Source organism: Setaria viridis, chromosome 2 (assembly GCF_005286985.2).
Source record: "Setaria viridis chromosome 2, Setaria_viridis_v4.0, whole genome shotgun sequence".
In the NCBI taxonomy this organism is placed as follows: Eukaryota; Viridiplantae; Streptophyta; class Magnoliopsida; order Poales; family Poaceae; genus Setaria; species Setaria viridis.
Genome location: NC_048264.2, coordinates 24,492,675 through 24,618,509, shown reverse-complemented (window position 1 = coordinate 24,618,509; position 125,835 = coordinate 24,492,675). Strand labels below are relative to the sequence as shown.

Here is a 125,835-nt window from a genome sequence, read left to right as displayed (position 1 = left end):
TAGTTGTAGATTTTTCTCAATACTTGTAGCAGCCTTGCACATCCATAAATTAAGTGGAATCTGAAATAAAAGTGAAAACACAATATACAATTCAAGATGTAAATTGTAATGTGTATTTAGGGATAGCTTTCACCTTTTTAGTCCTGAGTTTTTACAATTGAAGAATTCATTTGAACAACACTTGTGGACTAAAATTATCATCATCCCATGCACTTTCATATACTCCATCATTCCTAAGAATAATAAAGCAACAACCTGAATGCATCGATGAATCTTCAACATCATTTGTAACGAATGCAAGGTTAGCGTTCACCTGAGCATTAATTTCCTTCCCTAACAGTTTTGCCCGTTGTCTTGTAAATGGTCCAATAATGTCAATAGCATTTTGTTTAGGTATGGGAGAAGTGTTAATGTTAGGGATATCCTCATCAGGAAGCAAGATTTTTAATGAGGCAAATCCTTATCAAATTTCTTTTATTTCAATGAAATGAAATTCCCCCAATGATTCTCGCCTCAAAGCAACAACAAGAAGTTGCATAACCTCACGTTTCTGTGCGATGAAAACTTGCGTTTCTACACAAGTGCTTGAAAGCAACAAGTTGCATATCCTCGTGTTTCTGCATGATGAAAACTTGTATTTCTGCGCAAGTGCTTGAAAGCAACAAGTTGCCTAACCTCGCGTTTTTGCACATTGAGAACTTGCGTTTCTGTGCAAGGTACATTAAACCAACGATAAGTTGCATAGTCTCTGTAACATCCCTAGTAATTAGGAAGATAAATTAAATAATAATGATAGTGATTATAAAAAAAATCACACCTAAATTCAAATTGCCAATTGACAAATTCAAATACACTCCAAAATTGGCTAAGTGTTGAAGACACCTCTTAAAGGGCATTTTTTGGGTAGGATTTAAAATAAGATTTTCATATAAGAACTCAACTTTTGGCCAATATAAAAGTTGTAGAACTTTTCAGAACAAGCAACTTTCATTTTTTGCACTCCCTTTGATTTTGAGTGGAAGGCATTCAAAATCTAGTTCAAGTTTGGTGAAAAATTCAAATTTATTTCAAATTCACCTTTGGCCGGCATTCTGCCGATTTTCAAATGAGTCTATTTCCAAATGTAGCACAATTTTCACCAGGAAGCTTTTGTAGAAGTTGTAGCCTGAGGTTCCAACTCAAATTTTTGTTTTTGAAGATTTCAAAGTTTAGTTTCAAAATATGGAGCAATTTTTGCACCAAAGCTGCTGCCCTCACACGCCACACGCGACACCCATGTGCGCGAATCGGGGGTGATTGCGCACGGCGCGTCGCCTGGCACTGCGCCGCTAGGAAGCGCCACCCGACCACTGCTCATCGGCCACATGACCTGATGGAGCCCAGCCCTCACCCACTCACCGGCTGCACAATCTCTGCTCCTCCTCGCCACAATCCCCCCGGCCAGTCACCGCCCGTCGCCCACACGCACCGTGCCGCACGCCACCACAGCCACTCCCGGCACGCCCCTGCTCTGCTCCACCTGTGCCCGGCTGCCACACGCTCACCCAACCATGTCGTGAGCTTATCCACGCTCGCCCGTGCCACCTTGCCGCTATAAAAGGGGGCAGAGCCCTCCCTGCCGGCGCTGCTCTCCGCCCTCGCACCGGCCGAAGCTCTGCCACGTGCGCCTTTGCCCCTCAGCATGGAGCACCACTGCCTGAGCCCTGCCACAACCCCCTTAGGCCCCCAGTGGATCACCCGTGCCCCACAGCAGCTCCTCGTGCACTTCCCCGGCTCCCTTCACACCACCGCCGCCGGAGCCAACGAACCACCACCGTGCCCGAGAGCTCACTGTCGATAGCCACCGCTGGCCACCCTCCGCCCACAATCTCCATAGCTCAGTGACCCTAGGTGAGCCCCTCGTCACGCTCAAGCCCTCACCTTGCACCCCCATTGTCGGAGCTCGCCGAAATTTTGGCCGAAGCGCCGCCGGCCGAGCCCGGGCACTACATTGCAAAGCCCCAAATGTTTCCAGGGTCTTAGGTGTAAGATGCACGGGCCTAGTTGTGAAGCTTCAAAAGATTTAAGGGCCTTGTCGCGAAGCATGTTTTCCTTTTTCAGTTTTAAATTTGATTTAAACGGCTGAAACTTGGGAAAAGTCTAGGAAAATGTAGAAAAATGGGAAAAATATGAAACTTATTTTGCTAGGTTCCTGATAATGTCTAGTTTCACTTAAAAATATTTACATGCATGTTACTGTTCTGTATGTAACACTAGGTTTTATTTTGTATAAAAGCTAATAAATGCCTTATAAATCATAGAAAGCTCTGAAAAAATATGAAACCACTTTTGTTAGCTTACTCTTGATATGCATGTTCTAGATTTGTAACTCATACTACTGGATTAGATGATGTTCCTACTGTTTTAGGTTCAAATGCTTAAATGTTATATTAATCTTGTTTTTGCTCAATAAATAGTGGAAAACAAATAAAAATGCAAGATAAATTTTTTTAGACTCCTGATGCATATGTCTAACTAGGAAAAATATTTGCTTATGTAAGATATGTGTTTTGCATTGCTTAATGAAATACATATTGTTTAATCTCCTTAGTATGCAATAAATAGTTCTCGCGCATATAAAACCTTGAAAAATTTACAGTAGCCTCTTTTAGTGTTCGTAACCTTTCTGTAAAATTTGTGGATCCAGGATGATGAAACTCTAGTTAAAAATCATTCTTCGTGTTCTGCAATTCAATACTGTTTGGTTTTTAGTAAATTCTGTAGAAGTCAAGTGCATCTCAAATTTTTACAATAGATCACTTGTGAAGAGGGGAAGCTTCTTAAAAAATTTAAAAATCATATCTTAACAAATGCTTCCAAAAATATTTATTCAAGTTTAATAGCTAATTTAAATTAATTATAACAATTGCTACTAGAAATGGTAAACTAGTAAATGCTTAATTATGTTTGTTTATAATTCAGAAATAGGATAACTTCCAAATGATTGCCAAGCAGCACCAAAATGACCCCACCTTTCTTTTATGAATTCTAAGTTTTTAAAACCTTATATGTGTACAAAATCACCATCAAAGTCAATCCCGAGTTTTAAATTGCAACACACCTTACTTTACGAAGAAAGAAAAGTTCAAAATCTTGTCTACGTGAATATGGTCGAAATGCAATCTATGCTTCTATAATAATTCATGAAATGCAACCTGCACGTAAAACCATGTAATTGAAATCTTGCATATGCATCTTGTGTAGAAGCAAATCTCACCGACGGTACCTACGAGCTGATCTCGGAAGCTGAGGAGGAGCCATTTGCGGAAGTGAACCAGATCGAGGTTGCCCAGGATCCGAGTCAAGCTTCAAACGAGCCCCAAACTAACCTAGTACAGGATGGCAAGACCCGGAGCATAACCTTGGTTTCTAAAATTATGCAATACTTTTGTGACTTATATTTGTAGGAGTTGCTTGAAACCTTAGTTGCATGCTCCTAGTACCCATGTGTTGAATACTAGCATGATAAGTCGAGTAGTTGCTATGCTAAATAGGGACACGGTAAAAGTCAAGTGATTTTCTGTCACTCATGAGCTATAGGAGTTGCTTGTTTATTTATGTTGGAATCATAAGGTTGACGGGCGGGGCTTGGTAATATGTTTTGGAATTGGTGGATGCCCCGTCTGTTTAGAGGAAAACTGCTAAGGTCGAAATGTGTTAGAGTTGTGGTCAAGTGTTTGAAAGTACTAAACACATACCGAGTATGGGATCGGGAAGCCTAGTACCTGATTGAACCGGCGTGGACCTTTTCCCCCACTCTCTCTAGAACCGAGTTCCCCTGATGCATCATGTGGGTACAAGTGCAGCCTCGATACGGCATCGTCCGGGACCGGTGGGGCCTTGTATCCAAGGGAAGTAGGCTCTGGACAAGCACCGTGAATTGAGGGCAACCACCGATATATGATGTGAACCTATCGTGGTACGCATATGTCGTGTGTTTAGGTCCACCTTCCAAGGTTAAGAAACTCGATCCAAATCGTCTACTTCTTACAGTTTGGGACTACTTGATTGCCTTTCTGCATTGAGTAAGAAGAGGAACAAAGGATGATGATTAATATGGATGCTTCATTAAATTGCTTGTTTCGCTATGCTTGCTTAGAATAAGTGCTTACCTAGAATGGTTAATCAACTAGAACGTGATGCTAAAATTTGAAAGTAAGGATCCACTTTAGATGCTTTTGGCAAAAATAAACCCCTCAGCCAAAAAGCCTTGCATGTCTAGGAGTCGGTGCATTAGATACCACCTGACGGGTAAGTCTTGCGGAGTATTAGCATACTCAGCCTTACTTGTGGCTATGTTTTCAGGTAATGTTGATTTTAAGGATATGGTTGCCAGTTTGACTTGGCTAACCCAACTCCCTCCGGGTTGGATGGTCGAGTGGGACCCATCCTCGGTCGGCGAGGAACGTGGTGCTGATATCATGGTAGGCTTCACCATAGTATTTTGTATCGATGTTAAACCTCTTGTTGTTTTCCGCTGCTTTTGAACTTTGAACACTACTTCTATGCATTTGAACTCTTGAGTTGTAATAACTTAATTTGAGACCAGTAATGAAATATCTAGATTGTTGTAACCTCTAGACTCTTCTTCGTGGGAGTATTCATTGTTTCGATCCAAAATCCGTGGTTGTATCGGGTGAAACCCGACATACTGCCATTTTAATTCGATTAAAGTGTCTATTCGCATTTAAGGCGATATTGAGTACACTTTAGCTGGGTTAACTTGGGTGGTTCTGCCACAGCCTCGTATTACATGCGCGCTATACACGCAAAAAGTTCTTTTTCCATCCAAGGGCTACAAAAAAAGGCTCGGTCTCGCAGGTTAAAAATTGAGAGGCAAGTCAGTAGAAGGCCTACCAAGCCTCACATATAAACTTTGTGGTCGAAGCAACCTAGGGTTGCAATATCGACCAGCTTCTCGCCATATCTCTAAATCAACAAAACTTAAAACAAGTTTTTACTCACTCACACCATAAGTCCTCGAGTCGGGTCTAGTCCGAGTCCCTTTCACGCAAAAGGATAAAACACGGGGGGTGACATTTTTCAACAAGAAAAATCATTTCATCCTTTTACGCGAAGCATCAACCTTGGCCAAAACCCTCGCAAAAGGGTGGGGGTGACATTTTTTCAAAGAAATATCCTCATCCCTTTATTCTTAGGTTTTAGCCCCGGGCCCAACTATGATTTTCCATCACATAACCCTCTAAAGTAAAAGCTAGTAGTTTAACTCTAATTTTCCAAAATAAACACTAAACCATAACCAAGCCTCATAGGAGGACCTACGAAGTTAGCAAAACTGACCCAAAATTGCGACCTCACAAAACTTCATGGTTGAAGCAACCAAGGGTTGCGATATCAACCAAACTTCTGTTATTTTTCTAAGTCAACAAAACTCGAAAGCGAGTTTTTCGTCGACTTATCTTGGAGATTGTCAAAATTCATCAAACCTCTTTGACGCCAAAAGGTGAGAAGGGCGAGGGTGATGTTTTTTTGAAAAGGGAAAGCTTGCATTCACACACGAGCATAAAAGCTCAAAAGCCGCCTCAGAGGGGCCCATCATCGAGAAAAATGTTAAAGGAAGTGTGAAACGAGTTAGCAAAAACCTGTTGAACCTCGTACCCTCGCAAATTGTACGGTCGAAGCAACTAAGGATCGTGACATCGACCAACCTTTCGCTACCTCTTCTAAGTCAACGAAACTTGAAACCAAGTTTTTTGTTGACTCATCTTCTACATCCACAAGCTATATCTAAGTTCAATTTCTTTCATGAAAAAGGGATGAAAACGAGGGGGTAACATTTTTTTATAGACAAAAATTGTTTTCATTCTCTTTCCGTGAGAAAACAGCCTCGAGCGAAACCCTCAAACAAAAGGCAAGGGGTGACATTTTTAAAAAAAATGTTTCTCATCCCTTTGTTCTCGGAGCTTCATCTCGAGCCCAATAAACAAATCTCCATCGTATCGCTTAAGCAACGAACACGGAAACCGAGCCAAAATCTACGCATGAAGGAGCTAGGAGGGGGTTACATTTTTCAAAAAGAAAAGCCCGACGCTCCTCCATGCTGCAAATTTCGTTACCAAGCAATTAAGATTGCACAAACATTAAAACCTTGAGATAAAAAGAATCTGTGAGGGTACCAACATTAAAGGCAACAAGCTTGACGCACTCAATACTTGCCAATGACTAATATTTACATCATGGTCTACAAAAAGCATCCCATCATTACACAAGACTATGGCCAACAATGCAAATTCTCAACTAAGCCTCGAGCAAGTTGGTCTGTGAAAAGCATCCCTGTCTCGGTCAGAGCCATTACTCCCGCTTCTGCCCTCACCTCTGGATTCCTCTTCCTTGGTCTATGAAAAAATAAAAAACTATCAAATAACAAACCAAAAAGAAGAGAGATAAAAGCAAGATCAAGTGAACCCTAACCTACGCAAGTTGCTTTTGGGCAACGAACCTCGCATGATCACGTCTGGAAGCAGCCTAAGCTGCTTGTAGAAGTTAACTTCACAACCCTCACATTCTTGGACTTCTCCTTCTCATCAATCTCCGAGGCCAAGGGAAAGTTGTAAGCACGAGGCCCGAACTTCAAAAAATGAGAGCAACCCTCATACTCAAGAAGTTGGAACACGCTCTCAATGCAAAAGGCAGCGGTGTAATCACTAACCCTGGTTAAAGCCTCAGGCAGACCCTTGAATTCCTCATCCATCCAATCAAACATTTCTTTCGTGCCTTCATCGCTTGGAAATGGAAGAGGTTCAGCACCAAACTCCGTGAGAGCAGCCTTGTATCCCTCATAAATCTCGGTAAACCTCTTCTTAAGAACTTTCTCCGCCTCCTCAACAAAGGTCTTTTGTTCCTGAAGCTTCTGACCGAGGGTATGAATCACCTTATACTTTTCTAGTCTATGAATCTTTTTCAACAGTGTTTCGGAGTTTCTCCAAAACAACAAGATTTTTTCCGAAACTCTTCTCTAGCCTTTAAAAATTCTGAACGAGGTCACTGCAAGTGTTCGTAAGCAACACCTTGTTTCTTTGAAGCTCGGAGTTGGCCTCGGAAAGCTCATTCTTCAGATTGTATAGAATGCCATTCTCTTTCTCGAGCCTCACAACCTTAGCCTCAAGCTCTGCCATCCTCGGGCTCTAACTAAGCATGAATTTCTCTTTCGCAGCGAGTTTGTCAACAGCAAGTTTGCCCAAAATAATAGACTACAAGACAGAAACACCAAAGGGAAACTTAGACAATGGCAAAATAATAAAAATGAAAACAGCAAGCGTCGGATACACTACCTTATACCCGAGGGTAGCTGACATCCTAGCCAAGTCATTGGGCTCAAAGCGGCCAATAGACTTTTCATACTCTGTCAAAAGCAAGACATATCAGATAAATAGGACAATAAAAATTAACTGCAATCAAGCTTGAGCAAAAGAGCAAACACTAACTCTCAGGGTCAAAGGCTCTATCTTCGTAGTCGCCCTCAGCAGGCGCCTTGGACTTTCCGGAGACTTGAGCGGGGCTGGCCTCTCCCTCCTCCACAGATTCTTTTTCCTCAACCTCGCCCCCATCATCCCCAAACTTCTTAAAAAGCACCTTCACTGCCTCATCTATAGCACGCATTGCATTCTTAGCCCCCCACAACAATGGTAAGTTGTACAGGTCGTCATCCTCACCTGACCCCGGCACATGAACAGCTATTAGCTGTTCTCTAAGATTCGTACCGAAGAGCTCGTTGTAGGTTTCCAACGACAGAGGCAATTGAGAATCTGCAACATAAAGTTTCACCCTGAATATTAGAGGAGGTTCATTGTATACCTCTCTAGCTGCGCCAATATTTTTCTATAGCTCCCTTAGGAATCTAGGGGAGGTACCACTAGAATCAATAAAGCTCAGCTTAGGCAAATGTACAATGACATTTTTACCTAGCTTTGCTGGCTCCAAGGCGGACGCCTCATCCTTCTTCTCAATGGTATCCTTGAGAGTTGCCTCCACCTGAGGGTTACCCTCACGGTGTGGAGGAGACGCAGCAGCCTCGGTTTGGGTTTCTCTTGGAAGGACGCCAGTATCGGGGACCAAGGACAAGTCCACATCTAGAAGAGCATCATCATCCTTGTTCACGACCCTAGCAACATGTGACATCCTTTCAAACTTTTTGACCTTCATACCGGCGAGCGTACCGGTAGCCTCGAGCTCAGGCTTGGTCACAACCGGCTCAGCCTGAAAGGTAGAAGTAGTAGAGCTCTTAGCAGCTTGGCCCTCAGAACCTTGCCCAAGTCTCTCTTTCTTTTTAAGAGCCTTGAGGCTCGAGGTCTTCAACTTCACTTTTGTAGCTTCGAGTACAATGCTCGCTTAGGTATGTTCTTTCTTCGTAACCTCGACCACAGCCTTCGAGGCTGCAATCTTGACCTTCTTCTTCTTCTTCCCTTTCCCTCCCCAACCAATCTGTTCTAAGCCAGTCACGCCGGACTCGCACATCCGCTTCGAAGCTTTGCAAGGCTTCGAGCGGGGCACAACCTCGACTCCAAGCTCTTCAAAAACACGGTTAACTCGAAACTCATGGTTAATGATCTTCCGGGCAGATGATAGCTCATTTTCATGGCACGGGCCAAGAATATCTATGGCACATCTCTCAACCTCCTCTGCAAAGAGTCCGGGGTTGACACCCTCAGGCAGCTTCAAACCAAAATGAGGGTAAGGGAGCGGACTAGTGCGCCACGAGACATTCTTCCGCACAATCTCCTTCGGTTCCCACCCATCAGAAAGAGGCCAGATGTTAGCTACCACGAACTCCTCGACAAGATCCCGCCCAGTGATTGACTTCAAGGCTGAGAAAAAGGCGTTCTCACATTCCTTAACAACCCCGGTCCTCAAAAATTGGGGAGTAGTGGAGATGTCCATAGGACCCAACGGGGCGTAGAAAGGATAAAAATACTGGTTGGTTCTAGATGCGTCGGCCATGTCAACTTTAACATGAAACCAATAATTCAGCCAATCGTCATCCGACCTGTTCTTCTGTGCTGAGGAAATTTCAACAATCGCGATTTTCTGTTTCTCATTCTTCCTCCAAGTCGTGAATGTGCAACAACCCAACTACTTCTCGAAGGTACCTTCCTCATCATTGAACACAACTCTTTTTCATTGGATGTGAAGCTCTAATAACCTCGCAAACCCATCAACATTGATATGTCCGCCAAACATGCACTGGACCCAGTAAAACTTGGAGAGTGCAACAAAGGAGTTCGGCGTAAGATGATGAAGCCTAGCCCTGTACCGATCAAGAATCCTTGGCAACTCCTTATCGCACCCTTAAGCCAGCTGTGAAGAAGTCTCTGAACACCATAGCCTCACCTACCTTAGGCGCTGGCACAATTTCATCACCCAAAGGCCTAGCAATACCTTCGGGAAAATAACCTTTGCTAACATAGAAATCTATGGTATTCTTTGAAACCAGAGATCTCCCGAACCATAGGGTGGGAGGATAAACTTCTTTGCCAGCCATCAGGTCTGAGGGGTCCGCCTCAACGTTAGAAAAGTCCTCCCCGCTATCAGTAGCAGCCTCGAGACCACCTTCGTCTGCGGCACCCTCACCTGCGGTACCCTCGTCAACAACGTCCTCACTGGCTTCAACTATCTCGAGATCTTCTCTAGCCTCAGTGTGAAGCCTTGACTATTCAACAAGTTCCTTGGCTATCATAGGCCTCGCGGTTTGCATAATACGAGCCAGTTGTGCAACGACCAAATATTAGGTCAAAATAAAAACAACAAAGTAAAAACTAGAGCAAAATATGAACAACATCGTTACCTTCGAGACTTTGGAGATCAAGGACGACAGCATGCAATGCACGAATCTCAAAGCAACAAGCAGTGTGCAAAGAAAGTGGTAAGCAAAGGTCTAAGATGCGAGGGTAAAAATTGAAAGCAACCCCCCCCCTTGATAGGCGTGGTAACGGGCGCGAAATGGAACCTTAAACCTCGAGTTGAATACGAAGAGTCATTCAATAAGAAACCGACATGTACGACACAAAAAGGTAACTGTTGTCTCGTTTCTCACTGGCGCTCGAGGGTGACATTTTTTGGGAGAAGATCCTTAGTCGCGGGTTCTGCCGTCGGTGTCGACCCTTACCCATGAAGGGATACTGTTGGGGATCATCCAAAAAGATGGTCACCCTCGAGGTCATTTTGCTCGGCATAAGCCTACCAGCATCGCAAGATCATTAACCACGGGTGAAGGTTGTTAACCTCGCAGAACCAGTGTGGTGTGAAAATCGTGCCAGCCTCGCTTCGTCTCTACGGACCTAGTCTCGAAGCCAAGAAATAATCTCTGATGACCAGGCTATAACAAAGTCAACCCTCATGCGCTCGAAAATAACCCCAAGAGCCGGGTTGTTTATTATGTTTTACTCAGGGTCGTTGAAACGAGCAAGCTAGGATCCAAGGCACGAGGCTGGCATATTTCTGGCACGAGGTTAAGATGACTTCGAGCATGAAGCTGAGATGACTTCTTTCACGAGGTTGAAGGCGCGAAGACATTGGAAACGTGAAGGCGTGATTCGCGGGATCGCCTGAGAACGTGATTCGCGGGATCGCCTGAGAGCGTGATTTGTGGGATTGCCTGAGAGCATGATTTGCGGGATTGCCTGAGGGTGTGAGAAGCATGACTCAGTAGAGGAGACCAAGTCGCACAAGTTACCTCCAAAAGACCTCTGTGTATACAATATATTCCAATAATGTAGTAGTTGAGAGAGGGTAATCGTGGAATGTAAAGTGTCCTTCAAGATACTATAAAAGGGGAACCCTACTCCGATGTACATGGATGCTCACTTCTCAGAGTTGAATCGCAAGTGCTTCCTTAACTTTGTTGTGTACGAGTCTTCTTGAGATTTGTTTCCCAACACTATTTGTTGTGTTATATATGTTGGGGTGCATATCCTCTCACATGAGAACTTGTCTTCATAGTGGACATACAAGAAGAGGTGTTCATTTGAAGCATCACAGGCTGAATTTGGAGTTTAATTTGTGTTGTATTTATGATAAGAACTGTGCATCTGCAACTCCACGCACTAAAACTGCAGCATCTACTGTATTGTAGCAAGTAGTAGAATGTAAATACTGGAGCAAGAAATTTGTCAAGGTGCTATGATGTGAACGTAGGGAAAAATTTATCACTGGACGGCCAATGTTCTATGTCAGCGTTGTTATTTTTTAGTATTGATTGATATCCGCTTGGTATGAATCAGTTCCTTTAAAACCATTGTGAAACGCTTGCACTCACGCTAGTACGAATCAAGATCTCATGGTAAATTTGTTCACTTTCTCTATTTCAGTCTAACCCGTTAGTACCTGTTGACGCCCAAAAGTGGCAGGACTTGGGAAACCTGGTCAGGCTTGTCCAGACCGGTCTCCCAACCGGTCAGACCGATTTGGGAAAAGTTCCCAAAATGCAAATTGGACTTCACCATTGCGTAGAGCTCGTCGAGTAGATCAAGATTCATATATAGAACGTCCGATTTGGAGTTCATATCAGGAAGATATGGCCTTTGCAAGATCTGCACCCGGTCAGACTGGTTGCCCAGGCCGGTCTGACCGATCTGGCTCTATGTAAACCGAGTTGGAGTTGCATTTTAGCACGAGATTTGTTAGGCTTTCGACTCCTTAAGGGGCAAGACTTCCCCTCCCTATAAATATGAAGGGCTACGGCCGATTGAGTTAGATCCAATCGACAAAAACATACCAATCTACTATTTTTGCATCTTTTACTATTCCTCTTTGCCTTAGCTTTTCCAACCCCATCTTGCTATTCTTCCTTTGTCTCGACGACGTCGGAAAGCGTTCTAGGTGGCCTGCCAATCCTAGAGCAACCCTGCGTGCGCCTGCCCTGACAGGATCCTTCCCGGGCGAGCGTTCGAAGGTCTACCATCGACCTGCCCGACAACCGGTCAGATCGGTCCCTGTAACTGGTCAGACCGGCCTGCGCCGAGGTGCTGCAGCGAGCCCCTCCACGTGCCGTACGGTCGTGTGCGTTCATGTGTTGGCCCAAAAAAGCATAAACACATTTTGTGACTCCCCTAGGGAAGAAGAAGAAAGACACATCGGTTGTGGTGGTCGGTGAAGAAGATCTTTCCAATGTTACTACGAAGAACATGGTCAAGTTGATGTTCGAGCAACTTCCTAAAGAGATTTTCCAGATGCTGGAGGAGCGCAAGAAGAAGCGCGATGAGGAGGACTTGCGAGCCGTGATCACAAGTTTCGAAGTCGACCGAAGAGGCGCGATGAAGAAGATCAAGGAAATTGACTTCGCTTCTACCTCCAACAACACTTTCATCACTCCGCCACCTGAGGTACAAACCAATGTAAGCACATCATCACCGCCATCTCCTTTTATTACCATGGCTGACCTTACTACCGTAATTGACGATCTGCGCTTATTGATAAATAAAAGTGTTCAAGATATGGTAGATAGGTCTAATGGCAAACGTGTGGGGGAGGCAATGATGTTGCATCTGTTTCTAATCCTGTACCACCTCATATCCCATCTAATAGTACATCGGCAACACCCACAGTGGGGCCTCAGTATGGCATGACGTTGCACTACTTTATGGGACAATCACCTCCACCTCGATCTGGTCAGTATCAACCGGTCAGACCGCATGGTCTAACCAGTCTGACTGGTCAGGGTGCTTTGGTCCCGTATGTGTCATCTCCTGAGCCTATAGCTGTTGTACCTCCCGTTCAGGCTATCTCTGGCTGATCTGGTGAGATTCCTGGAGTTTTAAATCCATATCCAGCAGCAGCTTATAGCACTCCTCCTGTGGTGCCTTTTGGGTTGGGTAGTTCATATGGTTCCATGCCTAATTCTCAATTCAATAGTTGTTTGCAACAGAATGTTCATAGTCCACCTATACAACAGAATGTGTTGCAATCGAATGTTGTTACACCACCATTGCCTCCGCCAACCACTATTCAAGAAGTTCAGGATAGGTTTCATGCCAATCTTGCTAAGCAAATGAAGGAATATTATGGAATAGAGGTGAAGCATAAAACCCGTACCTATCAAAAGACATATCCTTTGAGTTTTGATTAGGCTCCTTATCCTTCTGGTTAGTGTTGTCCTGAATTTGTGAAGTTTAGTGGGGATGATGGCAAAACCACTTGAGAGCATGTTAGCCAATATCTTGCTCAATTAGGAGAAGCTGGCTCTGCAGAAGAATTAAAAGTACGGTTATTTTCTTTATCTTTAACTGGAACCGCTTTTTCGTGGTTTGCTTCTTACCTGTTAATTCTATTCATATTTGGGAGCAATTAGAACAGAAATTTCATGACCACTTTTATAGTGGAGATGATGAGTTGAGATTGAGTCATTTAACATCGGTTAAGCAAAAGCCTAATGAGCCTGCTGCTAATTATATCAGAAGGTTTAGAGATGTAAAAAAACGTTGTTATAGTCTTGTCATCTTCGAGAGGGATCTTGCTGAATTAGCTTTTAATGGATTGCGATCCCATATTAGAGACAAATTGGAGGGTCATGAATTTGCTAATGTTACCCAGGTCTTACAAAGAGCATTGGCTCAGGAAAGCCGAGCTAAAGATAGTCGGCTCAAATCTGATCGTCCCAACATGCATATGTTAGATCATGATTCCTCGGACGATGAGAGTAATGATGTCCTAGCTACTAAATTTGTATTGCCACATAAGGGTAAACCTGATACTTGTGCTTCTCTCAAGCCGGTCCGAAAGAATCGGCAAGAATATATGAAATTTACTTTTGATGTAGCCAAGTGTGATAGGATTTTTGACGAATTCCTTAAACTTGGACATCTGAAAAATTCTCATACTATGCCTCCATTTGAAGAGTTGAAGAGGAAAGCATATTGCAAGTTCCATAATACTTTCTCACATGCCACTAATGATTGCAATGTGTTTCACCGGCAAATACAATCAGCTATTAATGAAGGTTGTTTGACTTTTCATGAAATGCAAGTTGATCAAAATCCTTTTCCGGTGAATACTCTTGAGTTGACAAATCTCAAAGTCCTAATTCGACCGGATCAAGCCGAAAAGGCTAAAGGAAGAATGTGATTATTGGTGAAGAAAGACCTGAGAAAAACGTGCCTCAAGTCACAGCAAAGACTTCTATGCTTGGGGGGGCAAGGCAAAAACAAGGCTACCGGTTCTGCACAGACCGGTCTGACCAGTCATCCTAGAAAATCTGGAGCCAAGCAAAATCTAAAGAATAAGGCAAAGCCGACTTTCAAGGATCTGTTGGCCAAATATGAGAAGGAAGCATCTGGTTAGAAACAAGGGAGTCGGCACAATAAAGGTAAAAATAAAAAATCATCTTGTTCTTGTGAATGTCATGCAAACCATGCTGCTGCATCACATACATCTTTTTGGTTGACTACACCATGCATGCACTACTAGATTTCAGGGCTATTGCCACGGCCATCATCCCATCAACTCAAATTTTGTTGCAACAGGTAGGGGTTATTACAAAGATTTTGAGTTTTTGTTGCAACCGGTTGGCGTTATTGCCACCATTTCAAAATTCGTTGCAATAGGTAGGCGATATTGCCACGTGTATTTTTTATTGCAATTATTAATTGTTTTCATTGCAATATCGATGGGTTATTGCCATGAAATACGCAATGTTGCAAGGCTTTGATATTTTTGCAACGAATTTGTCACGTTGCCACATAGCCCAAGGCAACAACGGAAAATCAGTTGCAGTAGGTCGGTGTTGTCGCAACGAGTTGAAAATGGTTGCGAGTTGCTGAACAAATTGCCACGATTTTTTGCGTTGTTATAAAGTTTTTTTTTTGCGTTGCAATATGTAAGGGTTATTGCCACGAAATACGTAATGTTGCAAGTAGGAAGATATATTGCAACGAATTTGTTACGTTGCCACATAGCCCATGGCAACAACAAGAAATTTGTTGCAATAGATAGGTGTTGTCGCCACGAGTTGAAAAATGGTTGCGAGTTTTACTTAGTAGGTAGGCAATGTTGCAAGGCTTTGACAGTTATTTCAGTAACCTCATTCAATCAATAATTTAATAATGTAAATGTATTTGTCAGCTAGACCAACAGATTGATCAAATGTAACATGACAGATGGGGATCATAGCAAACACATTGATCAAAATGAGGCTTATCAAGCAACGTTTTGCCACCATGCACACAGGCAGTCCAAAAGAACATGACAGATAGGGATCATAGCACTAGAGGTTATGTTACAGACAAAACTAAACACTTTGTGAAGCAAGACCTACTTATTGTCTACCTTCTTCTTGCCAAGCCTCTTAACTGTTGCAACTAATGTTTTTGCCTTCTCTTTAGTTATGTCAAGCTTCTTGGCAAGGTCATGGCGCTCCTGCACCACTTTGTTGTACTTTTCGTTGGCATGATTCACGTACTTCTTGAAAGCAGATTTCAACTCTTCAAAATCAGTCTGCAATACATCAAACAATCAGTCTACAATACATTCTGACATTCAATGTTCAGAATATTTTAATGTCCAATGATTAATGTTTCAGAGGTTTATGCATGACTGATATTCTGACATAGATACATAGATAAAAACATAGACATTCCCCTGTTCACATTCCTATCATGTTCAATGATCAATGTTGAATCAGTCTCCCAAATATTGCCTAAATGTTGCCTAAATGTTCAATGGTTCAGGAGTCAACGTGCAATACATAGCTACATAGAAAAATGTTCAATGGTTCAATGGCTATCTTAACCATCTTTGAATTGTAGTACAAATGAGGATACATAGATAAAAACATATAAGAAACTAAGAACATTATGATTTCATCGATGCACTGATCGCACATGTGGTCAATATTCTCATCCGTCTCTGTGTCGGACTCAATTTTAGAGTTCAGGCCGATGATAACTACATCAGAATCGTAGTCGGAGTCGGCAGTTATCTTCACCTAAAAAGATTTCCCTAGGGTAAACCCCCTCGAAACTGACCGCGTGGTAGGCCGCCTGTTGACGCCGCTGTGCAATTGTTGACGACGTGAGGAAGAAGCGTCGCCACGGCGGCCCCGACCTCCCGCGGTGTGGGCCTTCGACGGCGTCTCCAACTTTATGACCTTGTTGCCCCAGGCAAAACAACCCCTAGCGTCGTGATGGTACTCCCTCATTGACCCGGGCAGTGCGGATGGGGAGCGGCGGGGACTTGGGAGGGGACCGGATCTAGGGGGAGGTGTGCGGATCTTGGAGGAGGATGACTAGAGGAGGATGCGGAGGAGGTCTGGGCTCGATGAGAGGAGGCGGACTAGACAAGGACGGGAGGGGAGGCATCGGAGGAAAAAAAAGTTGGGTTGGGCTTTAGTTTTTTCGTGGTGCTGGGCTTTGCTTTATCTAATGACCCTGGTCGTTGCATTCGTGCCTATTATTTGGCATCGCTACCCTTGTTGTTGACCTAGGGTAATTACAGGGTAGCGACGGCAACAGGGTCTGGTTGCGGCGGTAGCATGGTCTGGTTGCGGCGGCAGCAGGGCGGCGACGGCCGGACGTCGGACGATGTGGAGGTAATTATATATAGATGGAGAAAGCAGGGACTTATACTGATATAAGCAACTAACTGTATATGCAGGAGATTAATGTCGCATAATGATGATCGGAGTTGGATGCGGCTGCCACAAGTATCAGATCAATGGCAAAAAGGATTGAAGAAATTTATGGAGACTAGATTTGCAAGCACTTGTAAAGGAGATACGACACCATATCCATGTACAAGATGTCGTTCCATGTCATACAGAACAGTTGAGGAAATTAGAAATCATTTGCTTTTTAGGGGATTTTCTGAATGTTTCATCCAAGGGGAAGGAGAAGAAAAGGATTCATATGCGAGCATCACTGAAGGAGTTGGCAATGATGGTGAATCAGGGGATGGTCCGTCTATGAATGATTTGGTTTCCTCACTAATCAGTGGTGCAATACATGGTGAAATCCGAACTGAAGAGCCAAATGAAAGCGCTAAGAAATTCTTTAAGTTATTAACTGAGGCGCAGAAGAAACTATATCCAGGTTGCAAGGAGGCTACTAAGGTCTCATTCATTGTCAGGCTATTTTAGATTAAGTACATGTTTGGTCTCAGTAATAGTGCTCTGGAGGCTGTGCTTCAGCTATTCTCGCTTGTGCTCCCTAAAGGTCATTGTGTTCCAGATAGTTTGGATAAAGTGCAAAGGGTAGTTCGTGATCTTGGGCTGTACTACAAAAAGATACATGCATGTATCAATGATTGTGTTTTATTTAGAAAACAATATGCTGACTTGGATAAATGTCAAACATGTGGAGAGACTAGATGGAAACCTGTTGGTTCAAGTGAGAAGGAGGCAGCTAGTGGTGATGCTGCACCTAAGAAGCGTGTTCCACAGAAAATCCTAAGGTATTTTCCAGTCACCCCTCGTCTGCAAAGGTTATACATGAGAGCGACCACATCTAAATATATGTGTTGGCATAAGGAGGGACTTGTTCAAGATGGAAAAATGCGGCACCCTGCTAACTCCATGGCATGGAAACACGTGGATGAAATTTATAAGGAATTTGCTTTGGATCCTTGTAATGTTAGGATGGGTCTTGCATTTGATGGTTTCAATCCATTTGGGATGTTGAACGTGACATACACTACATGGCTTGTGATCCTAATCCCTTACAATTTGCCTCCTTGATTGTGTTTGAAACAACCGTTCTAGATGATGTCAATGTTGATACTGGGGCCAAAATCTCCAGGAAATAACATTGATGTGTATTTGCATCCCCTTATTGATGAGCTCAAAGATCTTTGGCTCAATGGTGTTCAGACATGGGATGCAAAGGTAAAGAAAAATTTCACTCTGCGTGTTGTTCTACTTTGGACAATTAATGACTTCCCAGCATACAACATGCTATCTGGTTGGAGCACAAAAGGCAAGTTTGCATGTCCATACTGCCACAAGGATACTGACTATTTATGGCTGAAATTTGGTTCAAAGCATTGCTACATAGGTCATCGTCGCTTTTTACCAATGGATCACAGGTGGCGCCGCAATAAGATTAGCTTTAACAACCAGGTGGAAATGAGGGAGCCTCCAGTGCCACTGGATGGGGAAGGTGTGCTGAAACAGTATGAAAGCTTTGAGCAAGTGACATTTGGGAACACGACTAAAAAGAGGAAGCAGCGTGAAGAGGACACTAGATGGCACAATTGGAGGAAGAAGAGTATTTTTTTTGAACTGCCTTACTGGGAAAAGTTGCTTGTAAGGCATAATTTGGATGTGATGCACATTGAAAAAAATATATGTGAGAGCATAATGGGGACCTTGCTTGACATGGCAGGAAAATCCAAGGATAGCGAGAAGGCTCGTATGGACATGCAACATTTGCGCATGAGGAAGGATCAACATCCTTTGGTGACGAATGACAAATACACTTTGCCTCCAGCATTATACAGTTTGGGTCAAGATGACAAGGTATATCTATGTAAATTCTGCAAGGTGTCAAGATGCCTGATGGTTACGCGTCTAATATCAAGAGATGTGTGGATGTGCCGAGGTGTAAACTTTCTGGACTTAAAACTCATGACTGCCATGTTATATTTCAGAAACTATTACCCATTGTGGTTTGTCACATACTGCCACAAGAGGTTGTTAAACCACTGATTGAGCTTAGTAGGTTCTTCAATGCAATATGTTCTAAGGAGTTGAGCACCGAAGAGTTAGAAAAATTGAACATTTCGATGAGAGAGACTCTTTGTCGTATGGAGACGATCTTCCCACCAGCTTTTTTTGATATCATGATGCATTTGCCAGTTCATCTTGCTGAAGAGGCTAAACTAGGAGGACCTGTATGCTATAGATGGATGTATTCAATAGAGAGGTATCTACGTACGTTGAAAGGCTATGTGCGGAACAAAGCCTATCCTGAAAGTTCAATAGCAGAGGGATATATACTAGAGGAGTGCATGACTTTTTGCTCTCACTTTTTGGATGACGTGGACACAAAGATTAATCGTCCAAAGCGTCATGAAAGGGCTGCAGTGAATGAACCACCAGCAGGTTTAAGAATATTCAGCAACATTGATTATACTAAGAAAGGATTTGCAATTGAGCAACTTACTAAGCTGGATATGCAGCGGATGAGGCACTGGATATTAACAAATTGTGATGAGGTTATTCCATGGGCCAAGTAAGTAGTAACTTTAATTTACTTACATTGGAGTATGCACATACATGTTTTTTTTGTTGACTTTGTATTCCCCCCCCCTTTTGCCCGTTACTGTAGTATGCATAAGGATTTACTCAGAAAACAGTGTGTCAGGAATGTTGAACAATGTCATACAAAACAATTTGTAGGCTGGTTCGAGCATAAGGTGAAGTACAATTTCCTCACAGGTTTTATTACTTTCAGTGCTCATGTACTTATACATTGTTCTTTTATACTTCTTTCAGATGAACATATTTTATGCAGACAGAAAAAAAAGTGATGCCATGTATGCACTTTCTCAGGGACCAGACCATCGGGCACGTGTTTTCAATAGGTGCTTCATCAATGGATTTCTGTTCAGAACTGCTCATGTAGAGAAGAATCTGACTACACAAAATTCTGGTGTTGTTGTGAATGGTGATCCTACTATTGGCAACATCGACTGGTATGGTGTGGTCAAAAAAATTTATGCACTAGATTTCCCGACACAAAAGAAGTCATCCTATTTCAATGTGACTGGTACGATGTGTGTGCTGCCAGTAGGAGCAAATGTAGAGGATTCAACAAGGATCAATATGGTATTATAGATATCGATACAACTCGATTGCGATATTTAAATGAACCTTACATTTTGGGGACACAGGCTCAGCAAGTGTTTTATGTGAAAGGTTCAAAGAAACAAGATTGGAGCACTGTTATTAGAATGAACCCCAGAAATGTGTTCTTCATGCCAGAATTAGACAACCCGGAAGAAATTGATGTTGATTCACTCGATGCCGGAGCTCGAGATATGATCGAATCGGGCACACATGAAGATTTAATAAATTGGACTAGGACTGGCATTGAAGGTGTCACCAGTGACGCAACTGTTATTGAAAAGGCTCTTGCTGAGTCTGTACCCGAACCAACAACTATTGATTTAGAAAATGAAGATGAAGAAGATGACACGGACGACTACATCGATGATGGATACATAGCGCCTGTGAATTCTACTGTGGACGGAGCGGCAGATGTGTTTTTTGTATAACTTTCATAATTTGTAGTTCTTTGCAATCAACGGTGAATCTGACAATATAATAAACTGAAGATTTGGGATATGGCAACCTACCCGTTCCCCGCCGGCCGGTGACCTACCCATTGACCAGAAGGCGGCGTCGGATCCCAAGTTCACCGGAAGGCGGCGCTTGATCTCGGTGCGGCAGAAGAGCGGCGGCCGGCGCAGGAGCTCGGGGCAGAGCAATTTGGGGCCTTATGTGGGAAGAAGCGAGCGAGATGGGGGAGCGGGGAAGAATTCATAATGGGCCAGCCCACATACGAAATCTGTTGCGCCAGAGTCCATGGCCACAATTTTTAGTACCACCTCGCTCACAAAGAAGCTCCTTGCCATACTTCAAAAGGGAGGCGCACAAGCACCATTGAAATCCTCTGACTTACCATCTGATACGCCACCTAATTCGCTACTTGACTACTTGCTCTTGGTGGGCTCGGTTGGGCTCCCTCTGTGGTTGAGCCTTCTATTGGGCTCCCTATGAGGTTGAGCCTCATCGGGCCCCCTTCGGCAGTGGTCCCTTTTTTACCTTTCATTTTTTTACTACATATATTGTGCATTTTTTTTAGATTAACGAACAATGTAGAACCTACCAAATTCCCAATAATTTTAGTTAAGACTTGTGAAACATATGATTACATGTGACTACGTATGATTACATGCCACTGTCTCCGGGGTCTCTTCTTGTGTGTAGATGCGCATTTGGTTTTAAGCTGCTTGTGTAGATGTGCCGCTTCAGCAGTAAGTGAGTACTAGATGTGTACGTGAAAATGGGTTGGGTGACTGATGTGACTTGATGTTGATCGCCACATTTACATTGATTCCACTAGCTACCTTCTGCTATTACCTACTCCTACTCAAGTGAGTGTTGTATCCTTTGCACCGTGTTTTTAGGTTACTATGCTAACTGGTAACATTGGCAAAAACTCCAAGAACAAGATAAAACTACTAACTGATTACCATTACCACTATCGTTAAAACATAAAAAGAACAAGTTCGACAACCGAAACAAAAGACCAGTTCATTCCATTGACAACATTTACATATAAACTAGTTCTTGTGCCCCTTCCACTCCTTAACCGCCACCGCCTCCTCCCGTTCTTTCCTTGCACCCACGCGCCGGCAATGTTCCACCTCCATCGCCACCCGTTGATCCTCCCTCCAGGCGGCGTGCTCCACTTCTGCGGTGGAGATCTCGAGAGTGCGCCTGAGGATGTAGTCCTCAGTCTCCTTTCTTGTGATGGCGCACAGGCGCCGGTCCTCCTCTTCTTGCCGCGCCGTCTCCAAGGAGTTGAGGATGGCAACCTCCTCCGGACATGGCCCCTGCTGTGCCATCACCAAATCCTCCTCTTCCGAATCGCTCTCCCAATCCGGATTGTCCTTGAGGTTGACCTTGAGGTCCGATGAGTCAGACGACGGCGGGGGAGGCGGCAGCGGCGTCGAGCAAGGTGGGGAGGAGGAGCGGTCCGAATCATCGGATGATGGCGGGAGAGGCCGCATCGTTAGGGAGCGAGGAGCGGAGGACGAAGGGTTGAGCATGGCCCAAGTAGTCCTCAAGCGGTGAGGCATGGTGGCGACGGCTTGTTGCGGGAGGGTGCAGAGGGCTTGTTGCACGAGGGCCCTTATATATGCGTGCGTGCATGAGAGACAAAGCATTAACGCAACCGCACGCCGGGAGATGAGACGCCTCTTGACTGCGGAAACAAAAGGACAGAGCAGCGGAAGGACCGGTTAAAGGGCAGCTGGACGGCACGAAACGGCGCAAGGCAGGGCCTCAACTACTGTGTTAAATGGGGTATGCATGGGGAACCTGCACGCGCGACATAATCATGGCTTGGGCGCAGTACCACAGAGCCAGTGACACTGGCTGACACATGCAGCGCAATGGCACAGTGTCGACGAGAAGATCTTTGACGCTGGATTGTGCACATGTGCATCGCTGAGCCTGCCAACTCCTTGGGGCTACTGCCACACTACATTAGGCAGTGACAGGTGGAGCCGGACCCACAACAAGCATCTGGCCCAAGACAAGTTTGCTAGAAAACCTTCATTTTGCTGCGCGCATGTGATCCTAAAAATCATGAGCTTGCGTATATATGGGTTGACTCTATGTATAACTCATTCCAAGAAACTTGGAGTTTGACCAAATTAGGGCACGTTCAACAGTTTAAGTGACTGTTGTCTATATAAGTCACATAGGGACAGCAATACAGACAAATTATACCGTGAGTTGTCTATTATTGCAAACTATTTAATTTTACTATACACTAATAGATCAAGATGGTCAAATATGCCTTGGGAGCACGAGCCCAAACGACAAAAATATGCCTTATAAGTCATTCCATCTTGGAGAGTCAAGTATCTCAAGTTTGACCAAATTGTAAGTCATTCCAAGAATCTTGGAGAGTCAAGTATCTCAACTTTGACCAAATTATAAGTCATTCCAAGAAACTTGGAGTTTCAAATTACCTAATTGTAAGTCATTCCAAGAATATTGGAGAGTCAAGTATCTCAACTTTATGGTTTCAACTTAGTTTCATTAGATTGTTCATCTCTATTCCACGCTAATCTATATACTTTCCAATGCAATCCTAATGCTTTCCCTCTCACTAAGGGATATGCCTTATGTTTATTGGCTTCACAGGCATTGGCTTCACCGGTGAAGCCGTTTTATTTGGATGAGCCATGCCAAAGGGGAGCTTATTGTGTGCCACACTATCTTTAGTTATATATGCTCATTGTGTGCCACACTATCACCATGTAAATCACCACGTGAATATATACATGTATAGATGAAGCAATGTGCATAGTGATTTCAATATTGAACACATTGCTCAAATGTTCCAATTAAACACGCATGAAACATAACGTGTCGATATATACCAAAACACCTCCTCCTCCTCCCCAGCCAAATTTTTCCCGCTTGCCCTGCCCAAATTTCCCCCCTTGCCCCGCCGAAATAAGCCTTCCATATATTTTTACCAATCCCCATCTACTAAAATCCCAGTGCCATTAATCATGTTTCCTTGACGTTTGTGGGGGAGAGGGGGGTGACGACCCGACGACTCTCAGTTCCTTGTCGAGATGGCGACTGAAGACGACGACAGGAGGCCGAGTCCGCCCCACACCGCCGGCGACCAACAGATGGCGATTGGATTCGATGGCAGGAGGCCGACTCCACCCCACACCACCGGCGACCAACAGATGGCGACTGAAGACGATGGTCCTGATGAGTTTTTGTTTGAACCTCCCCGAACTAGGTATGTTTTCTCAGGCTATTGCAAATCCAATCGAAATTTTGCATAGGGTTATAGTCCTATGTGATATTGGATTATCTGGATACATGCCTAGGGTTATATTCCTATCTCAAATTGGAAGATCTCGATACATGCCTAGTTTCTAGTGCTAAGGTTATATATAGTCCTCTATTGAATTTATAGATTAATATTCCTGTGTAAGAGTAAGGACATTACATTGGTCAGTGAATGATTGCATATGAGTTTGATTGCAGACTCACTGGTGAGAGGTGGTGTGTAATTATCGATTGCATCGGGGCACCTTCCGGTCATGAAACTGCCCAGTTCACTTGTGATAGGGCTAATATCACATGTTTTAACTTGGTTTGTTTGAAGTCAAAGCTTGGCTACTATGGACGTGCCTTCTTGTACCATAAGGAGCGATGTGGCAGGAACACAGCAGCCCTCGTCCCTCTTGATTATGACCACCAAATCCCAGCCATGTTACAAAGCAATTCAAAAGACAGGAAAATCAGGATCCTCCTAACAAGGGATCAACAGACTAACTTGCAGGTAACTATAACTCCCTTGAAGTGACAAAGGGAAACAACTACAGAAGGATGAAGGACAGGAGAACAAATAGATGCTTACAAGATATGGCTTCAAAACCAGCAGCAGGATGAACCAGACACAGGTAGGTACAATTCCTCCAGTCACAATTTACATAAGCTATGTGTTGTATTATCCATTGCACTTACATATTCGTTATGTGCAGAATTTAAAGATGATTACAGGGATGAAACCATCAAGACATATAAAGAATGGTTAAGGCGTAAAGAGTATCTTCAAGACATTAGTAATTTCTATTCATTCATTCAGCAATCAAAGTTAATATTACTTGTGAACAAAAAATGTATAGACTGATGTGGATCCATTGTATGATATGCAGTATCTTATTTAGATCAAGATGACAATGATGAAGTTCAAAACCTTCCTGATGACGAAGGTCTTGCAGCCATGCAATCAGCACCATATCAGATAGGCCAACTCATGCTCGGCGTGACAAAAAAGTGAGAAAAGGTGTGCTATGCATTGCAAATTTATTTTAATCTAATCTACATTGCTGCAATTATCTGACCATTTTTTACTTAATGGATTCATAGGAGACTCCAGTGAAGGGCGCAAGCAAGGAGGACATGGTGCCCTCAAGGGTTTATCAGCAGCCATAAAGAGGATAAGGAGCGGCTCACAGAAACTTAAAATCGAATTTTCCACAAAGCTGGGAGGTCCCGTAGGCCCTAATGCTTGGTCATTTGTGGATGAAATTGTAATGTTTACAAGGAAAAGGGCTCCACTTATTGGAGTCAACAAATGGAAAGACATACATGAAAATGTGAAAAATTCTATAGCATCCGACATACTGGTACGTACGATGTTTAATTCTGCTGCATGATTGCTATAATAATCGTCAAATAGCAAAATACTTCTCCGTCTAAATGTGTTCTCACATAAACAGAATAGGTGGGAGCTTGTAGACGTTGATGATGAAAAGGAAAAGATTTGGGCCATCGCGATGGTGAGATACAAAGGATGGAGATCATCACTCAGTGCCACGTACAAGGCGTACGACAGTTACGCAACAAGAATGAAACACAAGCCAGAAGACCTTGACATTGCAGAATGGCACTATCTTATCTTGTATTTTGGATCTCCAAATTTCAAGGTCTCATAGCATTTCCTTTTCGTCCTTCCATATATCCCATGTATTTATTACTAGTTTCATCAATGCACTACTGATGTACTTTTTTACTTACACCATGTACAGAAAGCTAGCAACCAGAACTCCAAGAACCGTAAAGAAGCAAAGACAAACCATGCCATGGGGTCCAAATCATTTTCCAACATGAGCCATGAGCAGGTAATGTTGTATGGTACGGTCTTTTGCATACATGTCAAGCTAATGTGCTTCATTCATGCCATCTTAGAGAGACCCGGATACAGGAGAAGAACCAAGGAATTTAAATCTTTGGTTGAGTACTCATATGAAGAATGGGCAATGGTCAGATGAAGCATCTAAGGCTATGTATGTAAGTAATCTACATAGTTCACTGTTAACAACATTATTCTTATTATTTTTAATGTTCAATACCGACACCAATGTTGTTGTTTAAATTAGGACAATGCATGACTAAGGCTTTCCAAGAGAGAACGCAATGTACAAATCCTATCTCCACTGCAGAGGAAAACAATGTTTTCCAAATATGCTACAAGCAAAGTACAGGATGCAAAACCCACAGAATTCATGGTCATGGTTACTTGTCTAAAACTCCATCACGCAGTGAATTGCTGAAAGCTCAAATCCAAGAGCAAGCCCGTGCTAAAGAAGTGGCCAACCAGAAAAATAATGCGCTCCAACAAAAGGTTGACAAGGTAGAAGAACAACTTGCAAATGAAAAGGCTGAAAGGGAAAGGATATTGGAAGAAAAATTGCTACAGATTCAAGAAGAGGAAAATAACAAAAGGCAAGCACTTAGGGAAGATATCATGAAAGAGATGCTATCAAAGTTTGTTGAACAGAGAGAAACCCCATTACTACAGGTAAAGGTAATTTGGATATTTGTTACACAAATTAGCATATTGGAATGTGTTTTGTCCCTAAATTACTTCCACCTGTTTTTCCTATGCAGACTGACCCAAGGAGCATCATCCCAAGTGATGCTACGCCAACAGTTGAGAAAAATGCTAGCAAACATAGAACTAGTATAGTGTCTCGAGGTCTTTTTCAAAATAGCAAAAGCAACAATGTGGCAGAAGCATATATTAGTACACGGCAACTACTAAATGCTGCTACAAAACATGTGCGCACAAGAAGCCAACAGGTATGCAGAAGTAAACCTGATTTATAATCTATGTTTAAGTGCATCACTAAACTTAGAGCAGTCTCCAGTGTGCGAATAATATGCTCTGTGCCAGACCACGTGTCCACAAGCACAAGACAAATTACCAAGATCACGTTTGTTTAGTACATACTACTGCACTATGAGACCCTTTTGCTGATGCACTGCATTGTTTTTTTTTTAGACAAGAACATTCTTCTTCAATGGATCGCATGGACTCAGAGCCATGACATGGTTGACACAAGGAAAATTAATGTATTGCATGATTCCTGTAGCCTACATTACAAGGATTTAGTATTGTTGATATACCATCACTAGTTATAAACTATTTTTAATTTGGAATATGTATTTGGCACTTTGACTTTATGAATGTCGAGATGGCTTGGTTTTATATTCATGATGATGCAATTCATATTTTGGTGAAATCAATTCATTGCACAAACGATTCGATATACAAATATATAAAATGCAATCCGTTGCGAAAAACATCTTCCAGTTGCGAAAAGAAATACATCCACCTGTTGCAAAAACAAATAATTGCAGCAACTCCAGTTCGTTGCTACATCTTTTATTGCATCTATATACTTTCAATTGCACAACAACTTATTGCCACGGAAGATAAAAGTTGCAATAATACATAATAACATTCACCGCTAATTCGTTGCAACATATCATCTTGCTTCTAAATATTGTCCGTTGCAAAACAAATTATTGCCACCACATATGTTTCCATGGCAATATAGTTTATTTCGACGAAACCAAATGTGTTGCCATATGATCTGCCACAACGTAATATTTTCCGTTGCAAACCGAATTATCGCCACCAAACATGTTTCCGTGGCAATATAAGTCATTGCCACGAAAGCAGTTGTGTTGCCATAGAAACAGTCCCCACGTAATAGTTTTCGTTGCAATATAGTTTATTTCCACAAAAGAAATTTAGTTGTCATAGGATATGTCACAACGTCAAATTTCCGTGGCAATATATTCTATTGCCACTATGTAAATCATTGCGAAATACCATATTACCACAGAGTTTGTACGTTGCAACTACGTACTATAGCAATGACTGCTTGCGTTGCAATACATGCTAATGCAACGAAATCCTCCGTTGCTATACTCTATAATGCAACGAAAATGTGTGTGGCAATTATCATAAGTTGCAACGGCCCACAAAAAACGTTGCAAAGAGCTATTGCAATGCCAGTACTTGCTACGCCTGCCAACCAACCAGTCGCCGTTGCAATTGCTAGATATTGCATCAATTTTGGGCATATTGCAACGTTTTTCCGTCGTTGCATTAGACCAAAAACCTAGTAGTGATGGTCTTGGCCATACCCCTGCTATTATTCACCTCCTGATCCTAAAGGTTTTTATATGCAACCATGCATTGCTTCATATTCTCTTGCATATTCAAATTATGGTTCATTGCAAAGACTGGTTGTTGCTAGTAATAATCTGGTTAAAAGTGCACTCTTTGTTACTAAAGGTGGTGAGAAAGACAGCAAGAAAGATTCAAAATAGTTGCAGCCGAGGTGGTATCCCTCAGGCTTGAATCACACCCAAAAAAGGAGATTGCAAAGAATGCGGAAGCAAGAATCAATGGAGCAGCAAGCAACGGCTATACCAGCAAGGTCAGTGGTTACCAAGCAGGTATGAAGGCCAAAGCAAGTTGTTTCTTGAATCAAGAGCAAGTTCATGGCTGATAAGACAATTATCGCCCTTAGCGAAAAAATATAGCCGATGTTGTGTTTTTCATCGTCCTTAGACACTTTTGGACCAGGAGATTATTTTCTGGCATGCAAGCTTTGTTAGAAAATAGGGGAGGCATGTGTTGACACCCAAAAGTGGCAGGACTTGGGAAATCTGGTCAAGCATGTCCAGACCGGTCTCCCAACCGGTCAGACCGGTTTGGGAAAAATTCCCAAAATGGAAATTGAACTTCACCATTGTGTAGAGCTCATCGAGTAGATCAAGATTCATATATAGAACATCCGATTTGGAGTTCGGATGAGGAAGATACGACCTTTGCAAGATCTGCACCCGGTCAGACCGGTTGCCCAGGCCGGTCTGACCGGTCTAGCTCTGTGTAAACCGGGTTAGAGTTGTATTTTTGCATGAGATTTGTTAGGATTTCGACTCCTTAAGGGGCAAGACCTCCCCTCCCTATAAATATGAAGGGCCACGGCCGATTGAGTTAGATCCAATCGATAAAAACATATCAATCTACTATTTTTTGCATCTTTTACTTTTCCTCTTTGTCTTAGCTTTTCCAACCCCATCTTGTTGTTCTTCCTTCGTCTCGACGACGTTCGAAGGCGTTCTAGGTGGCCTACCGATCCTAGAGCAACCCTGCGTGCGCCTGCCCCGACGGGATCCTTCCCGGACGAGCGTTCGAAGGTCTACCGTCGGCCTGCCCGACAACCGGTCAGACCGGTCCCTGTAACCGGTCAGACCGGCCTGCGCCGAGGTGCTGCAACAAGCCCCTCCGCGCGTCGTACGGTCATGTGCGTTCGTGTGTTGGCCCAAAAAAGCGTCAACAGTACCTTCGTATTTGAAAGAAGCTCTGCCAGTCTTCCATGTAAGTACCACTACGCCAGTTTACAGATTAAAACATCTGTTTGTATCTCTTTCTGGTAATAATAGTTGATATTACAGATCAAAACCCTCCACCCAGCCACACCCCCACCTCCGCCGCACCCTCCTCCTAGCCACCGCCCGCCATACTCCGCCTTGCCCGTGCTGCCCACCTCATCGCTTGTTCACATGGCTGGGTGGGAGCTCGGCGTGGGGAACCATGTGGGTGGGGACAGAGATTGTAAGTTGCAACTTGTTTGAAAAGTGAAATCCTGGCATTCATCAAAGTGTAATAATATTTAAGAGAAATAAAGAATTATAGATGGTAAAATAACTTCCAGGGTCAAAATTATGTTGTTAATAACCATTGGCAACAATCTTACGTTGCTAATAATTTTAACACGGTCAAAACTAAAAGAATTTGACAGGCAGGAAACGAGTATCCGAGCCAACAAGGAAAACAAACATTTTTTCTTTTGAGATACAAAATGGTGAAGAAAGCTCCGTTTAGCTACATCATCAAATTGACGGGGACTGGTAGATTCGTGCATAAAATGATAGGAGCTTTGGACCCCATTCCCAGGGAAGTGGCAAGTGTGTGTGGCGAGCGATGGGCCGTCGTGGACCCCGGCGGCTACCGTGGAGTCCAAGAAACCCAGCGAGCAGTCGTCTCCGTCTCCGAGACACTCGTCATCAGGCGATCGCGCACGCGCACGCACGCGATTGTGCCTGCTTGTGCTTTCCGAAACACGGAAAGCTGGTGAGGCTGCGCAGAGCCCGCTGCCCCAGGTTTTGGCTTCGCTGCCGTGACACGCTTCGTTTTCACATGATACGATTCCCTTGTCCTTTGACACAATTTTGGCTCACTAGAAAAAACCTGAGTTTTCAGCGACACGAGGCTAATAAACTACCTAAAATTCTCTTAGCAAATATGAAAAAGAAAAAGAAAACTAACTAAAACCTGATGTTGGTTATCAATGTGCTGCTGGAAGCGGGGCAAGCAAGAACCTACCGAAACAGAGGCCCTATGGTCTTTTCCATTTTTTTCTCATCTTTTTTTTTGTTGAACCCCTTCTTCAAATTCTATTCGGATCCATTTCAAAAAATAAGAAGTATTTTGCTTCCATAGGACAAAACTTTGACCTACAATTATTGTTCCATCGCCATATGTTTTTGTGTGATAGAAAGTTATAATCAAAAGTAAATATGTTACTATTACTTTGTAAATGAGCCACCTTGTGCATGCTTTCTTCTTCTTTTAGTGGAGTGTTCAAGCTTCCTGCCATCAATTGCGACATACATATAATTACTTATTTTTTCTAAATTCCTGCAATCCTTGACATTGCTGACTTAATGTCAAACATTACTGACCAAGTTTACTTTTCTTAGGCAAAAGACCGGCCATGTTAAATATGAGATTACATTAGTGTCATTAGATTTTTTTTAATTAATTTATATCAATTTGTTTAAGGTCCTCGGTCAAAGTTTAATTTGTCTATAAATAAATAAAATAACTTTGAACTTATACTAAGTAGACAATTTTGGTAAGTACCCATGGAAAATATTTTCGATGCTTTTAATAAACCATCTATGTATTAAGTGGTTAACACTAAATAATTTGCACAATTTTGAGTTTGCTTACTAAATTAGTATAAAACGTGCAAAATTGTACTGGTACTTGCAAATCCCAAATAAACCTTTGGCCATGGACACGATCTTCCATATATGGCATTTTGACTATTTATAGTACAAGTATATTATTTAAATAATATTCACAAAATAGTATTTTTCAGTCTTTCTATTTTCAATAGTATATATTTTCATTGAAGTTGCTGGCGAATGTTTTACCTCGTGGGCCATGTCAATCAATCCCTAAAATACCGTAACTTCATTTTTGTCAAATGTTGCAAAATACTTTGAAGGTACTACTTCCGTTCCAAATTGCAGATCGTTTTATTTTTTCTAGATATATAAATATTATTATGCATCTATATTATACCTATGCATCTAGGAAACCTAAAACGAACTGAGGGAGGGAAAATAAAATAAAAAAAAGAAATCCAAAAATCCACCACCGCTATCACTGGCGCTAGTACCCTGCCTATGAACTAGGTGCCGTTGCGCCTGCTCACACGTTTCGTCTCCCAACGTCCCGTCATCTCCCTCCGCCCTCCATTAAAACCCTCGTCCGTCGTCACCGTCCACCTCCTCCCCTCCCGGAGAAATCAAGAATCCAAAGCCGTCCCTTCCGATCCCGCCCGGCACGCCCTCCGGATCAAAGCTCCGAGCTGCTTTCTCCCCCTGATTTGCCCCAATTCCGCCGGCTCCACCGCCCCAATCATCAGTTCCCCGGCCCGGGCTCCGGAGGTCGCCGTCGCACGCCCGCTCGTGTAAGTGGCGTGTCGAATCCAAGATTGATTGTGCCTCTGCCTGGGATATGGGGTATCGGGTCTCGGTTGATCTCTTCTCTCGCCGCCTGCTCTGTTTCTTGTTCCGGGAAAGATTGCATTTCCCCCCTTCTATTTCTCGCGTAATTCGGTCGGGTAATCCGGTAGGATTCTCGGTTGTTCGGTATGATTTCGATCTCTTTTTTTTCCTTTTTTCCGGCTATTTTCCTTGTGCATTACTCCGGTTCCGAGATTGTTCTGTTTCTTTCCTATATCTGTTAGCGGAAAAGATGGAATCTTTGTTCCCCCTTTGGGTCCTTATCTCTGATTTCACAGTTCCACTTCTCGGTTGGGATCTGATGCATTGTTATCGGTGTTTGTGCGACGACCAGCAGAGAGCAGGAGTGGAGCTTCCCTCGCCGTACGGCACGCGCGAGCTGTTGGTTTATGTCGCCTGCCCTGCCGCAGCTCCATGGTTCTGAGCTCCCGTCACTGCCAGCCTCCTCTCGCTCCCTTCTCCTCCAGCCTTGGCAGAGGGGCGCCAGAGACCGCAGGCACTTCAGGGTCTCCAGGTAACTTTTTTTCACATGCCTGATTGAGTTACGACTAAGTTGTTCCGAAGATTTCGTTCTGTGTTGTAGTCCAGTCATGGTAACCTCTTAGTTTCCTATGAATCAAACTCTGTTAATCTTCCGTGTATAGGTGCTAAAGTTCGAAGGTTTCTGTTGTTTACCTGTCTGACGGTACTTCTGTCTTCAGTTGCTGCTGCTGTGTTGGTAGTTTCCAAGATTTAACAGTTATGGATGCTTGCTTGTTTAATGTAAAGCATCAAACATTTTGTTGGTTGCCATGACTCAACTGACCACCTGTTCTCATGTTATTGCAATAAAATAACTCCCTGCTTGTTCAGTCTACTCAGATTAGTTTTGCTCGTGTACGAAATTTGGAGTTAACAATGTCGTTGTGCCTGTTCTGATTTCAGTGTTGAGCTGCACAAAAACTGATCTCGGTGTTCTATGTGAACATCATAATATTATCTCATTAGTTTATGCAAAGATGGTGTTCATATCTGTTTGCTAACGTATGGCGAGACTATTCAAGTAGTGTTCGTATTTCAGTGAAAGTTTTTTTTAATAGTAATGTACATTGGTTTCAGATTTGGATTTGGGGTGAAGTACTCTGGGTTCCTGCATTTAGAACCTTGCTTCGTACTGTCTTGTACCTGAAGCAGTACGAGTTGAAGATTCTTCCCCCAAATCACAATCAATCTTGGTAAGTGTAAAGCTACAAGGAAATAATACTTGGAACAAATAAAGTGTGAATGAGTATCTGCTATTTCCCTTCTCTTAATGTGGATGAGCCATTGTCTTACAATCTTGTCTGATTTAAATGCTAGCAGGTTTGGTCTGGGCGGATTGAATTTGTCAACCCTCCTAATTCAAACAGTCAGCCTGAATTTCATCTCCTGAAACATCTGCAGTGAAGAAAACTAATCTCCCTTCCTCCAATTCTGTTAAGAAGTTAAAGAGAGAATCCTCTTTCTGATTTGGTAGATTCGGTGCTGCAGCTGTAGATACGTCTTGCTTGGTAGGTGGATGCATCCTCTCTTTCACATTGTGTGATAGTAACCCTGTGTTAGCATATTTGATGATTTCACTGGGCATATATGCAGATTGCTGTTGCTTGGGAAGATGTTGCGGTCCAGGAAGATGCCCCCTATGCGGAAGGTTCGCATTTTCTGCTCTGATCCTGATGCAACCGACTCCTCCGGTGATGAAAATGATGAGAACCCAAAGAAAGAAAAGAAAATTATAAGAGAGGTGCTAGTTCCTGTAAAGAAATATAAAACCTCACAGCCTCTAAGACCCATCATGCCATGTGGAATAAAGGATCTGAATGGTCCAGAGAGGAAGGTACCATCGAGCAGGTACCGTGGTGTGCGCCTGCGGGACTCAGGTCGCTGGCAAGCAGAGATACGCAATCCTTTGACAAAGAAAAGGGAGTACAGTTTACATGACACTGAGGAGGAGGCTGCTGCGGCGTATCAGGCAAAATGGAACCAGTTTCATGTAGAGATGCTGGCCATGAAAGCTGAGCCGCCCATGTCAGAACATGCAGCCTCCAACTCATCCTTGGTTTCCTGCGTTTCTTCATCTGTATCATGCGAGCAGAAGGCACAAGAAGCTCAGAACAGAGTAGGACCATTAATGGAGATGCACCGTGAGCCTATGGATGAAAGCTTACTGAATTTCTCCCCCAAAGCTCTTGAGATTTCAGAGGATGTCATGCTAAACCCGAAAGATGAGCATCAAGCCAGTGACTCTGACAGCCCGGCTGATGAATTCCCACCTGATGGTTTCACCAGGCAAGATATGTTCACAGTCAGAGATTTTATTACCGCTACATACAAACCTCTGGATGATGACTATATTGGCCTGGCTGACATTAGCCACCTGCCTCTTCCCATCAAGGACCCAGAATTCGACCTGGATGCAGAGCTTGATTGGAGTGGGTTCGACTTCGCTTCAATGGAACATGAACTCGAGTTACTGTGAGGTTGCAATGAAACCTGCTCGTGGTGTTCTAATCTGCGAAAACCTGCTCTTGATGGTGCTGCATTCTGCAGAAACCTGCTCCAAGTTGTCTGAAACTCTTAATGCTGGAATGGGTTCAGATTTCAGTCTGTCAGTGGATGACTCTGTCCATATTGATGGAATCTAGAAACAGATTGACCTCCAAATTTTGTCGGGAACTGTACAGTCCGTAGAGTAACTTGCCTGCGTGTGCTAATATGCAACAAACTTTCAGCAATATGTACATATTCTAATTTCAGAGCTGATCCTGATTCATCATCTGTGCATGTCTACAGCCTTCTGGTTGTGCTTGTTCATATTGTTTTGGCTCTAGTCCCCAACGGAACTTTTGTTGGTAAACCAAAGTTGGGTTTCTGCTTTTAATATATGCGTGTGTATAGTTTTGAGCCGATGGAAACTGGATTCTTAATAGTTATACGATCATGCTGAGATTAGTTATTCATCTGTTTTTTTTTTTTTTTGTCACATGTTGTCTTTGGCTTCAGTCTTTTGATCTGAGAGCTGCTGAATTTGGATTAAAAAAAGGTTTGTATATTGCCATTACAAGTTGAAGTTGTGACAAGACGAAGAGTTTGTGCATCTCTGCAACACCATGCGCTGCAAGCTATCTGAAGCACAGTTGTCACTATATCCAAGAACATTACTTCGAGAGAATATTATGCATGATTTTTCCCAATGCAGTATATATAGCGAACGAACTACATATATCTCTAAAGCTACCACACACTCTAATTCAAAATGCAGATGAAGCACAGTTGTCACTATATCCAAGAAACAGTTTATTTTGTATCAAAAGTGACCGCCACCATGGCCGGCCGCCGTGAGTTGATCAGATGGCGCCGCACTCGAAGGAGACGTCGCAGCCGGGGACGGGGCTGAGCTTGATGGCGTGCTTGACCTTGCTCATGAACACCGGGAGGAAGGACATGGCCTGGCAGATGCAGGCGTTGTCGATGCCCATGAGGCGGCGGCAGCAGGCGGTGTCGTAGGGGTCGCGGCCACCGTGCCCGAGGCCGTGCCGCCGGCTGTGGGCGGTGTGCTCCCGCTCGTGCTCGTGCTCGTGCTCGTGGTGGTGCTCGTGGTGGTCGTGGTGCTCCGCCTGCAGCTCGTAGGACGCCGCCGAGGAGCTGTTGCTGTGGAGCTCCAGCGGCCGCGCCGGGTTGGGCCCGCCGAAGTTGCGCAGGCTGCAGGCCTCGTTGGCCAGGTTGAACTGCGACCGGCAGAACACCTGCGCCGCGGCGCTGTCCGCGGCAATGATGAGAAGCAGAAGCAGGGAAAGCAATGGCGATGAGGATCTCTTCTTGATGTCCATCGCGGTAGTTTTTTCTTCGGAGGTCCAGGAGAATATTGTGATGGCTTCTCGGTGTTTTTTTGCTTTTCGAGGCCAGCAGGGAGATTATGCTTTTAGCGGCATTTCAATGGCGGGGGGGTTTAAGTAGTGGTTTTGAAGGTTGTTTAGGAGGGAATCTGGTGCTTTAATTTTGGTCACCATTGTTTGTTGGTGGAGGTTAGGAAGGGGGGTCAGATGACATCGTGAGATTGCCTGCAGGATGAAATGAACCTGTTGCAGGGACTTTGCAGGTTGCTCATGCTTCAGCTGTGACCGGTTTGACCCTGACATCTAATTCCATGTGTGTGTGTGTGTTCTCTGTACTGATGCACTAGACTTGACCAGGTCTTCCATTCGCTCCCGTTTCAGTGTTTTGGAAATTTTCTCTCTTTTTGGCAGGTTGTAGTTGTAGTGTGCTGCATAGTTTGCCTTGCCGGGGGATTCTTTTTTTTCCGCCGGCCCTCGCGTCGTCCGGCTCGGGGGCGACGCATCCCGCCGCCCCTCGGCCCCCAAACCAGCGACCCAGCCGGCCGTCGCCGCCGCCCACCGCGGCGGTGGCGGCGGCCCCCTTCCACAGCCCCTTCCCCTCCCCCATCTCCTTTCTCCCTTTCCCTCTCCCCCAGTTGCTCGGAGTCCTCTTTTCCCCAACGTCGGTGGCTGCCGGTTCCGTCGGTGGCGGTGCAGATCCTGGTGGCGGTGGCCCGGGTCTGCCCGGGCACGGTCATGCCTTCATCGGCGCGGTTGCTGACCAAGGCACCGGAATCTGCTGGCTATGGAGGCGGCGGCCCGGGGTGGCCCCTGCTCGGTGGCGGCTGGCGGCCCGGGGCCTGCTGGCTGTGGTGACGGCGGCTCTAGGCGGCCGCTACTCGGCGCGGCCGGCAAGCGGCCCCGACGCGGCAGCGCACCGGGCCGGGCCTGGCGTGGACGGCGCTGGCGTTGACGGTGGCAGCGGCGGCGGCTGGGCGTTGGCCCTGCTCGGTGGAGGAGGAGGAGTCTTGCTGCGCCATACTCATGTGGCCAGCGTCCTCGACCTACTGGCTGTGGCGGCGGCGGCCCAGAGCAGCCCCTACTCGGCAGTGACCGGCGTCCGCGATCGGCGCACGGCAGCCTTTGCGTCTTCCGTGCCTTCTGGTGACTGGTGGTGTCAGCTCCACTACGCGGGATGGTTCGGAAGGTTTGACCACAAGAACATCCCGCAAATTTCTTGTTGGGTGATGACGTGGGGAGTTACGAGCGAAAACTTTCCCCAATTAGTATCGGTGTTAGTACCTACGGTGTCCATTGGGCATCATTTTTCTCCGTTGAGGTGTTTGCTGTGACGCTCTCTGCAATATTAATGATCTACTAAGTGAAACCCTTAATCCAGCTTGCCGGATAGGCGGCGACGTCAACTCGACGTCGTGTCCTTCTTGGAAGCGTCGTCTTGGAAGTCCTTTGGCCTGACCTTCGTTACTTAAAGACGAAGTCTGTTGTACGAGCGATAAAAGACAAATATTCCAAGTCCTTCTAAGCAGACGAAATATGTGATGGCATGATGAGCACGAAGACAACGCAAGGACGAAGCATGGATGAAGAAGAAGAAGAATGAATCTTAATCTTCTAATTATTTTCTTTATCTTAGAGTTTTCTTTCTCGTGTTTTGAGCTCCTCGTTGTTGAGGACTAGAGTCTAAGTAAGAACTTTTTGTAACCTTTGGTTGTACATGTCTACCATGCAGATATAGTAGGTTGATCTAAAAAAAATGTTTGCCTTACCATTTAGGTTACTTATGCATAGAGGTGGGATTCGTGGGAATAGATTCATATCCAAAATCAGGCTCTGATCAATTTCGGAGAAACACATGTCGGGATCCCGGGTTTCCATCAAAACATCATGGCTAGGAATTATTTATTTTCCTCGCTCCATGCACACAATCGTAATAATTTCAAATAATTGATTGAAATCAGGCTCATGATGCAAGCGTGTGGATCTTAAGCTAGAATGCTATGAACTAAGAATTTCCCGCCTTCATTTGTTAGCCATTTTTTTCCCTCACTAGACTCCGAAGAGTGAGATATATCTTTATCTTTATCTATATCTATACCTATTATTAAAGCAAGCAACGCCTCTGCCAATTTTTTTCGTCCGTCGTGATTATTTTGTAAAAAACCCCCCTCAACTTTAAAGTAATCAACCCGCAGTCCAAATGCGTCCATATTCTAAAGAGAGGGGGGCTCGGGTGGAAAAAGGAGAGAAGGGAGGGGGTTAAAGGGGAAAACGCTTCTTCTTTCTTCAAAACAGAGGCGACAGAGGGGTTTGGGCGCCCGCCGCTGCCCCGCGCTGCTCGGCGACGAGGTCGGCCGGACGCTTGGCGGACGACTCCCACCGTCTACGGAAGAGCTTCTTGATGACCGCAGGGAAGAAGGAGGAGATGGGGAAGCTGGTGATGGAGCGGAGGATTTGCATCTGGATGTCCCCCATTCTCTTCATCCATCTCTCCTCCCCATCTCTCCTCCCCATCTGCCCACTGCCAGCGCACCTCCGCTTCCCATCTGCTCCTAGTGCCGGGCTACATGCGGCTGCGCGCGCGTGTGCCGCATCCTCCGCGACAGGGGAACCGCCGTAGCAGCGCCTCCCCGTGGAGCACCGCTCAGCCACCACCCACCGGATCACGGGCAAGGCCCTCCTCATGCTGATAAGCAGGGCACACAAGAGGCTCCGCTCACTCAACCTCCTCCTCAGTTGCCTCGCTTGTCCAACGCCAGCCTGCTCCGTGTCGTCCGAGGTACTCCGATGCCCCCTCCCCCTCTTGCATGAAACTGGCTGTTAATGTACAGATTGAATTGTTCACGGAATCACCCGCATGTGGTGTGTGGTTAATGTTTGCTATTATGCCTCTATAATCTGCACGGTTGTCATTTAGGAATACTTATTGGTTCATGGAATGGATTAATCGTAGCATTGATTTGTTATTTCATCAGGTCATTCCATGATTTGGATGATCCAATTCATGGTTTTGCCATTTAAATCAGCTATATTCCTGATTTTTTTTTTCTGATAGCACTGCATATGCCAGATGAAAATTACCCATTGGAATTTAGTATTTTCTTATTTTTTATATCTGACACACCTTTCTCTATTTTGATTACATGGGAGCAGATAATTGGCACAATTGTTGGCAATAGCAACTCTGAACTCTCTTTGCCATGCTTGATGCAGCAGCACCAACGCGCTGCTACTGTAAGCGTCGAAGGAAGTGAACAAATTCCTGAACACCACTTGGTGCAGGTGATTCCACCTTCCAGGGATGCCTACAGTTGTTTGGGGCATGTAAATTATGCTCATACACATCAAATTTCATAGATTTTGGATCCCTGCTTCCAAGTTTGGTTTGGTATAAGCTTGTCATATTTCTTCTTTCACCTTGATTGTTTGTGGCATGATCATATTATTTATCTGTAGCAATAACTCCAAACCTGGAGCAACTACAAAATTACGGACGTACTTTCTACCAATAGTTTCTGTTTATTTCTTCATACTGATCAGATTGTGCACGAAGCATGTGGAAGTTACGGAATGATGGCACCAACTGTCACTTAACTCTATCGAACAAAATTTTCTTGAAACAGTTTCTAACTAACAAATATTTTGCACATATTCAGGAACTTTTCTAACTAACAAGCAGCTGAAACACGGTTTTGTGTGAGCTTACAAGGAGCTTTGTCATCGAGATAGAGTTTCTTTGCATGGAAGGACCAGTACGGTATGCATAGCAGTTCAACAAATCCATCATCTCACTGAGCTGATGATCTATGTTTCCAGTGCTTTGTTATCTCTTAAGAAAGTTCAGTGAGAATAATGATCTTGGTCAAATAACATTCTGTCTTATTGAATTATCCCTAAATATAAAGAGAAAGTATGGTACAGTTTCTTGCGAAATTGAAAAGCTTGTTTCAGCATATTATTTGGGCTCATGAGTTATTTTTCATTCCATGGTGCAGGCGGCTACTGGAGCTAAATATACACCGTTTCTATTTAAAATGAATCAAAGCAATTCAGTTTGGACAAGGTACTCCTATATAAGTTCTTGACGACGAGGACGGCAACATGTGCGGCGCTTAGGTGACGGCGAGGCAACGCATCAATATATTATGAAGCGAAGCTAACATATTAGAAATAAGCGAATAATAACGTAAGAGCAAGTAAGGAACCATAGCAACGCATGGGCATTTCTGCTAGTCTAATATTAAAGCGAGTAATGCTTCTGCCAGACTATTTTGTCCATCGTGGTAATTTTGCAAAAAATATCTCTATACTTTCATGGAATCAACCCACAGTCAAAATACTAAAGATAGGGGGGCTCGGGTGGAAAAAGGAGGGAAAGGAGGGGGTTAAAGGGGAAAAATAGCCGCTCGTTCCACCGCCGCGCTGCGCGCCGCCACCTCCTGCCACATGCTCACCTATGCCGCCGCCGCACAACGCCTCGCGCTCCCATGCTCCCCGCCTCCCAGGCCACCGCTGCCCCACGCCCTGGTTGTGCGCCTGGCTGCCACCGCCGCGCCAAGCCTAGCCGGCGCTAGGGTCCCTTCAATCCTGAGATTGAAGAAGATAAGACCGGTTTTGCATTTAGGTCCTCGAGAAACACGATTGATTTTTATTGCATTTATATGCATTTTTTAAATTATGTTAACACGTTGCCTCTACCGTATGTTCCAACAAATATAACCACGTTCCTTTTATTATTAGGTATACAATAGTTTAGAAAAAAATATGTTCGTAATCAAAATTTAGTTGTTTTCTTTGCAAACATATAGAGATCCATTAAATGCAATAAAAATGTAGTGGTATTACTAACAAAATTTTTTAGAAGTTTTAAGAATATAATTAGTATTTCACCGTAGCAACGTCTGGGCATCCAGTAAATGTATAATGTAGAGTGAATTAAAGCGTGCTCTCGAGGAGATGCGGAAATTACTTTCTGCGCTTATTGGGCTTTAAGACTTAGTTAGCCCACAGCCGCAAGCCCAAAACTACCAATTCCCCACGCATCCATCGAGCGCTGTTGCGACTAGTAAGTAGAGCGATGGTGGAGCGCTGAGGGCCGCCGGCCGAGGGCGTCCGGCGGTTGGGCGGCGAGGGCCAGGGCCCGCGCTGCAGCCGGCAACCGGCAACATCAGAAAATTGGCACTTGGCAGCAGCAAGCAAAACAAGGTATGCGATGATGGTCTAGCAGTCAGGCCCCTACTAAATTTTCCTCCTAGATCCGCCCCTACTACGATATACTTATATCCTAGTTTAAAATGGTCTACTTATAGTTTCAAGATGTTTGGATTAGGCACATAAGATCCTTCATCCTTGTGATAGTTTTATGAACCCATGTCCACAAATGATCCACTCTTTGAATGGAGAGTGTTAGTAGTACCGTAGCAGCCAAAAACACAGCACTTGGCACTCCACTAACCCTTTCTTTCCACCTCCTTCCTATTATTGATCCGTCGTGGACGCCCGGCATTGACTGGATCACTGAAAGGGACACTCGAAGTCAAGTAAACTGTTGAAGCTTCTCCTCCTCTGCTTCTCAAACAAATGGAGTATGCCCCAAAAACACACTGACAAAAATCATACAGCCAAAAGCAAACGAGTAGAACAGACACCGAGACGCATGGATTCTGAATCCAAATCTCCGTCTCCCCGGCATGTGCTCTTTCTACTGTATGGCATCCTCATGTTTCTGTCCTCCAACAACGCTACCTTGTCATCAGCACAGACCAGCAATAGCTCCGACTCCGAGGCTGACCGACAAGCCCTCCTCTGCTTCAAGTCCGGCATCTCCGCCGACCCTGCCGGTGTCCTCCGGTCATGGCGCAATGACTCGCTCAACTTTTGCAGCTGGAGAGGGGTCAACTGCAGCACGACCCTCCCGATCCGTGTGGTGTCCCTAGAACTATGGTCTGTGCAGCTCAAAGGACAACTATCCAGTTGCATGGTGACCCTTACATCTCTGGTGAGGGTGGACCTTTCAAACAATGATCTTTCTGGAAGCATACCTGAGGAGATAGGCGCGATTCCGAGCCTCGAAACTCTGATGCTTTCTGGAAACAGACTTGCAGGTATCATCCCTCTGTCACTGGGTACATCTGCTTCTCTTAGATATGTTCATCTTGCAGCGAACAACTTATCTGGGGAGATCCCAGGTACCCTATTCAATAATTCATCCAACCTTGTCGCAGTGGACTTCTCACAGAATTCTCTTTCTTGGGCAATTCCATATTTCCAAAAAACGACATCTCTGATTTTACTTGACCTTTCTGCAAACTTTCTTTCTGGAAGTATACCAGCATCTTTAGGAAACGTTTCATCCTTAAATTACATCCGACTAGCACAGAACAACTTGAAAGGGTCGATTCCAGAAGCCTTGGGTCATATCCTGAACTTAAGCTTTCTAGATCTAGGTTACAACCAATTATCGGGGAATGTCCCAGCCACGATATACAATGTCTCATCACTCAGATTCCTTAGCTTAAGCAATAATGTGCTTGATGGACAGATACTTTTTAACACAGGCCACTCACTCCCAAACCTCAAATCATTGATCTTGAGTGGCAACAAATTCAGTGGAATGGTTCCAGCTTCACTGACCAACATGTCGAAGCTCCAAGTAATTGGTCTCTCAAGTAATTTACTGAGTGGCCCGATTCCATCTCTAGGATCCTTGAGCAACTTGAGCCGACTGATTCTAGGAAGTAACATGCTACAAGGTGAAGACTGGGCTTTTCTAACCTCCCTAACAAATTGCAGTCAATTGTTAATGTTAGCACTGGATGGGAATTCCCTGAACGGAACCATTCCCTCAACTATTGGGAATTTAAGAAACTTGATTATCCTGGCATTGTCTAGGAACAGGTTTACAGGGGAAATCCCATCCACACTCGGTAATCTCTCTCAATTGAACCAGCTTTCCCTGGATGATAACTTATTGTCTGGAAACATCCCAGCAAGTCTAGGACAGTACCAAAGGTTGACTATGTTAAATCTATCAGTCAATAACCTTGATGGATCCATACCAAGTGAAATCCTCAACATTTCTTCGCTTTCTTTGGGGTTGGACTTGTCAAACAACAACCTTACAGGAATGATACCACCAGAAATTGGAAAACTGATCAATCTTGGCCTATTGAATGTTTCCAGCAACAAGTTATATGGTGAAATACCACCTGAACTTGGCCTGTGTGTTGTCTTGTCATCCCTTCAGATGGAAGGAAATATGCTTAGTGGGATTATTCCTCAGTCTCTCAGTGCACTGAAGGCCATACAACAAATGGATCTCTCTGAAAACAACTTATCTGGTCAAATTCCAGAATTCTTCGAGGACTTCAGGACCATACATCATCTTAATCTATCATACAACAAACTGGAAGGACCAATTCCAACCGGTGGAATCTTCGCAAATAGTTCAAATGCAGTCATGCTAGAAGGTAACATGGCACTATGTCAACGAATTCCCATATTTTCATTGCCGATCTGTCCCACCACTTCAGCATCAAAAAGGAAAATCAATGCACGCCTCCTGCTGATAATAGCTCCACCAGTTATTATCGCTTTATTGTCATTTTTATGTGTTATTGCCACTGTTATGAAGGGAAAAACAACCCAACCATCTGAAAGCTATAGAGAGACAATGAAGAAGGTGTCATATGGAGACATTCTTAAAGCCACCAATTGGTTCTCTCTAGTCAACAAGATCAGCTCAAGTCATACAGCATCAGTCTACATTGGTCGGTTTGAGTTTGATACAGACCTTGTTGCCATCAAGGTATTTCATCTTGATGAGCAAGGTTCGCTCCATAGCTTCTTCACTGAGTGTGAAGTGTTAAAGCATACCCGCCATCGCAATCTCATTCAAGCAATCACCTTGTGCTCGACAGTAGATTTTGAGAACAATGAATTCAAAGCTCTAGTATATGAGTTCATGGCAAATGGTAGCCTAGACATGTGGATACACTCAAGGCAACACCAAGGTAGCCCAAGGAGGGTGTTAAGTTTAGGTCAAAGGATTAGTATTCTGGCAGATGTGGCTTCTGCTCTTGATTATCTGCACAACCAATTGGTACCTCCATTGATTCACTGTGATTTGAAGCCTAGCAATGTTCTTTTGGACTATGACATGACCTCACGCATTGGTGACTTTGGGTCAGCGAAGTTTCTCTCTTCAAGTCTTAACAGCAGTCCAGAAGGCTTGGTTGGAGCCTCAGGAACCATCGGATATATTGCACCTGGTAATTTGCACGACTCCTCCATTTGAAGGACTATAAGTTTATCTCTTATTTTCTTATTAGTTTCTCAATTTATGTGCATTGCATCTATTTCACAGAGTATGCAATGGGATGCAAAATCTCAACCGGTGGTGATGTTTATGGTTTTGGGGTGCTGCTACTAGAAATGCTCACGGCAAAGCGACCGACTGACAAACTATTTGGTAACAATCTTAGCCTTCATAAGTATGTGGACCTAGCATTCCCTGATAAAATCAATGAGATTTTAGACCCCCAAATGCAAAACAAGGAAGATGAAGTTCTTTGTAATCTACACTTGCAAAACTATATCATACCATTGGTTGAAATTGGCCTTATGTGTTCCATGGAATCACCAAAAGATAGACCAGGAATGCGAGATGTGTTTGCAAAAATTTTTGCCATCCAAGAGGCATTTATTCAAACCTTTTGATAAGAGCAAAGAGATAATAGACATGGAATTTTGGCAAGGGATGATGACTTGATTTAAGGAAGTATCATGCAAACCAGGAAAAAAGCATCATGGCCACCTATATTTTTATTCTCCAGCTAAAATGTCAAAAGACAGCCTAGCCAGATGGCCACTAAACAAACGTTGCTGCAGAGATTGAGATGCGTCGAAGCATTTTAAATGTAATTGTTTTCTCAGCCAGTTACGAAGTTGTACCAGTTGGCTTCCATGGCATGAAGAATTGTCTAACTAATTTGTATATTTTTTTATTTCTACAAATTACGTTATAATGTTTCTCTTGTTGGAAATGTTTGTAGTTTGATTTATTTGACTTTCCGTAATTATGTGCTTGTAATGTTTCTGTTGAACATTATTTTTCATAGTCTGAGAGACCAGAAGTTGAGATGTGACTTTGTAGCTTTTGATGTAATGAGTGTTTGAGGAAGAGGTTTGAGTTTTCGGTTGCATATCATGTTCCATAAGTGCAATTTTATGTTTATGGCTAACCGGAAGTGGTGATGGAGTCATGTTGAGAATGGTGGAGAGAGACAGTCCGAAGAGCTCCGTAACATCATGTGAATAGCAGTAGAAAAAAGCATCATGAGAATAGGATCGGAAAGAAGAATCACTGCATGAGAAAATTAGCTGAAAAGGCTGTATAGTTCAATCAGTCAAGCATACATAGCATACTTTGACTATCACCTGAGAAAGCAAATTGTAGGGTGCCAATGTCAATATAGAGGAGACCTTTGTGTATCTTTTCTCAAAAGAAAAGTTTTTTGTCATGGTCATACTATGTTTGTCTCACCAAATATTTTACATGCTCAATCGGCTGTTCATGCCACCAGGTTGCTACGAGCTTGGAAGGATGCAAAGTTCTGATGAGACATGGTGAAAGATTGCAATGAACAATCAGCTTTATGAATTGGACTTGCCTCATTCTATTGAATTCTTTAAGTGGAGTTTATACCAGGTTTGAAATTTGATAGCACCTATAATAACCTGCGATGACAGGAAGATTAAGCTGCATCTTGTGGTAATTGGTTACACACTGGACTGGTACCTCTTATATTGTCTCTGGTTGGAATACTTCTTTCGGTTCCTGGTACTCCTTTGATTCTACCATTGCAAAATACTATTTGGAATATAATGTCAAGTCACAACACGGGAAATGCTACGTAGTTGTAATGGTTCCAGTAATGAGAAAGATAAATAAAATAATTGTTTTGGGTTTTGAATGAGCATTAATAATGTTATATGTTATTATTTTGCATCTAATTGATTACCATTCAGATACCAAAATTTAATGAGGCTATGTTGGCGCCAAATGTAACAATGCATATCTGATATCCCGCTCTAGGACGCTGAGAGAAGTGCTACTACTAGCTTCTGGCTTCCTAAAAAAACAGCGACATTCGGGCATTCAACTAGTCACACGGAGAAGATGAGCAGCTACAGCTGCCTTTCTTGCCACAATCAATAAGCATTTGTTTAAAAAAAATCATCTCACCAACCCATCCAGCGTGTACCTGCAGTCTCTGAATAGTTTGTCTTGCAATCTGAAAGATTTGCTGATGCAATTCAGTCCGGCCTGCAATTCGATTGCTTGCGTAGAGAGGCAATCAGGGAACATGACAGTTTTTGGTATGCGAAGTGCCAATTTTTTTGGCATTTCAATGATAAAATTCAGAGAACTTATGCTGATGCAGCTCATTCTGCATTGCTTGTGCCGGACAGGATCATATAACATTTTCTCGGCATACAAAATAATGCATCAGCTTATGTTCTTTGAATAGTTTTTCTCTTGGTGGTAGAGTATTTCTTCAGGATGTGATTATCCGGCCAATCGGAAGCTGTTTGCTGAAACCGTTTTCACATGAGACGTGACACCAGCGTGCCCGATGCAGAATATGTGCATTGCACGCTTGGAAACAAAGGAAAGGAAACGATACCAAAACAAAACTGTGCGGTGCCCGATCGTCTTCTGAACATGACGCTGACACTTTGCCGCTGCAATCGCAATGACATAAAAGTTTGCACGAGTAGATGGCTCACAAAGGAAAGTGCATTCCGCATCAGAAATGCCATATACGATGATTGGAAATGGACTCTGACAGTCAGGTTCGATGATAAAGTGTTAAGCTTGGTGCGCTAGGATCTTCTCTTTTCCGAACTTGCAAAGGCTTTGTTTTTCTTTTGGAAAAAGAATTAGTCTCCGGTGCCAACGCTTTGTTTGGAACTTGATGGCACGCAAGCAGTAGATATTCTCCCAAAAGGAGTGCCTCCGGAAATCATCTCTATGTTTTGAGAGTGCTAGTGGTAGGATGGTGTTATTGTAAAACTGCATCACAACTTGAGGGGAAAAAAAGAATTCAGTCCAGAGTTTTGCCATTGTACGTGTTCATGGCTCTCTTTCTCATTTCCTAAAGTACTTCTAAATTCACGATTAATCGACAACGGTTTTCAAATGCGTAAAGGCTAAAGGCTATAAGAAACGGACAACCGGCACGAGTAAATGAAGGCCAGATCGAGCTAAGTATACACAATCGCAGTGTAATTATCCTCCGTCAGCATTGTTTTACTGGCAGAAGTTAAGGAGGGAGATGAGATTGCCGTGGATTTCGCAAGAGGAATATAATTTTTTTTTGCCCAGCCAAAATCATAGCATGCCTAAAAGATTTGGCTATCGACTGCTTCACTACTAGAAAAATTGGCATGCCAATGTTTATAGCCAAAATCATGGCAGATTTCTAAAAACTTCTTAAAGCTCATCATATGAAAAAAAGTTTCGGTTGCCATATTTTGACACTAAACCAATTGAATACCTAAATTTTGTGTCCTAACTTTGGCATCCTTGATTTTGGCAAGCCCTGATTTTGGCATGCCGTGACTTTGGCTGGGCAAAAATTGGTAGCAAACCAAGCAAGCTCATAATTCATCTTTTTTATAGAAAAAAACAGGGGAAGCATGAAGAATCCGTTGATGTGACCCTTTAGATTGTTCATTCATGCATGAGTTGAGTTGTGACCAGCCTGACATTGACCTTGACCTCGTGACCTCGACATGCTATTTCTTGATTATTCTTTCCTTTGATCATGATGTATTCGACTTTTAGTCGTCTCTCTATGGCCGTACTCTAACTTTCTTTGGAGTAAAAACGTTTGCTTAGAATATCCGGTGAATGTAGCGCTGCCGCGGCTAGTGATGGAGGTGATGAACTACAGCCGCAGTATGTAGTGGCCTAGTGGGGCGGCAGCTCCAGCAGTGCCGTGAGTGAGAGGGGTGATAGTGAAGCTTCCGATGGAGGAGTGAGCGAGTGACCATCCTGAGGGGAGAGGGGGAGGGGGGAAAGAAGGCAGGTGAGTGGTGACGAGAAATAAGAGAGATGATAAGGTGAGTTCGAAGAATCGAGAGGCAGAGGGGAGGTAGCATCGCCTCTTCGAGTCTTGCCCACCATTTTGGATCGTCAATTTTTTATTTTATCTTCTTTTTTGGTTTACGAAGTTACCATTGGTTCACTTTGAACAGAAATTTGCATTCGGCAACAAGCGGTTAGCCTCGGCAATATGCTCTGAGCCGTTCACCGGATTTTGTTCAGACCAGACGTGACGCTGCCATGTCCGTTCGTTCGCAGGAGGACGTGGACGTGCGATCGCGACTGTCGCATGTCCGTTTGCGGATGCCCCCACAATGCAAGGAGAGGGAGAAGAGAATGCGTTCCGCGTCAGAAAGCGATACGATGATAGGATGAGTTGCAAGGACTACCAGACATTTCGAGGTCATTTGGTGAGTGTGTGTGTTGGGGGGGGCGGGGGGGGGGGGGGGGGGTGGGGGGGGGGGGGGGCGATATTTTCAGGAGGCATGCATATGTTCCGGACAAACGGAGAGGAACAGAGAGGAGTAGAGAGATACAGGTCTGTCTCACCGTATTAAATTACATATGAAACGGATTTGCGCGATTCAAATATTGTTTTCTTACCACAAGAACCTGTGTTTGCAAGCGCGTGCGTCGATCAAACGGCATGGTGTTGCACTACTATTTCCAGACACAAACGAACACAACCTACGTTGCACAGGTACTCCAATACACTATTATTCCAAAAACACCGATACAGGGATACACGAATATATATATATAATATATATATATATATATATATAAAATAAAAATACATGCATAATTCGTAAGCATCACCTAAAAGGTCGCTGGAGTAACGGATTGCTTATTATCTTATATAATAATTCATTATGTTCTCTATTATTATTCCTTATTAGTACTGTGAACAATGATGTATTTATAGAATGAGATGTTAGGATTTCTAGGTATTAGGAAAGAATCGACAAGTTATCAGAATTATTTTATTTATTTAATAAAATTATTGAAATATCCGATACTTGTCCGACAAGTATCGAATGTGTATCAGTGTCTGGACAGTATCGAAGGAGTATTAGCATAAGATACATGAGGACGTTCGCAAGTGTCTACGCACCGTAGAACACCACGATCATGGCTACTTTCATGTTTGCTAAACATGTCCACCTAAATAAACCATCACAACTGACACTTGTACCTGGAGATCTAAACACGTGCTACTAACCCCTTTTCTGCGAAGGAATATAAACGTAGTTAAACAAATGTTTGGTCAAGATTTGACAACAAAACCTAATAAACATCACACCCTAATAAACTCTATCTACTCAATGTTATCCATCGTCCATTCATCACCAGGAGTGTACATGCATATACACATCAGGCTTACATGTTGTTATTAGCTATACGCAACAACCATACAACTATCCGCGTTATACATGGATCTCTACAACAGACGTTAAAGTGTTTCTGAGTCGGGTCTTTGTCCCGTTGTTGTCCAATATTCCATACCCACATCAACGTCACGACGTTCGTTTTATTATATTCCAGAACGGAGCTAGAAATCATATACTACTGAAGAATCGACCTTTAGTACCGGTTAAGTACCGGTCAGTAACCCCTGTTAGTACCGAGCGTCTAACCGGCATTTAGTACCGGTCAAAATATCCGATACTAAATGCACCATTCAGTACCAGTCACTGTTACCGACGGTACTAAACGGCTTTGCGCCCAAAAAATAAAGAAAAAAATTGACGAACAGACGGGAGGTCCCCGCAAACGAACAGTTGAAAAAAATGGTGACATTTAGTACCGGTTGGTGTTATTGGCGGGTACTAAAAGGTCTCCAAGGATCGAAAATTTCTATCCAGTACTAATTTCGCACGTTAGGGTACTGATGAAAAACCATCCGGTACTGACGTTAAGGATGAATACTCATCGTAGTAATACAAAAGGTGTCAAAATATTTAGACCTCCTAATAATCAACTTAACATAGCAAGTATATGTGGTGCACGTCGAGCGTGAGGGGGGCATGCATGGCCCCACTTGGGTCCTGATTTTGTTGCTATACGTGTATGCGTACTTGTGTAGCAGCATGTACCGTGTTCTGCATCTCGATTTCCAAAGCAAGAAAATAACAACTAGGTTTCGTGGTTGTCCACTGAAGTTGTTACGATCAACAAGTGTGACGCTGCTATTCCTGTTTTGAAGGATATGATGTGCAGCACTTGGAGGGGCAGGAATCAAATTTTGGTACGTAACCACAGTTTGGTTTGGTGGCGATACAAATTATTAGTTCATCAAGACCTCTCCCTCTTATAATTGTAGTTGATTTTGTTGGCAAAGTTTAACAAACAAGCAGCTCCTCGCCAAAAAAAAAAGCAGCTAGGTTGGCAATTTAGAGATAAGTTTTTGGCATATGAAAGGGTTGCGTAGGCAGATTCTTTGGCAAATGAGAGTTGGACCTTCATGGCTAGCTAGACGATGGGCATTCCATCGTCAAAGGCATTACATGCTTGAGATCACCCTCCCCCCTACGGTGTACAGCAGTTGGTCCCTGTCGGCTGGCACTGTCTCTGAAGCCCAAACTCTGCACTGGCCCAGACATCAGCCCCGTTCGTTCAAGATAGAACTGTTTTGGCCCGTGGGTACTCTCTGTTCTGTTGGCGCTTCAATCGTCTCGGCATTCCTCGAAAAGACTAAGCAACCAGATCCGATATTCCGATGTCTGAAGCTCTGCAATGTTTGCCTCAACGATTTGCTGCTGCAAATCATACACCGCCAGTTTCGGTTGATCCTGCATAAAGGTCAGCATCATCGCTGGGAGGCAAAGTTGCGGGGTTTCCGCCTGTTTGGATACAGGCTCGTAAAGTTTAGTACCTATCACATCAGATGTTTGATACTAATTATGAGTATTAAATATAGTCTAATTACAAAACTAATTACATAGATGGAGTCTAATTCGCGAGACGAATCTATTAAGCCTAATTAGTCCATAATTTGACAATGTGGTGCTACAGTAACTATTTGCTAATGATAGATTAATTAGGCTTAATAGATTCATCTCGCAAATTAGTATAGGGATTCTGCAGTTAGTTTTATAATTAGCTCATATTTAGTCCTCCTAATTAACGTCCGAACATTCAATGTGACCCCTCCTAAAATTTAGTACCTCGCATCCAAACACCCTCTTGGGATGCCATTGTCAGAAATAGTCGGTGCTGGCAAATTTTCTCTTACCTTGTTTCGTTCCTTTCTTTACAAGTGGACATATAGGGGAAAAAAAACTTGTGACTATTTGGCCAATAGAAAGAATGATTACTGACTCTGATGAATCGGACTCTTGTATAATCCCACTTCTTCTTATTTTTTGTTTATCTTTTCTTTAAAGATAGACAGAGAGGAGCTCAAGTCTACCACCTCATCATATTGTGATTCAATTTTTTTTTCCCCATCAGAAGAGTCGTTTGCAAGTGTTTTCAAGTGATAGCATGGATTCGCAAGGGAAAAAAGTAGTTCACTATTATTGGCATCTTCCATCCGTGGAGATGTTGCCGTCGAGATTATTGTGCGGGTGATGCGCTAGGCAACCAGTTGCTGACACAGAGTAGGCCCCACGATGCGATTTTGTTGCACTACATCCACTGTTCTGGTCTATAGAAAACTGAATCTCTCTGCTTTTTGGGCTGGACGCACTTTTGTTGCTTTCTTTTGGAGCTAGACGCATTCTTGGAACAAATAGGCTCGGATCTGCCAAGTGGCCCTAATGCATCCTCAGCCTAAATGTAAAGCGGAACACACACAAACAGATGTTCCTCAACTCGGAAATATGCCTCGCGGGTGAAGCAGTGTCATTGAAACCGTCCGGCGCTAACAATAAATCGATAGGGCCAAAACCATTTCAATTTTAAGGGCCGTATAGTGATTGTACACATCTGTGTTTTTTTTCCTTATAGGTAATGCCTGAGCGTTGCAATAGGAACAAAAATTTAATGCGAGATAATAGCTGTTCCAAACAAATGAGATGCAAAATAAAATAAATTCTTCCAAAATAAGATTTTATAGGCCCAGATGACAGCTGATCCAGTCAACAAGCAGATTCCTTAGCGATGCCCTTTGCATGGCTCTGCAGTAGCATTTTCCGCGAACGTGCCTTAGCACATACTCCCTCCATTTTAAATTATAAATCATTTCAATTTTTTTGGAGAGTCAAACTATTTATGTTTGATTAAAATTATAGAGAGGATCACAAAGGTTTATGGCACCAAATAGATATACTATGAAAGTACATTTAATGAAAAAACTAATGATACTTATTTGGTATCATGAATGTTAGCATTTTATTGTATAAATTTAGTCAAATTTAAGATGCTTTGACTCTCCAAGAAAGTTGGAATAACTTATATAGAACAGAGGAAGTATTTCATTAAGAGGAAGAGCAGTACAACCAATACAAAATCTTAATAGGCAAAGGCTATTAAAGCTATTGAACAATGTCTCTCCGGGCTTCCTTCCCATTAACATGGTATGGATCAAAGTTTCTAACTTCATCAATCATCAGTAAAGCCATTGTTGTGGTACAAATCACTGAAGGACTGCACAGCATTGAGGCTGATTGCAGATGAATTTGACAAAGAAGTCAATGTTGAACCAGATAGACATTCTGTTGATGAAGATGAATTAGCAAGAGGCCAATCACCACAGGTGGAGATGCTGGTGAACATATATATAAAAAAAAAAGGAGTTTATGACCATTTGGCCAACTGCGATTATGGACTTTGATCACAGTTTGGCTGGCACTTCTATAGTTCCACTTCTTTTCTTTTCTTTTTGGAGAGACACAGCCCAAGTCTACCAACTCTTCCTATACGTATATGAATATGATTTGCGATTCATTCTATTTTTTCATCATAAGAGTCGGTGTTTGCAAGTGATGGATTATTTCAAGTGACAACAGGATTCGCAGAAAACAATATTGATTTTGGTGTTGCGCAATTGGCGTACACCATATTGATCCTATCGTCAATTGCTGTCCATTTAATTTAAGCATCTTCCGTCTGTCCGTGGTGATGGATTCAGATCGTCTGCAGTCACCCCCAGTGACTGTACTCGGCAGTCGACTCATCTACGCTGTTCGGAATCGATCCAACAGCGACCAGACGGAATGAACAGAAATTTGCAGAGCTCAAGATGTTGTATTGTTCTGTCATACTGAAACTCAAAATGTTGCAGAGCTCAAATGCTCAAGTGCATATGACATACTGAACTAAACATTTGAAACACAGAACCAAAAGCTTCACTCAAGCACAAGCTCCGTTGTTAGAATTCAGCATTAAAATCATCTGTGCTGACTCCCTGCAAAATAAAAGAAAAGTAATTGAACTCTTTGTGCATATGACTATATTGATCATCATTTTGAAATATTACCATCAGAAGTTGAGAGAAGGAATTAATGGCCATGTATGATTCAGGCATTCCTTCCTTGGGCCAGAAGTACTTGGGGAAACATTTTGTACTGATGCACCGTCATCAAATGCCACTTTTGCAGTTCCATGTTCCTTTCAATAAAAGAGAATCAAATAATTAGATAAAATTGAACACTTTTTCTGTTGAAATACAGTTAAAGAGAATTAAATAGATTTTGTGGTGTTACATACCACTGGACCTTGCACGGTTCAAACGCGAGATTATGTGAAATGAAACCCACTGTCTGGAATTCGATGGCACGAAAGCGAACTTTGCATTCATTTCAAAGAAAAGAAAGAAGAAGAAGAAGAAGAAAAGAAAGCGAATTTGGCGGCGTTGCGGCAAAGAAGAGGTTCCTTGTTGCTTGGTCGCCGTCATTAGTCAGCAATACATGCGCGCGGCGACTGTAACCACGAAATGTGCAAAACGGCGATTGCGTGCGCACTTGATGTTGAGATAAAATCATCATGCAACTCCGACCTCAGCATTTTAGATTCGGAGCTGTCAAGCGATTGTATACGCGTTTTATTTTTATTTTTTTGTTTCCCCTTTGCAATATAAAAGACGGCGCACAACCGCTGCTGCCTGTCGCTGGAAATGCTGAGGTCGGACCCACGTACCAGTCAGAAGCTTTGGCAAACCCAACCGCGTCTGTCGGAATGGCCTACTGAAAAAGAAAAACTGCCCCAACCGAAAGCGGTTGCTAGCTGCTAAGCTTGGGAACTTAAATTAAGCATGCCGGCCTTGTAATTATAATCGAAATAAAACTAGCATGTCGGTACTTTTCCCCGAAAGCAACGTACTACCAGCAGAGCAGTGCTGATGCTGTTGGATTTGGATCTGCATGCAGTTGGCAGATCCCAAACCTTATCCACCGCGCGCGCGTGTCCGTAAAACGTTGCGTCCTGCTGCATCTCAACTTTTTTATCCATGGGGATGGGGCTTGCCTCTGCTGCCACCGCGCCATGGAGCCCGAGATCCACCCCTCGGGGGACGTGGGGCCTCTCCTTCCTGGGACGGGATCTCATCTGAGGGGAGAGGAAGGGGCGGTGCTGGGAGCCTCGGAGTCGCCGGCCGGATGGGAGGGGCGGCGGGCGCCGCCTCGCGTGACGGCGTCAGATGTGACGCTAGCTGGGTCCGTCCGTTTGCAGGACGTGATGTGCACCCCAGCAGAGCTCGAACTGTCCGTCCGGTGCATGTGCATGCATCGTCTTCTTGATGACGACGCTAATGCTGCATCTCCGTCCGCGAAGTTGCGGGTGAGAGCGCGAAGTTGACGGTGAGACCGTGACAGCCGGCCTCATTCTACTTTTTCTATCAGGAAAGGCTACTATGCCATTTGCACCCTGCCGAGGTAGTAGGTTCTTCATTGTTCTTTTGAGATTTCTCCGAGCGCTACAATTTTCAGACGTGATCCTGTTGCTGTTTGCCGACGAGAAGAGGGAACGCGAGCGTACGCTTATGCTCGGAAGCTGCAATCACAACGATCGTATTACTAGTACCATGGATGACGATGATGTCTCAGCAAGCCTCCGCGGAATCCCGTCGCGCGAAGAAGGCGCGCTTCATTTGCGACGCGACATGTCGCCGTTACCCGTCGTCGGTTGTCGACATGTGCTGCACACGCCGCGCGAAAATCCATCTAAAAAAGACGGCATTCAATTTTACGTGTGCACTTGAAAGTAGAGATCGCCATCCGAGAGATTAGTAGTAGCCTTTATGTAGCTGACTGTCAATCAGCAAGTTTTGATGTGTCGATAGCCCTTTCGTATTTGTACGCGCCCTTCTTTTGGTACCTGTCACTGACAGTGACGGGCAGGCCCTCAGCTGAGGGGAGAACCCACCCGCCATGCCAAGACGTTTCACGGACAACAGGAGCTCGTTCAGCGGATAGCACTGTCACATAGTAGGTTCTGATATTAATTAAGATGATTAAATATGAGCTAATTATAAAACTAATTGCAGAACCCTTGTGCTAATTCGCGAGATGAATCTATTAAACCTAATTAATCTCTTATTAGCAAATGGTTACTGTAGCACCACATTTTAATAGATTCGTCTCGTGAATTAGACTCCATTTGTACAATTAGTTTTATAATTAGTCTATGTTTAATACTTCTAATTAACATCTAAACATCCGATGTGACAGGTGTTAAATTTTAGTATGGGGTATCCAACACCCTAATTAGAATATTAAACATAGACTAGTTACAAAACTAATTGCACAACCTAGGCTAAATTGCGAGACGAATCTGTTAAATCTAATTTGTTCATGATTTGACAATGATTGATTAATTAGACTTAATAGATTCGTCTCGCGATTTAACCTAGAGGTTCTACTATTAGTTTTTGTAATTAGATCATGTTTCAATTTAGCTTAGAGGTTTTGCTATTAGTTTGTAATTAACTCTTAATTAACGTCCGAACACATCTAATGTGACAAAGAGCTAAAGTTTAAACATCTGTCTCCCAACACTGCACATCCAGGCACATCGAGAAACAAGGGGACTGGAGCACCGCACCGGTACTATTTTCTTTTCCTTATTCATCACATCGCCGCATGAATCAAAGAATGGCGGCACAGATTACACGCGCGCAAGATTTTACCGTCATCTCCAAGAGAAAATGAGCAGCTGCAGCATGCATTTCTAATTCCAGCAAGCTAGGCGCAGTACAAGTGTACAGCAACAACACGCAGTGCACCTCGCACCTGCCCCCAATGCTTTTTTCCTTTTTCCTCTGGTTCCTTCCCTAATCAATAAGCAATTTGTTTTTGAAATAATAATCTCACCAACCAATCCGGCGCGGCGCCTAACCACTCCCCCACAATACTAATCACCCCTCCTTATTCATTAGCCCCTCCCACTGGCAGGTGGGCCCCAACGGGGGAATCGGCATCTCCAGCTGGTCGCCCTGCGGCATATTCACATCGGCCTCTCGCACCCACCGGTCCCTCCCCGTGACCCCGTCCCGTCCTGTTTCAGTTGGCGTGGACGCGGCGGGGCAGCGGGGCACGCCGCCGGCGCCGGGACGCGGCGTCGTCGCGCCGCCACCCGACGACCACCTGGTCCGCCGGCGCCGGGGGCGAGGGCAGCGCCTCCGCGGCCGCGCCGCCGGCGCAGCCGCCTTCATCGGCGCCGGCCCACCACTGCTCGCAGCTGGCCGTGCTGGCGGCCCACAGCCTCACCGCCGGAAGCGCCCCGTTGATGGCGGCGAACCTCGCGCCACCGCCGCCGAGGGAGGTGGAGATGGAGCAGCCGGAGAGGGCGCGCGGCAGGCCCTGCCAGGTCCGGACGACGGCGCCGCCCCAGGGGAAGCCGCCGTCCGCCGCGCCGTCGTAGAACCCGATCCGCTTCAGATCCTCCTCCTCGCCGGAGGAGCTCGTGTCCGCCTCGTCGGAGCTCTCCTCTTCGTCATGCTCGTCGCCGTCCTCATCCTCATCATCCTCGTCGCCGGAGGAGTAGTAGGTCCCGATGTGCGACTGGATGACCTCCTTCCCCCGGGAGCGGAGGCGCAGCACGATGACCTGCAGCCGCCGCAGCAGGCTGGGCAGCGTGGCTAGCGCCGCCAGCGCCACGGCCAGCGGCGCCCACATCTCGGCCAGCAGCGCCGCGGCCAGCGCCGGCGCCCGCGAGAACCGCCCCACCCCGGCCTCCAGCATCGCCGCCGCCGCCGTCTCCATCCTCGCTACGCCCTCCGCCGCCGCCGCCGACCAGATAGAGAGACCAACCCCCAAATTAAAAAAATCGCGGTGCGCGTGTGAAGCAAGAGGATGCCGATGCGACGAAATGGGGAAGAAAGCTAGCGGAGGCGACCGTGTCGCTTTAAAGCCACACACACACACGAGGCAGGCTGGGAGTTTTGAAATGGCCGTTATGCCCGCGGTGGGGCCAAGATGTCAGTGGGTCGAGGCGTGGCCGCGTGGGGAACAGAGAGGGGAAAAGTCGCGGAGCAGCAGGCAGCAGCCGCGGTTGGACGGAACGAAACGGAACGGCTCCGTTCAGGCGACGTGTGGACGGCAGCATCGTTGGTTTCCGTCTCCCACGGTGAAAGCGTGGGCGGGTAGATAAGTATAGATGACCACACGTAGAGCACCGATGACATGTGGGGACGCGCAAGGTATGGGCCCACGCGTGGCTGGCTGGGTATGAACGGAGGCGGGTGCGCTTGGTTCGGACGCGGCGGCAGAGATGGCGTCTCGGGGCGAGCGACTCGGTGAGTCAGCAGCAGGCCCGAGGGCACCGCGGCGGTTAGGCTGACGGGTGGGGCCGAGCTGCGCACTGGCGCTGCCTGGCGGTTACGCCGCCGCGTGTGCACGCGTGGGCCCTCCCCGACCGGAGCTGCTGCTGTGCGAAGCACAAGGGGTGAGTCAGCTTTGCGTGTGCGCGCTGTGGGGACGGACGGCGGTGGGGTGCGGTCAGCCTGGATCCTGCGGCGGAGGTGGGTTTGGATCCGCGATCGGTGCTGAGCCACCAGTTCTCGGACACGTCGGATCCCTCGTCTGTTGTCTCCTGCCTCCTACCCCCTCCTCCTCTGGATCGGGGCTGTGGTGGGTGTACACGTCTGCTCCGGGTCATGCATGGCTTATCTTCTCAATTCTGAAGAACGGCCACGTTTGACGGGATAACCTCTGGAGATGCCTGGGAGCTGGTACTTCTCCTGAAAACGTTACAAAGCCGTTTTTACTTGTAGGTTGACGTTTCTTTTCAATTTCATCTAGAGGCAAGACTGTTGATCGATTCTGCACCTAGTTTTACCTGGGTGTACTATGTTGGTACTGTAGTTTACATAATTTACCGAAAGGGATTTTGTTCAGACAAAAGGGATTGATTTTTTTTTTCTTAACTCGAAATCAATTGATTGAGTGGTAGCTAGAGTTTTGATGGCAGGACAGGACATCTTTATTTCTAACTTGTCGACTTTGTTAAGCATCATAAATTGTTTGTTCCTCCCTCCACGCTAGAAGTAATTCAATATCTCCCTTGAATATTGGTTATGTGGCCATATCTTGCAAGCAACCCACAAACAAAAAATTTGGCCATTCAGCGAGGCCAAGACGTTACATATGGCTTTATATCGAAACTGTTGGAGCCGGGACTTTAGATCGTGAATAATAATACTGTACAAGCTTAATCATAATTCTCCGTGTTTGCACCAAACATTGGTTGGTCCAGCTGGTGTGGTTTAAAGGACTGTTGGCCAAGGCTCCGAAACTGATTAAGGGCTCGTTTGGTTTTAGCACTAGCTAGCTCTACTAAATGTTAGTCGTGATCAAAGTGCGGGCAACACAAAAATATCGGTGCAACAATATTTAGGCCCTGTTTGTATACGCTTTTCTGGAACTCGTGTATCTGGCAAGCAAGCTTATTTGATAAGCCTGCTGCCTAGAGAATCTGTTGTCTGAATAAGCAGTGTGTTTGGCAATCCTGATTATTTTGTGTTGATTGTCTGTCGAGGTTGGTAAATTGACCTTAATGCCCCTAAGGCTGATAATAGCTCATTTTTATTGTGAATATGAGGGGCTAAGCCCGGCGGCGGGGGCTAAGCCTGGCGGCGAGGGCCAAGCCTCCAGGGGCCAAGGCCGGCGGTGGGGGCTAAGCCCGGCGGCGGCAGCCAAGCCCGACGACGGGGGCCAAGCCGCCAGGAGCCAAGCCCGACGGCGGGGGCAAGCCCTGCGGACGGCACCCGGCGTCGGTTGCAGGGGCGGCGACGGCGGATGCGAGCCGGCGGCGGGGGCAAGCCGCCAGGGGCCAAGCCCGGCGGCGGGGCAAGCCCGGCAGACGGCACCTGCGTCGGTTGCAGGGGTGGCGGCGGTGGACAGGAGCCGGCGACGGGGGCCAAGCCCGGCGGTGGGAGCAAGCCCAGCGGACGGGAGCCGGTGGCGGTCGCGGGAGGCGCGGGGGCGGCGGCGGCAGACGGGAACCGAGCGCCGGCGCCGGGATCTGCAGGCGGCGGGACCCGACGATAGGATCTGGCGGCGGACGGGATCGGGCCCCGGACGGGATCGGCGGCGCTCGCGGGAGGCGCGGGAGCGGCGGCGGCGGACAGGAACCGAGCGGCAGCGGCAGGCCAAGCCCGGCGGCGGGACCTGGCGACTGATGGGAGCCGGCGGCGGTCGGGAGGCGGCGGTGGTCGCGGGAGGCGCGGGGCGGACGACTGGAGCGTCAGTGGGTGAGGGGCAGCGGGGGAAAATTTCCTTCGCTTATTGGAGAAGCGTCTCCCGGCCCGCTTACACAATAAGCCGGATGCCAGTTGTTTCCCAGCTTTTCCACTAAGCGGCTTACGTGACAAGCGGGAATAAGCAAGGCGTTTGGGTGGGTTTATCGCTTATTTTCACCAATAAGCGGGAAATAAGCGACTCCAAACATGGCTTTAGATTGTAGTCATGCCAAAACTTACCAAAACAATGAGTATGACGCATGAGGTCTACATGTCATTGTTATTTTTTTTATCGAAATATAGCCAAGTGATATCTCATTTAGTAGATTTAATTGCAATAATTATAAATATGTAATTGGATTTTCAATTAGATAAACCATTTAAAAAGATATTAACATTTAAATATGGTTGAATTGTGATTTTCGGTTTCCGTGTAGCCATACAGCTCCTGCCACGATTGCCCGCAGGGACGTGGACGTCCACCAAATCTTGGGCGAGCATTTTCGGATGAGTCTCTGGAGCTGCTGTTGAGTCACTTACGTGTGGATCCGATCCCACAGGTCAATAACCCAACTGCAATAGCAGTACTACAGAGGAACCACTTCCGCATTTGCCTCGCCTACATCCTCGCCCTGCGCTCGTGTTGTTTTGCGTTGGTGCCGATTGCCACACCAACTTTAGAGCAAATTCAAGAGATTTGCTATCCGACTTGCCAAGCTAAAATTAGCAAGTTAGTAAGAAAATCGTGGTCCAACAAAGTTAAGGACTTGTTTGGTTTTAGCCGCAGCTAGCCCTACCAAATGTTGGTCATGATCAAAGTGCGGGCAACACCAAAATATCGGCACAACAATGTTTGGATTGTAGCCATGCTAAAACAATGAGTATGATGCATGGGTCTACATGTCATTGTTATTTTTTTTATCGAAATATAGCCAAGCAATATCTCATTTGATAGATTTAATTGCAATAATTATAAATATGTAATTGGATTTTCAATTAGATAAACCATTTAAAAGATATTAGCATTTAAATATGGTTGAATCGTGATTTTCGGTTTCCGTGTAGCCATATAGCTCCTGTCACGATTGCTCGCTGGGACGTGGGTCTGTTCGCTTCACCTTATAAGCCGGCTGAAAAGCTGAAATGGCTGATTTGTTGTGAGAGGAAAACACTGTTTGGTGGCTGATAAGCCAACTGAATAAGCTGAAGCGAACAGGCCGGGGCGTCCGCCAAATCTTGGACGAGCATTTTCGGATGAGTCTTTGGAGCTGCTCTTGAGTGACTGACGTGTGGACCTGGTCTCACATGTTAATAATCCAACTGCAATAGCAGTACTACAGAGGAACTTCTTCCGCATTTGCTGCTACTACAGAGGAACTACTTCCGCATTTGCCTCGCCTGCATTCTCGTCCTGCGCTCGCGTTGTTTTGCGTTGGCGTCGATTGGCACACCAACTTTAGAGCAACCCCAAAAAAGTTGCTATCCGACTTGCCAAGCTAAAATTTAGCTAGTAAGAAAATCGTGGTCCAAGAGAGCTTTTATCTAAGTTTTCATCCCATCCGACTTGCCCCTCACACTTGCCAATCTTGGCAAGCCTTTAGCAAGTCAGTTTGCCTTGCCAAAGTGTGGAGCCCACGTGCAGTAGTTGCTAGAATGGAGAGTGCAAAATAAAGATGCTGTTGTAGTGCGAAATGGAAAGGCTGTTGGAGTGTATGAAGAGTGTATATTTTTAGAAAGGAAACTAGCTGTTAGGGTTTGGAGAGTAAAAAATTGATAGTCTATTGGAATGAGAAACTCAACGTGGAGAGGAATCTTTTTACTAATTTAGATAGAGAGTTAAATGGAGAATCAAAAATAGATAGTCTGTTGGAGATGCTCTTAGGACCCAGTACGCTAGAAGTTGCGATGGCATGCCAAAATTTTGGTTTGGTTGCAATTGTCAACAAATCAAACAGCCCCTAAGTCTAATAATCTGTACAGTCAGGGCAAATCCCGCGAACTTTCAGGATACCTCGCGATCGATCTTGTGTTTGGTATAGCCTAGAGATTTTAGTTGCGATGATGAGGTAGCAGTTGCTTCTACTCCACAGAATAAAAGACCTCCTTGCAACCAGAAATAAAACGGGAATTCCTTTGAGGATGGAGTATAAACAAAAAAGAAAAGAAAAGATCGTACTAGTACAATATCATGATCTTAGTCCTCTGCTCCAACGCAAGCTACAGCTGCACCACAGAAAGTCCTGGAAACCTGAAAGGTAGGCAGCATATATGGACAGCCGTCAGGCACCACAAAAAATTGAGAAGGATCCATGCACACGGCACACCAATCTTCTCCGATCCTGATGGCAATGGCATGGCAACAGCTTGCAACTATTGATTGCAACTCCACCGAAAAGTTGGATAGCAGATGCCTTTGTTAATTATCAGTTTGAGCTCAAGCTCATTCACATTTAGTTTATTTTATCGCCAAAAGACTCAAGCTCAACATAATGGTAACTAATGCGTATTGCTATGCATACATAACTAATCCAAAAGATCAGAAATGACTCAAATCACTCGCGTGTGATCACTCACTAAAATGGATCGCCTGGCTGGTCGCACAACTGATGCATGACCACCAGTCGGTGCGTTTACAAGTTGCAGCGGTTCAGACTTGACAAGGCCACGCTAGCTAATCTTTCCCATGCAATCAGATCACGTGCACTAGTATGCGTGGCATTAAAAGTGCCCATGCAGTAGTATCACGAAAGCAACTGGACACGATACGATAATTGATGACTGTGATTTGGTCGTGTGCCGCTGTCCCATATATATATATATGTGTGCTGTCAGCCATTGACACCGACGCTTAACAGCAAGTGGTTTCTGTCGCGTTCACAAAAATGGGGCCGAGAGCCCCATCATTGGACATCTGACGGTCTGGCGGGACCCAAGCACTGGTGCATGGATGGTGCCTGCAAACCAGAAAATCGAGATGGGCGTACCAAGAGTTCTTCTTTATGTTCTTCCGATGTTTATTTATTCTGTCCGAGAATGAAGAATGCAGCCTCCGCGTCGTCCGCCTCCTGCCCATGGGCCCGTGCCGATTCTGCTGTCAGTGTAGCGATGATTTCAGCATGCATGATGTACACTTTTCGTGTGTGTTTTCTGATCTCAAGAAAAACTTCCAAGCACAAAAAAATCGTGATATTTTCTCGAGTGCGGGGAGAGAAAAAGAAATATGACTTACATTTCTAGATTCATAGTATTTACTATATATCCAGTGGTGGATCCAGAGTCACACATTAGGGGGCTCATTTCCTGTTCTTCTTCCTCCCTCCTCTCCTCTCCTTCCTCCTTGGGTGGGTGGGTGGGGGATTCCCTACCGCTGGATCCGCCGCTATATCTAGATGCATAGTAAAATTTATGAATTTTGAAATGCTAAAACGACTTACAATTTGGATGGAGGGAGCAAGTAGGATGGAGGCCCAAATTTCTTACGTGTGGGTCTCATGAGTAGAGGTTTACCGGGAGTACCATGCTAAATAAAAATGCACTACCATGCCCTGAGAAATCTGCTATAACGGGTGTGAATATAGTTTTTTATTGTCGCAAAAGAAAAAAAAGAAATACCCTATTTGAGCAAAGTGCATATCCTGAAATGGAGTTGCTCTCTGGAAGAATGTTTATTAACCAATTTGGATTTTTGACTATCCACGGATAGGAACTTAAAGGATCCAAAAGTGTAGAAAAATCTAGTAAGTCTTTTCTATTGCTGTAAAAGTCCGTCTCGAAGATGAGTTACGAAATAAAGCACATAAGAATGAAAATTAGGGACATATTTGGGAATTAACAGGCAATCTCAAGCCTCAAGGGTCTTATTGTGATAATGTAGAAGTTACTAGGCCCTGGACGTAAGAATCCAAGGGTAGAACAAAGAGACAGATATGGACGGACCTTAGTGAAAAACATCAGGGACCCCATGGTAAGCACGGAAGACTGCAGGGGCCGTAAAAGAAGCGCCCAGGGGCATATGTGTAAGGAACCAGGGATTGGCGCGCAAAATTTCAAAAAAATTTGGACCATTTCTCGATTTGTGCGTGTCATCCTTGCGCAGGGGCCATGCTAATCTTCTCTGTATCGTTCCAATTTTATCGGATGTCTCCGGAGAGACAGCGCTGGTGCAACGCTTCGGATTATAACCTGGCGTTTCCGTCATTATCTGGACGAGGTGGTACTAAACTCTGCTGCGCAATGGGCGACGACACGGACCCAAGCGCGAAGGCGGAAGCGCCCAAACCGCCCGCCGCGCTCGGTCGCACGCTTTAGCCCAGTCTCTCGAAACGGAGCCATCCGGGGCTTCTTCGTCCCAGTCCACTAATTTTCCGTGCTGGGGCCTTGTACGCGTTGTTGGGCTGGGCCAGACGCATTCATTGTTGGGCTGGTAAGTAAAAGATGGAGACGATCCATGTAGATGGAAAATGCATTCCTGGACAGACTGCTGATTCTCGTAGCCCTGGTCGCCGATTATCACTTCGTCTTGTGAATTACAGGAAGGCCGCGCGGCGGCGTGGTGAGGTCGCGTCAGCGGGCGGAAACGACAGTGGCGGCGCGGCGGCCCCGTGCTCGATACGGCCGAGCAGAGCCGCCTGACTCGAGTCGCCGCCGCGCTTGGGCGCTGGGCTCGCTGTCGCCGCCCCCTTGGACGTAGTGAGATCTACGGCCCTAAGCTCCGCATCTCGATCCGTCCACACAAGCTCGGGTGGTCGGTGAACCCTAGGTCCGTCCGACGGCGGTTGCGCGTGCGGCGTCCGGTGCTTGCCCGGTGGCGGTTCCACCCACGGACTCCTTCGTAGGCGGGCGGGTCTTGCCTGCGCGCCTAGGCCAAGGTCAAGCGCAGGCAGGGCAGGGGTCGCTCGAGGGACCTGGGTGCCTGGGCACATGACTGGCGACGGTGCCGGCAAGAGGCAGTGGTTAGGAGCAATCCAAGCAGCGAGCACAAGGGCGGCAGCGGCCAGCGGTGGCTCAGCACAACGAGTAGGCCTCTCGGCGATAGAATGGGTAAGCAACAAATTCACTGAGCTTTTCCCATTTCTATTTTTGTAGCACAATTAACATTGTTACTTATAGGTCGGCAGATTGTATCATCTAGGATGTTTGAGGACATTGGCCGGAACTATGGATATTTTCCTGATCCAACAAACCTGTATGTGGTCAAGTGCAAAATGTGTGTGAAAGATGCTCGCTCTATTGCTCTTCAAGCTGCCAGGATAAGAAGGCCATATGATAATTATCTGTGCGTGTCTATCATCGTATTGTTCATTGCTGCCTCTTGTTGCTGCTTGTTGGTTTGTTGCTCATCTATATTTGTACAATAACCCTGTGTTGTGTTGCTTTCACAGTTATCCAGTGTCTTGCTACGGTTTGGAGCTATTAAATATCACCTTTATTTTTTCTAACTTCCAGATTATCGACGGGATCCTTTTTAGTTTCAGTTAGTGCTTCTCACCTAGAAGATGTCAGCTACCAGAGTACCATGGTTCTTCTTAGGGGACAAAATCCTGATACTGGTTATGCACATGGAGGAAAAGGGGGGACAATGGACAATTGGGCATATTGCACAGCCGTTCTTGCAACTCTGCACCTGTTTGGCCATTCAAAGTTGTTATGATGAAGCACACACAGATGAAACAATATCATTTCCTTTAATCCAATTCTAGCTAAATGTGTTTCTGAATATAATTTGCTTGGCTCAGATGCATAATAGTTTATTTCAGTTAAGTGTATGGTTGAAAAGTTCCCAATCTTTTTTATTGTGGGAGGTGCAGATCCGTTTCAAATGCTCTTTGCTTAGGCAATCTGCAGCTGTAGTGCTCTTATCTGAACAATATAGACCCTTACTAACAGGGCACCAAGTATATATATTTATTTTTCACTCAACTGTAATGATGGGATTTAACTGTATAATGACTAACTAAAATTACATTAGACTTGATCATTATGAGTGGATAGTTCAATTTACTGTAATGCAAATTTCAAATTTGTTCTCTAGGTGTTCATCTTTTCGAGATGCTTTTTGTTTTTGAACTTTTTGAACCTATGGTTAACCCTGTCTATGCATTTTACCATTCATACAGAACTGACTTATGGAGATGGGCTGTTCGGGTTTGGAACCCCGAACAAGTTGTTGCGAGAGGGAGAAAGGAGGAGCAAGCCAAGTGAATCAAGTGAACCAATGGCCAAAAGTCCTCTCCTCCCACTCCTTGGTTCTATTTATAGGGAGGAGGAGGAGGCTGTTTATACTTTTTCCATTGGTGGGGTTGAATATCACAACGAGGTCCTTGGACCATTACAACGAGGCCCCTGGATGTTGTAACTGAGTCCCTAACCTTTACAAACTAACCCTTAAACCCCATTTTGTGCCTCTTTTACACACACAGGGGGTTTCTAGCCTTAGTCTACCTAAGACGCACCGCCAACAATAGCCCGTCAACTATTTGGTCTTAGTCGGCACAACAAGACCTAATAGTTGCTCCTGTTAAAAGAGGCCCAATTACAACTTAGACTCTTGGCTGCGATGAGCTTTGATCTGCATGTGGCTTCACTTCGAAGCCTTGATCATCGGGACTTGCTTCAAAAGCTAATGTAGTCGAAGTAGTCGTCGTCGATGACAGTTGCAACACCATCAGACCTTGTCTTGCAGGCACCTGGCAACTAACATGGACTAGTCTTCCAGTACACCCCCAGCCCCTCTTGGCTGGTGTTTGCGGGAGAAGTTTCGCATGTAGTCGAAGTAGTCGATGCAGTAGCAGTGGCTGAAGTCGAGTTGTACGTGAAGTTGGTGATGACCTCGATGCTGACGGCGATGTCGAGGGTGAGCCCCTCAAGTCGATGTAGCGGAGGCGAAGTCGAGGGTGATGCCGAGGTTGAGCCCTTTGAGCTGACGCAGTGGGAGGACGCGAAGTCACGAATGCTGTCGAGGTTGGCCCCCTTGAACCGATGTAGCAGATGATGTCGAGGTTGAACCTCTTGATTGTCTTGACCTTTTCGGAAAACCCAAACCTTTGAGATAGGTTAGTATATAGCTGAGATATCAATAACAGCGGATTCGCATGTCATGGTGATAAATTAACTTAGCATGTTAGCTGCATCCTGATGCCTTTAGATACCTTCGATCGAGGGGAAAAGATTAACCCATCAGTGCTTGGCAATTGCTGGTGTAGAATAGGATTTTAACCATCAAAGGTAACATAATTGCCTATGTACTTGCTTCGGCCAGCTTGGCAGGCAGTTATTAGCTTCGGGAGAGTTAGCCGGATTGTTCTGGCGGCAGTAGTTTTTGCGTATGTATGTAGAGTTTCTACAAGTGTGAATGCGTTTTGCTTAACTCGCGCAAACGTGCATTCAGGAGGCTCGGGTGTTTAGCTGGCTTCGGAAGTTTGAGCTATCCGCCTGGGTCAGTGACGGCCTTGAGCCTGCGAGGGATCATCTCGCGGGCTTCTTAACCTGTTTGCGAACGCGAGGCTGCCGCGAGGGAGGCTGGCGTGAGCTGCGGGCGAGGCTGTCGCGTGCCGCGGAGGCTGGCACAAGCGAGGCTAGCTTGATGCAATTTACGGATGCAAATATGGTAAGGGTTAGTGGCAATTAAAATGCTTTAAAGATACACAAAGGTGCAAAGTACCCAAAGGTTAGGAGCCTCGAGGTTAACCTCTTTGTTACTTGTTTCATTTGTCTTACCCTCGGACGTGCTAACTTCCTGCTCCATGGGATTGAGTGACCAGGGAACAGCTTCAATCCGTGATGCCTAGCTTGCTTACGCCTTCACGCATGCAAGGGTAACGCATGGCGAGGGTAACAACACTTGTGGCTGCAAGCGAGGGGAATGCATGCGTGCAAGCCTCCTTGCTGATGCATATTTAACACTTGCATGCGGTGACCAATTGCCTGGTTGCATGGTGGTTTTCCGCTTACGCTAACAGTTATGAGCGGACTCCATCTGCTTTGCTTGTTCAAGGTGATGAGCCTTGGCCTTTTGTGTCGCCCGTCCTCACTATCTGCGTGAAGGTTCGCCAGCTTCGAGAACTTGAATGGGATGGCTTGCGATGGGTGTCCGTGCTTGCCGCGAGAGGGTTCAGCGCTTGCTATCGATGACCTGGAGTTTCCTTTGCTGCCGAGGGTGATGAGCATTGACACGATGTCGGAGAGTTGTAGATGCCAGGGCTAAGGCGACGGACGGAGCACTGCCTAGTTGCCTGAACATGCAGCCATATATGCACTCGTAGGTAACTAGCTCTGCTACTTGTTAGCCTATCAGCTTCGATGGCGTTTTGTAGTGTTTGCCAGCCACGGCTTCGCTCTAACTCGGTGTCTTAGCAACCTCGCATGCATGCGGAGGTGACGGTAGTAGGGTTACAGTGAGGGTTAAGCTAGCCACGAGGTCGGCGCGAGCGAGGGAGCTTGCCGCAGGTCGGTGCTAGGTGCGAAGGTTCTTGCTGCGAGGGTAAAGCAGCTTCTAACAACCTCGAGCATTGAGCTCTTGCCGCGGTTATGCTTGCTGCGAGGATTCTTTAGCTTGGTGCGAAGCTCGGGGGTGGCGGTTTTACATGAGCGAGGTTTCTGGTGTGCCGAGGGCCTACAACTTTCTTCAAGCGATGGTTCCGGATTGTGGAGAGAGATGTTGTGCCTTGCGAGGTCTAGCTCGCGTGCGGGATTGAGCTCGCGCGCCGCGTAGAAAGGTGATAGCTTGCGCGGGTAGAGGTTGCTGCGAGGTTGCTAGGTTTCCACGAGGTTGCTGTGGATTTCTCCCGGCGTCAAAAGCTTTGGTGCATGCATGTAGAGGTTCTTGCTACGAGCAGTTTTGCCAGATTACGTTGGTGAGCCTCGACGCCATGGCTGTCCGCAGCTTCGATATCCAGCAACTTTGCATTGTTGTCGTGCGTCGGTGATGAGCGGCGAAGATCACCTGGTAGCTAAAGTGTTTGCGGTCATATGCTTAGCGGGTTCTTTGTTGCAAGCGGATGTAACAACATGCATGCAAGCGAAGCTACACAGGACAAGAGGAGGTGCATGCGGGGTTAAAACATGCACGTCCCTGCACGTGGGCTTGTGGTAGCTTCGGGCCTTGGACAAAAGACGTACAGCTAGCTAAAATAAAATCACTAGCTTCGCAGGTTGAGTTGCGAGGGTAGTGCATGCGAGGTTAGCTTTCTTGTGCTGAAGATTATGGGTGGGGCCCGGCTGCTTTTCTTCTTGAGGTGGTGAGCCTCGAGCTTTTGCTGTTTGAGTAAAAAATATTTTGGATGACCTCAGGACTTTGCTGCCATATTGCCTAGCTCCGAGGTTTGACATAATGGTTTTGGTTCCATCGAACCTTAGTAAAGAATTCAGGGGTAAGCACGGGGGAAGGAAGTTGACAAAATCTTGGTTCGAGTTTTGCGGACTTAGAAAAATAAACGAGAAAGTAGGGTCTTATTCACAACTCTTGGTTGCTTTTGACCATTAGAATATTGCAAGGTTAAGGGAAGATTATAGGAACGTAAATTCGGTGCGGCAACTCCTTGTTGCCTCTAGCTTTGTGAGTGATGCCGCAACTTGTTGCATCTGGCTTTGTTACTCACACCGCAACCTGTTGTTGCATCTGGCTTTGTTACTAATGCGTCCATGCAATGTGATGATTTGACGCATGCTTTGATGCATATGAATGAAATGCTTGCATACGAAAGATATGTCTCATGGTTGTAGAAAATGTCAACTTGTGGGTGGTTTTGACTGAAACTTGAGCATGGAACTGAATAGTGCCCTGAATTGCCTTATTCAGCCTCCGAAGATTGTGGCTTAGTGCTTTGAAAACCATTATAGCGGAAGGCCAATAACTGATGAATGCCAATAGAGATAACTCCAATAGTTGATGAGAGCCAAAGGTCCGTAAGATATATCACTTGATGAAAACCAACACACCATTTAAACCAATGTATCATTCCCCAATTCTTGACTTGGTTACAAAGTGAAAACCAATGTTCCTACAAAAAGATACGTGGGTCTAGTATACAAGGGTTAACTTAAACGGGTGGAGAACTACTTACAACGGTGAGGACCTACATGTTAGAGAAAGGAAATTTCAATATATGAGTTGTAACCTGCATGACTATATTCTGCGATATAGTAACAATACAAGTAAATAGATAAGTTAACAAAAGTTTGCTCGTGCTCAAGCTTTTGTGGACTTACTTCAAGCGTCAAGCTCTACTCGATATCGCAACACTAGGTTGCTTCGACTATCAATTTGAACTTGGTCTCATGGGGGATAAGATATTGCATTGAAAATGAGTTGGTGATATGTTGGCATAGGTTAGATAGCCACATGTGTAAGTAGTGCAAATAATCACATGTTTACTAGAGTTAACTTGTGTTGGTAGAGGGATACTTACATTGGTGAAGTCCTGCAAGTTAGTGAGAAAAATTTCTAAGGGAAGGAAGTGAGTTTCTAAGTGTAGCCCCTCTAGGCTCTAGGCAAAGTATGCAAAGTTAACATAAGAGCAAGTTTAATAACGCAGCTAGCAAGCGGGCTGCAAGGTTTCTCTCAGCCTTTTCCTAGCCTACTCGTACAATGGTTAGCTCTTCACCATTAATACATGGTCCATAAGTTATTCTCACAAAGTTTCTTGGTTCCTGTGCCCAAGTCGGCTGTAAACTTATAGCCCGCTTCTCCTCTCTCACCTCTTCTCTCTCCTCCACGTCAGCATTCAGCCAGCTTACAGCCCCTTATTATACTCTAACTGCAGCTTGTAGGTTACCGCAAATAAAAGCAGAGTTTTTGTAGGCTTAGAGTGGTGTTGGAATACTTATCTGGGCCAGAATAGGCAGCTTCGTTCTTAGCTTGATCGTAGCAGGTAGAGGCGCCGGGCAGCTTCGGGAGGATTTACCGGGTTGTCCTAGCTCGGAGGTTCGTCGTTCACCGCCGAGGTTCGAGCTTGCCATAGAGGCCTTTCTTGCTGCGAGGTTTCCCGGATCTTAGCAACCTGCTTGCTGCCGCGACGGTTCTTGACAACCGCGAGGGTGTTCATCTCGTCTTGGAGTGCCCAGCAGCTTCGATGCTGTTCCTGCCGTGGCGGTCGTCGCTCGCTGCGGAAGCTCGGGCTCCGTAGTGGACCCTCCACAGTTGCCCAGATGCTTGACTGAAAAATTGCCACCAAGAGACGGACAAAACCGTGGACGGTGTTGACCAGCTTAGATCTTTAGCTTCGTTCTGGTGGTTGCATGAACTCATGTATTCAGAGACGAATGATGTTGTTCTGGTGTCCGGCAGCCTCACAAGCGTAGCATCCTTGCCTTGGACTAGCGGTACTATCAGCTTCGATGGTTGTTTTGCATCTTTAATCGCCATACATGTCTTCATGAGGATTCTTGCTGCGAGTCACGAGGTTCTTGGCAACCTCGAGGGTTGCTGCTGGGAGGTTCTTCCTGCGAAGTGTTTGCTGCGAGATTCTTGGCAACTTCGATGGTTGCTGCTGTGAGGGTAGAGCAGCCTGGCAGTTTTGGTGGGCAGCTAGCTTCGGGGATGCAACATGCATGGGTGCTGTACGGTGCGCTTGTTGCCTGCGGTTGCATGCGGCTGTTGCCTGCGGTTGCATGCGATGGTAGAGCCGGTACGGTACTTGCAGATGGTTCGGAGTCGTGCGGTTGCATGAGGAGATGCTTGTGACCTCGGGGATGCAATTGACGAGTACTGGACCAGCACTTGACCTCGGGCAGGCTGAACTGCATGGCCCTTGGACCTCGCGAGGCTGCATGCGCGGTAGGGAACTTGCACCAGACCTTTGTATTGGCCGAATGGCCGTGCTTGAGACTCTATGCGTGGGTAGGCTCCAGACCTTGCATCTGCAGGGAACTGTTGCAAGGCTGCCGACGTGCACAAAAACTATACCATGCGTGGGGGTGATTCCTTTTCTTAATGTGGTCCAGACTCCCGAGCTTCGGGGGACGGAAGCTTCTTTTCCTCTTTCTTGCTTTCTTCTCCTTGCGAGGGTTCTTGTCGTGGAGGTCGACTCTTGCTGCGATGTTCCTGTTGCTTGTTGCTGAGGGCTCTCAAAGCTGCGAGGTTCTTCCGCTTGTTGCCGGTGGTCCAGGGTAAGAGACGTTAACTGTATTCCCTGGGCAGTAGCTTCGCTCGGCGCCGGCGCCATGGATGCGGTAGCCGGCAGCTGCGAGGGTGACGAGCCCTCTATGTTCTTATCTTGTGTAGCCTCGCGGAGTGAATTTTTGCTTAGCAAGGTTAACTTTTGCGAGGTTAACTGATGGAAGGTAGAGCGTAGAGCTTGCAGCGAGGTTCTTGCCAACCTTCTTGCTACGAGGTTAACTGATGAGTTTGCTGCGAGGGTTCTTGTTTTGCTGTCATGTTGCTTATAGTAGCTTTGCTATCAACTTGAGTCGCTCAGCATCTTCGATGTTGCTCTGAGATGGCACGCGATGCCCTTGGGGCCGTATTGCCCAAGTCGGACATGAGGCGCTGCTTTTCTTTTGATTAGTGGCTTGATCTCCGGCTGCTCTAAGCAGCTTCGTGTGGTAGTCCTCGCTTTTTATGAGGATGCCCATGTATTGAGCTGTGGAATGCTTTTTATGTTGTCGCTGCTGACCTGCTGTTGGGTTGCCAGGAACTAGTGCTGCCGAGGTCCTTAATCCCACTTCTTTATGCACGATAATTATTTTTACGTACTTCAGTGTTGCCAAAACCTGCTAGCTTCGATCATGCGCTTGACTTCAACTGGGCCACCTTCATTGGTTGAAAGGATGACGTAGTGGTTAAGTTCCTGCCAAGGAGGTTGTCGCTCGCTACGGAGGGTATATAGCTGCGTAGGTCGCTGCTATGCTTGATCGTTGCTATGCTTTTCGCTCCAGACACAGACTGCGTAGTTCGCTGCTATGCTTGGTGCTCAACAGCCCAAGAGTTTTCGCGAGGTCGCGGAGTTTCGGAGCGGAGGTCCTACGGTGGCTAGCAGCTTCGATGCTTGCCCTGGCAGCTTCCGTGCCATGCAGTTGCATGCAGGGGTAACTCCGTGTCATGCGGTTGCATGCAGGGATACGGTAACAAATAACTTCGTTCGGAGGTTAGCTGGTTCTTATAATAGCTTCGTTTGGCTGTTCCGGTTAGCTTCGCTCGACTGTTCGGTAGCGCCGGGTAGCTTCGGGAGAGCTTGCCAGCTTCAGACGTTTTGGGAGATCGGGGCAGCTTCGGGCAAAACACAAACTGGACTGCCAGCTTAGCTTCGATTGCTTATAATCTCGTGAATTTTATTTCGTGCCAAAATACAGTGGGCGTCACTGTTGGGGTTTGGAATCCCGAACAAGTTGTTGCGAGAGGGAGAAAGAGGGAGAAGCCAAGTGAATCGAGTGAACTAATGGCGGCCAAAAGTCCTCTCCTCCCACCCCTTGATTCTATTTATAGGGAGGAGGAGGCCATTTATACTTTTTTCATCGGTGGGGGTTAAATATCATAACGAGGTCCCTGGACCATTACAACGAGGCTCCTAGATGTTGTAACCGAGTCCCTAACTCTTACACCCTTAGACCCCATTTTAGACCTCTTTTACACGTACCGAGGGTTTCTAGCCTTGGTCCACCTAAGGCGCACCCCCAACAATGGCAAGCAAAGAAGAAATAAAAATAAAAATAATAAGGGTCAAATATAATTCTTTGATGCTATTATGCAAAGATACCTTCAAAGAAGTAGCAACACCATCTATGGGTAACATAACTGGTGATAATTTTTCTTTGATAGTGAACTTGCTTAGGTTGAGTTCTTTTTCTGTGCACCAGGACCATAATGCCCAACCATTTTTACTTTCAGATGATGAAAAACAACGGATGCGTCATCTACGGCTGGTCAGGTAGGAACTATATATGACTACAAATTTCAGTTTTACTTGCATTATCAATTTATCATGCTCCATTCTTTTGACCTCTTACCATTCCTTATATAAATATATCTATTAATGAAGTATTCCTCTTGGTTTAGCAATCTGTTAGCATGAGCTTTTGTGGGAGGTGGTGGGGGCCATATGTGCTCTGACCAGTGATATATCATTAGCATTTTTTTCCCCAGAAATTCTGAATAATGGCCATTTACTTTCTGTTTGCAGGTTCATACATCGTATTACATGCATTCCATGGATGTGATTCACTATGATCAGTGGACAACCTGTTTCTCATGACAGCCATATGAGCTTGTTCATGGAATTGTTATCGACAACCTGCTAGCTCTGATGATATTTGAAGTTTTGGAACTTCCATGCTTCTTTTGGGAGGACTTCGATGCAGCTATCCAAATTCAGGCCATCGAAAGTTGATTTCTCTTTTGTTTGTTTAATTTGCGTTACGAAGTATTGCCGTGGCGTTAGCACGGGCTTTATACTAGTCTCGTTAATAGCTGCAGCTATGTAATGTAATATACTCACTTGAGCAGGTAGCTAACGAAACACAAAGCTTCAGCATTGAAGCTAACTGCTCCATGTCCATGGCCACTACATATTTACAATGACGGCATAGTAATAGGAGCGAAGAAATGTGTTTTTTATTTATTTTTAATAAAGGAGGATTGAATCGAGATGTTCTTTTTTTAATCACTTCGAAGACTGAATGGAGTTGTTGCAGCAGCAGACACGAACCACCTACTACTCCCTGGTGGTTCGACCGCGAGAGCACCCGGCATCTGAGCCTTCGCTACTGGGTTTTTCCTGTCGTCTACTCGTTGGTTTCTTTGCGTAGTACTTCGTTGGAGTATGTAGGATCGAGGCTTTTCTACAAGGCAGTGTCGTTTTCTCTGGGTTTTTGGAACATAGTAGATATGAGTACGTGAGGATGATCATGAGCTAGTAGTCGAAACGGAATGCCATAATGTTCCTTCTCCTACTCAAACGCGTACTGGACTGGGCCTAATCCCATCGGCCTGACAAAAGTTCCTTTTACAACCAAGAGGCCCAATTAGTCTACATCATCTTGTCTCCATACCAAACACATGGTTGGTGGCATGGCGTGGTAATTCTGATTTGCTTTAAGATTCTTTCTTTAGACTTTACTTTTCAGATTCCTTTCCTTGAGAGAAGGAATGGTCTGTTATATGTTTGCTTTCTAGCGGGTTCAAAGTCTACGCATCCAGGGTGGGAGGATTAAGACCAATCACAAATTTTGAGCGTGTAGCATGTGTCCTTTGCCATTAAAACAAGGTAGAGGAGACGGAGACGGTTTGGACGATGACGTGGAATGGCTCATCCTGAGCTAAGAGAGATCAGACAATGGTTGGCCTTCCTGATCCTCGTGGAGCCTGACCATAAACTGCAAGGCTAAACTTTTTAGTGGTCCATTTTTTTTAATCTTGGAAAGACAAGGAGTGAACAAAATAAAGTTGTGCATGAGCTTGCATATACACTTAGACCTTGCTTGAATCCATCAACTAACACTACAAGAAATGTGGTGATCTAGAATGAAAAATTTATGACACATTTGTTCTCGTTATAGATCTATGACATTTCTGGCTGAAAACGTATAAAGTTACGGAACGTCATAAAAGTTACCACTGTAGCTAAAAAGAATCATCGCTGGCTATTACATGGTGGTTTTGTAACGATATAAGCTCCGTGAAAACGTCATAAACCAACCAGAACCCCACATGTAAGTTTAAGCTGATAAATAGGACGGTAAAATAAAAAGAAGATTGTGCTCTCCCGTGGGTCGAAACTGTTACTGATCGAATGGGAAGTCTTTACCGCGACCGGATCCCACATATAAGTTTTAGGTGAGTCTTTACTGATCATTCGATCGGCAACACACTTCGCTAGCTTCGCAAAGACTTTCACTGCACAGATCTGCAACGGCCTGCGGCGGGAATGGCGCATCCTAGCGGCAACGAGAGGATGATTGCGCAACCTAGCGACAATGGGAGGATGAGGAGCCATAATGAGGTCAGTCCCCTGGTTTGAGCCGCTACTTTCCCCTATCATCCTAGGGAAGGGGATTTCTGGATTGGGGATCTGGGTTGAACATACTAGATTCTGATTTACGTAGTACCCTTTGCGTAAACTTTTTCTTGCTAGCCTTTCTATCCATGCATTATAAGTTTCTACACTAGAATTTTTGCAAACCTTGTTGGGCATCCAACCTAAATCCAAATTATCATTTTTATGACTACGTCCTTGACCATGACCTATTATTGAGTATAAAAAAATGTTTTGAAAGGATCCAGAAGATATATCAGTACCTTTTCAAGAAAAATAATATTTGGAGGCGTCCACTAGTGTGAAGAATAAAAATCAAAGGAAACAGAAGCCAGGAGGGGCCAGGTTGATGGGTCTTGACACCCTCAGGCCGATCAGCCTAGGTGGTTTCCCTCCCCTCGGACCCTGTGAGTTTTTGCGTGGATAATCCTCTAGAGGAATAAAATAATTTTTTGATGAAAATTGAAGATTTTAGTACTTACCTCAGCAGTTTATCTTTCTTTCTCTTTCATGCTCGAGGACAAGCATCGTCTAAGCATGGGAGAGGAGTCGTCACATTATCTCTAACTACTGCTGAGTAAAGTACTATGTTGCAAGAAGTTCTGAGGAGAAAAAGAGGAAAAAAAGATGAGGAAAAAGAAAGAAAGAAGAAAGAAGAGAAAAGGGAATGAAAAAGAAAAAAATAAAGGAGAAAAAGAATAAAACGCTCCTCAGTTCTTTGAGCCTCGTTAAAGTTGCCAGTGCTCTCAAGATTAAGGATTGATCCATACTTATTTTCCAATCATGTGCAATCCGATTATGAGAACTTCATTTGTATTTCGCGATCATCCTTTACCCTTGCATATGTCCACTTATCTAAATGTGTATTTCATCCCTCTCCCTATCCAACATTTATTTTCCATGGCTTTTTTGATAAGTCTCAGCCCAATAGATATCTCTCTTAGTTTGATAATATTTCAGATATAATATTTTGCTAGGATTGTTTCTACCTACCAAGCTCGACATAAGCCTTCCACTTTCATATATATGTTGAATAGGTTGAAAATAATCTAGTATAGGCTTGAGTGATTTGATGAGATAAGTGTTTCCATGACTTTTGCAAGAGAATCTCACTTATGTTGGATTTGCATGTTTTTGAAAAACTCTTCACGATAGAACACGGTAAAGGTCTGAAGTTCACTTAAGTTCAAGAACAATGTATTTATTTTATTGTGGCATGTTCTTTATTGTTAGTCTATCTTCCACGATGAAAAATAGCCGGTCACAACTTGAACTTTAAATGCTAAATACTTGAGAGAGCAATGTGTCTTGTTATGTATAACTGAGTGTAGGGATGACATTAAAGGGCAATGCTGATTTCCTGATTAAGCAAGTATCAAGGACTTACTAGAGGACGAGCAAGGTTTAAGCATGGGGGATTGTTGATGCTCATTATTGACATACTTTTAGTGCCATTTGAATAGTGTTTTCATACATATTCTTATACTAGCCCGCTGTTGATGGTTGTTAGCATGCCAATTTGTGAACCGCAAGCGTACGGATCAGTTGTAACTCTTCCCTCAGAGTATTCCCCTAAAGTTTATCAATCCGGAAAACTTATAGTACGATATCTATTTCAACATGCATTGTTAGTATTAACTTTGTGTTTATGAGAGATTCAGATCCAATCTACTAAGCATATACAGACAGATAATAGATAGAGCAAAGATAACCAATCTAGAGCAACCTAGATTATGCATATGTTATAATTCTGAGCATGGATAGCAAAGAAACACAAATATGGTCTTAGTAAAAAGCATCTTTAAATCTACACGTCCAGTATGGATCCCGAAACCCACCACCTTACACAAGAAAGATCCTGTCACGATCACCTCTATCACTACAAGCAGGTTAAGGGCATGATCATAAGAATATGTCATACTCATCGGTAGATCAGGCATGCAAATTTGGTCACCACAACCACAAGAACACCCTAGGCAATCTATCATCGATTCATAGATTGAAAAACAAACAAACCCGATAAAGCATAAAACCATCAAAGGAGATACTTAGATCGCTAAGAACATGAACACATCTATTATTTCATCATGAATGATTATACATCACAAGATCACCACCTGGATCCTACCTTGATCTTGATGACTTCTAGCTCTAGAACTCCAGCGTGATCTTCCTCGTAGGGTGATCACACCGGTAGAGATTCACCTACACTAGCCCCCGACAACTACACGGCCCTTAGCTCTTTGGAGAGATGTCCCTCAAGCTCCTTCTACTTCTCTGCTGCTTCACATCGAGTACGTCGTCTTTGATATGGGGCTCGGTGGATTTTTCAGGGTATTTATAGTCTAGAGAGCGCGTGACAAAAATTGGAAGGCGAGGGGGCGAAGGAAACCCCCAGGCTGATTGGCCTGGGAGAGTCTAGGCCGATTGGCCTGGGCTTTCTTTTTGGTCCCTCGTGTCCTGCTTCGTCTCCAAGTCTCCTCAGGTGCTCTGAAATCTTCTTTTCACTTGCATGTTGATAGCTTTAGGATGAGATTGATCTTCAATGACTTTCCAAATCTCCGCTTGATCTTCTCCGATCCCACTTTGATCCTGAGCTGATCCTTGCCATATCTTCATAAACTTAGCCCCTAAGCAATGTTGGAGGGTTGCTTGCCAAAGATGGGCACCAGGGGACGCCACAGGGTGCCAGGCCAATCGACCTGGGCTCCTTTTGGCCGATCGGCCTAGTCCCTTCTTGGGCGCGTTGACCTTCATCTTCGTTTGGTTCGACGCTCGTTCAGTGTTTTATCCACAAATATGCTTTTAGGCCCAATTTCCTGCAAAAAACACAACATCCTCCAAAATACGTTGCATATGTGAAAATTATCGGTTTAATAGGTGTAATCAATAGTTTAGGTATTAAATTCATGTCATTATTGAAGATAAACAGGGGTAAAAGTGTATCAATAGTGAGCGTCAACACCCGCCACTTGGCATCTGAAATAACCCCATATTCGCATATGTGTTGTGTTTTGGATCATATCCCAAAATCAAAGGAAATATGACATAAATGAAGGGTTTTTCTACGAGTTGGATTTGGACCTTGACTTTGGACAACACAAGAAGTCTACACGAGAAAGACGAGGACTAGCGGAGACCAAAAGAGGGTAAGTCAATCTCGTGGTCAATCTAAGGGAAACTCAAGATTGGAAGGTTAGAAAGCCCGTAGAAGCAGCAGACCTTGCATGAGGCATATCTCCCTTGTCCGGACTCTGATTGGGGCAAATTTGGTGTCTAAATTGCATAGCTCAAAAAGATTTACAACTTCTGTATAGGATATTGTGGCGTTTGAGGCCGGAAAGGTAGCGAGATAACCTAGGCCGATTGGCCCAGTGGGCCCAGCCTGATCGGCCTGGCCCGTTTCTAGCCCCGAGCGATATGCCCTTCGCCCGACGGCGCCTCTGGACTATAAATATGCTCAATTTTCATCGGCATAGGGAATCCATCCACCAAAACTTGACAAAACCTAGGACATTCACCAGAGGGAGCTGACGATCGCCACAAGCCTTCGGAGTTGTCTAGGAGATGACTTAGGCAAAACCCTAGCCGCTATGGCCTCCCTGCACGGTTGTGCCATGGTGGAGTTCAAGAGCTAGTTGTGATCATTAATTGTATATACTCGGAGGTGATGATCTAAATACATATATTATGTGAGCAATGTTCTTCTTGTCATCCGATCTGTTAGCGACTCATTGCTTCCTTTATGCTTTCTACTTATCATGAATATGCTTGTTCCTTAGTCTAATTAGTGATTAGACTACATAGCATGCTTTATGTAATCATGGTGATTAGATCTAGTATGTTGACCCTTCTTGATAGATAGACATGTTCATCTATGTTCATGCCCTTAAACTGCTTGCGCCGATAGGGGGGATCGTGATGGGGTCTGCTTCTGTGTAAGGTGGAGGTTTTCGGGAGGTTGACTGGAAGTAGTAGTTTAAAAATTGCTTTGGATGAGATGCATAATATGCTAACTCATTGGCTAGAACTACAACTAGAAGATGATATGCTCTTGCTACCCTTGGTGGTGTTATATCATATATATCTATGGATGTGATCTACAGTTATTCATGATTATCTTTACAACAAGTTTGCCTTCATATGCAATCTATGCTTCATGTTAGGATAGATCCGTTAGACTAGATAGAAAGCCCTAGCTAGTTCGCTGCCGATCCACGGATTAATAAACCTTGGATGGAATACTACTCTAAGGGAAAACTACGATGATCCGTATGCTTGTGGTTCACAAATTAGCGCACTAACTGCCGTCATGAGAGGATTAACGTGGAAACCGTCCACGTTCCAGCGCCGTGTAATGTCACATCCTCCACGTCCACACAGCTGGTCTTCCTTGGTTTGTCATGTAGGCATGGTTTTAGCTGAAACCAATTTATGTTATTCCCTCATTCAAATCCTAAGGCAAGTGCACTCCCTTCAATTTGCTCTGGCTTCACCACTAATTGTAGTTGGAAAAGTACATCGGATTTTGGAGAGGTTGAAAATTAATATGGGACGATTATTAACAAATAATGTGGCTCTATTTGGCTCTCTCTCAAAAGTTATGAAATCCTTGCTCACCTTGCCCAAATTCAAACCAAGCATCTTTTTGCCAACAAAGGATCGAAAATGTTAGTCCGACCTATTCACTTTTCCTAAACTGTAAAATCCGATCTCGTACAAAATATATTTGCAGAAAATCCACTTTCTAACGAATTCTTATTTTTACCCTAAAATCAACGTGGCTACCGTCCACGTTCCAACATCGGTTGTTTTGGGAGACTTGCCCAGCGAAGTAGCAGTGGTTTTGTTATAAACGCGATGGCCCTCCACTTCTTCTTCAGCCGGCCTCAAGCACAGGAAAACCCTTCTGCATCTCCTCTCGGCGCAAGAAAACCCTTCTGCATCTCCTCCTCTCGGCGCAAGTACAGTGCTCTCTCCCTAGTCTATGTATTGATTTGTACGTGCATTTGACCTTGCCCCCCTCTTTGATCAAACTAATTTCTATGTGCATTTCAGGATCGTCGACATGGATGCTCTAACTCTGCCGCTGGAACTCACTGTGACCTAGGCCATGCTGCTCCACCTTGGTGTCTGGAACAGTGTTGCTGACCGCATGGTGGTGGCTTATGTCACCGAGCAGCACCACCAGGCTCCTTGGCTCACCGTGTCGGTCTGCATCGGTGCTTTGCTAGGCCATCACAACTTCAGGATGGTGCACGATACCTCCTCCAAGCTTGCCTTCACCATGCTTCCATCCTCTTAGGATGTTGACCGCCTTCACGGTCACACCTCGTAGTGGTGGAAATAGGTTGTCATCTTCCACCATATAATGTCACATCCTCCAGCACCGTTCACGTTCACGTAATGTGCGCGTAATGTCACACTGCGGATTCTAATTTGTACCCAAGGATTAACGTGGCAACCATTCATATTCCAACACCGTGTAATGTTACATCCTCCACGTTAACGCAGCCGGTCTTTCTTGGTTCTCGTGTAGGCATGGTTACTTGACACCAATTTCTGGTGTTCCCTCATTTATTTTCCAATGGGTCGTTCTCTTACTCGCATGCCCTGAGAAACCAAGATGGATCGAATTTTATGTTTCATTTAATGAGAATATAGTTGGAATAGTGCATCAGTTTTTTGAGAGGTTGAAAATCAATATGGGACGATTATTAACAAATACTAATATGATCCTATTTGGTTCTCTCTCAAAAGCAAGGAAATCCTTGCTCATCTTGCTAAAATTCAGATCACGCATCGTTTTCCCAATAAAGGATTGCAAATGTTAGTTCGGCCTATTCAATTTTCTGAGAATGGATCATGTGTATGATTGATGCTAATATAATGCATAAGAAGAACATATAAATCTTTCTTGCATGGATTACAAAAGGATTAAGATAGAATAAAAGTTCACATAACATCTTCATGATTTATTTTGCAACGACATCACTAATAGAAAAGGATTAAGGTTGCATCTTCGCCTTCCAGGATGATTCCATTGCGTTGAGGTGGAATTGGACGTTGGTCCTTAGCACCTCCAACGCCCTGACGAACACCAGTAGCTCATCCACCCCGAGAGCTTTCACATCCACTTCCCACCAGTTCTGTTTCCTCGCGCTCGTTTGAGCTGCCAAGATCTTCGACCATGAGGTAGCTTGACTCGCCCTTTCCACCTCAGCCAGGAAAGCGGTCTCCTCTGCCTCCCGCTTCATTCTGTCAACCCTGGTGGCGGTCTCCCCCGCCATTTCAGAACAATCTGGAGACGGCAAGCTATGGATCTCGAGGAGGTAGGTGCGGAGGACGGAGTCGGCAGTGGGTGCTCCGTTGGCTTTGGGCTCGTCGGTGGGGGAGAACACGACGACGACGACGTGGGCGCCGAACTCCTAGGAGAGGTCTTTTACCATGGAGGAGAGTGTGTTGGTGCGCTCTAAGAAGGTTGTCTGGCTCTGAGCCATGCTGGTGGATTTGGGCATGAGGACGAGCAGCTCGTCGAGCAGTGGTGGAGATTGGAAAGATGCGGGGAAGAGAGCAGATGCAACAAACAATAGGGGATTTCTTTTGTGCCTTAAATAGGGAGTAGAGTATAGAGGACTATCAACTTATATAAGAAGATACATAATGTAAGTTCCTCTGTTCTGAAATAGTAATGAACAAACCATGACCGTTCTTATTAGATCGCATTCTTGAGTACACATACATGATACATCCCCATAGATCCACACTCGTACAGTGGCATAGGTGCGCACACACAACAATGAAACCATACAAATTTTAAATACTAAACTGGTGCACAATCACCAGGCACCGACAGGCTAAAACCACTGATCCAGATGATACAAATAAAGTCATCTCTGTTACATGAAAGTATCACAACACGTAGATGTAACGCATCGGACACGGACAGGACAACAAAGAGACAGCGGACACAGTCATGGAGATGGATATGGCATAAGCTTATTCCGGCATACTTGCGACAGCACGGAATGCAGCAAAACGAGGGTCGTCGCAGAGATAGTCCTCTAATGCATGATGCCTACCCTCGAGTCCAGGGTGACACGACCTGAGTGACCAATGCTAGAAGCATGCTACAAGATGTTACGAATATGCACGTTCGGTGGGCAAGAAAGCAGTAAGGGCACACAAAGCAACCATTGCGAAGCACACGAGTGTAACCATGGTCCTGCAGCAAAGCGAACTCAGATTTCTTCAGCTCCTCTGTTTCATCCTCGTCCGCTTCTTCCATGTCGTACAGATCATATGGATCAACAAAGCCTGGCTGTTCCGGAGGTGGCACAACATCAAAGTTGCCTGCTCCATTCGCTTGACCAGCCATCCTCCTACAGACACTTACCAACAGAACTAAAAATGATAAGCAATGACCAAATTGGTGGTAACCTATAAACAAGATGCGAAAGCTATGAGCTCACCTCTCACAGGGCGCAGAACCAAGTAGGTTGCCAAGAACAACCAGTAAACAATGCGTGTAAGATAAAGAGCCGATGAGCAAAGAGCTTGGTGGTACACCTATTTATTGAAGCACCATTACCGATCAACAACACAATGCACCTTCTCCCAGCTCACGCCTCACAGGATTACAGTAGCCATGAAAATACGTGGGATGCTTAGAATACACAGGCCTACACTGATCAGGAATCCTGCCATAAGTATAGGGCGGAATATGCAAAATTTCATTCACGGGTAAGCATGCGAAATATTCGGCGGGTACACGAGTGCGCTTTGATCATGATAAAAAGAAGGAAAATTCTGACATCCACATGAGTTAAAAAAATAGACTCGTAGGCATTATAGTTGGAGAAAGCAGTTGTTCCCCTTCACCCAGGTTCACTGAAGCGTGGGCCTCTTCCAGATATTTGTCGCGCGCCTATGTTGTATGCAAGATGAAACGCACCCAGCTTTGCTGACAAATGGGTTCGATAAGAGCGCACAATCTTGTCAGCGACCCGCAGCATAAAGTGCAGCTTACCAAATTTTCATTTCGCACCGAGGAACTTGAAAGCGGGATCTTCAAATTCTGTATTCCCTTGCCTCCCCCCAAAAAATAAAAACATGGCTACCGCAGTGCCCCTCCAAACTCCTGCCTTGTATTTCCAAAATCAGCACTCTCCTCTCTACTGGCTGTACTGTCCAACTAGATCTGCAGTGGCGGCTAACCTCAACAGCCGAGAGGTACCTTAGCGGTGACGGCAAGCTCCACGGGCGGCGGGCATTAAGGTGCGGCATGGTCGGCGACACTCTTGGAGGTACATCTCAGCGTCCTTGCAGCGGCTGCGCCCATGCTTGCACAACTGAGTAGTTGAGCAAGGATGTCGCGCAAGCACCGGCTACCCCGTCCAACCATGCACCACTGCATCTTCGAGCTCCACTAGTGAGAATCTCATTTCTTTTCTCTATAGTCTCCTCCAATTTTGTAGATCTACATCTGCTTCACCGGAGAGCACTATACTCAAGTTTATTTCTGTCTGGAGTGGAGCCTAGTTACGCCTAGATGTGGCCACGACCCCATGCTGCTGGAGTATTTCTTTAGTGAAAAGTAATTTCTCGGTGTATTGTGTTAAATTTGAGATCCTTCTCTTACATTGGCTGCTCTAGATCTATTTACAAGGTCGGCATTAGCATTTTTATGGTCATGGTATATTCTATTCCTTATATTTAAGACAACTGACCAAATGCTTATTATGTAGGGCCTAGTACCACGTTCCTACATTGCTAAAATTCAATCACATGTCGTGGTATGTAACTAAACAAGTGATTATCCTACTCTTATATTCTTTACTTTATTCAGTTGCTTTGCTTAAGATTGAAGTTTGAGTTCTGCTCCTTTCATTTGTAGGCTGAAATATTGAAAACAATCCTTGAGGTTATAGTACCAAATTCTGGTCCTCATGATTTGCAGTCAAGTCCCTTTCTTGATTATGTGGCCGTGCAGCCAGCCTTAGCTACAAGCTCAAGATTTGAAGTTTCTTTAGGAGGGCTACAAGAAGCTACATAACTAAGACAAGAAGTTGAACAGTAGCAATTGTTGAGTGACTTGAAGATAAAGACACAAGTTTTAGATGCAGCAATTAAAATGCAGTCTGAGTAGATTGAGAGTTTGAAGAAAGTAGTAAGAGAAACTGAGTACCTCCTTCGTCAACTGCTAAACTTCAGAGGGTAAGGTCAATGTGTTTCTTAGGCATCCTCCTAGCTGCTTGCGCTAGTTTGTGAGTATTGTGGTTTGTGCTCAATGTGTTTCTAGGCAGCTTTGTTCTTGTCAGAGAGATATCATGTGTAGTGGTTTGTGATTTCTTAGGGACAATATGCTTGTGCTTGTTCTTCGGTCATAAATAATAATGTGTGAAGTGTGACGAGAAATATTTATTTGTATGTGTAGTATGGAAAGATTATTTGTGTTGTCAATTACCGAATTGATTTGTATGTAATATTAAATTAGATTATATTTTAATTAAGGGCTACTTGGGCTACACCCGAAAATAACTGGACCTAAAATTTCATGGGCTCGCTCCCTCAGCCCATTATTTCATGGGTCTAAACAAAGTTATGATGCCAGTAAATGTTCGACTAAATCCATTAAGAATTGAGCCTAAACAAAGTTATGACGTTAGCATATGTTGCCCTTGATCCAACAAGAATTGGGCCTAAACCAAGTTATGACGTCAGCAATTATTAGGTTCGGTCTAATAAGAATTGGGCCTAAATCAATCTATGATGATAGCAATTATTAGGCTCGGTCCAACAAGAACTGGGCCTAATTCAATCTATGACGAAACAATTTGTCACAATCATCATGCCACATCAGACTGTGGTCCGACGTGGCATGCCAGTTTATAACGACTTGTGGGACGAATTTTCATTCGTCATTATCTTAGTGATGCACCGAAATAAGGAACGTCATTAGTCGCGGTTTATGACGCTCAACTAATGACGAAGGGTTTTCGTTACTCTCTCGTCATAAATTACGGTTTATGATAAAAAACACTTTTATGACACTTTTTAGTTTGTCCCTGGTTGGAAGATTTCTTGTAGTGTAAACTTTAGAGGTCCAAATGAGACAACTAAATCCAGCTAAACTTTAGTTGTAGGCCCAAATGTGCACTATCCCTCTAGGTAGTTGAACCCAACTAAACGAGCTAAAAGATCAAAATACCCCTGAACAGGAATTTCCCACTACCACAACATTATCCATCCACAATTAATGAAGGGTGGGTAAACGGTAGACTAGTCCAACCGATTTCAATTTGCTGGTGGATCCAAACATCACAGCTAAAATTTAAATGGATAGTCTTTAGCTAGCTAAATAAAAGTTTAAGCTATTAAACTATTAGCTAACTAAAATTTAGTTAGGGTGAATTCAAACAGAATTTTAGTCATAAACTCAATTTAGTTTATTGTTTTTTTGAACATCATTTCATGTTTTGTTCTTAGCGCTATTTAGGCTACGTTTGGCAGCGCTCTGAACTAGCTTGGCTCTGCTCTGCTCCGCGCTCCTAGCTGCTCCCGCTCTTGCTGCTCTTGCTCAACAAAAATACCGTTTGGTGGCGCTCCCACTGAAGCTCCAGCTCCACGACGCTTAGCCGCTCATCCAGGACACCGCTCTAGTGGCTGCGAATCGAGCTCCAGTAGACGAATCGACCTGCCGTCCTCCGGTTGCCACGGATCAATCTCTAGCCATGCTCTGATGGCCGCGAATCGGCTCTTGGCCAAGCTCCAACTGGCGGTAAGGGAAGAGCGGCATACAGCGATCGGTAGGCGAGCGGGCAGGCGGGCGAGACAGACGAAGCAGAAGAGAATCGGGGGGAGCAGGTTCTCCATGCGGAAGCGCCCGAATCGATTCAACTTGATTCTAGGGGGAATCAGTCGGCGGCGACACCATTTGGTAGCGCTTTGCTGATTCTCGCGTGGAGCAGGGGGAGCACTACCAAACATGCTCTTAATCGATCCATACAACTTTTCTTGGAATCAAACACATGCTAAGCCACCCAAGTTCATCTTGTCATGACTAGCATGTGACCATGGTGGTTGGTTTGATATACCACTAAAGGTCCCTTTGGAATGGAGGAAAAGTAGAGGAAATATAGAGGATTCAATTCCTATACAAATTTTTCCTATGAAAGCCTTTGGAACAAAGGATTGTCCTATGAAAGCCTTTGGAACAAAGGATTGAATCCTACTAGTTCCTTTGAAATTCCTATAAAATGTGCTTTTCCATAGCAATTTTGGAGGAAAATAAGTATGAGGTCCAACCTCATGTTTTCTTTTCTTTGTCTTAGGATTCCTATATTTTTCCCATGCCTCATCCACACACGTTTTATATCTATCCTATGTTTTAGATCCATGTAGAATTTCAATTCCATGTGCATTACAATCCTGTTTTTGAAATTCTACATCCCAAAGAGGGCCCTAATCTCTCATCAACTTTGCTTATTGTTTTTAAACAAGACATGGAGTGTAGCATTGCAAAGGGTATTCCCACACATGTGGCGCACGTTCACCAGCCGGCACGCATGATTATTCTTGACTGGCAGGCACGGCACGACGCCGATTCAAACGAAATTGAATTCGAATTCAAATCCGTTGAGGACCACCAACTTCCAGATGGATGATGGATCTACCCAAAGAAAACCCCAACCAGTCAACCCCTCGCCCAGCACATCCCTCCTCCGCGACGCACGCAAACGCAACCACCGGCCATCGTCGGCAACTTCCTCCCGCTGCTTTGCCTTCTTTCCCTTTCGTCGCCGTTCCCCACGCCCGGCCCCTCCACTCCACCACCGGATGTCTCCAACCCCCAACCGAATCCACACCCGCGCATCAGCAGCATTAGCTAGCGGCGGCGGCGGCGGCAGTTGGTAGCCGCGACCGAGACGGCGGGTAGGCTACCCTCGACGCCGCGGGACGGTATATACATACCAAAATTCCAGGTGCCCGTTCTTGATTTGACCTGAGTAAGAGTAGCTGTAGACTGGATTACCTACTAGTTGTTCCTTTCTTACGCGTTCTTTATTTATTGCTTTTCCCCGTCTCTTTTTCGTTTATGTCCCTCTCTCTCTGTGCTGAGCTGGTGTGCGCGCATTCTGGTAGGACGCGGGGAGGCGCCGATCTGCGGCGACATCGACGAGCCGCTAGTCTCCCGCCGCACCGTGAGTTCTTGATTCCTTTTTCTCTCTTTCACCGGCTCTGCGGAAGCTAAACCGCAGTTTCTTTTCCCCCCTTCTTCTGAGAGTTATTATGTGAAGACATCGTTCTCGGCAATTCCGGCCTTTGAGACATGTTATTGGCTCCCTGCTGTGCTTTCTTGGACCCTCATCGCGAGTTCTTGGGTACTCCAGTTTAGGGGACATGGCTCGTTTCAGATTATTAGAGGGATTTGGTTGTTTCTTTGACGGAGAGCTCAGCTTTTTATTGCTATGTTAGCAAATTACTACTGGAAATAAGTTCCTGATCTTTTGCTGATATTCTTTTTCTAGTGGATGTCGATGCACTTTCCAAGTGGATGGCGTGGGCCCTTCAGCTCTATATATTTTCTAGTTTTGTCATGGTGTGAAATAAATAATACAGGCACGCTTAGATAATTCGAGCCAATTGTATCTAGTTTGACTTTGATGTCACCAGTCCCATTCCTAGGTTGGATAGTAATTGTTCCAAAAGAACATGAGTATTGGGCAAATACTATAAGCCGAAGCCAATAATTTTTTGAGGGAGCCCTTCCCCCCACCAAAGGGAAATTTGAGGTAATCTTATCTGCTGCCTCCTTTCTTTAGAAAGAGCAATCGGGTTTAATCAAAATACTCTAGAAATATCCTTGTTTTGGTGGCAGTAGATAGCTGGTGTCTGCAGGTAACAGCTAAGCAACCTTGAAGGTGTCATCAGCCTTGTGCTGCTGCCAATTGGCTTTTGTTTCAGTATCGTCAAACCATTTCCCTGTGTTAATTGTTGGCCACCAGCTTATTTGAAGTTAACCTAGTTGACTTAGTGCATCAAATGAGATGAATCAGTATTTAGTTTATAACGACCTATAGTCAAATCAGTTGCTGTGAGGTTTGCGCTCTTGGTCTGAAGCTGGTACGGTAAACAGACATCTTTTATTTCCCCGTTTCAGTGTCGTCAAACCATTTCCCTGTGTTAATTGTTGGCCACCAGCTTATTTGAAGTTAACCTAGTTGACTTAGTGCATCAAATGAGAAGAATCGGTATGTAGTTTATAACAATCTATAGTCGAATCAGTTGCTATGAGGTTTGCCCTCTTGGTTTGAAGCTGGTTTGGTCAGAATAAACAGACATATCTTTTATTTCGGAGTCATACATTCATAGCTGGTGTCAACCAATACTAAATATAACAGTCTTGATTCTTGAAAGTGTCATAGTGGTGTGCTGCTGCCAATTGGTGTGGATTTATGTTTGTCAAACCATTTGGCTGTGTCAACTGTTGTTTGCCAAATTGGTACAAGTTAATCTAGTTGACTTAATTGATCAAACAGGAAGCATGGTTTATACGATTATTTTTCAAGATCTGTAGTCGACTCAGCTGCAATAAGCTTTGCCCACTTTGGTTGTAGTAGCATGAATTTGTGGTGTCCATTGTTGTTCTACAACTTGCCCGTTTGGTTTTCTTGAAGTTTTTAGAGTTCTGTTAACCACCTGCATTATCTTTCATGCTCTGAGGTATAGGAAAATTCTGATTCGATTTCTTTTTTGTGTTAGTTTGCTAAGATTCATGAAGTTAGATGCCTATCCTAAATTTCTGGCTTGCTGTTCATTCATTCAAGTGAGATTTTAGTTGTTTTAGTTCAGTTCAACTTTTAGCATTTCAATCTTTCCAGTATTGTATGTATACAGATTGCTAGATTATTTGAGGTTCTCTTTTCTGTCTTTTATAGCCTCTGCCAAAAAATTTACACATGCTTCTCTTTTTGAATTTCTAGCGCCAGCAAGCTACTGGTGGTATTCCTGATTTTTTTAGTTTTGTATAGCTGAATGATGTATATTTCTTGAAGTTCTTTTGAACCATTTTTTTTTCTGAATATGAGATCTTATTTGATGATATTTATGGTCTTCTTATTGATTAGGAAAATAACGGTCTTTGAATATCTGCACGGAACTGATCTGTAGGTATATATATTATTTGATGATATTTATGTGTCCAGATGTGCCAGCAATTGCAATTGGGTTGTTTGGTCCCTCGTGAGTTGCTTGGAAACTTGAAAATTGTCTCAGTTGTCTGGTCTGGTGATGTTGCACCCTTATTCTTGGACCAGAACGATCAAACCGTTTTTTAGTTTCCCAATTGGATCACCAAGATTCTGTGACACTCAACTATTATTTTGTTCACACATCTCATATGGTAGTCCAACAAAACTGTTTTGCTAGTGTTTAACTGCAATACATGTTAAGTGCTTTTGTTTTTAATTGTTTTCAAAATTATGTTAGGTCCCATAAATTCAATTTCTGATGATTATCAGAAACTATCAAATGTTTTAGAGCTTTCTACCGCTCCTATTTGTTTAATGTCTTCTGAACATATTATCTTTTCCTGGCACGGCAAATATAATCTGGTAAGGTCATCCTGCTTAGCTCTGTGTACAGTGACTTGTAAGTTGTAACTAACATACAGCTAGCATGTTTTGCTTGACTGATGAAATTGATACAATCTGATACTCTTTCGGGTGGTTTCTCTGACATATCATTAAAAGTTCACACGCCAGTTTTTGTTCCTGTATATCCAATATTTTCCTGGGCTTCTGGCATGTGTTTAAACTTAAAAGTTTCATTAAATACATGATGAAAGGTTTTCATTTAGTTTTTTCCTTTGCCCCCAAACTTTATACTTTTTTAATTTACAAAATATGAACTTTTAACTATATTCACTTAAAATGCCTAGTAAAATATATTGTTACTTATGGTGGTTTAGTATGATCACACCACGGCTATAACTCACAGGAGATTTTAAATTGTTAATATTACTGTCCATGCTATACGCCGAAGGGTCTTGAGAACAATCTTTGCGCCCTGTAAAAAAGTCAGTTAAATGGTCTGTGGGACTATTGCAAGTATAGGCCTTCCAGTGCTGTAAAAGGGTCTTGAAAACTGAATTGTGTTGACAATTTAACCTCTGATTTAGCAGTTATTGTAACTTTACTCACTGGTTTGTTGTCTTGCTCTCTTTGGTTTTATAGGACACAATGGCAGACCAGTTAGGGTGTACTATGAGATCCCATGGAATGATACTGGCAAGATTGCACATGTATGACTGGATAATACTTCTGCTCCTTGCTGTCATAGACGGACTGTTGAATATAATTGAACCTTTTCACCGTTTTGTTGGGAAAGACATGATGACTGACTTGAGATATCCTTTGAAGGGCAATACAGTGCCCTTTTGGGCTGTTCCAGTATGTCTTGGTGTCCTAATCTTTAAGTATGTTTTGATCTTGTTACATCTATTCAAAAGTTCCTGTCTGTTTCTTAACTGTTTTTCTGATTTGCAGATATTTGGAATTATACTACCTTGGGCCATATTTTTTGGAATTTACTTCAAAAAGAAGAATTTTTATGATTTGCACCATGGCATACTGGGTACTTATAACATATTTATGATCCCATCAATACATTGATATAGTACAAGGTAAACAGACCTGAAAAACGGAACTTTTGTAGGGATTCTATACTCGGTGCTTATAACTGCAGTGATTACTGATGCAATTAAGGATGGTGTTGGCCGCCCACGTCCAGATTTTTTCTGGCGCTGTTTTCCTGATGGAAACGATGTAAGATAGAACTAAAAAACTAACATTACTATGATCTGCATAATGTTCAAAAGTTCCATGGAATCTGGGGCCAGTTACATTAATCTTTTCAGGTTTATGATAACATTACTACTGGTGTTATATGCCATGGAGAGAAGAGTGTAATCAAGGAAGGTCACAAAAGCTTCCCAAGTGGACACAGTTCATGTAAGTGATGACATAACCATATAAATACTCAAATATCCTGTGACATATGTTCTCCTTTCTAATATTGGTCCCTTACATGCACCTTTTGCCCAACTCTATGTATTGCTATCTTACAGTGGGAAATCTTATATGGTTTTGAAAGTTAACTGCCACTTGTGCACATACAGTACACCTAAATTGGTTTACCTTCATCCCATGATGTGTCTAAATGCCATTGAGAAGCCGTACTTGAAAAAAAAAATTTCTTTCAGCACTTGGATGTTTTTTTGGAAGAAAATGGGTCTACCTCTGGTGGTGTCGTATGCCTTGGCCATGCCAGTTCTAATCATAAGAGACAAGTGGCTGTTTTTGTGGCAACACAGAGAAGCTTGAACATGTGGGTATTGTCAATGGGGTTTGCGCGATCTGTAATGGTGATAGGGGGGCAGAGAGTGGCACACATGTGGTTGGTGCAGTCAATGGGACTATCTGTCGGGATAATAGGCACTGGCGCACTGCTGCAAGCCTGTGACCTCTAGTAGCTTCAAACAATGGATTTCTCTTGCGTCTTGCTTGACATGTTATGGAAAAATTTAATGCTACGTACACTGTTACATGGGTGATTGCTGAGAGAACTCGAAACTGTCTGGATTTGAAATGCCTTGCTGATTTTTTTTCTTCACTTTCTAGTGACCCTGAGTTTCAGCCTTCACTCTGAATTTCATTGAATGCATACTGTCTTTTAGGTGCTGAAAGTTCTGAACCTTATATGAGATACTCATGAAGCTAAGAAAAAAATGGTGAAAAAGTGATTCAAACACTTTATACGCATTTTTTTGAGAGAGCAAGCATCTATGAAAACTGTAGTAAGTTTGAGGTACCTTGAGTTGCATGTAGTGAATTTGTGTTGTTTGACTTTGCGCATAAATGCATGATGAGCAGAGCAGATGTACCAGTTACTCTCTTTTCACTTAATTATTTTAACTGTTGTAATATTCTCAATACCAATCTAAATTATTACTGAAACATAGGTCCATCTTTGTTTATGTGCCAAGTTAAGATCTCATGATATTCTTTTTACAGTGTCATGGTTGTATCATCTGAAATTTGTGTTCTCATTGCCTATTTCAGGGTCTTTTGCTGGCCTTGGCTTCCTTGCATGGTACCTAGCTGGGAAAATCACTGCTTTTGATCGCAAAGGACATGTTGCAAAGCTATGCATAGTGTTTCTGCCTCTTCTTACTGCTTCACTTGTGGCTGTTTCTCGAGTGGATGACTACTGGCATCACTGGCAAGATGTTTTTGCTGGCGCTATTATAGGTTTGTAAATTTTAATAATTTTTAGATATACATAGATTTTCTATATTGTGGTCATTTTCCTGAAGATACAGAAACAATTATTTTTTCTTATCATGGTCATTTTCGTTTGCAGGCCTTACAGTTGCTTCGTTTTGTTATCTGCAATTTTTCCCATATCCTTTTGATGCTGATGGTACCTCCTTTTCCTTGTTTTAGCACCTAGTATTGTGATTCAGATTTGTTCAGGATGTCACAAAGTGCTGTGCTTCTCCTTTGCAGCTTTCTGGCCTCATGCATACATGGTGCAGCTAGCTGAAGAACGCAACAGCAGAAATGCAAACTCCTACAGTGCGAGACCAACCGAGATCGAAACAGTCAATATTCCTGGCCAGGGCGGAATCACCCTAAGAGACACTCTCAACGACGTGGAGTCTGGAAGGAGTTCGTGAGATCCCAGTTCTGGAGTGGAGCTGTCTTGAATACCCTGACTTCCGACTGAGATTTGTCTGCATGAGAAGCTCTGTGGGAGCTGCTTCCATATACACAGGTAGATCTATTGTAGAGCTGTTAGACTGCTTCCTTCGTATCAATCTTCTCGTTCTGTGGTCTGTTTTTTGTTAACTGGATAGCTAGTTTCTTAAGGCCTGGCTGTAAAAATCACTTGGTAGGGGGTGTTCTTACTTTCTGACGGGCTTTTGCTTTTGTTTATACTCATGGTGTTGTGGTTAAAGCTTGTTGGTGTGCACTCTTTGTACTGATGCTTTATCGCCGTGTTAAGCGTATGCGATCAAACGTGCAGGAAAAATGCAGTTTCACATTTAAATTATTATTTATACCTCTCAGTAGGTAATTCGTGAAATTCAGTTCCTATTATGACGTGAGATTTGGAGTCCTGTGAAAAAAGAACAAAAGAAAAAAAAAAGCTTGGCGTAGATAAGCTTTTTAAGGACCGTCGCAGCAGGGTGTCTCCATATGCTGCTAGCTCATATTTACCATATCATCATAAAGTCAATCTAATAGTAGATACTCCCTCCATCCCAAGTTATAGGTTGTTTTGGCTTCTTTAGATAAGCTCAGATTTTGTTATAAATTTAGATATATTCTATGTTTAGATGTATAATAATATCTATAAATCTAGAAAAGTTAAAACGACCGGGATGGAGGAGTATATAAGAGTTGTCTTCAACAAGTCTAACTCTACCGCATTGCTCAAAACTAATATGAGTCCTAGAACTAAGTCAGACACCAGCTCTAATATTTGCATGTCACCTCCACATCAATAATAGATGGTGTAAAAGACACTCAGTCCCAGGTGATTTGGGAGTTCGTGCATGAGACTTAATTTTAGTTAGGAGATATTTTTCCCCCATCTCTTAGTCTTCTCTATCTTCCGTTTGAAGAAAAATATGGGGATGTGCCACCAAACATTGTGAAGTGAGTTTCAAACTACCTCTTGATGAAGCAAAGCTCTTAATTTTAGATGAGTGAAACATAACTTTGTGATACATTTCAAACTAATATATAGTAGTTTTTTTTCATAACACGCTACTCTAAATATGTACCTCCTCTGTTTCAAATTATAGGTCGTTTTGGCTTTTCTATATGCATAAATATTATTATGCATCTAGACATAGGGTATATCTAAATGCATAATAAAGTCTATGAATCTAAAAAAAATGAAAATGACCTATAATTTAGGATGGAGAGAGTAATTTTCATATGACCAAACGTAGCTCAGTTGGTTATGGTTGGTTATATGTGGTGGACATGCCCATCCGGATTCAATTTAGTTTCCAACTCGTGTTTTTGGTTTTATTGTTTTGTAAGTGGCGTAAGCCAAACGTCCGTGGTGACCTTATCGATCTTGATATTAAAATATACCAACTCATCTTTTTGAGGTGCTTATAAGTATATGCGTGACCGTATGGATGTCACCGTTTGTAATATATTTCCTAAAAAACTAATTTTTTTACGTACTATTTATTATCTATTACAAAATTGAAATGTTGAATTTGTAGCTTTAATACTACTTGTTAAACCGTAGGCTTCCCAGGCCAACCAACTCCGGTCCTAAGAATAAATTCACCTCCAATTCTTTACACGCTGTCCTCGATCCATCATGCCTCACGCGCATGACTTTTCTGAAAGGAAAGAAGAAGAAGAAGAAGAAGCAGCTCTTCTTTCAAGAAAAGAAAAGAAGGCGACTCTCTCACACCAAGCATGCAGGTGCAGGCACCAGTTCGCAGCCTACGGCTGCGGCTCTCCTCGCCACCAGGCAGCAACTTCCCGCTAAGCCATCAGTGCAAGCCTAACGTCTGAAACAAAGATCACGTTAGCTGCATTATGTACAGTGTCACGTTCCCGCGTCGTACTGATTTTTGGAAAAGCTGTGTTGACTAAGATTTGGGGAGTTCGGGGTTGGAACAAACAACACAACTGCCGTCTTGTACCAATTTGATTTGGGGTCACATGCAGCTTAATACTATAATTCTTTGTGTAGCAGGGCTGAGCCGACGACGACGATGGAGTCGACCAACGAAGAGGGATCGACGCAGTCCCCATGCACCCGTCGCTGCTCATGGCTTCAAGTAGCAGCAACTGCGAGGAGCTCAAGGTTCTCCTGAACTTAGGGGACGCGCCGGTGCGGCAGCCGTCGCTGGCTCTGGCGCCGCAGGTCGTCGTCGTTGAGGTGCCCGCCGACGCGACGCAACGGAGACTCCGGAGTAGCAGCGTTGCTGATCAACCAGCTCCGCTTCTGCAGAGTCGTTGCTCCTGAAGGGATCGGAGTGACGCCGGGGGGAGACACTGCCCTCCATGTGCTGGCCAAATCTGGTACGCTGAATCTTGGTATGATAAATCCTAAATCGTATTCCTTCCATTCTCTAAATATATAAACATTTGTACGTTAGTATCGCTTCAAGTCTCCACCAGAGTTTCCTCTGGCTTCGTCCCGCTCAAGCATAGTTCACCATCATCTGGGGGGACACCGCTTTGGCCTCCAAAGCGCTCGCGAGTGGGCGACTCGCAAGGCCCTGCGCAGCCCCTCCCCTGCCGCCGTGGCCGCCTCCTGCTCCGGCGGCCGCGGGTCTCGAGCCACAGTAGCAGCACGCCCAACGCCTTCTCTTTCCCTTCTCTCTTCATGTGTTTGTCTGTGCTTCTCCTCTGCTTGGAGCCTCCAGTCGATCTCCCCGATGCGTCCGTCCTGCTCCTAGGCTCAGTTGGGGCTGCGGCCAGGTGCCGGATCTAGCCTCTAGTGGCTCAATCTGGTTGCTCGGCGCCATCTGCTTCTTCCTCCTCGTGCCGTCTCCCTTTCCCGCTTTCGGTCTCGCCCGCTTGTCTGTGACCGTGCGACGTTGTGGTCAGGCGGGTGGAGGGCTAGTGGCCGCCTCTAGCTGCTAGCGGTGTGGGGGTGCGTTGTGGCAGCATGCTGGTCGCGGATCTTGGTTGCCGCGTGGCTGCAACCTTCGATCTCGCGTAGCCCGTGCTGCTCCTCCCTTGCGGTTCTGGGGACGGATTGGTGGATTCCAGTGACTACGCGATGCTGATTGGATGCTGAGGGTCGTGCAACGAGAGTGCTGTGCTCAGTGTGCGGGGGGGTGCTATGCACCTTCCCACGGCCTCGGCGAGGCCCTAGGTACTTCGCCAATCTCTCTAGCTGCATTGTTGAATGCTGTGCAGCGAAAGCGCCACGCTCAGCGTGGGGAGAGGTGCTCCACCTCCGCACAGACCGACGAGGGTCTTTGTTACCTCCTTGATGGCTTTCGCAGTGTGGTGTGGTCATTGGTGCTGCCTTTGCTCTTCGTTGGCAGCTGCAACCAAGGTTTGATAAGTATCTGCTGCTTCTTCCTGCATTGTCCCATGCTCTTCGCTTAGCTTGTTCGTGGCTGCTAACTTCATTGATCTCCCCTCGGGGCATCCTTCCCTTGGCGTGCGTTGACAGTCTCTGTATGGTGTGGCATCTTGAGAAGCCAGTCTTGGCTTATTGCAGGTGGTTGCGACCAAGCTCAGATGTTAGGCACTAATTGGCACTTTGGTTTTGTGGCAATGGCTTGTTGAGGTGGGGGTTCATCCCTCCCCATTGCCCACCCCTGTTGTCGCAAGCCGGGTTACTCTTAGTGCTTGGCGTCTGTTTGCAAATTGGATATCTTCGTGTGTAGGATTGTGTTGCGGTGGTATCCATCTCTCGATGGCTTGGTTACAACCGGTGTCTTTTCTCTAATGTATTTTAGTATTGGGTGTGTGTGTTGCGATTGTAATCCTTTGTGGCTCCCTATCTTTTCTATCACTATGTATCCTGATCCTGTCTGATTCTGTATTATCTCCTTTGATGGAATGAAAATGTTCAGGTGGGGTTACTTAACCCCCCTTGATTCCTTAAAAAAAGTATATAAACATATGACGTTTGTGGTAAGCAGTGGTGAACCTAACTTTTTTATTAAGACTAGGGTCAAAATTTAGCGGCTAAAAGCATACAGTAAAGGGTCCAAATTGAGATAGATGCTTGAATACATGCTTAAGAACATCAGGAACATACAAAAATAAATACATAGTGATGATTTGGCGCATTCACAATTACATCTTCCATTTCCTCATCAGCAACACCTGGACATGGACAAGATGGAAATGCAAAAAAATATGACAAAACAAAACAACTAAGATTTCTTAGATAATTTGAATGTAACATACCACAAGTACAACTACTTGAGAGCTTATGTAACTTCTTCAAATGAGACTTTAGTTCTTGAAAAAGATGTAAGATGTGATAATTTTTTTACGCTTGAAAATACTTCTCACTTAGTATAACATATCATTCTATAATTCAGCCACTCGTCCCGCATCTTATGCCGCAACTCCGTCTTGATAATTTTCATAATTAAGAATGCCTTTTCTACTGTGGTGGTTGCAATCGGAAAAATCGAAGGCAACTCAATGAGGCAATAAACCAATGCAAAGGTTGTGTGTCTATCAGTTTTTATCATCTTCATAGCAAGAACACCAAGGTCCACACAATTTGTGAAATCAGGACCAGCTCTCACATCAGCAATGAAATTATCAAGTTGGGTCCGAAGTTTAGAAAGCTCATAGTGGGAGAAGTCATCATCATAAATCTCATCAAGTTCAATTAGTTTCTCTCAGCTAGTAAGGTTTCTTGTGCTAGAACATGCCCACTAGGGTTCGAGTCCTCGACTCGACATTGGTGCTCGTATTTTCCTAGATTTATTCTAAGATTTAAATGGTGCTATTCTTTCAGTGGAAGGTGACGTGCCCGTTGATAGCGAGGCACCAGTGGTGACTTCGTCAATCTCGAGGATAGCTGAGTCTTTTGAAGATGATCATAGAGGTAGGGTTGCGTGTGTGTATTCATTGGGTTAAGTATGCATGCATTTATGTCAGCTGCGTCTGGACTGTGTTTCGCAAAAAAAAAATTGGCAAAGAAATTCTTTTGATCTAGACATGCAATGCATGCCAATAACTGAGTAGACATTTCAGCAAACTGGTTGTTTAATTTGACGATAACTTGGTCATATTAAAGATTTCATTTTTGAAATGATGGTAGTAGGTTACCTGTTGCCCTCCATGACCCCTTGATCGACCCTTGATTGTTAACTTGTCCTCCATGCTTGGGATAACGATGTGATGGTCTGCTGGATCACACAGAACTCCTTTGCCTCCTCAAATAGTACATCCCAACCATGTTGCCTTACATCATTAATTTTCTCCAAGGTGATGCCAATGAGCACTACATCCCGAACGATATTCTGATATTTTCTTTGCAAGCATTGTGATAAATCATCAATTATGCCCAATAGTTGTATCATAAGATGCACTATAAGCACAAACTCAAAAGACTCCATTTATAACAACAAACTCGAAGCTGTAGTTCCCTTTTCTCCAACATCATCTTCAAAAATATTCTCTAATACCTCTGGGACTCTAGATCTGAAATAGCAGTACCAAAATTGCAATTAATATATTGAATAGAAACTGTAAACTACAAATTGTGAGAGATTAGGGAGAAGATTGAGGATAAACACCTGAGAGGCTGAGAGGCTCGGGAAATCGGGACTCGAGAGGATGGTGGCCTGGTGCATTGGAGCTTGCTTGGCTGCCTCCTTCAGCCCAGTTAGTGGCGGCGCGCCGGCGCTTGCCTCTTTCACTCCTTCTGGCTGGCGCATGTGGGGACTGCAGGAGGAGAGGAGCAGAGCCGGCCGGCGCACGTGGGCACCAGCCGAGGAGCGAGGGCCAAGGGCCATTGGCAGAGGACCTCCTGCACCCGGCGTCCGGCGCACCAGCGGCGGTAGTACCAGTTGGCCTCGGCGATTCGTGAACAGAGTCAAGGACGAGACGAGCGGTAAGCGAGCGTGCTGTGCTGTGCTTCTTGTTTTTTGGGCCAGAATTAAAGGGGGGATAATGGACCTCATTGGGCCACAACTAGGGCCACGGCCTGGGTGGCCCTAGGCACAGATCTGCCCCCTCAGGTAAGCTATTTTATTTCTTTTAAAATAATTAACGAGAAAGAGCAATTTTCCATTGGAAGTTTCAAAACTCATGGTGTAGATAGAAAACATAATAGCGCAAATCCTAAGGAACCAATGTAAACCGAGAATTCTTTCCATTTTTTAAATATATAAATATATGATGTTTGTGGTAAGCTATTTATTGATTTTTAAATTAATTAACGTACTTGTAGATATCTTTTTTTAGTCGAGGTTAGCTCATTCATTTAACATAAACATTCAGATATCACAACATCCTGGATGCAACATCTTGGCTTCATATATGATATTTTTTTTGGTTTATTAGTTTTACATGGAGGTCCCACTAATAACTTGCAGAGCTTAAAAAAAAGGTCTTGGAGTGGACGAACAAGGGCCTTACGACACTGAAAGACGAGAAGGGGAGTACACCTCCTCACTTTGCCGCAGCTCTCCCAAGGGGGAGTCGAAAAGGAAGTGCCTGCTCGCAAACATTTGAAGCTAACACCACTGCACTCTATCAGCCTGACAAAGATGGATTATACCCCATACATGTTGCTGCTTCTTTAGGTGAACAAGGGAGCATCGCCATGTTTGTGGAGAAGTGTCCCAGCAGCGCTGGCTTGTGTGACACTAAGGGAAGGACATTCCTTCATGTTGCTACTGAGGAAAAGCAGGTGTGCGTCGTTTTTTATGCTTGTACAAATCGATCCCTAACATGGATATTGGATATGCAAGACAATGAGGGCAGCACTGCATTGCACCTAGCTGTCCAGGCTGGGAGTATTCGTTTGTTCTCTGCTCTACTCGGTAAACAGGAAGTAAACCTTAATTTAAGAAATGCAAAAGGGCAAACTCCTCTAGACATATATCTACATATAACATTCCCTCAGGGTTGTCTTATAATCAGGTGAAGCTTGACTTTTATTTTGAAAGGAAATTAAAAATTGAATTTGCATGATTGATTTTTTCCCTATAATTTGTTAGTTTAGAACTCCGAAATACGGATATGCCATGCACTCGAAGTTACTGGCGCTACCAGAGGAGCTTCTCGCCGGGATCACTTTCAGGACTCAGATAGTGATGCTCACGGAATAAACTCAGACCATATATAACACCAAGGAATTGGAAAGGATGAAAGAATAATTGACACAAACCCTATGCATTGTTCAGTTCTAATAGCAACTGTGACATTCGGAGCAACTTTTGCCCTGCCTGGAGGTTGCAGATCTGATGATCACCCAAAAGGAGGCACACCAATACTTGCTGGGAGATATTCTTTTGATGCATTCATCATAGCCAACACATTAGCTTTCATTTTCTCCTCAATGGCTACCGTTAGTCTCATGCGCGCTGGTTCCCCAGTGCTTAACCGTCTGAGCCGTGAAGTCTACACAAGCATAGCTTTCTTTTTTGTGGAGACTTCAGTTTCATGCTTGGTTGCTGCCTTTGCTCTTGGTGTATATGCAGTCCTAGCTGCGGTTGCTCGTAAAACTGCCATTGCCATTTGTGTCATGAGTCCTTTTGTAGTCGTATGCATCAAAGCTGAACTCTGGATGAAATGGGCAATTCTTGCACGGCCATTCTTTGTTAGAACGGGACCAATTTGGACAGTACGAGAGTATACAAAAGCACTCGTGGGAAATGTGCTCGTAGGATTTTGGCCCTTCATATTAATCTTTATTTGGGCCGCCTATGGAACGGACCATCTTGGTTTCGAACCGACAGCACAACCTCCATCGCCACTAAGTTAGCTTGAAAGAGGAGATGAGGGTGGGCGTGAAGATGAAATAACATGTATTTGTTGTTTCCACTGAATGAGGGTCTTCTCACTCAACCAGCTGGGGGTTTATAGTTCTTCGGTACCTTCTTTGAATTTGATGGCCAGCCTATTGTTTAATTTTTATACCTCTCTCGTTCATGCACTGTTGAGGTCATGATTTTGTAAATGGCGATGACTATATTTGCCTACTCTATTTGATATGTGATATCTGAAATTTCTGACTGCTGTAAAGCTCGTATTAAGTACTATGTTGATTTTCTTTGGCCAATCTACTAAATTTTTAATCTGTATTAATCTTTTGAGCAGAAATGAGGAACCTGCAAGTGCCACATTGTTGATCCAAACGGGATATACTTAATACACAATAAAAAATGAGTCTACTACAAGAGACGTGTTGTAACCCTGTAACAATTAGAATCCAATCCACGCAATATTTCAGTTGCAAACTTGATCTAATTTATTATGAGAAACAAAAATAATATATTCAAGTGCAACTGCGTATTACTCTCTATATTCGACATTTGTCGACTTTTGAACACGACATTTGACCATTTATCATATTAAAAAATTTATGTTTAACAACCATTTTGCTGTTCAGGCCACGCTTCTACACACCAGATACTTCTGATGTTCAACATATGGTTCACTGGAATGGTTTTCTGAAGCTCCTGAAACTTGAAAAAATAACAAAGCCAAAACATATTCTATCAACTGGACGTTCTAGTGATATGGTGCGTGATATTGTGAGCTGCGCTAATAAAGTAGTATGAGAGCCTTGTTTGTGAGATGGCCAAGATTATGTCTGCGTGCATGCTGCGTCGACAAAGTGTGCACGAGCCGATTTTAAGAAATTTCATAGATATCATAGATTTAGTGATGAATCCAATATAAGGATCATCACATAACATGATTTACAACAACACTGTTTGTCTCATCATCACAAATCAAGTTTTATGAAGCAAAAACCATGTATATTGGTTAATCACTAATCAGCAAATTTAAATTTCTTGTAGTGAAATAAGATGATAAAACCATTTTGGACTCAGTTATATGATTGAAGGGCTCTCGATTTATATAAAAGTAGAGATTGAGGTGCATGGACTTGGCAAAACTAAGCCTATTAGATAAGGAGGTGACTGTTAGAGTTAATCTTGCTGTTTATGTTTTTTCATCATTTTCAATCGAGTCAATGCATTGGCCTGCTTGTCGTAGAGGGTGGAATTGTTAATTACTTGGGAGCACGGAGTATGTCACTGAGTGCGTAGTTGGCGGGATCGGCATCCTGTAGTTGAGTATTGAAGGACCGAAAAGACGATCAGAGGGGGTGAATGGGAGTCGATTCAAATTTTCTCCAAAAATCTTAGCTAAAGTCCCACAAACCTCTTTTCTAGCAAAATCAAACCCACTTAGCTATGTACGAGCTAATGGACCTAGGAATGATGCTAGGAACCCAATTTGAGAATGGCGGAAGCAAGAAAGAGTCCAAATGAGTCTCGGAAGAAGGACTTTGAAAACCAACACCTCAGTTCGGAAAATTCCGGAGGAACCTTCAAAAATTTCTAGATTTTCAGAAATTTCCAGAAAAATCTTCGGAAATCTTCGGAGCTCCGGAAATTTTCGGAATCTTCTAGAATCTTCCGGAATCCCAGAAATTAACTTTCGTGAGGAAGGTAGAAAAATCCGAAACTCGATCAAACGATCTCCAAAAATCACGAAATTTGAACCATAAACTCGCAACAACATACCAAAGGTATTTCCAATTTCAAGTCAAAAAGCTCACGAATTGGTCACAGGATTCCATGAATTTGGAGAAGGGCACAAGAAGGGGATTTTTGGGAAATCTCAAAATCCGAGGTGCTCTTGCATGGATTTGCTAGGAGATCATCCTAGATGTTCTTGCACATGTCCTAGCACCGATTTGCCCCAAGAAAAACACCCCAAAACATTGCCATGAGATCCAAAAATTCACCCAAAAATGCTCCGAAAATAGGAAAAAAGATAAATTTCAGATCTTAAGAAGGAGAAGCAATTGAGCACGAAATTGATTCTTGGATTACTCCACCATGTCCGGTTACAAGCCAATCCTAAGCACAAACAAAGCTAGAATGCAAAAAGATCAAATCAAAGATCCCTCCTCTCTCCCTCACCTCTCTCCCAAAGCCTCTCACAAAACAAATGAGGAGCCTACCACCAACTAGCCCAAAGAGATGTCTACCCCAAACAGCCCTCCTACACATATATAGGTATTTGGCCAATGTCCAAAATACCCTTACATTAAGCATACAATCCAAATACCCCAAAGGGGTAAAACCGTCCAACTTTTTTCTCATGCGTCAAACGGACCCGACGCCTTCACGACTTAGCTTCACCTCGACGCAAGCTTCGCGATGGTGTCACGCATCCTCTGACTCGACGCCGTCCAGCCGCACCGGACTCGTCCCTGATTTTGAGGCCAAACCGGTCAAACCCTCTTGCACACCCCATAGGCGTGACTCATCCCTGATTTTGCGACCAAACTGGTCAAACCCTCTAGCACACCCCGCAAGGCGTGATTCATCCCCGATTTTGAGGTCAAACCGATCAAACCATCTTGCACGCCGCGCACGACGTGACTCACTGATGTTGACGCGTGTCCGGCCTCCGCCAAGCCTTCGACGCCTCCAAGTCTTTCGCTCCCAGCTCCCAGGCTGCCTACTCGACTCGCTTCCATCCTGCTTGACTCGACCGACGCCGTCTCCATCCCGTCCGTGTACTCTTGCTCTTCCGTGCACCATGTGGATCGCCCATGACTCCGCCCGAACTCCTCGGGTCCCTCAGTCCAAGCCTACTCGTATCCACCCTTAACAGCCCTAGTACATCGGCATGAACCTTTCGCTTGACCTTCATCTCTCCTACACTTTCACATCACAAGCCAAGAGACACAACACAAAACATATAGTTTACACAAACACCACAACACAACACATCCGGTTAGCCGTTAGCATAATCAAGCACATATGAAATATGGACTCAACCGGTAAAGTCTTAAATCATCTAGTCAATCACTTGTCACAAATAGACCAAGGCACATCTCAACTTGGTCTCTCAATCTCCCCCTTGATAAGTGCATTGACAAAAGATGATTTGAAAGCAAAACAAAACTCATTCAAGTGCCCTAAAGCTAAGTAAAAGCAAACACAAGGCCACTTGATATGAGAAAGGATCATGCAAGCTCCAAATAAAAAACTCCTGGTTCTTAAAGAAAGTGCAAAGGCTAAACACAACCGAAGAGTCAATCAAGAGACACAAAAGCTTGATGAATCCCAAAATACCATCAAAACCATTTCAATATTTGTCGGTTCCCAAAGAAAAGGGCAAAGACTTAACACAACCGAAGAGTCAAGAAAAAGACACAAGAGCTTCATGCATCGCATAAGCCTTCAAACACATTTCAAGATTTGTCAAACGCTCATCACTATCAAATCAAGGTTCATATTAACTTGATTTCTCAATCTCCCCCTTGATGAGTGTGTTGACAACATTCAAACACAAAGAAATGGTTTGAGAGGCAAAAACTGAAAATCTCATCCAAGTGATCAAAAGTCAAGTAAAAACTAAGATCAAAATCACTTGAGATAAGAAGAGCCACAAAAGCCAAAATGTGACACCAATTAGGTAAAACTCTCATCCAAGTGATCAAAAACCACATAAAGGCAAAGATCAAAGTCACTCGGCATGAGAAGCATCACAAAGACCAAAATCAACTTGGAAAAGTCTCAGTCCCCTATGACATGGGCAACAGCTAGACACAATCGAGACAAGGAACACTAGATTCCTCAAGAAGAGGCAGAAAGGGCTCAACACCAATCATGTGTAGATCGAAAACACATGATCCCTCAAGAAGAGGTAGATAGGGCTCAACACCAACCATGGTATATTCATAGCATGATACAAGTATAAAACATGCAAAAGAGTCCACAAGTGAGTAGTATACACGAAAGGAAAAATTCACTATACAAGTGTACATCCAAACGGTGTGGAGAACCATCAAGTCTTGATCACCTCAAGCAAAAAATCAAGTCCCTTCGAGCACATGTCCTCCACCCGCATCCCCGTACCTACACATTAGGGGACAAAGAAGACCGAGTGTTGGATCCCAAAGGGTTAGCAAGCATATACTTGAGAATCCAAAATTTAGTCACACAGGTAAAAGATGCACTCAACTTATCATGTGGGTTAGCATGATGCAAATGCCGGTTCAAATGTGATGATTTTGAAACACCCTTGGAAACATGCCTCAAAGGAGCAACTCGAGAAGAAGAACAAGTGCTACCACTAGAAAAAGGCAATGATTCCCCAAGGTCTTAAGAGAAGAAACAACACAAGCACCATGAGACCCATGTCGTAGACCAGCATAAGAAGAACTAGAAGCATGTTCACGTGCATGACCTAACTCACTAGAAAATGAGTCATAAAACCCATCAATAAAATGTGGCTTCTTAGTAGGCTTACAAGTGCTTATGCCATGAGGCGGGCTATGAACAACCAAAGGTCTAGAAGCACGAGTTCGCCACATTTGTCTTGCATGATGATAACAAAAGCTATCTTGATGCCCATCTTTCTCGCAATAAGAGCAATGGTACAAAGGCCTATTTGGAGGCACAGTCCGAGAGGATGAATCATCATTCTCATTCAAGTGAGAAGTCCCTTGGGACTTAGAGCAAGAAGCATCAACAACACCATTTGACTTGGTGCTCACATTAGGTTCACACATGCCATGGGAAAGGCTACGTGACTTCCTAAAAGCTTTGCCACGCGCACGTCGCTCGTGCTTGACACGACGAAAGCAAAACTCAACGGTATGCCCATCTTTCTTACAAAAGGTGTAATGGAACTTTGGTTTGGGAGTATGAGTTCCAAAAATGTGAGAAGCACCCTTGCCACTTGAATTGTCTTGGGCACTACCGGAAGAAGCAACAAGCTTAGGAGTAGCTATAAAGAGATATCCAAAGCACTAGCACAAGTACTACCGTCCAAAGACTCACGCTCAACAGAAGAACCCAACTCCGGTTGAGAAGAAGCAATTTTGGAAACACCAACATCGAAGTGACAAGAATTGCGAGAATCAAAAGACTTAGCACAAAGACTCTTCCATCTCATGGTCAAAACCTCATTTTCATGTTTGAGGCGATCACAAGTACCACATGGAGCATTTCTCAAATTATCCATCTCCTTTTCAATGCACTTAGCATCTGTGGTATGCAAGAGTTCATTTTCTTTCTCAAGGTTGGCACTCATCTCATTATGCTCAACCAACTGGACGCTCATATCATCACGCATTTGCTTCAAAGCCAAAACTTCACTTTCCAATTCAATGCTTGTGGAAGAGGTCATGCATGAACATGTGGATTAGTGTAGCTAGTTGTTCTCTCAAGTACTCGTATACAATATGTGCTAACTAGAGTCAGATATGTTTGTGGGCGCTCATATCATCTCAACTTGGTCTCTCAAGTACTCATATATAGTATGTGCTAACTAGAGTCAGATATGTTTGTGGAAGAGGTCATGCATGAATATGAACTAGTGGAGGTGATCCTGCATGCACATGTGGATTAGTGGAGCTAGTTGTTGGTGTGATTTGTGATTGGACATGTCGCGTGGGCATGGCTTGAGCTGTTGTTTGTGGTTAATAATACCACTAATCATCAGGTCGAGATGGTGCGGTGAATCGTGATCAAAGAAGTGACTAGTGTGCAGTGCCATCAAATATTCCTCGTGTGCATCTTGTGTGTGCTTATTCCTCTCTGGATCGGTTGAGGAGATGGATGACTTGTTGGTCGAGAAGGCAAGTAGTTCGAGCGATAAGAAGTCGATCAGACCGCAGGTTAGCAGGATGGCGCTGACAGGTTCCATGCTTGAGGTGGTGAAGTTTGATGGGAACAACAACTTTGGTTTATGGTAGACAAGGATCTACTAGCTCAACAGGGAATCTTGAAGGGTCTGAAGGAGAGAAAGCAGGACAAGATGAAGCATGACGATTGGGAGGAGATGCAGTTGCAAGCAGCCGCAATCATACAACTATGTTTGTCTAATCAGGTCATGTACCATGTCATGGATCTTACTTCGCCAAAGAAAATCTGGGAGAAACTGGCCAGCCAATACATGTCCAAGATAGTGACCACCAAGTTATATCTAAATCAAAAGTTGTATGGGCTGAAGATGTAGGAGGAGTCGGATCTCGTGGAGCATGGGAACATCTTCGATCAGATGGTTGCTGAACAAGCTCATCTGGAGATAACTATTGATGATGAGGACAAGGTAATAATTCTTTTGTGCTCTTTACCATCATCCTATGAGCATGTAGTTACACAATTGACCTATGGCAAAGAATCAATCAAGATCGAGGATATTAATTACTGTGGTGTTGCTTTCTCGGGAGCAGAGGAGAAATAACAATTTAGTGCAAGTTCATCGAGCTCAAGGTTTGGTGGTCAGTGGTGATCCTAGCAGGGGGAAGGTGGAGGCCAAGGGTAGGAGAAAGAAGAACTTTAAGTGCTTTAAGTGTGGAGATTGGGACATGTGAAGAGGGACTTCAGGAAAGGAGGCAAGTGCTAATGTTGCAGTGTCATTGTGTGATTCGAACAATGATAGTAATCGTCTCTCGGTATCCAGTGAGAAGCAGTCAAATGAAGCATCGATGTTAGATTCGGCAAGTTCCTTTCATGCAACAAACAAGGTGGAGTGGTTCTCTTCGCACAAGGCTGGTGATTTTGGCATAGCCTACCTGGGTCATGACACGGGATATCGTGTTGTTGGAGTAGGTGACATCAAGATCAAGATGTAGGATGGAGATGAGCTAGTGCACCAGGGTGTGGAGCATGATGTTTTCGCTTAGTGCTCTACATGGTGATGGTCTGAATTCGTTCCGAGCTGAGTCGGACAAGGTGACCATGAAGATCATGAAGGATGATGTGACATCGCAGCTTTACATATTGCAAGCGTGTACTGTTGTAGGTGGAGTCATTAGGGATGGAGTTGCAATTTCAAGGATAGTTGGGCTTCCTGAAGATGGTGGGTCTGAGGCCAAGTTAGACTCATCGGGCGGCTCTCTGTGAGTGGCGAAGGTGGAAACTCAAGTGCAAAGTACATGGTCGTTCGCACATGACAAGGTTCAAGGTGGCGAAATATTCGCCAAGGTAGAGATTGTTGTAAATGTGTGGAATATTTATTTATACTAAAGGGGTTACATGCACTTGATATTGTAATTAGTGGTATAAGGTAGAGTTGGTGATAGACTTGTACCCGTCCTCTCCGTAAAAGGAGAGGGCCAACCTTGTAACCAACACACCACAACAAAGAAATCATAGAGTTGGCGAGCGCTTGGGGTGGCCGGTGTCGCTATGGTTGAGGTGGAGCGCCCATAATTAAGCATGCCCCCGGAGATGCAGGTTTTAGATGAACTCCGTTAAGAAATCTCATATCTCTAGTGCCTCCTTCGATCCAAACCGAAGCACTTGTGCGTCGATATCACAACACTAACGTTCAGAGAAAAACCTGAATGTCTTAACAACCTTATGCAGTGAACTTTGATTTTTTTTCCATTCTTTCTTAAAAGCATAATATTCCAGCAATAATGATTAGATAAACTTCAAACTGATACATCCATATCTAATATGAATGAATTGATTAAAACCATCGGAGATTATGAAGAAGATATATAGAGCCGTCTAACTAAAATGCCTATGGGATTGAGGAAAGAAAACCTCGAGGCCTCTAAGGGTAATGATATCCGATTAAACAGTGGACTGCAACTTATGTTCTAGAAAACCTCCATTTTTTTGGTCAACGATAGCTACCCATCCCATTGCTGTGACCAAACAGTCCATTTAAGAACCGGCCGTGTGACAGATGCATCGAATATGAATAAAAGGGTGTGACAGATGCATCGAATATGAGTAGAATTACACCGGCGGCACATTCCAGTCTTATTTGAGTCAAAAGTATAGCAGCATAAAAAAGGTTCTTAGGATGACAGCGCTCCGACGTCCAATATGTTCGCCTTTGCCACCAAAGAAGCCCAGCAGATCATAAAATAAAAAAAGGATGTTGCTCAAAGGGGAAAATAGATTATAAATAAGCATAATTTTTGAGATTTCAGACACAAAAACAAGTTCATCGTAAGAAGCTCAACATGCAACTGCACCAACGGGAATGCTCCAGCCATACTGCACATTATTTTTTCTACACTAGCCCATCAATCCGTTCTCCCGCACGGCTAATAATTTTGAGAGTCATAAGTACGAAAAATTTATAAAGAAAATTAGGACTCATAGTTAATAATCAAAATTTATTATCTTGTTGTCTCTCATCTTTTAAATATTCTAACACAATACTCATGCAGATACATACTTATCTTTATCCGGTTGTAGTAGCTTAGTTAGTGAGTTCATCCACATTCATAGTTTTTGTTATTTTGCATCGCATCTCTATATATGTTTGGTAGTTATACAACTGAACCTTTAGTTTGAACTATGTGTTTAGTATATAAATTTATATTCTCAAGGTTTCTTTCGGTACATATATACATGATCTATATAGTGATACACATCATGCATATGTACCTTAAGTTAGTATTTTCTGTATTAACAATGAAAGAATCAAGTAATTTAGAATCAAGTGTACTATGGGATATACATTTTTAATAGTGATAGATATAGGTAAGATTTGAATTGAAGGGTTATTTTTAATCATGACATGTATGCAGTTTAGATGCAAATTTATGGGGGTTGTTTTAAGTTTTGTTTTATTATGGCATAAGTGGGTGATTTAGATGAAGATTAGGGGTACTTTAGGTTATTTTTTATAATGAAAGATATGGGTAATTTAGATATATAATTAGGGGGTTATTTTAGTGTGTTTTCATATGAAAAAGGTGGGTAATTTTTTAGAAAAAAATAGATCTAGTGATTATGACGATTGAACTGCTGAATTGATGACCCGATATTTGTGATTTTTGTGAGAATTTCTTAGATTTATCTTTATTTTCTAGCACGTTTCACGAGGATTAACATGGAGTCTTCGGAAAGGAGTCTCCTATTGGGCAACATCAATGACGGTGGGCATGCAGGCATCACGATTGACCCTCCTACTCCTGATGTCGTTCCTCCAACTCAAACAACTGTAATAAATAAGCCATATTTCCCTAATCCTTATCCCCTAAACTATTTCTGATTTAATTTCTTATCTCATATTGAGAAAGAGATTGTTACGAAGGTCATGACATATTCAAGATACGGTTAAGAATCGAATAGTGAAATTTCACTTTTGCAAATTATTCGCTTTTGTGTATTGCCGTTGCATAATAAATTACTACTCCCTCCATCCCAAATTACTATTCGTTTTGACTTTTCTAAGTACATGCCTTTTACTTCCAAATAGAAAAGCCAAAACGTAGTGTATGCTTGTGTATATCTAGATATGTAGTAATTTGGGACGGAGGGAGTAGATTCATAACTAACGTAGTGTATGCTTGTGTGGATAATAAAAAAAATAGGGTACCAAATTCTTGAACCGGTAAACATTTGTTTGATCCTCTTTTTCTCTCCAGTTCTGCCGCTGGTTGCCTTACCAGGTTGAAGAAGTACGCGCTAGCTACCGTCATATCAGAAATCAATGGTTATGATGGTCGAGTGAAACGATCTTGAAATTAAAATAAAAACCCAGACCACTGTAGGACAATACTAAACGTTTTGCGTCCCTGCCTAGACGTGCACATGTGATGGATAGACTAGGACAGCCATGTCTTGTCAGATGCGGGAATCTTGCGGTTAGCAGTGTCCAACGTTAAAGTTCAGATAAATAGCCATGAGGAGAAAGAAGAGGAGCAGCTGTGAGAGGCAGGAGGGGTCGACCGGTCACGTATGGGGAACTGCCCCCCGTTGCCGTGTCCGTCGCCCTGCCCTGACTTGTCGTTCCAGGATATCTGCGCCAACAACAACTGCCACGGCTGCTGCATTTTCCACGGCTGCTGCAACTCCAAGCCCAGCGTGCCGGACGAGGCGCCGGCGTGGGACTCTCCACCGCTGCAGCTTTCTCACCTTCCTGCACAACCAGGCTTGGCCGCGAAGGCGCCGGTCACTACGGCACGCGGAGGCGGCGGCGTGGCGCAGGACGCGCCAGCCAATAGATACCGGTTCCGGCCGTCGCCGTGGGGCACCGAGTCAGGCTTGGTTCCGACGGGGGCAACGGAGCGCGACAACGGCAGCGGCGTGGCGCCGCCGGGCGTGCCACCTGCAGGCAACGTCGATCGACCGGGGCCGTCGTCGGTGCCGTGGCTCGCTTGGTCGGCCTTGGCCGAGACGGCTGTCACGGGCCACGATGCCGGCGGGGTGCCTAGCAACGGAGATCGACGGGCGCCGTCGTCGTCCTGGAGCGGTGAGTCGGGCTCGGCCGAGACAGCATGTGCCACGGGCCGCGACGATGGCAAGGGCGTGTCACGCGATCGAGGCCAACCGGTGCAACCGGCGCGGCGCGCCGAGTCAGGCTTGGCCGAGACGTGGGCCACCGGCCGCGATGCAGGTGCTTTGGCGCCCGAAATGCCTTCCGCGGCGCCGCAGGTCGTGCCAGGCAACGAAGGTCCACCATTGCCGTCGCTATCGCGGCGCGCTGGGTCGGACTTGGCCCGGACGTGGGCCACGGACCGTGACAGCGGCAGCGTGCCAGTGCCACGACCACGCCACAGAGATCGACGGGCGCTGCCACCGCCGTACCGGCGCACTGAGTCGAGCTCGGCGGAGGCAGCATGGGCCACGGGCCGCGACGACTGCCGGGACGTGGCACGCAGCCGTGGTCAACCAGTGCCGTCGGTGCGGCGCGCCTTGTCAGACGTGGCAGAGACGTGGGCTACCGGCCGCGACGCCGGCCCCGCGGCGCCCGACATGCCTCTCGCAGTCGCAGTGGAGTCGGCTCAAGACAGCAGCAGGCGGCGTGACAGTTCGTCGCCGGCACCGTTGCCTACGTGGCGTAGCAGAGAACCGCAAGGGCGGCTGTTGTGGTCGCCGTCGTTGCCTTTGTCAGCTGGTCGGCTCTCCCCAGCGGAGTCCCGCCGCCGGTTTCCACAAGACAGTGGGGAAGAGGACATGACGTAGGAATTTGTGCTTTATTAAGATTTGCATGGTCGTCTACTAGTATTTCTTTTGCACTAGATGGAGTAAAGAATAGTCATACGGTATGATCATGTATGAAATTTAAATAACAGTGCTGCTAATTGTGTCTACCTTTAGTTGGAGTAAGGATTAATAACAGTTTCTCATGTGAAAACCAGAATCTCAAACAAACAACAAATTTCTTATCTAGCTTCCGAAGAGTTTACGTGAGAAGCTGAAAGCTCAGTTTTATGAGCTTTTTGTAGCCTCTTGAGCTCGGAAAGTTAAACACATCTTCTCAAAATTTTTTAGAAAAGATCAAAAGCTGCATCTCAAACAAAATTCAGTGGCCGTTAAACACTAATCATTTACGGTGAAAAATAGATGGGAATAATATGCGCAGATTGTGTAGGGATCTGCTGCGGATTGTAGTGCAGTTATTAAACGTCGCAATGTTCCTTCGCAAAGGATAGATGAAAACCAAACCGAGAAGCAACGCTCTCGTGACTGGTTTAGTTAGAACGAAAAGAACCATGTCAGCTCAGATTATCGATCTGTCGCTCATATCTCCGGGATCGAATGAGCATGCGATTCTTAAATTTTCAGTCAAACTAGACAACGAGTGATACGCGGTATCAGTTCTTCGTATCGGCTTCAACAAATTTAGATACCCTCAAGCTGCGAGCTTGCGATTAGGTCTTGTACACTACTGGAAAACTAAGCATTTGTCCTCGGTAGTATCAGTTGGTTTTTTACACTACGCAAAAATGATTTGTACTAGTACATTGGTTTTTGATTGCTGACGGGTCTAACTGCTACCTGCTAGTGCAAAAGGTTCCAGGACTGGCGCGTTAAAATCCGCCAGCACAGATGCATATGTGCTAGCGGGTGGCATAAGCGCTAGCACAAATGCCTTTTCAAACAAAACATATTTAACTAATCAAAAAATTTATATTACATATTAGAATATATTTTTGTTATATATTAGAAGGCATATGTGTTATTGTGTAGGAGTTTCAAAAATTTTAGAAGTCATTTACTATTTTATAAGATTTAAATGATTATAAGCATACTTATTGATATTAATTGATATTTGAACTAAATCTTTCAGATATAAGATAAAAAACTTTTAGAAAAATGATGTTAAGGACAAATGTTCCATTTAGCTCAAATTATGAAAGTAATGAAAGGTTCACAAAATATATTAGGTGTATTTATCATTTCTATTTAAACTTTTATGAAACCAAATTCTAAAAATATCTAAATTTGATCCGAAAGTCATATAAATTGGTAAAGAATCATTTTATGAGTGCACAACCTTGATACAAAAGTTTCAACATGTTTTAAGAAAGTTGGACTATACATTGTTAATAAATGGTTACATTACTTATAATGTTTCATAGGATTCAACTCAAACTCTCCAACTTGTGAACTAACTTGCCAAAAAAAATCATCCTATATATCTCAAAATAATTTGTACATATATTATACTACATGTACACATTCTTTTGTAGGAGTTTGAATAATTTTGAACACATTCACTTGGTTTAAAAATTAGAAATAAAATAAAAAGTTTAGAAGGATTTCTGCTGGCGGGTGCGTATGTCCCCCGCCAGCACATATTTGTGCCCGCCAGTGCAAATGGCGTAAATGTGGCTCGGGAAACAAAAATTCACATCAGTAACTGCGAGTGAGCGAAATGCACTACTTCTCTCCTTTTTATCTGCATGCTCTCAGTCTCTCCTATCCTCACATCTCTTTCTCCTCTCTCACCCTCTTATCCGTTTCCTCCCGTGGCGTAGGTGGCTGGAGCCACGGTTGGCGAAGGTGGGGCGCGTGGGCCATGGCGACGAAATGCGGGTGGCTGGTGCGTGCGTAGCGACCGGGGCAGGCGCGCAAGCTACGGCGATGGCGAGCAGTTGCCTGTGCACGCGATGGCGAGCAATGGACAGCCGGTGGAGGAGCGGTTGCCAGTGCCGGTCGAGTAGAGTTTGTCGTGCATGGCTGCTTTTTTTATTTTCCTAAATATATCTTTGCTGGCGGGCGGCATAAGCACCCGCCAGCACAAAAACCATCTATGCTGGCGGGTGGCTTAAGAGGCCTACCAGCACAGAACCGTCTGCGATGGCGGGCAGGCGCCCGCCAGCGCAAATAGCCATTTCTGCTAGCTCAAGGTTGTTGGCCGGTGTGGTACAAACCTCTTGTAGCCGCTAGCACAAAGTTTTTCTAGCGTAGTGTGACCCGGTACTAATGTGAGCATTAGTACCAGTTTAACAGCTAGTTGACGAGGGGGCCCCCGTGACCCCGTTTAGTACCGGGTGGAGGCTTCACCTGGTACTAAATGTTACTAATAGCTCGAACCGGTACTAATGTGTCTGAGGGCCTTTAGTACCGAGTGGAGGCTCCACCCGGTACGGGCCTCCACCCGGTACGGAAGGGGGTCACTGGTACTGGCTTTATCCTTTATCTCCCTACCCACCACACAGGCCTTATCTCCCCACCCTCTCCCCACCGACCACTATCTCTCCTCCCTCTAGACAGCCTCCTCTCTCCTCCCTCTCCTCTCATTGCCGCAGGCGCAGGGGGCCTCCCTAGCCGTCGTGGGCACAGGAGGCCTCCCTGACCAGCCCCCGGGGTCGCTAGTCACTGACCACCAAGCGCGCAGGGGCCTCCTTGGCTGCCACTAGCCACCGCAGGCGTAGTGGGCCTTTGCGGGTCGCTGGTCCCTGTGGGTGCACGGGCCCGGCAGCTTCCGGTGCGGCCTGTCCTCCGGCTACCGCCAGTGCACCGGCCACTGCTGTGGCGAGCAGGTTAGGAGGCCCGGTGGCCATTGCTGGCAAGTGGGTGAGAAGGTGCAGTGGGAGGCCCGATGGTGCAGGCGAGCTCTCGTGTGAACTCTATGATTTTCATTTTTTCTGTGATTCTTGTGAAATATGTGGTAGTGATTCTTATAATGTATTCTTGTGATTCTTGTTGTGATTCTTGTTGTGATTCTTGCGAAATTTGTGATTGTGATTCTTACTATTATTTGTGTGATCGTGATTTTTTTTGATTTTTGTGAAATCCTCGTCCGCGCAAGGAATTTGTGATTGTGATTCTTGGAGAAACAGATGCTTTTGGAAGCTAGAGGCTTGAGCAGATCCAGCTTGTTTTTTTTATAAACAATTGGTACTAAAGAGGTACTAAAGGGGTACCTTTAGTACCGATTATTTGACCCGGTCCTAATAAAGTCACCCTTTGGTATCGAAATAGGAATACCGGTTGCACAACTAGTACTAAGGGGGGTTCGGATCCGGTGCTGAAGGCGCATTCCCCAGTAGTGGTATACCAAAGTTTAACTCTACGACAATTAAAAAACAATAATTTAAGCAAAGAAAAACCATTTACATAAGAAATTGAAACACAACCTACCTATGACATTAAACAATATATTGATCATTATCGTAAGATCAAAGCCTTCTCCTTGTATTTTGTCAAATTTAGCGCCTCCACGATCAAGTGGCTCTAGGACATGCATGCTCTCGGTCTGGTGCATCTTGCGCCCCGGCCTGTACACATATAGGCGATGACATTTACAGAGGTTGCTGAGCTAACTTACCACGTTTGGAAATTAATTTTGATATCCAAATAAGTGTGCTAATCATTATCTTAATGGTTAATCTGGTTAACACATACTTAAAATTGCATAATCTCCTACTAGTCGCGAACTAGAAACCACGCATTACAATTCTTTGCTTCCCATGGATGTCCATTCCAAATGCGGTTTGGCTTTTAGGTTGGTTTATGTTTCAACAAACATTGTCCTAAGATTGTGTAGCGTTTGACTATGTTTAGTAACAATGTGAACTAATTCCTTCTCTTTGCGGAGGAGAAAGCCGAGATTTTGTTCCACTATCTAAAAACATTCATGTTTTGTGAGATTTTAGGGAGCTCGGAGGTGGCAACCATTCATTATTGCTTAAAATTCAGTGGCCCACAAAAGGAAGGCGCCTAAATGAGCGTGTTCAAGAAAAAAATAATACCTAAAGAGGTAGCAGTAGATAACAAGGGATGGAAATGCTGTTTAAATAAGGATGGATATAGATATATATCGGCATACATACACCCGAACAACCCGCAAGGCAGCTTATGTCCACTTCATTCCAGATGATCCAAGTCAGGTCGTGATTCACCAATCACATCGCGTGTAGGCTGCATCCGATTCTTCTCTACCGAAGGAATAGTAGTACGTGGAACTAATGCTCACACATCTCCAGGCATGAGCGAGCTTCATTACCTTTGCTTGTGGGAGAATGATGGTATATCATCTCAGTATTCCACTAAGAGGGTGTTTGGTTCAAGCTGCTTATTTTTAGCACCTGTCACATCGAATGTTTAGACACTAATTACGAATATTAAACGTAGACTATTTACAAAATCCATTACACAGATGGAGGCTAAACGGTGAGACGAATCTAAGCCTAATTAATCCATGATTTAACAAGATGCTGCTACAATAAACATTTGCTAATGATGGATTAATTAGACTTAATAGATTCGTCTCGTCGTTTAGCCACCATCTGTGCAATTAGTTTTATAATTAACTCGTATTTAGTCCTCCTAATTAACATCCGAATATTCAATGTGACACGGACTAAACTTTAGCTCGAGCAACCAAACATCCCCTAAAGGCTTGTTCGTATTCGACTAAGGTTTGTGATTCCATCAAATGGAATCTTGGACTGAATATATGGAGAATTCGAGACAGACGGATCATATATCAGCAGGCACAAGGTGGCTAACATACACTAATCAATCACACAAGGTCGTTTGATTTCCTACTGCACAAAATGTTCACACTGTATATAGCATCTCAGTAATGCTCGAGCTACAAAATCCATGGGAGCAGTCACTAGAACCTCAGCGTGCAGTTGCAGATTTATGTGTACGCAGCATGCGTACACTAGTAGATAAACGATCTTCCATCCTACGACATAAATCTTGGATAGTTTTTTACGGTGACAAAGGCTTGATCTTGATGACAGGACACTACTGGAAAACTGAGTGTCGGTTATTTTTTAACCCGGTACTAATATGAGCATTAGTATCGAGTCTAACGGCTAGTTCCTCAGGAGCCCCCGTGATTCCTTTTAGTACTAGTTGGAAGTTTCACCCGGTATTAAAGGTCACACATTAGTACCGGGTGGAGGCTCCACCCGGTACAGGCACATTAGTACCGAGAGTAGGCTCCACCTCGTCCGTGTACTCTTGCTCTTCCATGCACCATGTGGACCGCCCATGACTCCGCCGGACTCCTCGGGTCCCTCAGTCCAAGCCTACTCGTATCCACCCTTCACAGCCCTAGTACATTGGCATGAACCTTTCGCTTGACCTTCATCTCTCCTACATCTGCACATCACAAGCCAAGAGACACAACACACAACATATAGTTTACACAAACACTACAACACAACGCACACAACACAACACATCCGGTTAGCCGTTAGCATAATCAAGCACATATGAAATATGGACTCAACCGGTGAAGTCTTAAATCATCTAGTCAATCACTTGTCACAAATAGACCAAGGCACATCTCAACTTGGTCTCTCAATCTCCCCCTTGATAAGTGCATTGACAAAAGATGATTTGAAAGCAAAAGAGAACTCATTCAAGTACCCTAAAGCTAAGTAAAAGCAACCACAAGGCCACTTGATATGAGAAAGGATCATGCAAGCTCCAAATAAAAAACTCTTGGTTATTAAAGAAAGTGCAAAGGCTAAACACAACCGAAGAGTCAATCAAGAGACACAAAAGCTTGCTGTATCCCAAAATGCCATCAAAGCCATTTCAACATTTGTCAGTTCCCAAAGAAAAGGGCAAAGACTTAATACAACCGAAAAGCCCATAAACCTTCAAACACATTTCAATATTTGTCAAACGCTCATCACTATCAAATCAAGGTTCATATTGACTTGATTTCTCAATCTCCCCCTTGATGAGTGTGTTGACAACATTCAAACACAAACAAATGGTTTGAGATGTAAAAACCGAAAATCTCATCCAAGTGATCAAAAGTCAAGTAAAAACCAAGATCAAAATCACTTGAGATGATAAGATCCACAAAAGCCAAAATGTGACACCAATTAGATAAAACTCTCATCCAAGTGATCAAAAATCATATAAAGGCAAAGATCAAAGTTACTTGGCATGAGAAGCATCACAAAGACCAAAATCAACTTGGAAAAGTCTCGGTCCCTAAAAACATGGATAACGGCTAGACACAACCGAGACAAGGAACACATGATTCCTCAAGAAGAGGCAGAGAGGGCTCAACACCAATCATGTGAAGATCGAAAACACATGATCCCTCAAGAAGAGGTAGATAGGGCTCAACACCAACCATGTGACGATTGAAAGCTCAAACCAAATGCCGGTTCCTCAAGAAGAGTTAACAGTTCAACACAACCGGCAAAAGAGCAAAAGAGAGCACAAAACTCACAAGCTCCCCCTGAACACATGCACTCCCCCTGAAAATAGGCCATAATGAAATGCATGCACAAGAGCAAAAAAATGCATACTCCCCCTCAAATGCAAAACTCCCCATTAAATACAAGACTCCCCCTTAAATGCAAACATAAGATACGCATGGGAGCACAAAATGCATGCCTTGGGTGTACAACCTACCAAGCTTCTCAAATATATCACAAAGCACTTGCAAAGGCTACAATTGAGATAATGCACAAGCAGGTAGATCATGAAGAGCAATTACATCGTCATCAAGAGGATATTATGATATAAGCAAAAGATGAAGCAAGTTGTCAAGTTTTGCAGTTTATAGAAGTATCACCACATGAGCAAGCACCTAGTCATAAATCACTCAAGCAAGAAGTAAACTAAGCCATCAAAGCTCATACAAGGAAGATACATTCTCAATAAGAGATCATTGCAAACACCCACATATGCATCACGAGTCATGTCAAAGCTTGTTGAAACCATGTGCCTACTTTTTTTTGGTAGACATCATGTAACAACTAAGCAAGCAAGGATATCAACATTAAGCACAATAACTTGGTGAATTACTGAATTATTTTTTATCATCATTTTTCATCATTCACTTTAAACAAGTTCCATGAAGTGCCTTTGCGACACAAAGAAGCTATGCTTCCCCAAGGAATGCATCATGGTCTAAACATTTGCAATGATACCTAAATCTTTGATCCAATTGAAAATAATATGAATTCCAAGTAGAAGCTAACATTGAAGCAAGCATTCAAGCAAGAGCAATGCATAAACAGGTAGCTAGTCATGGGTGATAAGCATTTCATAATTCATTCTTCAAGATTAATATTTGATTCAGGAAAGTATTTAACTCAACATAGTTATATGACAATATCATCAGGAGCATATGCTGCACATTGCTACAGTATGTTTAGTAACAATGTGAACTAATTCCTTCTCTTTGCGGAGGAGAAAGCCGAAATTTTGTTCCACTATCTAAAAACATTCATGCTTTGTGAGATTTTAGGGAGCTCGGGGGTGGCAACCATTCGTTATTGCTTAAAATTCAGTGGCCCACAAAAGGAAGGCGCATAAATGAGCGTATTCGAGAAAAAAATAATACCTAAAGAGGTAGCAATAGATAACAAGGGATGGAAATGCTGTTTAAATAATGATGGATATAGATATATATCGGCATACATACACCCGAACAACCCGCAAGGCAGCTTATGTCCGCTTCATTCCAGATGATCCAAGTCAGGTCGTGATTCACCAATCACATCGCGTGTAGGCTGCATCCGATTCTTCTCTACCGAAGGAATAGTAGTACGTGGAACTAATGCTCACACATCTCCAGGCATGAGCGAGCTTCATTACCTTTGCTTGTGGGAGAATGATGGTATATCATCTCAGTATTCCACTAAGAGGGTGTTTGGTTCAAGCTGCTTATTTTTAGCACCTGTGACATCGAATGTTTAGATACTAATTACGAATATTAAACGTAGACTATTTACAAAACCCATTACACAGATGGAGGCTAAACGGCGAGACGAATCTAAGCCTAATTAGTCCATGATTTGATAATGTGCTGCTACAATAAACATTTGCTAATGATGGATTAATTAGACTTAACAGATTCGTCTCGTCGTTTAGCCTCCATTTGTGCAATTAGTTTTATAATTAACTCATATTTAGTCCTCCTAATTAACATCCGAATATTCGATGTGACACGGACTAAACTTTAGCTCGAGGAACCAAACACCCCGCTTGTTCGTATTCGACTAAGGTTTGTGATTCCATCAAATGGAATCTTGGACTGAATATATCGAGAGTTCGAGATAGACGGATCATATATCAGCAGGCACAAGGTGTCTAACATACACTAATCAATCACACAAGGTCGTTTGATTTCCTACTGCACAAAATGTTCACACTGATATAGCATCTCAGTAACGCTCGAGCTACAAAATCCATGGGAGTAGTCACTAGAACCTCAGCATGCAGTTGCAGATGTATGTGTACGAAGCATGCGCACACTAGTAGATAAACGACCTTCCATCCTGCGATATAAATCTCATACAGTTTTCGACGGTCACAAAGGCTTGATCTTGATGACATGACACTACTGGAAAACTGAGTATCGGTTATTTTTTGACCCGGTACTAATATGAGTATTAGTATCGGGTCAACGGCTAGTTCCCCAGTAGCCCCCGTGATCCCTTTTAGTACTAGTTGGAAGCTCCACCCGGTATTAAGGGCCTATTTGGTTGCCTGGACTAGTCCAACCTGGCTCGCACCAGCCAGCCAGGCTCCCCAGAGCCAGGCTGAGCGCATGCAACAGGATGTGTTTGGTTCACTGCATGCAACGAGCCAGGCTCGTCAGAGACGGTGTTTGGTTGTCTGTACATGTCACGTCGCATGAGATAAGATTAGAAAAAAAAGTGATTTTATAATGTTTAGCATATGGAGTTGTGTTTTAATGATTTTATTTTACCTTTGTAAATCTTAATGTATTTTAAAATATATTAATATTATTTAATATATATTAATCATGTATTAATAACATCATCAGTAGACTAATCCCGGGCTACTGCGAGCCAGGCCCGGAGGAAATGGCCGCTCGCGGCGTACGTGCAGAGCCTGGCCGGGGGATCCGTTTTGCACGCGCTCAGCCTGGCTTACCGCGACGCCCATGCAACCAAACTGACGGAGGGTGCACGCGGTGAGCCTGACTCATGCGGGTGCAGGTCACACATTAGTACCGGATAGAGGCTCCACCTGGTACAGGCAGATTAGTACCAAGAGGAGGCTCCACCCGGTACTAATGGGTAACCTTTAGTACTGGTTGTAGCTCCCAACCGGTACTACAGGAGCTCCCAACCTTATCCTCTCTCCACCACCCTCCTATCTTGCTCTCTCCCTCGCCTCCTTAATTATCCGCTCCTCCTCCCCTCTCTCTCCCCTGCCTCTCCCGTCCCTCTGTCTCCCGCCGCCCCCTCTCCCTCTCTCTCCCGCCACCGCTGCCCCTCCTCTTCCCCCTCTGCTCATCCCTCACTGGCAGTGAGGAGCAGCAGTGGGACGAGGTGTAGGGCAGTGCTTTGGCGGCGGGAGGATGGCGGGGGCCGGGCGGGAAGGCGGCGGTGGCGGGAGGAAGGGTGGCGGCGGGGGCCAGGCGGGAGGGTGGTTGTGGGATCCAGCGGGATTTCTTTTTATTTTTATGTTTTAATACCGTTTAGTACCGGTTATTTGACCCGGTACTAAGATCCCCTTTAGTACCGAAGTAGCAATACCGGTACTAAAGGGGTTACGAACCGGTACCGAAGATCCTTTCCCCGGTAGTGTGATAAAACACTCTGGGCCTTAGTGTGCGGTCCACGATGAACCTCTTTGGTGTACAATATCATGTCCACGTTACCCTGATTTCCTATCTATCTTCAGATAACTAAACATCTATGATCCGGTAGTAGCCCAATAACTGGCCCAACAGACTATCTCAATATTTTAGATAAACTATCTCAACATATTTTACGAAAAAGTTGGTGAATGTTAAAAAAATGTTGAGAAAAAATGTTGGTTCTTATAAAAAATTATTGAGCAATAATGTTGGTGAGTGTAAAAAAGTTAATGAAAAATGTTGGTACATATAAAAAAATGTTGGCTAATGTCAAGAAATGTTGGTAACAATTAAGCTAAACTTTTTTTAAAAAAAATCAATGTTGATGGATGTAAAAAAAATATTTTACCTAAACTTAATAGACTTTAAAAATAAGTCGCTTATCTACCTTACGGGAGGTATATAGCAGGCCCCAGTGCTAGCAATTCTAATTAGCCTAGTGCGGCCCAGTAAACATGACCCATTTATGTCCGGATGATCTTTTTTTATTGGCTGTTATAGTGTTTCGTGGGCTGAGCTTTGGCTGCCTCTTCACTAATTCATTGGACTGAACTAGTTCTTTTCTCTTTTTTATATTGTGCAGTGAGTGATGTATGTTGTCTAAAGTTTCTACTAATTTCTTGTTTTATCTGTTTAATATTTCATACTTTAATTTTGTTGTTCTATAAATAAAATTAGACTGTCCTATATCAACTTTTATCAACTTTTTTATTGTTTGTGGTATGTTCCATAATATTCAAACTGGCAAATAAATTGTTCCACTAAAATTGATAATAGGTTCCAGGAGTGAAAATACACTTTTTTTCATGTGTGAAAAGACATTACTTCAGTCTATTTCAATGATGAGATGTTCCACGTTGGAGTTTAGACTGTTCCCATAGTATGGATAAAGTATTCCACGGTGTTTGAATTGTTCACACAATATCAATGAAATGTTCCATGATGGTTTTATGTTCTCGTATCATTCATGAGATGTTCCATAGTATTATTTGGATAGTTCCCACTGTACTCATGAGATGTTCCATGGTGCATCCTGGATGCAGCAATCATATGGATTATGCCATATATCATATAACAATCCCATAAGTCGAAGAATGTATTCTCAATTATTCACTTAGGAAGCTATGTGAAATTGTGTCCGATCTTTTTTTATATTTCACCAATAGCATCTGATAATATAATTGATCATGGTGTGTACAGTGGAAAGAAATTCTTTTATTTACTCTCTGAGCTAGCTCTGTGTTATTTACAAAATTTTGGATGCCTCCGCTCGAGGATCCACCTCAAGACGAGAATCAGGATCCACATGCGGTTTCTTGCTCGATTCATATAGTTGTTTCTAAATTGGGATTTGTTGCTTCTGCCATATATAGCATGAGTCTTCATTCGACTACACGGGACAATCCATTAAAAGAGTCCTGCTCCTGCAGGTGATATTGCAAAAATACTAGTGCTTATTGCAGGTTCTTTGGACATTTGGAGCAAGCATGGATTTTTATATGATGGCTCGCTACACCAGAAACGATTTTTGCTGGTATGTTGAAATTAGAGTGTTGGCGAACCTAATTATCACCTGCCAGCACAAAGGCTCCTTAGGCCGGCGTGTTCAAAGCTGCAAGCACAGATGCATTTGTGCTACGGGTGCTTATGTCACCTGCCAGCACAAATGCTTTTCAATTTATATCAATTGGAAAGGTCAAAAGTTTGTAACTAGCCAAAAAAATGTTTTTAGTATGAATTAGACTACATATATAGTGTTGTGTAGGCATTTCAAAATTTTTCAAAGTGTTACTATTTTCTAAAGTTTAAATGATAATAAGGATGTTTATTGAAATTATTATATATTTGAACTAAAAATTTTCAAAAATAAGATTTACAAATTTCATAAAAATGAAGTTAAAGAAACATGTTCTATTTTAACTCAAATCATGAAAGTACATGAAAGATTCACAAGTTTGTTAGGCATTTTTATCACTTCTATTAAATTTTTTAGTGAAAATAAATTCTAATAATACCTAAATATTTTCTGAAAACTAAATAAATTGGTATGGAATCATTTTATGAGTGCACAACCTTGCCATAAAAGTTTTAGTATGTTAAAAGAAAATTGGACTATACATTGTTCACAAATGTATACTTCAGATACAACATTTCATATAACTCAAGTCAAGCTTTTAGCTTGTGTTGGGGAAAATATTAACGACCTTTCGACGCCCATGGAAACAACAAGATGCAAAGGCCCAGGCCCACCTAAGGGAACAACGACTGCCGTCGGCCCAACATGGGAGGCGAGAGCCACGCTCCGCCTCGCCCGACCTCATGCCCCGGGGTCGGGCGCCCCCGACCCCCGGAGGACCAAGCTCCGCCTCGCCCGACCGCGGGTCTGGGGTCGGGAGCGCCCAACCCCCGCCGCAGGTCTCCGCCTCGCCCAACTCCAGGCTTAAGGGGTCGGGCTAGCCCGAGCCCTCCAGAAAAGTATCCGCCTCGGGCGCATATCTCGTGGGTCCCCTTGTCGATCTCGCCATAAATGCGCTGCAAATCTGTCAGGGAGAAGGATATTCGCGTCCCCCACGCAACCTGCCGCAAGTACCCATGCGCGGCCGCACAGTACCTGCTACAGTAGCTGCGACCTCCTCCGATTCGCCACAGGGCACTCATGGCCTGTGCCGCCCAGAGCAGGGGGAGGCCTCGCCCGTTCTCATTCCCCGCGCGCCCGACGGCAGGGATGCGACATCCGCTCTCCGCGAGCCATCAACAGGATGGCGGGATCCGCCGCCTCCCCCAACGGACACGAGGGTCACGACGAAATGCCATCATCACGCCCGGCGGCTACAGTCACCGAGGAAGCCATCGACAGGACGCGACGGCAGCCACCCTCCTTCGGCAAATGCGCCGGCGGGAGTCGAAGGCCGGCGAGGACGCCGGTGACCTGGGAACTTGGTTCCCCCCTTTCGTGTTGTATTTTTACCTAGCTATGTTTATCCCTTTACTTCTCCCCACATTCGGTCTCGCCTGTAACCCCGGTGGTCTCCTTACGCTATAAAAGGAGAATCGGGGGCCTGAGACAAGGGAGAGGCTCGACAGACAACTCGAAGCACCACGACATTTCCAAGCCAACAGGACACACGCACACACCCTTCTAGAGCATCAGTACACACCCAAGAGACCTAGGGCCAGTTCCCTCTCTCGCACTCCTGTAACCCCTACTACAGAACCCTGCGTGGGTAACACGAGCGGCTCCCGATACTGGACGTAGGGCATTCCTTTGCCCGGACAAGTCTAACCCCGTATCTCCCACGCCACCATCTGAAGCCTTACGCGTATAAAAGAAATTTACTAGTCTAAGTCTTGATCCGCTAATCTTGACAACGACAGCTTGTGAACTAATTTAGCAAATAAAATTATCATATTTATCCTAATATAATTTTTACATGCATGAGAGTATATATATACTCTTTTATAGAAGTTTCAACAAATTTTGAACTGATTTACTTTGATTAAAAAATAAAAAGAGAAAAAGAAAAATGCAGGTAGATCTATACTGGCGGGCGATTTTGTTATCCGCCAGCACAGATATGTCACCCACAAGCACAATGATCAAAAATTTTGTGGACGAGAGTGCCAAACAAAAAAAATAGCGTGAAGGAGCCTATACCTCTCACTTTAACTCCCTCCGCCTTATCTCTTTCATGTTGTTCTCCCCTCCTCACCTTTCTCTCTCCCTTATCTCTTGAGGAGTAGACGACAGGCGAAGGTAGTGGCGGCCGGTGCGGGCGGGGGCGGGCAGAGGCATCGGCGGAAGGTCGGGGCTGATGCGGGCAGCGTGGAGGGCCAGCAAGGGCACAACCCGTCAGGGACAGCGATGGGCTGCACTAGCGGCATGGCCAGCGGGCGGGCTGCAGGGCAGCTACGGGCGGCGTAGGTGGCGTGGACCAGCTGGATCTGGACCTGCGCACGGATGCCATGGATCCGCAAGCTTGGCGCACTGGATCCTACACTAGTTAGTTTTTGTCCCCATCGTTCTTCTAGTTTTGTGATGGCATTAGGAGTGATCACGCCTTCGCATGTGCTGATTTGCTTCATGGCTTTGTTTGTGCTTTATCGCCAGTTGAGGGTGGTGTTGGTGGCAGCGGAGTTGATGGGGGCGTGGTTGGCCGACGGGTGGAGGTTCCGACGGTGTAGCCACCGAAGGTGCCGGTGGCATGGCCGGCCAGTGGGGGCGTTCGGCCTACAGGCGGACAGCAAGTGCAGGGACTAACACGGGCAATCGTCGCGAGTGGTGCAACCCGGCCTCCCTATTGACGC

General features: G+C 44.4%; 5 protein-coding genes, 2 long non-coding RNA genes and 1 other non-coding gene across 15 annotated transcripts; 4 read left to right on the top strand and 4 right to left on the bottom strand.

Annotated features, from left to right (window-relative positions):
- The first annotated feature begins 31,107 nt into the window (after positions 1–31,107).
- On the top strand, positions 31,108–34,409 carry LOC117846047 (ethylene-responsive transcription factor ERF119). 6 transcript variants are annotated; one of them, XM_034727145.2, is made up of 5 exons: positions 31,108–31,380; positions 31,773–31,949; positions 32,534–32,649; positions 32,777–32,964; positions 33,050–34,409. In XM_034727145.2, exon 5 carries the CDS (start codon positions 33,069–33,071, stop codon positions 33,930–33,932), a length of 864 nt encoding a protein of 287 aa, XP_034583036.1. In that variant the 5' UTR covers positions 31,108–31,380; positions 31,773–31,949; positions 32,534–32,649; positions 32,777–32,964; positions 33,050–33,068; the 3' UTR covers positions 33,933–34,409. The 6 variants fall into 6 exon arrangements, with proteins under 6 accessions (XP_034583036.1, XP_034583040.1, XP_034583037.1 ...); XM_034727149.2 differs by having other exon boundaries at positions 32,774–32,964; XM_034727146.2 differs by having other exon boundaries at positions 31,770–31,949.
- Positions 34,410–34,569: 160 nt separating this feature from the next.
- Positions 34,570–36,960, bottom strand: LOC117846048 (uncharacterized). The gene has a single exon (XM_034727151.2). It carries the CDS (start codon positions 35,281–35,283, stop codon positions 34,801–34,803), a length of 483 nt encoding a protein of 160 aa, XP_034583042.1. The 5' UTR covers positions 35,284–36,960; the 3' UTR covers positions 34,570–34,800.
- A 3,791-nt stretch (positions 36,961–40,751) lies between these two features.
- Positions 40,752–45,111, top strand: LOC117842154 (uncharacterized). Of its 2 annotated transcripts, XM_034722518.2 has the most exons (3): positions 40,752–43,556; positions 43,652–43,756; positions 44,871–45,111. In XM_034722518.2, the coding sequence occupies exons 1-3, from the start codon at positions 40,874–40,876 to the stop codon at positions 44,915–44,917; spliced, it is 2,835 nt and encodes a 944-aa protein (XP_034578409.1). In that variant the 5' UTR covers positions 40,752–40,873; the 3' UTR covers positions 44,918–45,111. The 2 variants fall into 2 exon arrangements, with proteins under 2 accessions (XP_034578409.1, XP_034578408.1); XM_034722517.2 differs by lacking the exon at positions 44,871–45,111 and having other exon boundaries at positions 40,756–43,556; positions 43,652–44,489.
- Positions 45,112–55,368: 10,257 nt separating this feature from the next.
- LOC140222058 (uncharacterized) lies at positions 55,369–56,685 on the bottom strand. The gene has a single exon (XM_072292186.1). The coding sequence runs from the start codon at positions 56,539–56,541 to the stop codon at positions 55,840–55,842; it is 702 nt and encodes a 233-aa protein (XP_072148287.1). The 5' UTR covers positions 56,542–56,685; the 3' UTR covers positions 55,369–55,839.
- A 6,383-nt stretch (positions 56,686–63,068) lies between these two features.
- On the bottom strand, positions 63,069–63,171 carry LOC117846661 (U6 spliceosomal RNA). Its single transcript, XR_004638388.1, has one exon. It is a non-coding gene; the product is annotated as a U6 spliceosomal RNA (small nuclear RNA).
- A 353-nt stretch (positions 63,172–63,524) lies between these two features.
- On the top strand, positions 63,525–64,937 carry LOC117842504 (uncharacterized). The gene is made up of 2 exons (XR_011897631.1): positions 63,525–64,058; positions 64,128–64,937. It is a non-coding gene; the product is annotated as an uncharacterized lncRNA (long non-coding RNA).
- A 21,729-nt stretch (positions 64,938–86,666) lies between these two features.
- LOC117843623 (lipid phosphate phosphatase 2) lies at positions 86,667–93,019 on the top strand. 2 transcript variants are annotated; one of them, XM_034724275.2, is made up of 9 exons: positions 86,667–86,967; positions 87,128–87,186; positions 90,220–90,435; positions 90,532–90,619; positions 90,701–90,810; positions 90,903–90,996; positions 92,107–92,295; positions 92,408–92,467; positions 92,554–93,019. In XM_034724275.2, exons 3-9 carry the CDS (start codon positions 90,226–90,228, stop codon positions 92,721–92,723), a joined length of 921 nt encoding a protein of 306 aa, XP_034580166.1. In that variant the 5' UTR covers positions 86,667–86,967; positions 87,128–87,186; positions 90,220–90,225; the 3' UTR covers positions 92,724–93,019. The 2 variants fall into 2 exon arrangements, with proteins under 2 accessions (XP_034580166.1, XP_034580167.1); XM_034724276.2 differs by lacking the exons at positions 86,667–86,967; positions 87,128–87,186 and adding an exon at positions 87,232–87,777.
- A 3,782-nt stretch (positions 93,020–96,801) lies between these two features.
- LOC140222057 (uncharacterized) lies at positions 96,802–98,630 on the bottom strand. Its single transcript, XR_011897630.1, has 3 exons — positions 98,310–98,630; positions 97,840–98,214; positions 96,802–96,876 (listed from the first exon to the last, which is right to left on the bottom strand). It is a non-coding gene; the product is annotated as an uncharacterized lncRNA (long non-coding RNA).
- Between the last annotated feature and the right edge of the window lie 27,205 nt (positions 98,631–125,835).

Coding starts and splice junctions, on each gene's coding strand:
- LOC117846047 (XM_034727150.2), top strand. CDS start 33,069: ATGTTGCGGTCCAGGAAGATGCCCCCTATGCGGAAGGTTCGCATTTTC.
- LOC117846048 (XM_034727151.2), bottom strand. CDS start 35,283: ATGGACATCAAGAAGAGATCCTCATCGCCATTGCTTTCCCTGCTTCTG.
- LOC117842154 (XM_034722517.2), top strand. CDS start 40,874: ATGCCCCAAAAACACACTGACAAAAATCATACAGCCAAAAGCAAACGA. Junction 43,557..43,651: donor CATCGGATATATTGCACCTG/GTAATTTGCACG, acceptor TCTATTTCACAG/AGTATGCAATGGGATGCAAA.
- LOC140222058 (XM_072292186.1), bottom strand. CDS start 56,541: ATGGAGACGGCGGCGGCGGCGATGCTGGAGGCCGGGGTGGGGCGGTTC.
- LOC117843623 (XM_034724275.2), top strand. CDS start 90,226: ATGGCAGACCAGTTAGGGTGTACTATGAGATCCCATGGAATGATACTG. Junction 90,997..92,106: donor CCCAAGTGGACACAGTTCAT/GTAAGTGATGAC, acceptor TGCCTATTTCAG/GGTCTTTTGCTGGCCTTGGC. Junction 92,296..92,407: donor TTTTGCTGGCGCTATTATAG/GTTTGTAAATTT, acceptor TTTCGTTTGCAG/GCCTTACAGTTGCTTCGTTT.